This window comes from Cervus canadensis, chromosome 7, assembly GCF_019320065.1.
Source record: "Cervus canadensis isolate Bull #8, Minnesota chromosome 7, ASM1932006v1, whole genome shotgun sequence".
Taxonomy (NCBI): Eukaryota; Metazoa; Chordata; class Mammalia; order Artiodactyla; family Cervidae; genus Cervus; species Cervus canadensis.
In genome coordinates, this window is record NC_057392.1 from 76,678,154 (window position 1) to 76,822,332 (window position 144,179).

The window sequence follows — 144,179 nt, forward strand, 5'->3', positions numbered from 1 at the left end:
ATATCTTAATAAAAGCCACTTAATATAAGTCCACTTAATGTAAGTCCCTTAATATAAGGCTTAATATAAGAATCTGCCTGTCAATGCAGGAGACCTGGGTTCAAACCCTGGCTCAATGGAACTGAACAAGATTGAACATGCACGCACACACGCACAGTGTAAGTACAAATTCTATAATAAACACAGACAACTTTGTCTGAGACACCCTGCCCTTCCGTGTTTGAATCCAGTCATGTCCCTGATGGTATTTTGCTGTTGAACTTTGACAAGGGAGGACTGATATACAGTTTACAGTCACTGCTATATCTCGCTCTATAAAATGTTGTGTGCAATATTGTGAATTAAGTGAAGAAGTCATTGTCCTTGCTAAGTGTGCTAAGTCTCATGTGGGCAATATAATCAAGCATGCTGTGCTGTGCGTGCTTAGTCGTGTCCGACTCTTGCGACCCCATAGACTGTAGCCTGCCAGACTTCTCTGTCCATGGCATCCTCCAGGCAAGAATACTTGAGTGGGTGGCACTTTCCTTCTCCAGAGGATCTTCCCAACCCGGGAATCAAACCTGGGTCTCTTACACTGCAGGCAGACTCTTTACTGACTGAGCTAGGAGGGAAGCCCTAAGGAAGCATGGATAGTGGTAATACATAAGCTTGAGGACAAGTAGAAGAATTCAAATAGTCCCTTTGGCAGAAAAGTGATGTCAACTGATACTAGAAAGACAGAGCTTGCATTGAAGAAGGGCAATCCAGATTCTGGACCAAATAAGCACAGGTGTGAGAGTGAGAAAGTGGAAGAGCTTAACAGATTACTATAGCAAGAGAGTGGGTTGACTGAGGATGTCAGATAAAATGGCAAACACAAAATTTAGAGTGTAAATATAAAGTTAAGAAGTTTAGATCTCTATCTCCAGGCAGTAGGTACTATCGGAATACCGCACTGGGATTAAAACAAGCTGCATTATTTTGCTGGAGAGTAGTAGATGAATACTTTAGGGAAAGAGAGAGAAAATTAGACTAACTGAAGTCTGGAAGAGAAGTTAAGCCCCACCTGAGAAGTCCTGTTTGTTTATATCTCTCTAAATATGTATATCTATTTCTTTCTATCTACTTGTATGTCTGTATTTTAGCTTCATTGTCCAATCATTCATTGCTGTTTTATAGGAACATGATTGACCTTTGTATATCAACTTTATATCCTCTGAACTTGTTCCACTCACCACTTGATTCTAGAAGATTGAAGTTGATTTAATGAGATTTTCCACTTAAATAATTATATGCTTTGTGAATTGAGAGGAAATCACTTTAATCTTATTTCCATATCACTGCTATTTATGTACTGGAAGTTCTCCTTTATATCTCCCCAGGTCTTAAGAATAATCCATGCGTACACTTCTTTTACTGTTTCTGTTTAAACTCATATTCAGGGTGCCTCAAGAAACTAGTTACTCTATTCTGTGTGACCACATTATTTTAATACAAATTCCTTTGAAAATGTAGTGCCCTGACTACATGCAGAACTTGTACCAACCATTTCAGAGTCAAATTGTACTCTGTGGTAGCAGAGCTGTAATAATAATAATGGATTATGTGAGCACATATAATTCTTATAATGACCCTATAGGTAAGTGTTTTTATTTCTAATTTGTAGACAAAGAGACTGAGGCTTGAAAAAGTAATCAAATGTGCCCAGAGTTTCTTAGACATATGTGTTACACCTGTTATGTGTACACAGGGCTCTTGTTTCAAGTCCTTTGCCCTTAAACATTATTTTAGCTTAAACCAATAGTGTAATAATTGATATCCTATGTTTTTCTGTATGAAAAGTTAAGTGTTTATGCAATAATTTTTGATAATAAAATCAGTGCTATAAGTAACAAATAAAATGTTGCTTTTATTTCTGTACTACTTATTTGTATATCTACACTTTTACACTTCATTCTTATGGATTTTGTTAGTTCTTCAATTTTAAGTTTAATAACAAGACAGAAGATAACTTATTTAATCTTTCTTTTTATGAAATATTATCTGCTAATTGTCAGTTCCTACAAGTGTTTTTCAAATTCTAGCTTACAGGTATGTTTCAACTTTCCAGTGAGAGTTTAAATTTTGCACAATGAGATAAAACAATAAGTGAAATAGCATCTACATGGTAAAAGAAATACGATTTTGAAAAGGGAAATAAACACTATAAATAAGTACTTTTATGTTCTTAGGCTAGTTCATAGCTTCCAGAAATCAAAGACTATCTGAGAGCACAATTATTAATTAACCTAGATTCCCAGAGAGAGATTTACACAATGGTTTTCAGGGTTAAGTTTTTTTATGATTGCACATTGAACAGAAGTTTATTAAATACTGATAGGCTGGTGAGAGTGCAATAAAACTTTATGAGTAGCTCAATTTATAGCTGAGCAGTTTTCCCTGATCATTACTTTGGCAGCCTTACTCAACTGTGGTACAGCAGAGCAGAAAGAACAGACTATGAAATAAGGTAAGTTTAACTATCATATTTCTTTGTTACATTTGAGTTTTCAAGTAATTGTGTGTTCCTTTAATTCATGTTAGCAATATTCCTGTCTATCTTCAATTGTTTAAAATAGCAATGATAACATATTTTCATTTTCCATGTTAAATGTATAGCCCCTTGTACTAAAACAGGAAAAAACATTTCTAAAATTTTTTAAAGATAGAAGAATATTTTCTTTGCCCAGATATTCATTAAAAGTGTCAGACCCAAGTAGAATGATAGCAAGTTTAGTTGAATTGCTCTATATAGATGAAAATAAAGATAAAACATATTTTGAAATTTAGAGAAATACTGTAGGCATGATAAATATATATTTAAGAAAAATATATGCGGAATGGAATGCTACATTTATAAAACACTTAAATCTTTTCTAGCTAATTTTTTAAAGATCAGTCATAATTAGTGATCTTTAAAATTAGTAATAAGTATCACTCATTTTGAAATAAATATACAGAGAAAGGGCATCAGTATACAATTTCTTCAAAAATATTTTGCTTAAAATTACTGCAATCCAAAATACAATTACTGTAATTACCACCTACAGCTTATGAACAACTTTAGTACTGATCATTTATAAGTACTCATATAAATAATTTAATTTTGGTGCATTTTTGTTCTGATTTATTATTTTGTTCTGATTTATTGTCATTGTAATTTTGGTACATTTTGTTCCAATTTACTTAAATTAAAGAGGGTTAGCTTCATGAAAATATGCTTTTTTTTAAGATTTCCCTTAACAAAAGAAAAGAACAATCATTTTTACTGGCTTCTTGATCTCAAAATGAAATTAGTGTGAGAGTTAAACTTATTTCAAGTTAAACATTAAATGCATTTCTGTTGTTTCTCACATAACATTGAGCAACCAGGATTCATTTTCTAAACAGCCTTTTAGATCATGTTGCTTTATTTAAATTTAGCTTACATTCATTCAAGTTCTCTGAAGATTACTGATGCAGTAAACAGCTTACATATCTATAATGGGAAATCATAAGCTAAAATTGAATGCTAAATTTTAAACTTTCAATCATAAGGTATAATTTTAAAATTGAGCTTATACTTATTTGATGTTAGGATCTGAACTACTTTCATGATTCTTGCTATTAGGAATGTAACAATACAATGGAGGAAATTTACGTGCGTGAATAATTGCAATAGATATACTATATACTGTTGTAAAATGGGAAGAGAATAGATTTAACTCTTTCTAAAAGTAAGAAAACTTTCACAGATGACATAGTATCTGAACTGGGCATAAATTGGAACTAGAAGAGCAGGTGTGGAAGAATTGAAGAAAGATTAAACAGCATGTACTAAGACATGTTATCCAGAAAAAAATATTTCATTGTTGGAGATAAGGGTAAAATTCTGAAACTTTTCCAGAGGTAGAATCATCAAGACTTGTTGAGTGATTTATTGTGGTAGAAAGATATGGAAGAGAGAAAAAATGTTTTTAGATCCGGACGACTCAGTATATGAACTGACATAGATAGAGGAGAAAGGGCGAGTATAAGAGGGCAAAAAGAAAAATTGATTTTAAAACCAGCAATTTATAAGAGCACTTACTGTGAAAATTCTCAATTTCTATCTAGGTATATTCCACTGAATTAAAACATATAACAACAGAAAATATAGAAAAATCATGGAAGCTTAAAGACAAGGAAAGATAGATTATGATCAAAACTAAGTTAAACAAATAGGCTTTAAGATAATTACTAGAGAAGAACTCTTCCCTACCTACATTTAGGCACCTCAGGATGGTAACTCAAATACATAATGTTATCTGAAATAAATACATTTTTGATTTGAGAGTCTGGTATATTTTGCTATTTGAGAGCGGAACTTGGCAATCATGTAGTTTAAATGCTTTTTTTAAGCAACAACTCCTAAATATATAGCATATATATGTGTGTGTGTGTATGTATGTGTCCTGTATATATGTATTTTCTACACTTTATATGTGTATTCTTTTATATGTTTTTATTTATTTGCCCCATATTTACATTTATATCCTTTTCCACAATATGCTTATAAGAAAGCAGTGCTGAAATTGCAAAGCAATAGTTATAGAGGGAAGAACTGGGGTTTTTTGACTTTGAAAAAATAATCTTTTCTCTAAGCCTGAAGTTCATAAAATAAAAGCGTCTCCCTCATACAGTTGTTGTGGAATTAAGGAACACAGTACAAATATAAGCTTTCCTTGACTTGAAAAACGCTCTGAAGAGAGAGCAACTAATCCCTCTTGGAGATCTTTTTCGGTTTATATTTTCATTTCAGTGTACTACTATAATGTTCATCACTAATTCTGTCTTTTTACTTGAAATTGCATGTGTTGTTTACCCTTTTGCAAATATGCGTTATTTTAGATTGTAAACTGTTAGAGCTGTCTGCAGCTCTGCTTGCGTTTTGCTTAGTAGAAAAAAATATGTAATTTTATGATAATTATGGTCACTTATTGTCTATTCTACATTTCAAATGTATATTCTTTTTCTTTCTTTAGATGGCAAAGAAGAAATTTTCTGAATTGGAAATTTCTCTGATTGTCCTATTTGCTATAGTTACAATAATAGCTATTGCCTTGGTTGTTGTTTTAGCAACTAAGACACCTGCTGTTGAAGGTAAATAATATTGAAAATACTTATACATTATAGTGAGGTTGAGATAAAGTTTACTCCATAATAATTATGGATCTTAAAAATAATCTATAATCTTTATGAAATCTATATGAGATGAAATACTTGAAGAAAGACCTCAGGTAAGTTACAGTTACTCCAACTATTTCAATGAAGTGTCATTGTAATTAAGAAATCCATATGCTTTGATGTTAATGGCCTTGCTTTAGAACTAGAAAATAGGCAAAAGAAACAAGATATTAATAAACAGCGCAGTAATCTTCTATGGTTACCAGTGAGGTTCTTCTAACTAGCGGGAAATCTCATTAGTTGGGTTTTGCTTTAGCTTTCAGACACTTGCAAGCGGGGTTAGGAAATTTAAGGGGATAACCTCTTTGCCATAGACTCTGTTTTTTTTTTTAAAAGAGTGAGGTCATGTGAGAGAAACAGAGAGAAGGTGAAACAGGCTTGAAGTGTTTATCATTTTTCCTGAATATTTATATCCTAATTTAGAGTTGATGCATGCTACTTTCATCCACCTGATCTACTTTTCCTTTCTTCATCATTCTCTCCTGATTAAACCAGAAGTGGAAAATGTAATTCAAATTATCTTCTAGTCTAACAGTGGTTAGTGTTTTCTGCTGCCTCTTGTCTTGTTTTATCATCTTCTAGTAAACTGAAAGCTTGCTACATTATGAAGCAATCAAATTTATCTTCCCCATCTCTGGTTGCTGGAAAGTCCCTCTCTATTATATCGAGTTGGGATTTTACTTTTTTGCTATTCTCTTCTTTCTCTTCTATTTATGTATCTTCTTCCTCCTAACCTTTTTTTCTTCTCTAATTCTTGTCTCCTTCTCTGCATCCTCTCCCCATATATATTCTCCATACATATTTCTCCATCTTCTTTCTTCATCTCTAAAACACAGTTTGTGAGTGCGGTGCAGGAAACATTTTGTTTCCTTTTGAGTCTACCTTTTAAGACCTTCTGTGAATGTACTTTGATTCTCTTAAGGAACAGTCAAAGGGCTTTATATAGTTTTAAATATTGTTTGGATCATTTCCTTTTGGTAATTAGAACTTGAATTTAGAGGTTTCTTTTAAGTTTAATTTTCATTATATATATATATATATATATATATATTTGTGTATACTTTCAATGTATTTGTTACTTGAAAACTTGAAAAGTAAATTTAAAACCATGTTTTGTTTTATTGACTTGTTTCTTTCTCAGAAATCAGTGATACAACCCGAGGCACATGCCCAAGTGTACTGAACGATCCTATCAACCAGAGAATAAACTGCATTCCAGAACGATCTCCCACACAGGTCTGCAACCAAAGTCTTTTATATTTTTATGAATAGGTATATAGTATGAAAATCATATTAAGATAATCATCCAAAATTGGATATATTCCATATTTTTAAAAGTATAGCCATTAATTAGGACACATTTCTTTTTATTTATGTGTGAACAGATGAAAGATAATGGAAATTACTGAGCCTGCTTTTCTGTACTTCAATTCAAATTAGCAAGTTAATATTTTTCCATACTTAAAATGCTATTGTTAAATTTATAATTCATCATGAAATTCTATCCTCTCAAACTACTGATTAAAAAGTATAACCTCTGATAAATGTAGAACTTTTGAGAAAGAATATCTACACTCTATTAAAGTGTTTGTAATGATGACCTTAACAAGAAGAATCTGTGGAAAATAAAGTAACATTGATTCTTTTAACTATTTTTTAATTTTTAAAACCATTTATTTTTTTATTATTTGAAGAGAATAATTCAACTGGAGAAAATTAAGTGTAACTAAATGGATTCGCTTAACCCTAAATTGACTCTTCCTTGGTCATTATAACTTGTATGGGATTAAAAGGTCAATGAGTGAATGAGTCTATGTGTGTATTCCCATTTTGTGATGTTTATGTCAAAAGTCACACATACTTTAGATTCTGTTAGGTAATGACCCTCCAAAATGCTCAGTCCCATTAAACTATCATTTTTTGTATGCATGTATGCATGTGTATGTGTGTGTGCATGTATGTGTGTGTGTGTGTATGCGTGCTCAGTAGCTCAGTCGTGTCTGACTCTTTGCGACTCCCTGGACTGAAGCCTGCTAGGCTCCTCTATCCATGGGGTTCTCTAGGCAAGAATACTGAAGTGGGCTGCCATATCCTCCTCTAGGGATCTTCCCAACCCAGGATTGAACCTGCATCTCCTGTAGTTCCTGCATTTACAGGCAGATTCTTTACCATTGAGCCACCTGGCAAGCCGCTGTGTATATGTGTATCTGATGCCGCTTTAATTTGATGTTAAAAATGGGAGAGAATTTAACATGTGTACCGTTAACTGGTAAACATGGAGATTTAAAAAAAAATTTTTTTTCAAGGCAAATAGCCAAGAAAAAGAGCTCACAAGTATTCAAATTACGAAAATATGTTACACTATTACATTTAAATATTAAGTAGATTTTTTATTATATCAATGTTAAACATAGCATCACCATGTGACTCAAAGTTTACTGTATACATATATAATTTTTCTTTCCTTTCATGTAATCTTTCCATATAGATCATAAAATTAAGGAGAATTTGTTATTTTACTTTATACATTAGATGTAATGGCAGCCACTAGTTGCAACAGCTAGCATATGAACTAGTTTAAATCATATCAAACTAATAATTATCTGGAAATAATGACCTTAAACATTTTACCTAGGCTTAAATTTAGGACCATATCCTCTTTATAGCCTCACTTGCAACTTGATACATAATTAGTACACAATAAATATTTTAGTTCTTCTGCACTGACTACGTGGCAACAGAACAGACTGTAATTAATTATCTGGAGGGCAGGAATCTTGAAAATAACATGATTTTACAATAATGTGTATTCATATGTAAATTTGATAAATCGCAACTCAGAACATCAATCTCTGATGTAATTCAATTCATCAAATATTTACATTTCTTCAAAGTGAAAGGAACAAAAGAATAAATGATATTTTAGTACATTATGTATTTGAAGAAATGTTTTTTTTTAATATTCATTCAAAAAACTATTGGAATGAGTGAATGTTTGAAAAATAGAGACCAACACATATGATAACAGTACTAATTCTATGATCCCTTTAATAAATGTTTTATCAGACACTTTGTGCAGCTCGAGGTTGCTGCTGGAGGCCATGGAATGATTCTGTTATTCCTTGGTGCTTCTTCGCAAATAACCACGGCTATAATGCTGAGAAAATAACATCAACAAATGCTGGTGAGAAGTGTTCTATCCTGGTGATCCAACATATTTTAGGTTGAATAAAAAAAGTATATTTAAAATTTTTCATTGGAAACATATCTTAAAATCAAATAGGAACATGTACACAAGAATGTTCAAATTTGGTATGTTAAGAACTTATTTTTTTCATGATTCTATCTTCCAAATTAAAAAAAGAAAAGGTTATTTGTGAGACCTACAATAAAATTAGAAAAAATATGAAAATATTTAGCGATTACTAATCATTATAAATAAAACCATAATTCATACAATTTTTTTTTTTTCTTTAAGGACTTGAAGCCAAATTAAAAAGGAAAGCTTCACCTACACTCTTTGGAAATGACATTAACAGCGTTCTCCTCACAATTCAAAATCAGACACGCAATCGTATGCGGTTCAAGGTTTGGTTTTTGTTTCCTAAAGAAAAGTTAATACTAAAGAGCATGTTATGAATATACCCTGTAACCCACCAAGATATTTTCCCTCTTAATAAATGCCTATTCCAAAGAAAAGAACTTATTGGACTAGTTACTCCACTTCTCTGAGACTTCTACTCAGATAGAACACAAGAGCTAGTTCCTCTGGCAGTAGTTTTTAGAGAATTTAATAATATATTCAGCGTAAAATATTTGATACAGTGTCCTGAGAAGAATTAACACTCAATAAACTGTAGTAATTTTTTAAATTGAACTACAGACTGTGATAAAAGATTAGTTTAGAATTTAATTTAAGGAAGCTGTTAATTGTTCTATATATGTGTGACACACTCACTAGTTCTTTTTACTGGTATCACTTCTAGTCATGATTTTAAAGAAACTAATTTCTGCTTTCTCTACCAAATTGTTTGCTAGTATGGTCTTTTGGATTGGCAGTAAAAGCCATGCATCCTTTGTGCAATATCTTTTAGCAACAATTTCACAAAAATTGTTTTTTAAAACAAAATTAAAAATACTTTCATGACTTGTTAGTGAGTGATCATCAAAATAATAATTAAATTCACAAAAATCTACTATTTAAGAATTAACATTTAATAATAGTCTCATGATTTTTTATATTGGTCAATTAAAATTTTATTTGATATAGTACCTTTATAATTAAATAATTCTGTTAATTCTTTAACAGTACTTACAATTTATTCTTTGCATAGCCACTCAACAATGTTAAAGTTAAGTTTATGACTAGATTAATAACTCATCTATAAAATTACTAAATTTATTGTTTTGTATTTGGAACTTGCATTTAATATTTAGTTCAGAACTGAAAAATTCAGTAACAGTTTTGAATCAAATAATGATAATTTAAAATATCTTTGCAGATCACTGATCCAAGTAATAGAAGATATGAAGTTCCTCATCAGTTTGTAAAAGAATTTAGTGGAACTGCAACTTCTGATCCACTGTATAATGTGGAGGTTATACGTGATCCATTGAGCATTAAAATTTCTAGAAAAAGCAATAATAAAATTTTGTAAGTAATTATCTTACATTTATGTAAGTCTAAATAATTGGTCAATTTTATTGTATTATCATAGAACCACAAAAGTCTCATTTTTAGGGTGTTTTCAGAAAGAATAAACTTCCTTCCAAAAGAGGGTGGGTGTACATGTTTTCAAATATTATAATATCAAAGAAGCTTTAATTTCTTACGGATGAAATGTACCAGAATATGAATGGAAGTATAGAATGGGCCAACCAAAGTTGAAATGAAGAGCACCACTGATACAATTTTAGCCTTGCATATATTTTACATACCTAAAAAATCTTATATGTCTTTTCCTTGTTATATCATATTCTCTCTCAATTGGTAGGATCAAATAGTTACTATTCAGAGAGGGACACATTTCCATAGTATTAGAGGATTTTTCATATATGTGTATGAAATTAATTGAATAAATTTACACATAATAAATTTAAATAACCATATATGATAATTTAAATGTTATCTGAATGCCTTCATTATAAATGTATTTTGAGGGACATTTCTGGCAAAAAAGTTAGTAATTTTCAATATTGCTGTTCTTGAATTTCCAAGAAAGGTTAATTGGATGATTATCAGGACTTAATCTCAGCAATTACTTTTCTTAAATATATTTTAATGACTTGAAGTTGATTTTATGTTAAATCACAAAAGAAATGCTATCTGACATTTCTCATAGTTTATATTTGATATATATAAAACATGAAACCTTTCTTTTTCAGGAAAAATGATTTTGAACTTCATACATGTATAGAGGTATAGAAACCAATATAGTACTATATTTTAAAACTCTGTCTCTGAGTCAAAGTCAAAACTGGGTTTGAAATTTGGCTCTGCTGCCTACCAGTTTGTCACCTTGAAAACATGAATAAATTTGTCCAAATTGTGCCATCTGTGAATGAAGTTTATCATAATGGTTGTACTTTAGTATTGTAGTAAAGATAAAAAGAGAGAAATGTGTGTGAAGAATAATATTGTTGATAATGAAGCCAATTGTGTTGATGAAATTAACAAGTTTGGTACAATTCATGTGCTCCTAAGAAGTAATCAGAGCTAAAGACTGACATATTTAAAATGAAATATTCTGGTTCATAACATAGATCCATATTTAATAGAGAATTTTATATATTTTTAGCTCTTTTATTTATTTCATGCTACAGGTTTGACACCAGCATTGGTCCCCTGGTATACTCTGACCAGTATTTACAGATCTCAGCCAGACTTCCCAGTGAATACATTTATGGTCTCGGGGAACATATTCATAAGAGATTTCGTCATGATTTATATTGGAAAACATGGCCAATTTTTACTCGGGATCAACTTCCTGGTGATGTAAGGAACTATCTTTCTTGTTGTAAATGAAATAATTATATTCGACAGGAGATAATTCTAGCCTTTTTGAAATCATCATCTTTTTGTTGTCAGTGATATGTACTCCAGAAGCTTCTTTGCTTTAGGGATGAAGATTCATATCAAAGTTCTAAATTAACTAAATAAGTGAACAACAGATTTTATGAATATTTTAAAAGGTATTTCCAATTTATGAATGTTTTCCTTTGACTTTTCACTTTTATATTTTATCAATCACTTTTCAGTTACTCTTGTACTTACACTATCTAGGACTAGTCATTACATAAGAACACTTCCAAACACTTACCATGTTCGACATGGCTTTGTGTGTGTGCTGTCTGTCTATCTAGTGGACATCATGTCCTGCATCTATACCTACTTTTTCCTCTTCCATAACATGATAATCTTTCTTAGTTCACATATTTTTTCCACAAGAAGTTAGTTCTTTATTATTTATACATATCATTAATAGCTCATTTGATCTCACCTCATAAGAAAATTTCCCAAACTCCTCCATGCAGAATTATTCTTTACTTTCTAAAACTTTATTCATATTTTGTTATGACACCATCACAGCTATTATTTGTATATATATATTTCTGCATTTCAAGAGTATGAAGTTTTTTATGACAAATACAATAGCATTAAAAAAACTTTTTAAAATCGATTCATGATTGCTTTGAGTCAAATGTTACTGATTTTAAAAATTCCAGTGCTACTGAAATGAAGGTCGGTTGTTTTAAAGATCCTCATTTGGTGCACAAATGTTAATAAATTTTGCTACTCATCAGCTCTCAACATCTATACTGAAAAAGTTATATGAAGTGGACATCATCTTGGAATTCCGGGCAATACCTTGGGGCATACCTGAGACATGATATATAAACATGCCCTTATCCTATAAAAATGCCATTGCCCTATAAACATGCCATTCCTATCACAGATAGCTTATTTTTTAGTTGAAATATAGTTGATGAATGGCTTATTAAAACTCATTTAATCATCATAAAGCATAAAAGAAAGCTAAATAATCTATTAATAGCATAACATATTGTTATATACTTATATCTTAATGTATTAATAAGTAAAATAAGTCAATGCCTTTTGTGTTACAATGTTTCATATGGTATATATTAGAGACAATTATTATAGAATATAAGGAGTAAATTACAGAAAAAGGTAGGAATACATAAAAGCCATTTAAGTATACTTTTTATTTTAAAGGTATTTTAAGTTTTAACTTTCAAATTCATGCCTTATAGAATAATAATAATTTATATGGCCATCAAACATTCTTCATGTGCATTGAGGATACTTCCGGAAAGTCATTTGGTGTTTTCTTAATGAACAGCAATGCAATGGGTAAGAGTAATTTATCTGATAATATGTTCAAATGAGACTTGAAATGTTTTAACTGTTTTATTTATTCCAGTCATAGATATATTATAGCAGAGTAAACTTTGTTGCTAGTGATTTAGAACATGAAATTATTATAAGCAAGTTTTATAGTTAGTGAGGGCTTCCTTTGTGTCTCAGGTAAAGAATCTGCCTGCAATGCAAGAGACATGAGTTTGATCCCTGGGTTGGGAAGATCCCCTGGAGAAAGGAAAGGCTACCCATCCCAGTATCCTTTCCTGGAGAATTCCATGCACAGAGGAGCCTGAGATATGGATTTTTGTGTGTCTGTGCTTCTGTTTTGGGGGAAGTATGCTATATTATGATTTACAGGCACTTCCTTTTCCCTCCAGAGCAACATTGAATGTATCCATGTAAATGATTATTCCCATTCCCATAGCCTTGATTGTTAAGATAAATTCATATGCCCTGCAGATTAAAAAAACAAAGGTCTATATGGGGATAAAAAGATAGAAGAATCATATTTCAGTTTATCATAACTCAAGTAATGTAGAACTTTTTATTTTCTAATGTTGTGAATAATGCAATACCTATATTTGATAGATGAATCAGTGACAATTAAAAAAATACAAAAATAATCATATTCCAGCAAGAGCAGTGCTCCATATGGTTATTGAGACAATTACTATGTTTAACATAAAGAAAAATTAAAACCTTCATAGTTTTATTTTATAGAAATCAACACGTGATATGATCTTTCACAGAATCTTCAATTAAAATAACTAACTGAGATACAATTTCAAAAAGAAATAACTTTTATTGTAAAAGGACTGATCCTTTATTCCCTGCTAAGCAGTTTCTAGGTAGCTTTTGTTAACATCTGTAAAAGGAATATCTGGAATAACTTATCATAAACCTCACATATGGTGTCATTCCACTTTTCTCCTGTATTCTTATCTTAAATATCATAAAGTGAAAGTGAAGTCACTCAGTCCTGTCCGACTCTTTGCGACCCGTGGACTGTAGCCCACCAGACTCCTCCATCCCTGGGATTCTCCAGGCAAGAATACTGGAGTGGGTTGCCATTTCCTTCTGTAGGGAATCTTCCCGATCCAGGGATCGAACCCAGGTCTCCTGCATTGCAGGCAGACGCTTTAACCTCTGAGCCGCCAGGGAAGCCATTAACAATTAAAAAGACTCTAAAATTATGTGATTAATGTGAAGTATTTTAAGTAGACATTGCAATTATTTTCTCATTATGTACATTTTTACTATATACATATACTTTTCCAATTTTTGTTTTGTAGAGATTTTCATCCAGCCTACTCCAATAGTAACTTACCGAGTTATAGGTGGAATTCTGGACTTTTATATCTTTCTGGGAGACACACCAGAACAAGTAGTTCAACAGTATCAAGAGGTGTGTTGCAGGTCTATTTTAAAATTTTTTTCTACCATACTTTTCTTTCATCTAACATATTGAAATGATTTTAGCTAAGCTATTGGAGGCCTCTTAGCTGAATATATTTTTATACCTTACCATCTTTCAGATATGAGAGGATACTTTTTGTTTTTCTTGTACAATGACTCCTAGATATATTTAGATGTCTATATTTCTGATAACAAATTGTTTCTTTCTTCCAGGCAGCTGAGTTCAGTATTTGGATTTCTTTGAGATGTTACATATTAAACTATGACCTTATTTGATGGGATAAAACAAAATGGGGTATCTTACCTTCATTTGATAAGAATTCTGGAGGCAACTGAGTTTAAAAAAGGGCTAGTGATACTTGCTGTTAATTTACAGTAGATAAATCCCAGTAAAATTGGCTCTGACACGCAGATTTAGAAGGGCAGATTTTGAAAACATAGTCTGAAGTCTTATACCTTAAACATACTATCTAAACAACTTTCATTTACCTATTAAGTAACATGCTATTATATGTGAGCCCAAGAAGGACTTTAGAAAGGTGAGAAATCAGGACTTATTTTGAGCCTGATTCTAAATGTTTCTCCCATGTAAATTGTTATTTTGTGACTATTAGCATATATAAATCTTGGTGTTATCATGAAAAATAAATCATTTTTGTAGACATAAAATTTGAGAATCATGCCCATTTTTTAAATCTTGTTTTATTGATAAATCTTTTGACATATAATTCCCATTTCCTAGAATAATCTCAAAAGAGAAGTAATTACTATCAAAAAATTTAGTTATGATCTAAAAACCTGAACTAACAGTAGCTAGAGTTTTACCCAATTGAATAATTTACAAAGTCTTCCAATCCCCAAATTGCTGTTCATAAATGTGAATTTCAGAAATGCACACAAAATTTACAGTCTCCATAATGTGAAATCATAGTTATTGTGTATGGCTGTCACACCATCAAAACAGAGAACAGCACATTTTTGAAAGAGTTTAAGATTTTATTTGTGAAATATTAGTTGGGATAGTTGTCTATTACATGCTGAGTAAAGTCTGTGGTCAGCACTACTTGAACTTGAGTCATGTTTGACATGCCAATGCAGTATTCATGCATTAATAATACAGTTATCCACTTGCATACATCATTTTATGGGTAGACTTGAAAAATCTTGAATTAAAAAAAAAATATGTGTAGAATATAGCACTATTAATCAGTGCTGAATTTCAATGGGGGCACAAATTGGATAGAGAATAGGCAAAAGTAACTATTTCTTGTTTGAAGAAGAACAGAATATACATTCTGTACAAATTAACTCATTAGTGGTGCCAGGATGTCAAAATTGAAAACTTTAATGTGTTTGAATGATCAGATCATTTTATACATTTTAAGGGTGATATATACATATAAAGTACAAGATGACTGGTACATAAATTAATATAGTATATAAAAACACCTATTTTATATACTTTTATGAAAATAAATTATGTGATATGTATAACATACACAGACAGAAATTTCAATCACCTGTCTAAATCTTTAAAATTTTATGGAACATAATATGTTTATGAATAGTGTAAACATACTGAGTTTTTGGCAGAGTTTTATTTGATACCAAGTTTTAAAAGATAAATTTAACGCTTAAATTGAAGAGAATACAATGACCCACCAATAGTATTTTTTAAAATTTTTAAATAGTAGTTTTTAGATGTACATGATGAAATCACAGTTCTTTCCCCTAAAATGTATACCTTAACGAGAGAAAAGCCATCATGCCATATAAAGTTATTTGTTTTAATATAACCTAATACTTCATTTTCAGTGAAAAATTTAATGTCAGTTGCACTCATATATCCATGTGCAAAATCCTGTGCTGTGTTGTTGTGATAAGACTCTGGTGGTCTGTTGCGAATGTGCCCTGAGCCTGCTTGGGCTGCCAGAGAGTTGGAGGAGAAGGGCCCATTCGGTCCTTGGGGGAAGGAAGAAACCAAGGCCCTACATGTGACTATCAAGAGTACCTTATGAAAGGCTTTGTGGGGAGCCTTGTAGGCATATATTTTATTAATATTTTTGCAAACTAGAAGAGAAATAAGTGCCAAAATGTAACGGAATAGGAATTGTATACGTTTAACTTTCTTTTCTTACATGGTATCATTCATTCATTTTGTTGTTACAGGAAGTGGGAGGTGTGGTGGGACAGTTTTCTTGTTCTCTAATCTCATTAATGACATCCTTTTATTCTCTTCTTTAACTTTCCATGCACAGCAAAATACACTCTTATAAATGCTACTTTTTAAAGTGCTACCTTTCTGATGTTTTACACAAAATAAAAGAGGAACATAAACTTGCTAATTGTTTCGTAACACAATTCTAAGAGAATATCTATTTTAGAATGCAGATACCACAAAATCTTTGTTTAAAATATGTAGTTAAACTCAAATCGATACTAGAGATACAACAATTAAAAGCATATTAATTTTAGTTTCTAATGTTCATTATTGAAAGTAATTAAATATCCATTCACTTCAAGCTCATTGGACGACCAGCAATGCCAGCTTATTGGAGTCTTGGATTCCAGCTGAGTCGCTGGAATTACAAGACACTTGACGTAGTGAAAGAAGTGGTACAAAGAAATCGGGCAGCTGGCATACCATTTGTAAGTAGGATGAAGGGTTTGTGGGAATATATATAAAGTTAAATATTTTCACATAATAATAAATGCAGGATATTGTCAGGATTACCATATTTGAAAATATGAGTTCAGTTCAGTTCAATCACTCAGTCGTGACCAACTCTTTGTGGTCCCATGGATTGCAGCACACCAAGCCTCCCTGTCCATTACCAACTCCTGGGATTTATTCAAACTCATGTCTATTGAGTCGGTGATACCATCCAACTATGTCATCCTCTGTTGTCTCCTTCTCCACCTTCCATCTTTCCTAGCATGAGGGTCTTTTCAAATGAGTCAGTTCTTTGCATCAGTTGGCCAAAGTATTGGGGTTTCAGCTTCAGCATCAGTCCTTCCAATGAATATTCAGGACTAATTTCCTTTAGGATGGACTGGTTGGATCTCCTTGTAGTCCAAGGGACTCTCAAGAGTCTTCTCCAATACCACAGTTCAAAAGCATCAATTCTTTGGTGCTCAGCTTTCTTTATAGTTCAATTCTTACATCCATACATGACTACTGGAAGAACCATAGCTTTGACTAGATGGACCTTTGTTGGCAAAGTAGTCTCTGCTTTTTAATAAGCTGTCTCGGGTATCATAACTTTTCTTCCAGGGAGCTTGCACCTTTTAATTTTATGGCTGCAGTCACCATCTGCAGTGATTTAGGAGCCCAGAAAAATAGTCTGTCACTGTTTCCACTGTTTCCCCATCTATTTCCCATGAAGTGATGGGACCAGATGCCATGACCTTAGTTTTCTGAATGTTTTTAAGCCAACTTTTTCACTCTCCTCTTTCACTTTCATCAAGATGTTTTTTAGTTCTTCTTCGCTTTCTGGCATAGGGGTGGTTATCACCTGCATATCCAAGGTTATTGATATTTCTCCCAGCAATCTTGATTCCAGCTTGTGCTTCATCCAGTATAGCATTTCTCATGATGTACTCTGCATATAGGTTAAAAAGCAGGGTGACAATATACAACCTTGACATACTCCTTTTCCTATTTGCAACCAGTCTGTTGTTCCATGTCCACTTCTAACTGTTGTTTCTTGATCTGCATACAGATTTCTCAGGAGGAAGGTCAGGTGGTCTGGTATTCCCATCTCTTGAAGAATTTTCCACAGATGTTGTGATCCACACAGTCAAAGGCTTTGGCATAGTCAATAAAGCAGAAATAGATGTTTTCCTGGAACTCTCTTGTTTTTTCAGTGATGCAATGGATTTGGCAAATTGATCTCTGGTTCCTCTGCCTTTTCTAAAACTAGCTTGAACATCTGGGAGTTCACAATTCATGTACTCTTGAAGCCTGGCTTGGGGAATTTTGAGCATTACTTCGCTAGCATGTGAGATGAGTGTAATTGTGCAGTAGTTTGAGCATTCCTTGGCATTGCCTTTCTTTGGGATTGGAATGAAAACTGACCTTTTCCAGTCCTGTGGCCACTGCTGAGTTTTCCAAACTTGCGAGCATATTGAATATAGCACTTTTAAAGCATCATCTTTTAGGATTTGAAATAGCTCAACTGGAATTCCATCACCTCCACTAGCTTTGTTAGTAGTGATGCTTCCTAAGGCCCACTTGGATTTGCATTCCAGGATGTCTGGCTCTAGGTGAGTGATCATTCCATTGTGATTATCTGGGTCATGAAGATCTTTTTTGTACAGTTCTTCTGTGTATTCTTGCCACTTCTTCCTAATATCTTCTTCTTCTGTTAGGTCCATGTTATTTCTATCCTTTATTGTGATCATCTTTGCATGAAGTGTTCCCTTGGTATCTCTAATTTTCTTGAAAAGATCTCTAGTTTTCCCCATTCTATTGTTTTCTTCTATTTCTTTGCACTGATTACTGAGGAAGGTTTTCTTATTTCTCCTTGTTCCTCTTTGGAACTCTGCATTCAAATGGGTATATCTTTTCTTTTCTCCTTTGCCTTTCACTACTCTTCTTTTCATAGCTGTTTGCCAAATATAGACATAGGTTATTAAGCAGCTTATTAATAATGAAGTACACTTTATGTCCATACACAGTGCCCAGGTGTACCTGAATTTTGAGAACGGATTATGAGTTGTACTAGAATAGAACATATGTTGAAGTACAGACAAAATTATATTGTTTTTTAAATATACTTTTAGAGTTTGTATACTTTTAATGTAATAAGATTTTATGTATTTTATTTAATGTTAAGATTTTTGTTTTTTATACAATAAGCCCATATATGTACATATACATGTGTATATAACATAATACATACCGAGTGACCATCAATGAAACAAATGTGAATAATCATTAGAGAAACTAGCTTTATAAGCCATATCATTGTGTCTTTAGTGAAATAAAAGAGATCTAAGTTCATTTACCTTTTAATCATTAAATTTATAATAGAAATTCTTTGGACTTTAGGGTTGAAGTGATTAGAGGATTCTTTTAGTATTGTTTTTTGAAATATACTCTGCTAATTTTTAGGATACACAAATCACTGATATTGACTATATGGAAGACAAGAAAATCTTTACTTATGATCAAGTTGCATTCAACGGCCTCCCAGAATTTGTTCAAAATTTGCATGCCCATGGGCAGAAATATGTCATCATCTTGGTAATAAATGAACATATGCATTAATTTTTAGTATGTGCACATTTTAAAATTAATTGATTTTCTAGTTTCTTCTTTCTATTATTAGGACCCTGCAATTTCCATAGAGAAACGTGTGAATGGGGCAGCATATGAATCCTATGATAGGGGAACTGCCCAAAAGGTGTGGGTAAATGAGTCAGATGGGACTACAGCAATTATTGGAGAGGTAAATTATAATATTCATTACGTTTGTGTTGCTTGGATTTTCCATTGTACAACAACAAGTGTTTCTGAGTGTATGTATGTATGCATGTGTTTCAGAGAATTTACTTGCTTTCAAATCTGGATTTGCTATTTTAATTGCATAGAGAAGCTTTAGGGTAAATATTCCAGTTATCACTAAAACAGTTTTTGTAAGAAGGCAGATAATTTTCAGTGATAGAAGCAATGAAATTAATTATACAAATATGATAAATACTTTGATTACAGCAATTCTCATAATTTGATGTAAAATAATTGCATGTATAAATTGAGTACTTACATGTTGGATAATAAGATTTATGGTGTACATCTTTACAATAAAATCATCAGATATCTATGATTAAAATTATTTTTAATACTTTAATTTGAAAAAAAGCCAATTTGAGATGGCTTTAATGTTTAAATTTCCTTTTCCAATTTTAACTTTCCTTATATCACAGAACTAATAAGGAGCAGTGTGAAGAAAATGCCTGGCTCCCAAAGGCATAATTTTTAATCAAGATAAATATTCTTCTAGAGAATAGAGACAGTTTTATAAGACATACCAAGAACCATAATGTGTAGATACATTGACCTGATAATTCCAATTCTGTAATTTAGTCAAGGGAAATGAAACAGGAGAAAATATCAACTTATAGAAACATATTTATTATAGCTTTATTTATAACAATAAAGACTAAATAAGACAACAATAAGACTACATAAATATATTTACAGCAATAAAGACTATACTAACCATCATTTTTTTAAATCACATTTACCAAAGTTAAAATTTCTGATGAAAATTTTCTTAATTATGAGCTCCATCAGGAAACAAAATCCAATATTCCTCCCTATAATGTCAGTAATATCTTAAAAAATACATTTTGTTAAGACCTGTACCAGGACTCCGCTGGTAGCTAAGTAGGTAAAGAATCTGTCTGCAATGCAGGAGACCTGGGTTCAATCCCTGGGTCAGGAAGATCCTCTGGAGAAGGAAATGTTAACCCACTCCAGTATTCTTGCCTGGAGAATCCCATGGACAGAGGAGCCTGGCAGGCTACAGTCCATGGGGTTGCAAGAGTCGGACAGAACTTAGCGGCTAAACCACTACCAAGACCTGTTCTGTTAAATATAGACAGATCTGATCGTTAATATGCGTAATTTGGATATAAAACAATATTATTTGTCCCAATACATCTGAAATTGAATTTATCTTTCTGAATGTCATTATTTTATATGGTAAGTAAAATAATATGAAGAAGCATAAATCATAAATAGGCAGTGTAGTACATTTAGTGTTTAATAGCATGGAATTGGATATGAGATTGCCTGGATATGTGATTGGATATGAGATTCCTTCTGTACTACTTATTAGCAAGTGACTTTGAAAAGCCACTTCATCACTTCTTTCATCAGTAAAATGGGTTTAATTATACTACTTACCTCATCTGCAAAGTGATGATAAAAATAATACCTAGTTCCTAAAGTTCTGGTGAAGGTATAATGAAGTAATAATTAAAAGCATCAGAGTAGTCCTAAGAACATCATAATTGAGTGGCTAAGCACACACACAAATATAAATAAATACACAAAGAACCTTTTAGCTTAAATTTCTTGGAAACATATGCCTTTGGAAATGCACTAATGTAATTTCTTTTATCAGAGAGTGAATATGTCCGTGCTTTCAAGTAGACCTAAGATTATTGTAAATATAGGTGGTCCATGGATCACATATACCTAAAGAAGTACAATGTCATAACTTTAAGAATTTTTTACTCTTCCTCTTCACTCAGCCTGAATTTCCATTATTTATGTTTTCTTTTACTTTTGTGTATATGAGAATAATCTGTTCTTCCAGGTATGGCCAGGATTAACAGTATACCCTGATTTCACAAATCCAAGCTGCATAGAATGGTGGGCAAATGAATGCTACCTTTTTCATCAACAAGTGAATTATGATGGACTTTGGATTGTAAGTAGTTATTTTAGACTTGTGATTTAGGACAATGAACATGGAATTATTTTTTCATAAACTAATTATAAGTTCAACAAGATGTACTTTATAATGTATCAAGCATAAAATAATGTTATCATTTTTCTAGAATGTATAAATATCATACCTGTCATGTTCATGGGTCAGAAAAAGAATACAAACTACAAACTATTGATTGAGATTTTTATTATCTAATAATATTCTTTATAGAATAAAGTTTATTTCTGTAACTAAGGGGTTATATTTTTATGACTAATAATTTAAGTTGAAAATATTTAACAAAATTTGTAGTGCAACTTCAAAAACATTTACTAATGGCTGCAGTAGTTGAACAATTGCAGCAACATGGGCTTGAACAAGCTCTTATCCTTTAGAAACTTTCTTTTAATAAGTTATGAGTAGAACAAATCAATATTGGCAATAAGTTAAGAGTTTTATCTCAAGACAGATGACAACAATAAACAGACAAAATTGTATGTTTACTGGTAAAGTTATTAAAGGAAAACACTAATGTTTAAAAGTTTCTTTGGATAAAACTTTTACATCTGTAGCTATTGATGCCTGCTGGTAGGTTTATGATTTAAAATAATAATAATCGTAGTCAATAATTTAGTGTCTTTTGTTCAAGATACTTGGCCTCCATGGTGGTTCAATGGTAAATAAACTGCCTGCAATGCAGGAGACAGATCTGATTACTGGGTTGGGTAGATTCCCTGGAGAAGGAAATGGCAACCCACTCCAATATTCTTGCCTGAATGGACAGAGGAGCCTGGCAGACTCTAAAACTATAATAACATTTGGAGAATGAAATTACTCGGTAATCCAAGAACTCTGTATTTCAGGAAAAAAAAATATCTAATAATTTTGGACACAGAACATCAGCCATGTTTTACAAAGTTATTACAGCTGTACAAAATTTTGGAAGGTGAAATAATGGATATCTGGGAATAGTTAAATTTTTTGACCTTTGAGGTCACGGCATCTCCACTTACCTGAAATTTTCACTATTAATTCAGTCATTATTAAATTATTCATCTAATCATTTATTTACCCAATCAATTACAGGTGTTTATTTTTCACCACTTTAACAACATAAAGTTGACTAAAAGGTTAGCATAACCTTCAGAATTCTTATGATGATAACAGAATGAAAATGGAGAGGCATTTAGTTATTTGACAAAAAATTAGTGAGATTGCAATGATGATACCTAGCTGCTGGCATTTTATTTTCATGATTTAATTTCTGTCTTTTTAATAAAATTTAAAATTATCAGATGCTCCATGCAACACAGTTATTGGTGAGATAATATAATTTCACCCTCAAACTCATAAGGCATACTGTCATCTAACAATCCTCTCTTTTGTCTTTTTACCAGTTAAATTTCCATTTATCCTCAGTGAATACTCCATTTTACTAACAGCTCTTATCTATAGAGAGGACCACTCTTTCTCCTTTATAGAGATAATTGAAGACTATGACATGAACTGTCTCCACTTCCCACCCCAACCTATCAAAAGCCAGCATCCCTCCTCTTTTTCTTCCTTTTCAGTTGATGAAGTGGCTCTTACTCCAGTCAGTATCAGTCCTCCCATGTGGATTTTTCTTTCCTTTCTGTGCAGCTTGCTTCCTATATTTTTAAATGTCTTTTGCTAATGATTTATTTCACTTTATTCTATATAAGTCTTCTTTATGATGAAGAAAAAAGAGGGGTAGGGAATCCTTGACCATACTTGTCACCATCAATCCTTCCTCATTTCTTTATTTCCTTTTTTAGCCACAATTCTTGATAGAATCAACAATACTCAGTACTGGCAGAAATGACCAAAAAAAGAAAAAAATCTCCTCCTGAGTTTTGTTTTCAATTCTAGCTCCAATTTCAATTGCTTTATTTAAATTAGAAGTGCCTTCTTTCCTTTCTTTGTCTTTCTTTGTTTCTTTTTTTCCCTCCCTCTCTCCCTTTCTTTCCTTTTATTGCGTAGGAAACAATTTGAGTCCATTGGATCAGAGTTATAAGTATAAGTGACATTTAGCCATAGTGCAAGAGAATTTAACTGTGCTATAAAAAGAAAATACTCCATTTCCCAAGTCTATTGAAGACTGAAATACTTGATTCATATCCAAAGAGAGGGAGGGATGGGAAGAGGGCATCTGAGGAAGTCAGAGTAGTTATAACACTAACATAGAAGCATTTTGACTAATTAAAAAACAAACAAAAAAACCCCCAAAACACAACATGATAACCAGTATGATTTCAAAGCTCATTAAATGTCACCAAATTCATTTCTATTCTGTTCATGTATATGCTGAGGTTGCTTCAGTCTTGTCCAACTCTTTGCAACCCTATGGACTATACTCTTCCCAGCTCCTCTGTCCATGGGCTTCTCCAGGCAAGACTACTGGAGTGGGTTGCCACACCTTCCTCCAGGGGATCCTCCCAACCCAGAGATCAAACCCAGATTTCTTAAGTCTCCTGCATTAACAGGCAGGTTCTCTACCATTAGCGCCACCATACATTGGGTTTATGTAGTGGATATTCTGTTTCCAGCTCTTACCTAAATAACTGCCAAATTCTAGTGCTAGTTGTTTCTCTACCCTTTTCATTTTATTCAGATTATTTTTTGTGACAATGAAAAACTATTTTCATGTCAAATTTTAAAATATTTGTATAATTTTATAATTTGGTAGATTTTTAATTTAGATTCAATGCTAATGCTTTTTAATTTTAAATGTTAAAATGACTTCAGAAAATGTTATGAGCTTAATTGAAACAGAAAAATAGATTTTTTACATATAAGCATACATTACAGTTGAATTATCTTTTTTGTATCATTTTTAAGATAATCTCCTAATATTTTAGAAATAAGAGCCAACTGCATTTGGAACAATTAAGACTGAAACTGTGATTTCAAAATAAAAGTATTAGTCAATATTTTTAAAATTCAAAGAACATTTCCATTTTTTTCCTGAAAAAGTAGGCATATTTTTAACACATTATTATTGTTTTATTCTTTAAAATCTGAACAACTGAGTTTTCCCATAAAGAATTCTAATAATTTAATATATAGTGTTGGGAAACTTAAAATTCATTGAGAAAATATATCCAAATACTTTCAATGTATCCCAAATAACTGAAGGCTTAATTGGATATGTTCTCTCAACATTTCATAAGATTCTTAGAAAAAAATTGATTATTTAAATTTCTTTGAAAATAAGGGCATTTTCATTTAGATTTCTGGAAAAGGAAATGGCAACCCACTCCAGTACTCTTGCCTGGAAAATCCCATGGACTGGGAAGCCTGATAGGCTAAAGTCCATAGGGTCGCAAACAGGCAGACACGACTGAGAGATTTCACTTCACTTCATTTAGATTTAGTTTAAATGTGAAGTTATGTAAGGTCACCAGATTATTACACAATTTTCAATGGACTTTATAAAGTACCCCTAGAAATGCCATTGCCAATTTCTATAAATAGTCATTACTAGACTTGAGATGATTTTAATACCTGAAAAATGTAGGAGTACATCTTACTATCAATTCACTGAGTTCTTTGCCTCAAAACTTACAAAACTTTCAATCTGACTTTAATGTTGAAAATGCTAATCAAATTCACTTTTTACGTGACCTTATACAAACTGTAGAAAATTCTGAAAGAGATGGGAATACCAGACCACCTGACCTGCCTCTTGAGAAATCTGTATGCAGGTCAGGAAGCAACAGTTAGAACCTGACATGGACCAACAGACTGGTTCCAAATAGGAAAAGGAGTACATCAAGGCTGTATATTATCACCCTGCTTATTTAACTTATATGCAGAGTACATCATGAGAAACGCTGGGCTGGAGAAAGCACAAGCTGGAATCAAGATTGCCGGGAGAAATATCAATAACCTCAGATATGCAGATGACACCACCCTTATGGCAGAAAGTGAAGAGGAACTAAAAAGCCTCTTGATGAAAGTGAAAGAGGAGAGTGAAAAAGTTGGCTTAAATCTCAGCATTCAGAAAACTAAGATCATGGCATCTGGTCCCATCACTTCATGAGAAACAGATGGGTAAACAGTGGAAACAGTGTCAGACTTTATTTTTTGGGGCTCCAAAATCACTGCAGATGTTGACTGCAGCCATGAAATTAAAAGACGCTTACTGCCTGGAAAGAAAGTTATGACCAACCTAGACAGCATATTAGAAAGCAGAGACATTACTTTGCCAACAAAGGTCCGTCTAGTCAAGGCTATGGTTTTTCCAGTGGTCATGTATGGATATGAGAGTTGGACTGTGAAGAAAGCTGAGCACCGAAGAATTGTTGCTTTTGAACTGTGGTGTTGGCGAAGACTCTTGAGAGTCCCTTGGACTGCAAGGAGACCCAATCAGTCCGTCCTAAAGGAGATCAGTCCTGGGTGTTCACTGGAAGGACTGGTGCTGAAGCTGAAACTCCAATACTTTGGCCACCTGATGGGAAGAGCTGACTCATTGGAAAAGACCGTGATGCTGGGAGAGACTGGGAGCAGGAGGAGAAGGGGACAAAAGAGGATGAGATGGCTGGATGGCATCACCGACTCGATGGACACGAGTTTGAGTCAACTCTGGGAGTTGGTGATGGACAGGGAGGCCTGGCGTGCTGCAATTCATGGGGTCTCAAATAGTCGGACACGACTGAGCGACTGAACTGAACTGAACAGACTGAACATCATTTAAATCATTTGAATATGTTAGGGAAAAGTCTTTTCAGAATTCTGAAAGAGCAAAAATACAAAATACATTAAAAGAAATACAAGTCAATTCCTTCAAATTATGGGTAATAAGTTCAGCTTATTAATAATATAATATTGCCAAATAGATATGACATTTTAATTAAAAATAATCAAATATCAAATGCTATCCATTTGTTGTAGAATATAGTTAAAATCACATAAAAGATTAAATTTCATTTTAAGTTATTTTATTATATAATAATAATTTATTATTTTATTTTGCTATATATATTAAATTATTTTATTTAATTGAATAAGATAAAGTATATTTTGAGTGAATGCTAAAATTTTATTGCAAGTTTGCAAATACACAGTTCAAGTAGAATAACATTAGCATCAGAGTTAAATGTTTGCTCTTGCATTTCTTCAGTGATATTATATACAAGAGTTAATAAAATATTTTAGAAAAAGACTTAATATTTAAAATAATACAACTCAGTTCCATTTATGAATTTCAGTACTTGATGCTATGTTTAAATTTAATTCAATTTGTGCAATCAATAAGAACAAATATTTATGTTTATCTAAAATTATTATCTGTTCAGCTATAGTATCTCTTTGTATTAATTCTACTGGACATATGACAGCAACATTGAATATATTAGGTACTTTCAGTAAAATAACCCCAATGTATACTTTCGAATAACTACCTAATTGTTTTTCTTTGTGGCTCTTAAGAAAACAAAAATGTGTATCAAAATGAGAAATCATATCTTCTCCCTGAATGGCCTTAATTTCTTACATTAATTCCATCTGAGCATCATGTGGATTGAAGAAGGGAAGAGTAATGAAGAGAATATGTTTCCTCTGAGGAAAACCAAATCAACAAAGGAATTGACTGAGTTTGATACCTTTGTGAGAGCAGAAGCAACATATTGTAGAGATGTGGGAACTAAGAGTGAAAAATATAGAGAAGTTTGGTGCATTAACAGAGAAGGAGAAAGACGCACATTTCGTGAGCATGTTGTAAAAGATTTTATCTGAATTATATGTTTTAGTCCAAAGATTTTACTCAACTGTTTGTGGACAGAGAACCAGTAAGTAGGAAGACAACATTGAGGCCTCAGTTTACAAAGCAAGAGAATCCATAGACACAATACCCCACAGCTCTGACTCCAAAAGGTATCTAGATCACTGGTTCTTATAATGTGGTCCAGCAGCCCTCAGTTCAGTTCAGTTTAGTTGCTCAGTCGTGTCTGACTCTTTGCAACCTCATGAATAATAGCACGCCAGGCCTCCCTGTCCATCACCAACTCCTGGAGTTTACTCATACTCATGTCAATCGAGTCAGTGATGCCATCCAGCTATCTCATCCTCTGTCGTCCCCTTCTCCTCCTGCCCCCAATCCCTCCCAGCATCAGGATCTTTTCCAATGAGTCAACTCTTTGCATGAGGTGGTCAAAATATTGGAGTTTCAGTTTCAGCATCAGTCCTTCCAGTGAACACCCAGGACTGATCTCCTTTAGGATGGACTGGTTGGACCTCCTTGCAGTCCAAGGAACTCTCAAGAGTCTTCTCCAACACCACAGTTCAAAAGCAGCAATTCTTTGGCGCTCAGCTTTCTTCACAGTCCAACTCTCACATCCATACATGACCACTGCCCTAGGGTTCCCTGAAACTCTTCCAGGGATTCAATAAGGTCAGAGCCATTTTTATTAGAATACTAAAATACTATTCACCTTTTTTGTATTTTCAGTCTCTCAAGAAAGTGTAGGAGCTGTGTTAGTCACTCAGTCGTGTCTGACTCTTTGCGACCCCATATAGCCCACCAGGCTTCTCTGTCCATCAGATTTTCCAGAGAAGAATACTGAAGTGGGTTCCCATTCCCTTCTCCAGGAGATTTTCTCAACCCAGGGATCAAACCCAGGTCTCCTGAATTGCAGGCAGATTGTTTACAGTCTGAGCAACCAGGGAAGCCCAGGCAAAAAGTGCTGTGTCTAGCTAGGCACACAATAGAAACTAGATAAATGCCAGCTGAAGTTAATAAGCTATGCTAAATAAAAGAATGTGCTGGAAATATGTACAATGATAAATTCAGTGAGAAGATCAATACAGTTATTTTAAAAGACAGTTGCTTAATACATTTAATGTAATATGATTAATGCTTTATATGTATTTTAAATAAGGTAAATCAAATATATTTTGGTTGCATATAATCTTTTAATCCTATCAAGATACCTCTGTTATCTGATATATACATTTATGCAAACACAAGTAATACTTTTTCTCACTATAATAACTTGTTCATACTAGAAGTAGAACCAAGTAGTGAGAATAGTTAAACAAGCTTGTTTGTAGGCTGGTAGTTTATATTTGCCTTCTTGGAGTAGAAGAATGTCATGGTGGCTCTTGATAAAATATTTACAAATAAACAGAGACTTGCTGTAAATATGATTTACAACTACTTGAAATCTACTGTTCTTTATCTTATATCCATTCAGGACATGAATGAAGTTTCCAGCTTTGTTCAAGGTTCAAAGAAAGGATGCAGTGCTAACAACCTGAATTATCCACCTTTTACTCCCGGTAAATTTCAGTTATTTCTTACAGTTAATTAGAAAAACTATATTTATTTACTGGTAAATTCAAACATATATTTCTAAATTACAGATATTGATATAATTTTGAGACCATGAAATAACTGTGGTGTTTGTTTTGGGCCAAAATATTTATGCCTAAGGAAAGGAGCACATTTTAAAATTTTGGTATAGAATATTTCGTCTTTACCACTGATGAATTGCCCATGATTAAATGATAAATGAAAGGAATAAACTTTGCTTGAAATCACAATATAAGTGATAAAATTTTTTCCTTGAGCGCTGTGATGTAATTCTGTGTCATTTTGCAATTCAGTTCAGTCACTCAGTCGTGTCCTCCTCTTTGAAACCCCATGGAATACAGCACACCGGGCCTCTCTGTCTGTTACCAACTCCTGGAGTTTACTCAAACTCATATCCAGAGTCAGTGATGCCATCCAACCTTGTCATCTTCTGTTGTCGCCTGCTCCTATCGCCTTCAATCTTTCCGATTGAAGCATCAGGGTCTCTTCAAATGAGTCAGTTGTTTGCATCAGGAGGCCAAAGTATTGGAGTTTCAGCTTCAACATCAGTCCTTCAAATGAATATTCAGGACAGATTTCCTTTACAATGGATGGTTGGATCTCCTTGCAGTCCAAGGGCCTCTGAAGAGTCTTCTCCAACACCACAGTTCAAAAGCATCAATTCTTCGGTGCTCAGCTTTCTTTATAGTCCAACTCTCACATCCATGCATCAGGTCAGTTCAGTCACTCAGTCGTGTCTGACTCTATGTCACCCCAAGAATTGCAGCACATCAGGCCTCCCTGTCCATCAACAACTCCCTGAGTTTACTCAAACTCATGTCCATCCATCGAGTCGGTGATGCCATCAGCCATCTCATCCTCTGTCATCCCCTTCTCCTCCTGCCCCCAATCCCTCCCAGCATCAGGGTCTTTTCCAATGAGTCAACTCTTTGCATAAGGTAGCCAAAGTATTGGAGTTTCAGCTTCAGCATCAGTCCTTCCAATGAACACCCAGGACTGATCTCCTTTAGGATGGACTGGTTGGATCTCCTTGCTGTCCAAGGGACTCTCAAGAGTCTTCTCCAACACCACAGTTCAAAAGCATCAATTCTTCGGTGCTCAGCTTTCTTCTCAGTCCAACTCTCACTTTCCTACATGATCACTGGAAAAACCGTAGCCTTGACTAGATGGACCTTTGTTGCCAAAGTAATGCCTCTGCTTTTTAAAATGTTATCTACGTTGGTCACAACTTTCCTTCAAAGGAATAAGCGTCTTTTAATTTCATGGCTGCGATCACCATCTGCAGTGATTTTGGAACCCAGAAAAATAAAGTTTGATACTGTTTCCACTGTATGCCCATCTATCTGTCATGAAGTGATGGGACTGGATACCATGATCTTGGTTTTCTGAATGTTGAGATTTAAGCCAACTTTTTCACTCTCCTTTTTCACTTTCATCAAGAGGATTTTTAGTTCCTCTTCACTTTCTACCATAAGGGTGGTGTCATCTGCATATCTGAAGTTATTGATATTTCTCCCGGCAATCTTGATTCCAACTTGTGCTTCTTCCAGCCCAGCGTTTCTCATGATGTACTTTGCATATAAGTTAAATAAGCAGGGTGATAATATACAGCCTTGAGGTACTCCTTCTCCTATTTGAAACCAGTCTGCTGTTCTGTGTCCAGTTCTAACTGTGGCTTCCTGACCTGCATATAGGTTTCTCAAGAGGCAGGTCAGGTGGTCTGGTACTCCCATCTCTTTCAGAATTTTCCACAGATGTTGTGATCCACATAGTCAAAGGTTTTGGCATAGTCAATAAAGCAGAAATAGATGTTTTTCTGGAACTCTTGCTTTTTCGATGATCCAGTGGATGTTGGCAATTTGGTCTATGGTTCCTCTGCCTTCTCTAAAACCAGCTTGAACATCTGGAAGTTCACAGTTCATGTATTGCTGAAGACTGGCTTGGAGAATTTTGAGCATTACTTTACCAATATGTGAGATGAGTGCAATTGTGTGGTAGTTTGAGCATTCTTTGGCATTGCCTTTCTTTGGGATTGGAATGAAAACTGACCTTTTCCAGTCCTGTGGCACTGCTGAGTTTTCCAAACTTGCTGGCATCTTGAGTGCAGCACTTTCACAGCATCATCTTTTAGGATTGGAAATAGCTCAACTGCAATTCCATCACATCCACCAGCGTTGTTCGTAGTGATGCTTTCTAAGGCCCACTTGACTGCACATTCCAGGATGTCTGGCTCTAGGTGAGTGATCACACCATTGTGATTATTTGGGTCATGAAGATCTTTTTTGTACAGTTCTTCTGTGTATTCTTTCCACCTCTTCTTAATATCTTCTGCTTCCGTTAGGTCCATACCATTTCTGTCCTTTATTGAGCCCATCTTTGCATGAAATGTTCCCTTGGTATCTCTAATTTTCTTGAAGAGATCTCTCGTCTTTCCCATTCTGTTTGTTTTCCTCTATTTCTCTGCATTGATCGCTGAGGAGGCTTTCTTGTCTCTCCTTGCTATTCTTTGGAACTCTGCATTCAAATGGAAATATCTTTCCTTTTCTCCTTTGCTTTCACTTCCCTTTTTTTCACAGCTATCTGTATGGCCTCCTCAGACAGCCATTTTTGCATTTTTTGCATTTCTTTTCCATGAATATGGTCTTGATCCCTGTCTCCTGTACAATGTCAGGAACCTCCGTCCATAGTTCATCAAGCTCTCTGTCTATCAGATCTAGTCCCTTAAATCTATTTCTCACTTCTACTGTATAGTCATAATGGATTTGATTTAGGTCATACCTGAATGGTCTAGTGGTTTTCCCTACTTTCTTCAATTTAAGTCTGAAATTGGCAATAAGGAGTTCATGATCTGAGCCACACTCAGCTCCCAGTCTTGTTTTTGCTGACTGTATAGAGCTTCTCCACCTTTGGCTGCAAAGGATATAATCAATCTGATTTCAGTGTTGACCATCTGGTGATGTCCATGTGTAGAGTCTTCTCTTGTGTTGTTGGAAGAGGGTGTTTGCTATGACCAGTGTGTTCTCTTGGCAAAACTCTATTAGCCTTTTCCCTGCTTCATTCCATACTCCAATGCCAAATTTGCCTGTTACTCCAGGTGTTTCTTGACTTCCTACTTTTGCATTCCAGTCTCCTCTAAAGAAAACTACATCTTTTTTGGGTGTTCGTTCTAAAAGGTCTTATAAGTCTTCATAGAACCATTCAACTTCAGCTTCTTCAGCGTTACTGATTGGGGCATAGGCTTGGATTACCGTGATATTGAATGGTTTCCCTTGGAAACAAACAGAGATCATTCTGTCATTTTTGAGATTTCATCCAAGTACTGCATTTTGAACTCTTTTGTTGACCATGATGGCTACTCCATTTCTTCTAAGGGATTCCTGTCCACAGCAGTAGATGCAATGGTCATCCGAGTTAAATTCACCCATTCTAGTCCATTTTAGTTCTCTGATTCCTAGAATGTTGATGTTCACTCTTGCCATCTCCTGTTTGACCACTTCCATTTTGCCTTGATTCATGAACCTAACATTCCAGGTTCCTATGCAATCTAAAGCATTAGACCTTGCTTCTATCACCAGTCCTATCCACAACTGGGTGTTGTTTTTGCTTTGGCTCCATCCCTTCATTCTTTCTGGAGTTATTTCTCCACTGATCTCCAGTAGCATATTGGGCACCTACCAACCTAGGGAGTTCCTCTTTCAGTATCCTATCATTTTGCCTTTTCATACTGTTCATGGGGTTCTCAAGGCAAGAATACTGAAGTGGTTTGCCACTCCCTTCTCCAGTGGACCGCATTCTGTCAGACCTCTCCACCATGACCTGTCCGTCTTGAGTGGCCCCACACGGCGTGGCTTAGTTTCATTGAGTTAGACAAGGCTGTGGTCCTGTGATCAGATTGGCTGGTTTTCTGTGATTGTGGTTTCAGTGTGTCTGCCCTCTGATGCCCTCTCACAACACCTACCATTTTACTTTGGTTTCTCTCACCTTCAATGTGGGATATCTCTTCATGGCCGCTCCAGCAATGTGCAACCACTGCTCCTTACCTTGGACAAGGGGTATCTCCTCGCATGACATCTATGCATGACTACTGGAAAAACCATAGCTTTGACTAGATGGATCTTTGTTGGCAAAGTAACGTCTATGCTTTTTAATAAGCTGTCTCGGTTGGTCATAACTTTTCTTTCAAGGAGCAAGCATCTTTTAATTTCATGGTTGCAGTCACCATCTGCAATGATTTTAGAGCCTCACAAATTAAAGTCTGTCACTGCTTCCACTGTTTGTCCATCTATTTGCCATGAAGTAGTAGGACCAGATGCTATGATCTTAGTTTTCTGAATGTTAAGTTATAGGCCAACTTTTTCACTCTCCTCTTTCTCTTTCATCAAGAGGCTCTTTAGTTCTTCTTCACTTTCTGCCATAAAGATGGTGTCCTCTGCTATCTGAGGTTATTGATATTTCTCCTGGCAATCTTGATTCCAGCTTGTGCTTCATCCAGTCTTGCATTTCTCATGATGTACTCTGCATATAAGTTAAATAAGCAGGGTGACAATATACAGCCTTGACATACTCCTTTTCCTATTTGGAACCAGTCTGTTGTTCCATGTCCAGTTCTAACTGTTTCTTCTTGGCCTACAAATAGATTTCTCAGGAGGCAGGTCAGGTGGTCTGGCATTCCCATCTCTTGAAGAATCTTCCACAGTATGTTGTGATCCACACAGTCAAAGGCTTTGGCATAGTCAATAAAGCAGAAATAGATATTTTTCTTGAACTCTCTTGTTTTTTCAGTGATCCAATGGATGTTGGCAATCTGGTTTCTGGTTCCTCTGCCTTTTCTAAATCCAGCTTTAGCATCTGGAATTTCATAGTTCAGATACTGTTGAAACCTAGCTTGGAGAATTTTGAGTATTACTTTTCTAATGTGTGAGATGAGTGCAATTGTGCAGTAATTTGTGCATTCTTTGACATTATCTTTCTTTGGGATTGGAATGAAACCTGACTTTTTCTAGTCCTGTAGACATTGCTAAGTTTTCCAGCTGGCATATTCAATGTAGCACTTTCACAGCATTGTCTTTTAAGATTTGAAATAGCTCAACTGGAATTCTATCACCTCCACTAACTTTGTTCGTAGTGATGCTTTCTAAGTCCCACTTGACTTTGCATTCCTGGATGTCTGGCTCTAGGTGAATGATCACATTGTCATGACCATCTGGGCCATGAAGATCTTCTTTGTATAGTTCTTCTGTGTATTCTTGCCACCTCTTCCTAGCTTCTGCTTCTGTTTGGTTCATACCATTTATGTCCTTTATTGTGCCCATCTTTGCATGAAACCTTCACTTGGTATCTCTAATTTTCTTGAAGAGATCTCTAGGTTTTCCCATTCTATTGTTTTCCTCTATTTCTTTGCATTGTTTACTGAGGAACACTTTCCTATCTCTCCTTGCTATTCTTTGGAACACTGCATTCAAATGGGTATATCTTTCCTTTTCTCCTTTGCCATTATTAGAAGTAGCTAATATGAATATTTGGGCTTCTCTCGGGAGTTGGTGGTAAATCATCTGCCTGTAAATCCTGGAGGCATAGATTCAATCCCTGCATGGGAAAGATCCCCTGGAGAAGGAAATAGCAATTACAGTATTTACCTGGGAAATCACATGAACAGAGAATCCTGGTAGGCTACAGTCCATGGAGTCTCAAATGAGTTGGACATGACTTAGTGACTAAATAACAGCAGTAACAGATGTTAATAGCTTCTTCTCACCTATTTGAAAAAGCACATTTTCACCATTAAAACTGGTAAAAAAATTTAACTAATGACAAATAAGTGCTCTTAGGGAAATAGATTGTGATAAGGACATCTGAAGAAAGACAACAATAATTATTACTGTGCCACCTAGGCCTGCAAACTAAAGCATATTAAAAACTGAAAAGCAGAGATTTATATGATTTGCTGTTGTGTAACAAGTCTACATGTGTGGAATTAGGTTATATTTTAAAAAATTATACAATTTTCAAATATGGCTATAATTATATGATTTACAGTGCAGATGTATATATTTCTATATATATATGTTAAAGTCTATTTTTTCCATGAATTCATTTATTACTGAAGCTAAGAAACATAATATGTACTACTTTAAGTGCAAATCTAACAGTAAATTAATGAGAATGAGAATAAAGGGTGGAGACCCAATTGAAACTTAGCATAAAGTGATGTGTTTCATTATGTTTTTAATTATGCATAGTATTACATAGCACATCACTTAAGAATTATGAAGCTTAAAATGGAAAAATATTTCTTTTTTTTTTTTTTGGAAAAATATTTCTTACCTAATTATTTCTTATATTTTTTTCTAAGATATTCTTGACAAACTCATGTATTCCAAAACAATTTGCATGGATGCTGTGCAATACTGGGGGAAACAGTATGATGTACACAGCCTCTATGGATATAGTATGTCTATAGCCACAGAGAAGTAAGTGCAATTTCACTCAGAAAACTTTCTGATATTTATTGTCTAGAAATATATTTGGTAATTTACATATAGTGGATAATAACAAGTGTAAGAAAGCAAAGAAAGATAATATTTTCATTGTGAAAAATTAGGGCATAAAAGCATCACCTCTTTTATTAAATATTCATATATTTGAAACTTAATTATCAAGACCTACATGATATATGTACTTAACTGTGATCCTTTTTTAATTCATAGACTGAAATTATCCTGCTAAATTTTGATTCAGCTTGGTGTCTCTGAACATGTGTTCTAAACATGAATCTCATAACTGGTCTAAGACAGTGGTGCTATTTGAACAAGTCATTATTTTTTTAAAAAGAGTGTTTCATTTAAAATGTGGTTTTCTATGTAATATCTCACAAGTAATTCTCTAATAGAATGTGTTTGCTTGTGTGTAAAAAAGTAGCATGATACAAAACAAAGAAATGAGATAATCATATATTGATTGCCTACTATTTTTCAAACATTGTATGAGGACCTATAATGCAATAGTAAATAAAAAATTCTCTATCAATAAATTTTAAATTTTCTCATAATTAAGCAACTGTGATCAAGTATTCATTCTAAACTATATTTGGTCCCAAAGCATACCAGGATATCAAAATTGTATATGCTATCTTCATAGTGCTTACTTCACTTGACAGCATTATGTATCATAGAGTATAAGTAAATAAATACTAGAAAGAAAGAACATTATAGTTCATATAAAGGTAATTTTAAAAAAGCATCTCAGAATACTATTATATTTTTATTAAGATAATCTACCAAATTAAATTTTTATTATCTTTTTTCTGATAATTTTCCAATTATGGAAAAATTTGTCAACAATATTCAGGTACTAAAAGAGGTGAGATGAATAATGTTAGTATTGTGGATGATGAAATTCTAAAAACAAAATAAAGTGCTTTGCAAGCATACAAGTTTTACATCAACATTGTTAGATAATATTTGAAAATATAAACATTAATGTATGATTAGCATCACTGAATCCCAAAAAATGTGTTTTGGGTATAAGTTTGGACTGCTGTATTTTATATTATAAAGAGATTTTCCAATGGGTTTAAATCACATATTTCAAAAACAAATATTGATTTGCTTTCTGCATATAGAAAACCCATGTTTAATTTGGAAAGGAAAATTATTCAAACTCTAAATCATTTCTAGAAGATTTCTTTTCTATGTTTGATCTGAATGTATTTTACTAAGTAAATATTAATATCTAAATGCAAAATTAATATAAAATATTGATAAAATAGTTGCAATTATTATAGCTTGGCTCTAAAAGCTAATATATGCCTTGAAAATAAGATTTTAGAATTTATCATATCAATATTGTTTTAAAATAGATGTTATTTATTAATTTTATTTTGTTTTTAGAGCTCTAGAAAAAGTTCTTCCTAATAAGAGAAGCTTTATTCTCACCCGATCAACTTTTGCTGGATCTGGAAGCCATTCTGCACATTGGTTAGGAGACAATACTGCTTCTTGGGAACAAATGGAATGGTCTATTACAGGAATGCTGGAGTTTGGTTTGTTTGGAATACCTTTTGTAAGTAGTTTTTACAATATTATTTATAAATACTGTAATTACAAATTTTGCAATGTTGTTTCATCTTAATGATTTTCAGTTAAATTATTAAAGTTATGTGACAGAAAATTTCAATTTCTATTCCTAGAGAATTTATGAGAAAAATAAGATTGTGGATGGTGTCTATAACATTAGAGGGTAAAGAGAGAATGAACAAAATTCAGTCAAATCATACTAATTCCTAAAACAAAGTCAATATAAACAAAACACAGAAAAATCTTATATAAAAAAATACAAAAGCACCAGAGAAAACTGTAGGGAAAAATCCAAACTTGGCACTGTAAAAAAAGTAAATATTGAAATTCTAGATATATTTGAAATTCTCTAGACTGTCAGTTTAGGTTAAAAAGATAATAAAGCTGTTTCTTCTATTTAAAAGAGAAAAGATGACAGAAATGTTTCAAATTTTTAAAGCAGAGAAAACTTATATAGGTTATTCCAAATGTAAGAAATCAGGTAAGTCTCTATATCAAGCAAAAAAAGAACTATGCAGTGTTGATATTCAACACTAAGCAGCATAATTACATAACAAAATAAATGAGAAATTTATAAAATTATAGTGATTTGTTTATTCTTTCTTATGTATTGAACAAAGTTAAAACCAGAAACAAACCAAACCAAAACAAAAAAGCTACCACACACACACACACACACACACACACACACACACCGTCTTGAATTTGGAAAGTAATTAAACACATTACCAACTGATTCACCAAAATAAACTGAATGGAAATGAGGGAGAGAAACTGTAAAATTGAATGCAAACAATTGTACTTCATATCAGAAATTTGGGATATCAAACAAATTGGTATTTAGAAGAAAAATTTTAACCTTAAATGCTAAGATTATAAACAAAGAAGTTTTGAATATTAATTAGTGAAATACATGAAATACATGAAAAGAAAAACAGAATAAATCTAAACATATAGGTAATGAAAATAAGAGAAGATGAATGCAGTGAAAACAATGTCTCTAGAGAAACAAATGTCAGAATAAAAAGGTGACTCTGGAATTTTGAATAAAATAGGCCAATATATGGCAAGTTTTGTCCAAAAAAGAACAAAATAAGCAATGTTACAATGTATTCCAAGATAAGGTGTTATGTATATTATAGCAACTAACTAATAAGCAATAACTAGGAGTAAATATTCAAGCTAAGTGTGGGAGTTTTTGAGAGAAATTGTAGTAACTTAGCAAATTAAAGATACAACATGTTCATGGATAAGAAGTCTTATAGAAATATGCTTTCTCCCAAAACTGTTATCTAAATTCAGTGACATTCTATTTTAAGCTATAAAGAGAATTTGAAGAACATTTAAAGTTACTCTAAACTTCATGTGGAAGACAATACACTTTAAGACATAGAAAAGAGCACATGGATTTTGCCCTATCAGCTAAAATAGTAATATAATGCAGTGATACTTAACTGTGACTAATCAAATAAGTTAATATTGCAAAATAGGACATGGGTCCATACATTAATAGAAGTTTGTTTAATAGTAGCACTATCACTGTAGCTCAGTGAAGAAAGTATCCACCAATCATATGGACAATTGATTATCCATTTAAAATATAAAATAAAGTGACTCTCTGTCTCAAATAGTACACAACCTATGTGTGAAAAGTAAACTTTAAGCATCATAGAAGAAAATATAAGTGAGTAACTTTATGACGTAAGGTTAAGAGTTGAATTCTTAAACACAGCACAGAGGCACAACTAATAAAGAAACAAATTTGGTTACAAAATGAAAATTTTGTTCATCAAATGTCTATTTTAAAAATTAAAATGTTTACTACTACTGGAAAATTATATTTTCAATTCATGTAAGTAGTAAATGATTAATATTTAATTTAAAGAACCTACTATAAATCTGTAAAAGGTAAAAACAGTAGAAAAATCAGCAAAGGATATATCAAGCAATTCTATAGAAAGAGAAATATATATGGACTAAAAAAAAAAATTGTGAAAAAATTCTCAACTTTCCTAGTAATCAGAGAAGTGCAAGTAAAAACTTTGGTGAAATGCATTTAATATGTATAGGTAATAAAAATTAAAAGCCTGAAAATATCAGAAATCAGCAAGAAAATGAAGCAAGTGGGAACATTTCTGTACTGTGACTGTACTTATTATAAATAGTTACAACTAGTTTTGATTTAAAAAATATACTTTTCCAAAAAGTCAGGAATGTAGTCTCATATACATATATATTCACTAAGAAGCTTATATACACACTTCATACAAGCATATTTTATAGTGATGGGATCCCATACAATAGAGAACTGCAGCCATATTAACCTAATTGAATCTCACAAAAATAATTCTTTGAGAAGAAAAGTGAAATGCAGTGTAACACATACATGTCATTTATGTAAAGGTAATAAGAATGCAAAATATTATTATATATTGTTTATAGGTACATATATACCACTTATAAAAATGAAATGCTTATAGACATTAAATACTGATAGTAAATTATATATAGTCAATTTTTCTGAAGAGTTCTTGAGGGACAAAAAGTGCAATTATATGTGATCATACATCTGGCAATATTTTTTACTCTTTTACTCCTACAGTAATATAAATAGAGAAAGTCAAATCACAGGTGGTGAGTTTTGGATTAAGAAGCCACACATTTTTAATAACTCAGTTTCAGCTTTATACATTGAATTAGAGGCAAGTATGTGGCAAAAATCCAAAATCAACTAGAACGAGGAAGAGTAATAAGAAGACAGTAAAACAAAAACTGTAAGTTGGTACAGATTAATCAGTTGTATAAATGTGATGCTCCGGGCAAATTTGAGAATCTTTACAATATAAATAATAGATACATATGTTATTTAGGTTGGAGCAGATATCTGTGGGTTTGTGGCTGAGACCACAGAAGAGCTTTGCAGAAGGTGGATGCAACTTGGAGCATTTTATCCATTTGCCAGAAACCATAATGCTGATGGATATCAGGTAAATTTCTCTTGCTCTCCATGTTTCTAAATAAAACATAATCCTATTTTTAGCAATGTACTTAAATGTATATGTATAGAGATCTAGTCTGAAAGTTTGTGGTATAATTCACAAAGAAGAGTTGGAAGTCCTCTTCTCAAGGTCTGTATTTTGTATATAAAAATATAATCAAATAAGGAAATCATGACAGTATCACAGAAATATTTTAAGCCTAACACATATACACATGTGTGAAATCACAATATTTTAAGTTAATGACAAAGCTTTCTGAGTCTGAATTCTTATATTCTAATAATAAGTTCCAGGTAACTTTTCTTTCATAAAAATAGAATAAATTCTTAAGGATTTATCATTTTTTCTTTTATTAAAAACACACAAGAAATTAAAGACACTTGCAAAGTAGTTTGGGTCCATAATTTTTCTTTAATAAGTAAAACTGTAATGACAGGTGGGGAAAGAAATAAAACTAACACTTTGTAGACATGCATCTGAACTGGTGGGAGGTTAATCTACCAACCCTGAGCTATGGGCTCTCATAGGCATATTCCTTAGAGGGAATGAGAAAATTAGGTGACAGCACTAAGTCAGTTAAGTGCACACTGGTTAAGAAATTATTCACTGTACACACAGTGGGGCTTAATTCTCTTTGAGAAGAAGGATAGCCACTCAGAGCTCTTTCTGGAAGGAAGCATGACAGTACAGAAGTAAAAGGTATAAACTGGATAGCCGTTACTTCCTACTCCACCTAAGTGATGCTTGAAGAAATTTGTGTTCTTGGGAGATCCTCATGTGAATTAAATTATACTTGTGTTCATTTATGTCCTGCAAAAAAACAGATACCAAGACAGAGTTAGAAATGTTAGCAATTTATTGCTGAAATACTTGTGGATAATGGAGAAGAAGGAGAAAGTGGAGAGAGCCTTCAGATTACAATTCAGGCCTGAATCTGATGCAGATGAAGGCAAAAAAGGAGGTTTGATAAAGAGTTATATTCTACAGCCCAGTTCAAAGGAAATTTTGGCTCATCCAATAGAGAGTCCTCAAGGCAAAGTTGACCACTGGGAACAACCTGTATCTCCTTGGCCTGGGTCCTATATATCCCACCAAGTTCATTGATTTCTTGGGAGCAGCCAAAGGAAAATGTGGCTTTGGCATAAACATGATGGTGTATCCAGGGAGGCAGTAGCTGGTTTCAGGAAATCTAAGCAGGTTTGCTTACATCATTACACCTTGGCTGAAAGAGTCAACTAAGCTAGCTGGGCTCAGCAAGAAGGCTGTCCTTCAGGTTGCAAGGCTACAGGCTGACCAGATGGCTCTGTTCTTTGCGTCCCTTGGTTTGCAGACTGTTTGAGCTTATTATTCTAATAGCAGTGACAAGGTGCAAGGCAGCAAATCCTTAGGCAATCCCAGCACACTTCAAGCCCTTACTTGAAGGTGTCACATGTCCTAAGACTACATTGGTCAGAGTATATCATGTACCTGAGCACAAAGTCAAATAGTGGGGAAATACATTCCACTGTTAGAGGTAGATACTAATAAGAGTTATATAACAGAAATTGTGGGTACAAGGAGGCATGAAAATTGGGACCAATAATTCAATCTGCTGCAAATAATAGAAATGAAGAATACTTTGTTAAAATATGTTCTATCTTCTCCAAGAATGTGTATTCAAAAGGGAAATATCCACTTTAAAATAAACTTTATTTAATATATAGATATCCAAATGAAAACATAAAAACTAGAAATTTATATACTTCAATGATAAAATAGGAATCATCTCAACTTTTTATAAGCAGGCACATTTTGGTTTTCAAAAATAGATTAAATGCTTATGTTTTAATTTTTATTCATATTTTAAATTTTTTATTTCAATTTCTCTGTTTATCCCACAGCATCAGGATCCAGCATTTTTTGGACAGGATTCTCTTTTGGTTAAGTCATCAAAACACTATTTGAATATTCGCTATGCCTTGTTACCTTTCCTTTATACTCTATTTTATAAAGCCCATATGTTTGGAGAAACAGTAGCAAGGCCTTTTCTTCATGAGTGAGTACTATGTTCAAGAATTTCAGTCTTTCAAATTATATTCCAACAAATGAAAAATTAATGAGTAGATCAAGATGTCATGTGGATTTCTGGTGCTTTTCTTGACATTTATGCAAATGATTTGGGGAAATATGAAATGATAGTAGTAAATATAATTAATTTCGTGAAATGGACAAGTTCAATCTAGAAATGTGATAATTGTATAGAACTTAAAAGGAAAGAAATATGTAGGATGTATTAGAGTAAGTATATCAGTAAGTAATATTAAATATAAAATATTAAAACATGTATTAAATATTACATGTATTAAATATCACATAATATTTTTATTAAATAAAACATTAAATATTATTAAATAAATAAGCAAACATTAAAAACATAATCATGTATATTGTAAAAATTATCTAAATATAAATCACATATAGTATAGTCATAAAACAATGAATTGTGCTTGTCTTTGTATTTCTTGACCAAAACAAGGTTGTTCCTCAAGAGATGACTAAAGATCCCTTCAAGTCCAAGTCAAAATGGAAGTTTATAAGAAAAAAGTATAAAAAGGAGGAAAGTAGGATATGAAGGATTTCTGATAGTTCATGAATCTATTTTACAGGAAAAAATGAATTAAACAGAATAATTGCTTATTATAGTTTTTTATTTATTTTTATTTTTATAGTTGTTTATTTATCATATATGATAGATTTGTTTTTTTGAGTCCCAAATGAAGTAATTTCCTCTCTCCCACCTTTCTTCACTTTCTCCTTTCCTTTCTATGTTTCTTTTTCTTGAGTGTCAGGTGTACCATAAGGATGCATTAATAACTATAGATTCAAAATTACATATCAAGTCAGTTTTGACGTTATCAAGTCAATTTTATTTACTGAGCAAAATTAAAGATAATGATTATTCCAAGGGAATAACTTAAAAGATAATAAAATGAAGTATTTGGATTAACATTTTTTATCTTTGTGTTGTAAACACTGTCATTGTTCTTAGGTTTTATGAGGATACTAATAGCTGGATTGAGGACACTCAGTTCTTATGGGGCCCCTCATTACTTATTACCCCTGTCTTGAAACAGGTAGGATACAATTTTAATAAATTTTTGAGGAATTTTGTGTAATCAAATCCACACTAAATTACAAAACATCTGGGTAATACATGTTACTCAGCAGACTGCTTCAAGCTGATAAGTGTTTAATTAAATTCTAAAACATAGAAGAAATTTTGAAAAGTTATAAGTATGTTAAGTAGATTTATGCTTTTCAAGTATATAATATGTACTGGGGAGAAGAAATTGTGTAAAATTAGTATTCTTTCACAAAAGAAAGCTTTATTTATGAAACATATCAACTCTTATAATAGTAACAAATAACTGTCATTCATGTAGTCATAGACACTGGAATTTTGCTGTACTGTAAATAAAGGATAACTTGAAAACCAATAGATCATATGAAAATGTTGAAAAAATAGTGGAATGAAATATTTGGATTTTGCCTGTTACTTAAAAGTTGGTATGTCATGGAAATATGATGGAAATATATCATGGAAAAATGATGTGTTCACACTCACATTTGCCATGCAGATGATAATGATACAAATATATGCATCGATTTTTTTAGTTGCCACTTAAATTGATTTTATCTTTGCTTTTGGGATGTTTTATATTATGAAGTTATCTAAAACTATTAAAATAGTCTTTTGTTATATATAGAAAATATTGTAGTGTAACAAACAAAGGAAGTTTTTCACTTCACTATGAAAATCTGAAAACATTTGATGTGACTCTCTTCTGTTACATATTGAAGTAAAAAATATATATCTACATATAAATTGTTGTTGTTCTGTTGCTAAGTTGTGTCTGACTCTTTGCAACCCCATGGAATCTATAGCCCACCAGGCTTCTCTGTCCATGGGATTTTCCAGACAAGAATACTGGAATGGGTTGCCATTTCCTTCTCCACATATACATTATCTTGCTTTATTTTAGGGAGCAGAAGTAGTGAGTGCATACATCCCTGATGCTACTTGGTATGACTTTGAAACTGTAAGTAAACCTAGTATGATAATAGATCAAAAGTATATATTGTCCAACATCTGTACATGGGAATTTAACAGTATTTCTGTTATTAATCTAAAAATGAACAGTTTCAGAATTTAACAGTGCATAAAAGTCTGTGCAGGTTTACATTTTCTTACATGTGAGTAGGTATATGTTCCATTGCACATGGTTAATATGAAGTATATTCTTTAGTGTAAAGAGTTAACCAACTTAAATTGTGGGAATAAACGGTCAAGAGTAACTTTAAGAAGAATTGGTAACTTATTTTAATACTTTTCTTATTTTACACATTCTTCCAGAAAAATTGTGTATTTTAAAGGGAAGTATTTTGCAGTGCGCTTATATTTGCTAAGCAGACCCTTTATTTTTTAATAAGAAATAATTGTTTTAATCCTTTCAAGAGACATGGTTCACTTTAACCAAAACCAAAGAATAAAAATAGGACTAATTAAGAATATTGTTAATTATTATAGAAAGGAAACGGATTTCTCTATGTTGATTTTTTTTGTAAAACTGAATATATTTCTAGCCAGATTTCTTCAGTAAACTGAAGAAGTTTCTTTAAAAGTTAGAAAACAGCATGTTACTATTCACTAAAATGACATGAATGGCTCACAATAAGAATTATTTTTCTTTGTAAATTCTAAGTGTAATTCTTATGAAATGGGCTTAAAGTCTTTGCAGTAATGAAAAAATCATTTTATTTTCCAAATATTAGGGTGTAAAAAGGCCATGGAGAAAACAACGTATTGATATGCAGCTTCCAGCAGACAAAATAGGATTACATCTTAGAGGTGGTTACATTATCCCCTTTCAACAACCTGCTGTAACTACAACAGCAAGGTAAAATTAAAAGGCATTAAGTGAAATCTGAACTATAATTTAATATTTAGTGTTTCACATATTTATTAAAAATTAATGAATTCAAGGGATTCTTACATATAACTGTAAAGTTATGAAAAGAAGAATCAAATTATTAATATATTATAATAAACTTCTTGATTAAAAAAATGAGCAAGATTAGATTAGAACTTTACCCCTGTGTCAAAACTGTACTGACTTATTTCTGTAAAGAATATATATAATTAAAGTTAATTGCTGATTATTACTAAATAATGAAATATTAAATGTTATATAATTGACTAAAGTGTCAGTTGTTACCTGTTTGGATTGTCAGTACATAAATGTCAAAATGATTGTTTTCCAGGTAAAATATTTTAAGTCAATAAATGAGGTAGATATTTCTGTATAGGTAAAGAATGATACAGAAATTAAGCTGTTCAGTAAGAATAAATTTTAGAACTATTTAGAAAAAAGAAGAAACTTGAAAATTCTGGTACTTCATCTTGCAAAATTCATTCTGGGTATATGGACAGAATGTATCATATTGCATCTACACATTTCCCCATGTTCTACAACACCAAAACAGATGGTCACTCTTAAGTTCCTTACCCTGCTGTCTTTTCTTCATAGCATTAAGAATATACATAATTATATTTTCACTTGTTCTTGTATGTAGTATGTCTATTCTCCTCGACTATATACTCCGTGAAGGCAGGGACCCGACTTTCGCTGTTTTAGTTCACATACCAATCAGTTCAGTTCAATTCAGTCACTCAGTCGTGTCTGACTCTATGTTACCCCATGAATCGCAGCACGCCAGGCCTCCCTGTCCATCACCAACTCGCAAAGTTTACTCAAACTCATGCCCATCGAGTCGGTGATGACATCCAGCCATCTCATCCTCTGTCGTCCCCTTCTCCTCCTGCCCCCAATCCCTCCCAGCATCAGGGTCTTTTCCAATGAGTCAACTCTTCGCATGAGGTGGCCAAAGTACTGGAGATTCAGCTTCAGCATCAGTCCTTCCAATGAACACCCAGGACTGATCTCCTTTAGGATGGACTGGTTGGATCTCTTTGCAGTCCAAGGGACTCTCAAGAGTCTTCTCCAACACCACAGTTCAAAAACATCAATTTTTCGACACAGCTTTCTTCACAGTCCAACTCTCACATCCATACACGACCACTGGAAAAACCATAGCCTTGACCAGACGGACCTTTGTTGGCAAAGTAATGTCTCTGCCTTTTAAAATGTTATCTAGGTTGGTCATAACTTTCCTTCCAAGAAATAAGCGTCTTTTAATTTCATGGCTGCAGTCACCATCTGCAGTGATTAAGTGAAGAGGAACTAAAAAGCCTCTTGATGAAAGTGAAAGAGGAGAGTGAAAAAGTTGGCTTAAAGCCTAACATTCAGAACACTAAGATCACGGCATCTGGTCCCATCACCTCACGGGAAATAGATGGGGAGACAGCGGACACAGTGTCACATACCAATAGTGTCACCCTGTTATGGAATGAAAGTGAAAGAAAGTGAGAGTCGCTCAGTTGTGTCCAACTCTTTGTGACCCCATGGACTATACAGTCCGTGGAATTCTCTAGGCCAGAATACTGGAGTGGGTAACCTTGGGGGATCTTCCCGACCCAGGAATCGAACTGGGGTCTCCTTTATTGCAGGCAGAGTCTTTACCAACTGAGCTATCAGGGAAGTCCTACTAGGGGAAAGCTCCTGGTTTTCCCTAGATATTTGTTGAAGGAACAAATTCATGAGTGAATGAATTAAACTAGTTAGTCATGTAATTAGGTTTGTTTCCTAGATTTATTTTCATATTGTCAATGTTTCATGATTATGTTCTCAAAATCATTAGTTATACTCTGGAGATTTATCAAATGAGAGAAAAATACACTCTGATGGGTGCATGCTGGAAAGAATATATTCTATATAGAGCAGTTACCTGGATTATATAATCTCATTTTAAGTTTAGAAGCCAATCTTAATATACAACTAAAAAATATTAATCACATTTCATTTCACATGGTATAATTAGCTTCATTTGTATGATTATTAGAGATTCTACTTGGCATTTAAAAGTTTATTTTATAGTTCATTGTTTTGTAACCTTGATGCATTACAATTCAAGGTTAATATATTTGTGGCAAATAGATGTTTAATGTGGTATTTCATAAGATATATTTAATTTTGTTGTTTGAATTGAAATATTATTTTACTCTTTCAATTTTGATCATGGTGTCTTAGCCTCCAAGAAATTCCATACTGTATTTATTGTATTTATTTCTTTTATTTATTTTTCAAGTATGCAAATTATTTTTTCATTGATAAATTATTAATAAATATAGACATGAATTTTATTAATGTCAATGTTCTCGTGCAGACATCCTATAAATCCTTATGTTGAAATGGATTTATTTATAGGCTATTTCACTATTATAAATTTGTTTTTAATCATGCATACACCCAAACTTACTTACAGCCGAAAGAACCCTCTAGGACTTATAGTTGCATTAAATGATGATAACACAGCAAAAGGAGACTTTTTCTGGGATGATGGAGAAAGTAAAGGTAAGTTTCAAAGTGATATGCTTTTAAATGTTTATTTTGATGATGGGAAGTTTTGCTTTTATTATGAAATTACATTCATTTAAAAATGTCACAAGTTTTCATTTTTAATTTGTTTTAATCTATCTTAAGAGTTTAGGTAACTTTATGTAATTTAGCTTGTTATTTAAATTATGTATATTTAATTACAACATTTAGTTTTCTCTCTTGGTTTATTGTAAAAATCTCTGACAAGTGTAGATACCTTTATTTATTAGATTATTGAATAAAAATTGAAACAGTTAATGAGTTCACAGATGTATAAACTGCACCCTATTTTCAACTATCTTATATAATTATAGTGGTTAAAACTAAAATTTTATTACTGTAAAAGAAAACCAACATTAAAGTTTACTCAATGTAGGAAGGAGGGATAAATTGGTAATTTGGGATTAGCAGATACACAATACTATATATAAACAATAAGACCTACTATATAGCACAGGGAACTATATTCAGTATCTTTTAATGAACTGTAATGGAAATGAATCCAAAAAAGAAATATACATATATATATATATATTTATGTATGTTTAACTGAATCACTTTACCTGAAGTGTTATAAATCAACTATATTTCAATAAAAATATTTAGTTAATGTCAAATTATTTGAGATAAGGATTTTTACCATATAAATGTCATCATTTATTTCAATTATTAAATGTCTTCTATTTAATTAGCCCAAAAGTTGAGAATTCAGTACACCAAGGGAATAAAAATAGAATCATTTTTTCTAATATTAAATTATGCTATAGAAAATTAATCTGCTTGGATTTACTTAGTCAATTATAACCACTCTCATAAATTTAAGGTGTTTTAATCTCATTTTTTAATAGAGGGCTCTTAGATATGTGTATAAAAATTATAGTTTACCTTCTATTATAACTCACTACTTCTCAGATGTTTTATAGTATATGGCCTGCCTGGGTGCTCAGTCATGTCCGACTCTTTTGCAACCCCATGGATTCTAGCCTGTCAGGCTCCTCTGTCCATTGGATTTTTTAGGCAAGAATACTGAGTTGCCATTTCCTCCTCCAAGGGATTTTCCCAACCCAGGGAACAAACCTGCATCTCTTGTGTCTCCTGCATTAGCAGGCAGATTGTTTACCACTGAGCCACCTGGGAAGCCCATTATACTATATGAAACATCCAATATCTCTAACTTAACTCCAATAAATAGTCCATGTATTGGTGTATTCTCTTACAATTTGAAAAATATGGAATCTTTGAAACAGTTCTGTTCTTTTTGAAGACTTATCTGCCTGTGACTATGTACATTACCACAGTATATGTGCTCCACTAAATGCGTCATCTTCCACTTGTCAGTTGATGGTATCTTCATCTCTACAAGATGCCAACAACTTTATAGTTCACTCTTACTTGGAAATCTCTTTTGGTTCCATCTTGATCTAGGTATCTTATCAACTCCACCATTATCATCATTGCTACTTTTCATTTTAATTACTGCGATAGCTCCCTAACTGGTCTATAGGTTGATGGCTCTTGTCAGCCCCCTCTTTTTACACTCTCTTTAGCAACTGGCAGATAGAGTAAGCCCTTTAGAAAATGATTCAAATTATCTCTTTCTGTTCACCTCTCTGCTCAAAACCCTCTAAAAATTCACCATTATATTCAAGAGCCACAGTCTTTACCAACATCCAGAGCACTCGCCATGTCCTATAGATTTTATACACACACACATGCAAACATGCACTCACACAAATTGTTCCTTACTGCTCTCCATTTTTCATTCTACTTCAGCACATCAGACTTTTCTTTCTTACTCAAATATGTTAGAGTCTAAGCATATTAAGGTGAGCTCTGACCTGAGTATAGATTCCAAACACGTATTACAGAGAAATCCAGTAAGAGTAGGTTTCAGCAGAAACATTAATAAACTGTTCATAATCATCAGGTAAAGAATGTTGTTGAAACAATACCTCTATTGGTAGCAGGTGAGACTTGATTTTAAGGTTATTCTTATTTCTCAAATTATTTGTTTCCAAGTTCATTACTTTTTTCCTACTTGCAAAAATTTACCTATGGCTGATTCATGTTGAGGTTTGACAGAAAACAGCAAAATTCTGTAAAGCAATTATCCTTCAATAAAAAATAAATAAATTAATGATTATATTGATAATTCACTTCATGTAGGATGGTTAAAATATGGAGTTATGATTTAATCAGTCATCTAATATGATGATTATATACTTAAGTGTGTTGAAAAGTTAAAGTCAGAATTTTCTGAATAATCAGTCAAATACACAAACAGCAAAATAGCCTTCAATTCAGATTCTGATTTTAATTTTATTCCCTAGGATTAAAATTTTAAGTAAATTAATGTTACTCAAAGTAGTCTATATAAACCCGAGGATTCCCTTTATAGTTTCCACTCCATCTTCTCCCAAATGTTTTAGTTATTATACATGCTGTTGCTGCTGCTAAGTCGCTTCAGTCGTGTCCGACTCTGTGCAACCCCATAGACGGCAGCCCACCAGGCTCCCTCATTCCTGGGATTCTCCAAGAAAGAACACTGGAGTGGGCTGCCATTTTCTTCTCCAATGCATGAAAGGAAAAGTGAAAGTGAAGTCGCTCAGTTGTGTCCAACTCTTAGCGACCCCATGGACTGCAGCCTACCAGGCTCCTCCGTCCATGGGATTTTCCAGGCAAGAGTACTGGAGTGGGTTGCCGTTGCTTTCTCCGAGTTATAATTTATAGTTTCCTGTTAAAGAAACATGTTGATAAAAATGCTATGTTTCACATACGATGCAGAAAATAACTATTTTCTTCCATTTTTCTCATTAAAGTGCACTTGAATCTTTAATATGTCTCCACATTCAGTCCTTATTCAGATAATGAAAAAAAATGGAAAGATGCAAAACAATATTATGGTGTCCCACGTCTTCCCAAAATAAACTGCATATTACACAGTTTACTAGAGATAAAATATCATTAAAAACAATAGTTATAATTATATATATCTTACTACAAGCTTGCATTCTCTGAATTTCTAGAACTATATTAGCAGTCTGAAAAATCAAACTGGGCAAAGATGCGTTCATTACCTTTACCTCCTGGGAAAATAAACTATCAAAGTTATTTTATTTAAAGATAAGAAGTTTAATAAAAAGAATTTATTTAATTTGCTTAATAAATAATACTTATTTTAAAATTTTTTCCTGTGTTGTCTAACTGTAATAATAAAATAAGAATGTGACATTAATTTTTATCTGATAACTTATTCTTCCCCCTTTACAGATACCATCCAAAAGGGAAACTACATTTTATATACATTTTCAGTTTCTAATGTAAGCATTCTCTTTGGACACATAATTAAATAAAATAGCTTGTTAATGTCTAGATTGTGCCTTTTCTTAGAAATATGTTGCATTTCTCTCCAAAGATCAATGGAAAGGAATGAAATTAATTGTTTAATGTAAATTATTAAATTGTATATGAATTACCTTAAATTTTTATGTTTCAGTATAATAGTGCATTTCAGTATAATAGATGAGTTTCTGATGATGAAGTTTATACACAAAATCATCAGACTTCTTGTAAGCACTGTGTCTTGTTTAAGCAGATCCTAGGAAAATAATCTCAGTATGTTTGACAATATTTTAATATAACAATCATAGCAGTGACTATCATGGATTTAGGGTGAAAATGAAAATGCTTTGCACAAGGTTAAATTTTGAATAATTAGTAGCAATGCTTCTTGTAGAAGTTAGATTTCTTCATATATTCTTTTTTTTTAAAGCTAAGTTATTCTTTGCCAACATTAGGGCTAGAATGAAAAGGGATATGCATGATTTGCATCATGCATAATTTATCTCTGAAAATAATTTTATGGCATGTATACAAAAAATTTTAAAGAGTCACTAATAAGTATATTTATATAAGCTACTTGAATGTGAAGAGCTGTTGAGAATGTAAGGATAGATGATTGGTATTTTCTTATTATATAGATATATAATTAAATACTAAATACTAAATTATTAATGATTTCAGTGTAAATGAATTCTAAATTATGTGAGATTCAAAATATTTTCTTAGAATTTTATCTAATTCTTACGCCCTTTGCTCCAGAGTTTTTACTTAGCAATTTTCATAAAAACGTGTGTTGGTTAATTGTCTTTATTTAGTAAATAGATATTTAGAACTTTAGAATTTATATATATTTAGAACTGTAAGATTTAATCAGTTTGCTATAAATACACTTGTATTGTTATTTTGGATTTGTATATAATTTATAATTTATATATATATTTAGACAATTTATATATATTTTATATATTTAGAACTATACAATTTATATATATTTAGACATAATCTATATATCTAAATATATAATTTATATATATTTAGAACTATAAGATTTAATCAGTTCGCTATAAATACACTTATAGTGTTATTTCTGATTTGTATCCAGTGACCTTCTACTTGATATATAATATATTTTTTTTTTTTTTTCAGAACAAGCTAGATATCACATGTATGCATTCATCATACCCAGAAGGAACTGCTTTAGCGTTTGAGACTATAAAAATCCTTGGGTTGATAGACACTGTAACAGAAGTTTCAGTGATAGAAGATGATCAGCCACTGAGAGCTCACTACAATTTCAGTTATGATGCTTCCAACCAGGTAAATACAATGTCTTAAGATATGTTAGTGTCATATTCTGTAATATTTAACATATAATCATTCAGACTCTTGGTTTTGTGATTTTTTTATTCATTACATCTCTAGTTTTATTTTCCTTTTGCTGGCAATATTCCATTTTAGGTCATTTCAATTCATATTGAGATATCAACCATAAGGTGAATTCATACTACACCTTCTCTATTCAGTTTTTTTTTTTTTCTATTCAGTTTTATCTTGGATATCACTTATCTCTGCTTTCCTAATATTTTTTTTATTCCATTTCTCTAATTTATCTGCTGCATACAATAAAAAATGAAAATGTCTTAATTTCTCATTTAAGACTCCTTAAGTTATTGATTCAATTCATTTCTTCAGTTTTCCCCCACTTCTCCTTTCATGAGCTCTCTTTGTCCTCAACATATCTTGTATCAATATTCTTTTTCAAATTTTTGTTAACATTCTTCCCTTCTAGTGGTCCCTTTCTTATGCTCATTCTTTCCTGCTTTGATAAATGTACTAGAGAGGGTAAAAAAGTAGCAGAACTGGGTTCAAATTCTAACCCTGCAGTTTGTGCATTTAAACACAATAGATTAATGTCTCAGCTTCCTCATATGTAAAATGAAATATTTAATCATAGTGTTGCTTAACTATGTTAGACAAAATAATTTAAAACATAGAAGTGATTTTTATTGGCATTTATTTTCCTACCATTTCTATCATCCTAATTATTAGTAATGTTAGCATAAATTCCAAATTAAGATATAGAACATGATTTTGGAGTGTTTTTGTGTAGCTCCTAAGCTCCTTAGCCCAGAATTTTCCATGTAGGAATTTCCATAAAATATGTATTGGTTAATTGTTTTTTTTTTTTTAATTTAGTAAATGTACTATAAAATATATATCCCTGTGACTGTAAGAACTCATCAATATAAATTAAACACGGCAGGCTTATTGAGAATTTTATGAGTCTAGTAAAGATTATAAGGGGGCACAATACAAAATCATTTTATTATATGGTTTTTACAATTCCAGTTCACGTTTATTTCGCTGCTAATGTAGAGATTTATGAGGGCTTGGTGACTCAGCAGTAAAGAATACTCCTGCCAGTGCAGGGGACAAGGGTTTGATTCTTGGGTTGGGAAGTTTCCCTGCAGAAGGAAATGGTAACCCATGCTAGTATTCTTGCCTGGGAAATCCCATGGATAGAGGAGCCTGGCAGGCTACAGCCCATGGAGTCACAAAAGAGTCGGACATAATTTAACAACTAAACAACAACAAAGATTTACAAAGACACTTGGAGGTACATATTTCTAATTCTTCTGAGGTTGGACTAATCTTTATATGACTTTTTATTTCTAAATTATAGCTATGAAGGATAAAAAAATAAACTATACAGATGAAATTGGGATAAATTTTGTTACTGTCATAAATGACAACCAAACAAAAATTTGAAATATTGTAACAATGAAAATACATTCATGGGGTTCTCAAGGCAAGAATGCTGAAATTGTTTGCCATTCCCTCCTCCAGTGCACCATATTTTGTCAGAACATTGTACAGGAGGCAGTGACCAAAGCCATCCCCAATAAAAAGAATTCAAAAAGGCAAAATGGTTGTCTGAGGAGGTCTTACAAATAGCTGAAAAGAGAAGTGAAAGGCAAATGAGAAAAGCATTTCATGCAAAGATGGGCACAATAAAGGACAGAAACGGTATGGAGCTAACAGAAGCAGAAGAGATTAAGAAAAGGTGGCAAGAATACACAGACGAACAATATAAAAAAGTTCTTAATGACCTAGATAAGCACAGTGGTGTGTTCATTTATCTGGAGCCAAACATCCTGGAGTGAGAAGTCAAATGCACCTTAGGAAGTATCACTAGGAACAAAGCTAGTGGAGGTGACGAAATTCCAGCTGAGCTATTTCAGATCTTAAAACAGAATGCTGTGAAAGTGCTACACTCAATATGCCAGAAAATTTGGAAAGCTCAGCAGTGGCCACAGGACTGGAAAAGGTCAGTTTCCATTCCAATTTGGAAGAAGGGTAATGGCAAGGGATGTTCAAACTGCAGTCCTCCATGCTACGCTTCAACAGTACATGACCAGAGAATTACCAGATGTACAGACTGGATTTAGAAAAGGCAGAGAAATCAGAGATCAAATTGCCAACATCCGTTAGATCAAGGAAAAAGCAAGAGAATTCTAGAAAAACATTTACTTTTGCTTCATTCACTACAGTAAAGCCTTTGTGTGGATCACAAACTGTAGGAAATTCTTAAGGAGATGGGAATACCAGACCACCTTACCTGCCTCCTGAGAAATCTGTATGCAGGTCAAGAAGCAGCTGTTAGAAGCAAACTCGAACAACAGACTGATTCAAAATTGGGAAAGGAGTGCAACAAGGTCATATATTGTTGCCCTGCTTATTTAGCTTATATGCAGAGTACATCATGTGAAATGCCAAGTTGAATGAATCACAAGCTGGAATCAAGATCGAAAGAAGAAATATCAATAAACTAAGATATGCAGATGACACCACCCTTATGGCAGAAAGTGAAGAAGAACTAAAGAGCTTCTTGATGAAGATGAAAGAGGAGAGTAAAAAAGCTGGCTTAAAATTCAACATTCAAAAAACTAAGATCATGGCATCTAGTCCCATCACCTCAAGGCATATAGATGGAGAAACAATGGAAACAGTGACAGACTTTATTTTCTCAGTTCCAAAATCATGTGGACAGTGACTATAGCCAGGAAATCGAAAGATGCTGGCTCCTTGGAAGAAAAGCTATGACAAAGCTAGACAGCTTATTAAGAAGCAGAGACATTACTTTGCCAACAAAAGTCTATGTAGTCAAAGCTATTATTTTTCCAGTAGTCATGTACGGATGTGAGAGTTGGACCATAAAGAAAACTGAGTGTTGAAGAATTGATGTTTTTGGACTGTGGTATTGGAGAAGACTCTTGAGAGTCCCTTAGACTTCAAGAAGATCCAACCAGTCAATCCTAAAGGAGATCAACCCTGAATATTCATTGGAAGGACTGGTGCTAAAGCTGAACTTCCAATACTTTGGCTACCTGATGCGAAAAGCTGACTCATTGGAAAAGACCTTATGCTGGGAAAGATAAAAGGCAGGAGGAGAAAGGGACGACAAAGAATGAGATAGTTGGATGGCATTACATACTCAAAGGACATGAGTGTGAGCCAGCTCCGGGAGATGGTGAAGGACAGGGAAGTCTGGTGTGCTGTAGTCCATGGGGTCTCTAAGAGTCAGACAGGAGTGAACGGCTAAACAGCAACAACAACAACAATGAAAATAATAGTGTATGGAATATACTTATGTGTACTCCATGTTAATGGAGTATATAGTATATACTCCAATACACAATTGTATATATGTGTGTGTGTGTGTGTGTGTATACACACTACAATATACTATTATATTTGTATACATGCATACATTATGTGTACATAGGTATATGTTGTGTGTGCTTAGTTGCTCAGTTGTGTCCAACTCTTTGCCATCAAATGGACTGAAGCCCACCAGGCTCCTCTGTCTATGGGGATTCTCCAGGCAAGAATACTGGAGTGGGTTGCCATGCCCTCCTCCAGGGGATCTTCCCAACTGAGGGATCAACTCCAGGTCTCCTGCATTGCAGATGGATTCTATACTGACTGAGGCACCAGGGAAGCCCATACATATATTGTGTATATGCATATATGTGTGTGTATGCCTACTAAGTCGCTTCAATCATGTCTGACTCTGAGACCCTATGGACTAATCCTCCAGGCTCCTCTCTCCATGGGATTCTCCAGGCAAGAATACTGGAGTGGGTTTCTTTTTCCTTCTCCAGGGGATCTTCCCTACCCAGGGGTCAAACCCACATCTCTTATATAACACGATCCTCTCATTTTTTTCTTTTTGTGTATTCCCATATTATTTCCTAACTTGTACCTCAAATATTGTTAGCACTGGATTTGACTCAGGAAGCCTCCAAATCAACCACTGTGTCAACTCTGTCTTCACTGAAGAAATTAATATTTATTTCATTCCTGATAGTCCAAGCCTTGTGCCCCAAGCATTGTATGTCTTTCAAATTTCACATATTATGTATTTGTTAATCTCAATTTACAGAGGGAGGAAATTGAAGCTAAAATAAGAGAGATGTTTCCTCAGACTCATGGGCATTTATTGGGAGAACTGAGGAGTAAACTCATGTCTGGATTTAAAGGCATTTTTCATCAGTATTCTGTAATTTCTTATAGTTTTCCTGTCTTGAGGTGCTAACTTTTCCAGTGGTATGACATTTTCTCCTATCTATTCTTTTCTTTCACTATTACATTAAAATTATTAAGATTTGATTTGAAGAATTGCCAAAATGTTAACTATTTTTGAATTATCCAGTAGTCAGAAACACTCTACTGTTTTCTTTGTCTTCAAAGATTCTAGAAATTTACAATCTGACATTTAACCTTGGAGGAAACTTTACTGTTCAATGGGATCAAACTTTCTTGGAAGTTGAAAAGTTTACTTGTTATCCAGATTCAGACACTGCAACTAAAGAACGCTGTGAAGAACGTGGCTGCTTATGGCAAACGGTAATAAGATTTTTAATTATTCATGAATGGATTTCACATAAGCATTTCAATGTAAACTGTACATATTAAAATTTTAATTCTACAGCATATAAACTAAATTCATCTAGAGAAACATTTGGAATTTGAAATTAAACTTCTAATAGGTAATTTATCTTAATTAATTCTCCAAAGACATGGTTTAGTACATGCTATGCTAAACGTATGTGTAAATTGCTCTTCAGGTACTTTAGAAATAGTGTGACTTTATTTAATAAAATAGAACTCTATTTGTTGCAAACTGTTAAATATGGGTTTTAACTGACTAGCTTAGTTCAGCAAGGTATTTTGCAAGTAGGGAGTAGTCTTTCAAAGGCATTGTCTCAAGTTATCAAAACTTCTGAAATTATTGATGGATTGTAAATGTTCCACTCAGAGGTGATAATTTCTGCCAGTCATTCTGGTCAAACTTTCAAGAACAATGATGGTCATTGGTAGCAGAAGTTTTACAGAAGGGTATATGAGAAGAGTACCCTCATGTGCTTATTTTTTTAATAAATGCTGAGGTTTTGGTTACATCGATGGGCTTTGTCAGAAAAAAAAAAAAACACAAAAAACATTTATTTCATGATCAGTTCAGTCGTTCAGTCGTGTCTCTTTGGGATCCCATGAACTGTAGCATGCCAGGCCTTCCTGTCCATCACCAACTCCCAGAGTTTACTCAAACTCAGGTTCATTGAGTCGGTGATGCCATCTAACCATCGCATCCTCTGTCGACCCTACTCCTCCTGCCTTCAATCTTTCCCAACATCAGGGTCTTTTCAAATGAGTCAGCTCTTTGCATCAGATGGTCAAAATATTGGAGTTTCAGCTTCAACATCAGTCCTTCCAATGAACACCCAGGACTGATCTCCTTTAGGATGGATTGGTTGGATCTCCTTGCAGTCCAAGGGACTCTCAAGAGTCTTCTCCAACACCGTAGTTCAAAAGCATCAATTCTTCCGCACTCAGCTTTGTTTATAGTCCAACTCTCACATCCATACATGACTACTGGAAAAACCATAGCCTTTACAAGAGGGACCTTTGTTGGCAAAGTAATGTCTCTACTTTTTAATATGCTATTTAGACTGGTCATGACTTTCCTACCAAGGAGTAAGCCTCTTTTAATTTCATGGCTACAGTCACCATCTGCAGTGATTTTGGAGCCCAAAATAAATAAATAAATAAAGTCAGCCACTGTTTCTACTGTTTCCCCATCTGTTTTCCATGAAGTGATGGGACTGGATGCCATGATCTTAGTTTTTTGAATGTTGAGTTTTAAGCCAACTTTTCCACTCTCCTCTTTCATCTTCATCAAGAGGCTCTTTAGTTTTTCTTCACTTTCTGCCAGAAGGGTAGTGTCATCTGCATATCTGAGGTTAGTGATATCTCTCCTGGCTATCTTGATTCCAGCTTGCACTTCCTCCAGCTCATCTTTTCTCATGATGTACTCTGTGTATAAGTTAAATAAGCAGGGTGACAATAGACAGCCTTGATGTACTCCTTTTCCTATTTGGAACCAGTCTGTTGTTCCATGTCCAGTTCTAACTGTTGCTTCCTGACCTGCATACAGGTTTCTCAAGAGGCAGGTCAGGTGGTCTGGTATTCCCATCTCTTGAAAAATTTTCCACAGTTTGTTGTGATCCACACAGTCAAAGGCTTTGGCATAGTCAATAAAGCAGAAATAGATGTTTTTCTGGAACTCTCTTGCTTTTGCGATGATCCAGCAAATGTTGGCAATTTGATCGTTGGTTCCTCTGCCTTTTCAAAAACCAGCTTGAACATCTGGAAGTTCATGATTCACGTATTACTGAAGCCTGGCTTGGAGAATTTTGAGCATTACTTTACTAGCATGTGAGTTGAGTGCAATTGTGTGGTAGTTTGAGCATTCTTTGGCACTGCCTTTCTTTGGGATTGGAACGAAAACTGACTGTTTCCAGTCCTGTGGCCACTGCTGCGTTTTCCAAATTTCATGTTACCGACAAATTAAATGCATGTCTTATTACACTGAGAAGAGTCTAGACACATCTGCCAGCAACTTCCCAGAAATGTCTGCACTTATATGAGGAATACATAGATTACATGACCCTCATTCCTCTTCATTGCTTGGTAAAATAGCATAATCTTTACCATTAGGAAAGGTTGTGAAAGAACTGAAGAAAACAAGTGAGAAGGAGAAAAGATTCTGAAATCAACAAAAAGAAATAGTGAAGTATCATTACAGTATGCCTACAGTATCTTCTTTTTAAATGCAACTCTTCATTCAAATCCACATCCTCCATTGAGTTCAGTGTATGGTCACTTCTGTTATCAAAATGAATCTAAAGAATGGTACTAAAGCTCCAGTAACTTCTAATAAGAAAGTGTGAAACATTTACTTTTCCCATTACTATTACTCTTCATATTCAACACCTTATAGATTTTTAAGTCAAATAAGTGGAGCTTTAACATTAGATGTTTATTAAATATAATTTAGAAAATTAATGTTTCTTTAGACCATATTGTTTATTCATTGATTCATTTAACAAATACTTGAGAACTACTATGTTCTAGGCACTATTCTAGGAGAACAAAATAAATGAAACTCTCTTCTCTGTTAGAGATTATATATCAGTGTGGGAAAACAAACAGATAAGTTAAAAAGTTGTTTTAGGGACTTTCCTGGTGGTCCAGTGGTTAAGACATTGCCTTCCAGTGCAGGGACTATGGGTTCAATCCCTCTTCAAGGAGTTAAGATCCCACATGCCCTGCGGCCAAAAAGTCAAGCATAAAACATAAATAATATTGAAACAAATTCAATAGACTTTAAAAATGGTCCACATCAAAAAATATTTTAAAAACTTAAAAAATAAAAATTGTGTTTTATGTTAGATAATTATTACAGAGAACAAAAAGCAGAAAAGGAAAAGGGAGGATGTGGGATGCCAGTGGTGTAACTATAATTAGTGTGCACAAAAGGTTTCTTTGAAAAGGTGGCATTTGTTAAAAGAGATGAAGGAAAGAAAGGAAGGAATAATATTCCAGAAAGAAAATAAATCAGCCTGAATTGAACCTGAAGTAAAATTGTACCTGGTAGAGTCTACAAACAGCAAGGAGGCCATCATGTCTGAAACAGAATGAGTGAAATGAAGAACAGCAGGAGATAAAATTACAGACATATGAAAACAAATAATATAGATCAATTACTCAGACAACTTTTAGGAGTAAAATTTCTACTTCAAGATAGAATTCTACTGGAGAGTTTTGAACAGGCTAATAAGTAGATTAAATTTCCATGTTAATGGAATTATGATGGCTTCTGTGTTGAGAACAGACTCTGAGAATACTAACACAGGGAGCCCAGGAAGGATGTTACTGTGGTAAATGAAGTAAAATATTGGTGGATTGAGCCAAAGTGGTAACGGTAGAATTAGTAATATGTGTTTGACTTTGTGGGGAGCTTCCTAGGTGTCTTATTGGTAAATAATCCATCTGCCAGTGCAAGAGACCCAGGAGACTCAGGTTCAATTCCTGAGTCAGGAAGATCCCCTGGAGGAGGAAATGGCAGCCCACTCCAGTATTCTGGCCTAGTAAATCCCATGGAAATAGGAACCTGGAGGGCTATTGTCCAGGGAGTTACAAAGAGTCAGACACAACTTAGTGACTAAACACACACACGATTGACTTTTGTCCATATTTTTAACATAAAGCTAGAAAGTGTTGTTCTTTGATTGGATATGGGATATGAGAGAAAAGAAGAGTAAAAATGACTTCAAACTTTTGGTGTAAACAGCTGAGAAAAAGAAAAAGTATTTAGTAACACACTGTCGAAACTATGGGGAAACAAGGAGGGGAAGAGTTATGCTTTCGACAAATTAAAATTGAGACACTCAATACAAATCAAAGTGAAGCTTTCCAATTGTGAGATATAAACTAATGAATACACAAAAGAACTATACAAATAAGATCTTCATGACCTAGATAACCACGATGGTGTGATCACTCACCTAGAGCCAGACATCCTGGAATATGAAGTCAGTGGGCCTTAGAAAGCATCACTATGAACAAAGCTAGTGTAGGTGATGGAACTCCGGTTGAGCTATTTCAAATCCTAAAAGGTGATGCTGTGAAAGTGCTGCATTCAATATGCCAGCAAATCAGGAAAACTCAGCAGTGGCCACAGTACTGGAAAAGGTCGGTTTTCATTCCAATCCCAAAGAAAGGCAATGCCAAAGAATGTTCAAACTACTGCACGATTGCCCTCATTTCACATGCTAGCAAAGTAATGCTCAAAATTCTCGAAGACAGGTTTCAGTAGTATGTGAACCATGAACTTCCATATGTTCAAGCTGGTTTTAGAAAAGGCAGAGGAACCAGCGATCAATTTACCAACGCCCTTTGGATCACAGAAAAAGGAAGAGAGTTCCAGAAAAAACATCTACTTCTGCTTTATTGATTATGTCAAAGCCTTTGACTGTGTGGATCACAATTAACTGTGAAAAATACTTCAAGATATTGCAGTAACAGACCACCTTATCTGCCTCCTGAGAAATCTGTATGCATGTCAAGAAGCAACAGTTAGAACTGGACATAGAGCAAAAGACTGGTTCCAAACTGGGAAAGGAGTACATCAAGGCTATATATTGTCACCCTGCTTATTTAACTTATATTCAGAGTACATCATGTGAAATGCTAGGCTGGATGAAGCACAAGCTGGAATCAAGATTGCCGGGAGAAATATCAATAACCTCAGATATGCAGATGACACCACCCTTATGGCAGAAAGTGAAGAAGAACTAAAGAGCCTCTTGATGAAAGTGAAAGAGGAGAGTGAAAATGATGGCTTAAAATTCAACATTCAGAAAACTAAGATCATGGTATCCAGTCCCACCACTCCATGGCAAATAGATGGGGAAACAGTGGCAGACTTTATTTTCTTGAGCTCAAAAATCACTGCAGATGCTGAGTGCAGCCATGAAATTAAAAGACACTTGCTCCTTGAAAGAAAAGCTATGACCAACCTAGACAGCATATTAAAAAGAAGAGACATTTCTTTGCTGACAAAGGTCCACCTAGTCAAGGCTATGGTTTTCCTATAGTCATGTATGGTTGTGAGAGTTGGACTGTAAAGAAAGCTGAGCACCGAAGAATTGATGCTCTTGAACTGTGGTGTTGGAGAAGACTCTTGAAAGTCTCTTGCACTGCAAGGAGATCCAACCAATCCATCCTAAAGGAAATTAGTCCTATATATTCATTGGAAGAACTGATGCTGAAACTGAAGCTCCAATACTTTGGTTACCTGATGCAAAGAACTGGCTAATTGGAAAAGACCCTGATTTGGGGAAAGACTGAAGGCAGGAGGAGAAGGGGATAGCAGAGGATGAGATGGTTGGATGGCATCACCGACTCGATGGACATGAGTTTGAGCATGCTCTGGGAGTTGGTGACAGACAGGGAAGCCTGGGGTGCTGCAGTCCATGGTGTTGCAAAGAGTTGGACACGACTGAGTGACTGAACTGAATTGAAACTAATGAAACTGAAAATTTTACATCTACATTTTATATCTTACCAGTGATGTAAAATTTTCAGTTTCAATAGTTTAAAGCTTAACATTCAGAAAACTAAGATCTTGGCATCTGGTCCCATCACCTCATGGGAAATAGATGGGGAGACAGTGGAAACAGTGTCAGACTTTATTTTTTGGGGCTCCAAAATCACTGCAGATGGTGATCACAGCCATGAAATTAAAAGACGCTTACTCCTTGGAAGGAAAGTTATGACCAATCTAGATAGCATATTAAAAAGCAGAGACATTACTTTGCTAACAAAGGTCCGTCTGGTCAAGGCTATGGTTTTTCCAGTGGTCATGTACGCATGTGAGAGTTGGACTGTGAAGAAAGCCAAGTGCTGAAAAATTGATGCTTTTGAACTGTGGTGTTGCAGAAGACTCTTGAGAGTCCCTTGGACAGCAAAGAGATCCAATCAGTCCATCCTGAAGAAAATCAGTGCTGGGTGTTCATTGGAAGGACTGATGCTGAAGCTGAAACTCCAATACTTTGGCCAACTCATGCGAAGAATTTACTCATTGTAAAAGATCCTAATGCTGGGAAGGATTGGGGGCAGGAGGAGAAGGGGATGACAGAGGATGAGATGGCTGGATGGCATCACCGACTCGATGGGCATGAGTTTGAATGGACTCCAGGAGTTGGTGATGGACAGGGAGGCCTGGCGTGCTGCAATTCATGGGGTCACAAAGGATCAGACACGATTGAGTGACTGAACTGAACTGAACTGAACTGATTGCAGTGACATCATCAAGGGAAGGAGCTTGAAAAGGGGAAAGTTCAAAAACTAAACTTCGGAATCATCCAATGCTTTGACTGAGGGAAATGATAAGGAATCAGTAAAGAGACTGAAAATAAATTGTAAATGAATTAGATTGAAAACAATTTGATTGTCGTTCTTGTCAGCCAAGCGAACAATGCATTTCGAGACAGAGAAAATTACCAATTGTGCAAATTATACTTATAAATTAGTAAGATAAGAACTAGAAAGTGGCATGGATTTGGCATCACGGAAATCTTTGGTAACTATTACAAGAGAAATACTGATAGAGTTCTGGGATTAAAAGCCTCATCAGAGTGAGAATGAGATTACATTAATACTGAAGTCACAACTTAGATATAGAGACTATGGTGAGCTTTTTATATTTGGCCATAAGGAAAGCATACAAGATAGAGGAGTAATTGGAGAAATTAACCAGGTGACAGTTTCTTTAAGATGCATGCATGCTAAGTCACCTCAGTCATATCTGACACTTTGCAACCCTATGGACTGTAGCATGCCAGGTTCCTCAGTCCATGGGATTCTCCAGGCAAAAACACTGGAGTGGGTTGCCATTTCCTTCTCCAGGGATTCTTCCCAACCCAGGGATTGAACCTGCATCTCTTGAATGTCCTGCATTGGCAACTGCAGTGTTTATAACTAGCGCCACAGGATGGGAAAACTCAAATCAGTTTATGCCATTGGGAATAAGCTGTAATGAGTGGAATATTAGTGACACAGGACAGAAGGTTGAGAACTGCAGGAGAAATGTCTTTGCTGGCAAAGAGGCATAGGACTGGGTGCATAGGAGAATGAAATGTTTCTCCTTATATAGAATCATAGGCAGAACATATTTTGTAACAGGAAGTAAAGAGGTGGTTAGGTAGTTGTCCTGTTTCCTTCTGATATTTCTTCTGATTGCTTTCCTTTTCATACTGAAATAGTAAGGAAAATCATTAGGAGATGATGACAATAGGGAGGATTTTTTTCATGAAGACAAAAGGAAAATGTTATCCAGGGCAGTGTGATAGTGAATGAACTAGGCAAATATGGCATCATTGTGTCTTTTGGACCCACTCTAACTTTCATGATTATGTGAAGGGAGAGAAATCTGCATGATTGCCAGCATTTTTTTCAAGCCACATTCAACCACACAACTGTAGGAACTGAGATTTAGAAAGAAAGTGAACGTGTTAGTTACTCCATTGTGCCAGGCTCCTCTGTCTCTGGAATTCTCCAAGCAAGAACACTGGGGTGGGTAGCCATTCCCGTCTCCAGGGGATCTTCCTGACCCAGGGATCCCTCAGTTCAGTTCAGTCACTCATTTGTGTCTGACTCTATGCCACGCCATGGACTGCAGCATGCCAGACTTCCTTGTACATCACTAACTCTTGGAGCTTAGTCAAACTCATGTCCAACGAGTCGGTGATGCCATCCAACTATCTCATCGTCTGTTGTTCCCTTCTCCTCCAGCCTTCAATTTTTCCCTGCATCAGGCTCTTTTCCAATTAGTCACTTCTTTGCATCAGGTGGCCAAAGTATTGGAGTTTCAGTTTCAGCATCATTCCTTCCAATGAACACCGAGGACTGATTTCCTTTAGGATGGACTAGTTGGATCTCCTTGCAGTCCAAGGAACTCTCAAGAGTCTTCTCCAACACTACAGTTCAAGAGCATCAATTCTTCAGTGCTCAGTTTTCTTTATAATCCAACTCTCACATCCATACATGACTACTAGAAAAACCATTGCCTTGACTAGACGGACCTTTGTTGGCAAAGTAATATCACTGCTTTTTAATATGCTGTCTAGGTTGGTCACAGCTTTTCTTCCAGGGAGCAAGCGTCTTTTAATTTCATGGCTGTAGTCACCATCTGCAGTGATTTTGGAACCCAAGAAAATAAAGTCTGCCACTCTTTCCACTGTTTCCCCATATATTTCCCATGAGGTGATGGAACCAGATGCCATGATCTTAGTTTTCTGAATGTTGAGCTTTAAGCCAGCATTTTCACTCTCCTCTTTCACTTTCATCAGGAGGCTCTTTAGTTCTTCACTTTCTGCTGTAAGGGTGGTGTCATCTGCATGTCTGAGGTTATTGATATTTCTCCCAGCAATCTTCATTCTATCTGATGCTTCATCCAGCCCAGTATTTCTTGTGATGTACTCTGCATATAAGTTAAATAAGCAGGGTGACAATATACAGCCTTGATGTACTCCTTTCCTGATTTGGAACCAGTCATGTCCGGTTCTAACTGTTGCTTCTTGACCTGCATACAGATTTCTCAGGGACAGGTTAGGTGGTCTGGTATTCCCATCTCTTTAAGTATTTTCCACAGTTTGTTCTGATCCACACAGTCCAAGGCTTTGGCATAATCAATAAAGCAGAAATAGATGTTTTTCTGGAACTCCCGTCCTTTTTCAATGATCCAACGGATGTTGGCAATTTGATCTCTGTTTCCTCCTAAGTTTGAGAATTTCTCAGTCTTATCTTTTATAATTGAAGATTACTGGCAAGGTTTGTGGTAGAACATCCCTCAGTTTGGGTCCAGTTGATGTCTTCTGAAGATGGTGGCTCAGATGGAAAAGGGTCTGCCTGCAATGCAGAATACCTGGATTCAATCCCTGGGTTGGGAAGATCCCCCTGGAGAGGGTATGGCTACCCACTCCAGGATTCTTGCCTGGAGAATTCCACATACAGGGGAACCTGGTGAGCTGTAGTCCATAAGGCCTCAAAGAATTGGACATGACTGAGAGATTTTAGACAGTAGGTTTTCACACAGTATTGTTTTTTCAACTGGGTATAAGAAAGCAAGCAAGGGACATAGAGATTGAGATGATATGGAAAGGGGTGATTTAGATGGGATTCTGCAGTTTCCATAAATTAAACAGTAAATTTATTTTCATCCTAACTACAAAAAAAAAAAAAAAACAGCAATGCTGATAAACTATAAAGAAAGATAAAGTGAAAGCACTTAAAATGATTGAGGGGAAGTGATTCTGGGCAGAAAGATAGCTGTGAGGGAGACATACATATTTTGCAGTTTTCTAAAGTTAGTCATTTTCCTGTTTCCATTGGCACTCAATTCCTTGCCTTTGGAATGAGTACCGAAATATCTATATCAGTTAAGGATTTCTTGAAGCCGAAAGTGTTGGAGACCTAGAATTTGATTTAGTTAAACAAGACAGAATTTATTTTTTTATTACAGGAAAAAAAAAAAATTCCAGGCCTAATAGTCTAGAATTTCAATGTTGTCAGTGTCCACTATTTATAATTTGTTTTTCATCCCCAATTTTTATTATGCCATTGTACATGCATTTCTGGTTTCCCTGGTGGCTCAGAGGGTGACGAATCCACCTGCAATGTAGAAGACCTGGGTTTAATCCCTGGGTTGGGATAATCCCCAGGAAGAGGGCATGGCAACTCACTCCAGTATTCTTGCCTGGAAAATCCCCATGGACAGAGGAGCTTGGCAGGTTATAGTATGGGGTCACATAGAGTTGGACACAACTGAGCGACTAAGCATTCACAGCACATGTATGCATTCTAGGCCTGGAAGGTGGAGGAGCAAAGGATACCCTTATTTGATCATCTTATATCCTTTCTTTTAAGGAGATTTGGGCCATCATATATAACTTCCTTAAAAGGGCCTGAGAAATACACATGGGTATATTGTTCTCCCAACAATATATTAATTTAATAAATCATAAAGATGGGAGAATGGATTGTGGTAAAGCAACTAGCCGTCAATGTCATAGTATTTCTCTGTTTTTCAGAGGTCTTAGCTTCCACCCCTATACAAACTAATTAGCTTTGATCTTTGGCCACATTTCCTATTTCAAATACTGGGAAGGATGTAATTAACCAATAGAAAGACCAGTCACAAAGTAAGGAGTAATACAATTTGATTATAAGTAAAAGAAAAGGACTTTAAAATATATGCCCTTTTGAAGGGTTTTGTAGAGTCATTTTACACACAAAAAGTAGTAATCAATATAAAGTGTAAAAACAATCTTGGAATCAAAATTTCTGAGTAATATACCTAATTATTTACAAAGACAACACAATCATTCTGTATTCTGAATTAAAAAACTATGACATTTGATTTTCCTTCTCTACTAGTCTATTTTTAGAGTCAAAATATAAATATTCTAAACATTTTAGTCCATAGTGTGCCATGTTGCCTGAGAGATATTTTGTGTTATGACTGTACTTTCACTTTAGCATTAAATAATTTTAAATTATTTAATGTATTTTATTACACTAAATAATATAAATTTGTAATTAATATTTAACAAATTATTTACAGATTTTTAATGTAAAATTTTGTAAATCATACATGTGGTTAACATGTCTACTTTGGTTTTCTTTAGCTAAATATTGCAATTCTTACAATTTCTGAAATTAACATGTATTGTGTTTTTAGGCTCATTTAGGAGCCAAAGCACCTGAGTGTTACTTTCCTAAAGAAGACAACTCTTATTTAGTCCATTCAACTCAGTACTCATCAGTGGGTATAATAGCTGACCTCCAGCTGAATACTGCAAATGCTCGAATAAAGCTACCTTCTGATTCCATCTCATCTCTTCGTGTGGAGGTGAAATATCACAAAGATGATATGTTGCAGTTTAAGGTATGTTTATTATAAACTATCACAATGCATGATTTGTCTCTCAAGAAAAAATTTAAATATATTAGGTGCTTGGGTTTTTCATGTAATATTAAGGATTATTAATTGGATTGATGATCTTTTGATTCTATAAAGCTTTTTTTGTCTTCCTACAGAGCCCACAGCTAGATGCACAATAAGTATAACTTTCTGTTTTTGCTAGCTTTTTGAATAATTAAACATATAGTGGTGATTTTTAGTTGCTTAAATTCTTGATAAATTGATAAATCATTTAGTTGGACTTTGTTGGTTGTCCCATTCAAGTAAGTAAAATAGGACAAAACAAATACAATAAGATCCTTATTGTTTCCATTATTTTTTTTAAACAGTGATCTTAAGTTTATGGCCAATACAGTAAGAAATACAAAAGAGATAATTTCTTTCAATAGTTATACTTAGCAGTTATTTTTTACTTAAGAGCGCCAAAGAACTCCATTAAGAAAACTATTAGAAATGGTACTGACTCATACATGACAAATGGAAAGCAATTTCATCCCATACATATGCAGACATTTAACAGAAGAAATACAAAATCTGGAATAAAATATTAAAATACTTAACAACCTTTTTTAAATATAAATTTATTTATTTCAATTGGAGGCTAATAAAAATGAAAAAAATTAAAGACAAATACAAAAAATGAGAAAACTAAGTGTTTACCTCATCAGCAAAGAAATAAATGGCAATTTGAGAAAAAAACGTGTCTTTATTGCTTAACAAAGAATAGTATTAGAGTACATATTTTAATGAGAATGTTCATTAATAATATACTAATTCCAGAAAATAGTTTACCAATAGATATCAAGGATACTACAAGTTGTAATATATTCTGACCTAATATTGTCACTTGTAAGTAATATACTAAGTAAAGATCTGAATGAAGATAAATTAGCATTAATATTCATTGTAAAATCATACATAAGGCAAAAATATTGAGGCAGCTGTGTCTAACCATGAGTGGTAAATAATTTTGTGTATCCATATACGTGAATATCTAGCTCTGAAAGTTCTCTTCTTTAAGAGTTCTTACTGTATGGAAAAATGAATTACAAAACATTAAATCAGGTAAAATACAGTACATAATTTAATTCATTACATATCTATATATGTTTATGGAATTTGAAATAGATATTTGGGCCATGGATACAAAATTAGGAATTATGTAAATAAGAATTTAAATGTTCTTGTTTGAGGCATTATTTAAATTATTTAATGATATGTACCTAAATATGTTGGGCTTCCCTGATAGTTCAGCTGGTAAAGAATCCAGCCTGCAATGCAGGAGACAACAGTTTGACTCCTGGGTCATGAAGTTCCCCTGGAGACAGGATAGGCTACCCACTCCAGTATTCTTGGGCTTCCCTGGTGGTTCAGCTGGTAAACAATCTGCCTACAACGTGGGAGACCTGTGTTCTTGGGTTGGAAAGATCATGGCAACCCACTCCAGTATTCTTGCCTGGAGAATCCCCATGGACAGAGGAGCCTGGCAGGCTGCAGTCCATGGGGTTTCAAAGAATCAGACATGGTTGAGGGACTAAGAACAGCACAGTGCCTAATATGTCACCATTAAGAATGAAACATATCTCTTTTCACTATTTGTCTATAATAGATTTATGATGCCCAAAATAAGAGATATGAAGTTCCAGTACCATTAAACATTCCAGCTACACCAACAAGTACTTATGAAACTAGACTTTATGATGTTGAAATCAAGGAAAATCCTTTCGGCATTCAGATTCGAAGAAGAAGCACGGGAAGAGTTATGTAAGTGATTGAATTACTGGATATGAAGGATATTTTCATTTTAGCTTAGGAGGCAAAGTTGGATGATTATTTTCACAGCCTTCACTGTGCTACTGTGTCATCACATCAAAAGTGGTTTTAAAGGTATTAAATAATCGGCTTATTTTAACATTCAAAAACTAAAGTTAGCAATCTAACAACTGGTCTAAGATTTTATTGACACTTTGGATGTGATGAATTTTGTTATTAAATATCAGACCCATTCTTCTATTCAAGCTGAGAGCAAAAACAAAGATTCATGTTGAAAAGCTTGATGAGTGTTGTCAAAATAAGTATCTATAAATGTGTTTAGAAATATGTCAATATTTTATTAGAATGATTGAAATTGGAGTTTTTTTGTTCTGGATTTTGATCAAGTTAATACTATCTCTGTCAGGAATTGATGAAAGGAAGTTTAAATGTATACATACAGATATGATTTTTATGTTCAATGAATAAATTTAATTTTTAAAATATTTCCTTTATTTTAGTGGAAAGTTTTACAAAGTACACTCCTATGTATTTTCTATTACAAAATACTTATATGTAATTTAAGCTTGCCCTGCTATCCTTTATGTGATGTTATCAGGATGTTTTCAGGTATTGTCAGTAGGGGTACAAATAATAAAGAAAAACATGTTTATACTGTTTCAAAATGTTGAAGAGTTTCGTTCCAAAGTTTAAAAAGCTAAATGATTTTGTGGAAAATCCCTGGTACAGAGACATTATTTATTGTTATTCAGGAAGCATTATTCTTTAGCAAATACTTTTCCAAAATCATTAATATAAAAATATGAATATGTTCCAAATTCTTTGTAATAATATGTTTTCTTCCCTACCAAATTTATTTTTCTCTTCTTTTATCTTCTTATTGCAAATGACATTCTGTGTAACACATTTCTTTGTAAACACATGTTTTTACAAATATAAATTAAAAGATAAAGAAAATGATTGGGTGTAGTAATAGGGTTTGAAATTAAAATATACATTATGTGTTATTTATTTTGATATTGATTTCTTTTTATTCTATATGTAGTAAAAGTTTGCTTATTCTCTCAAGGGAACAGGAAAATGAAGGACTTTCAATTCTTAGGGCATATATTACTTCTAGGTCATATATTAGTTATAGATTTATATTGATTTTATTTTAAAAAGTGACATATATCTAAAGACACACAAATAGCCATTACATGATTATGAATTTGTGAAACATATTTTGATATTTGTTAGCCAAAAAAGTATTGGAATAATTATCTATTTCCATTTATATCTGGGTATAATAAGCCCTATATAGAGAAAAATACTACTGATTTTCACATCACCTAAGAAAGAATTACCATTATTATTTGTGATACTATTTGTATGCAATTTGTATGCATATACAGGAATAAAATTGTTTTCTTTTGTTTTCAGTTGGGATTCTCGCCTTCCTGGTTTTGCTTTTAACAACCAGTTCATTCAAATATCTACACGCCTGCCTTCAGAATATGTGTATGGTTTTGGGGAAATGGAACACACAACATTTAGGCGTGACCTGAACTGGCATACTTGGGGAATGTTCACAAGAGACCAACCCCCTGGTGTAAGTACCAGGACTTGACTACCATAAGTGGCAGCTAAGACACAGCCATCTCTTTGTTGGCCTGTATTTCAATATTGAAACAACGAAAGGGACTAGAAATCATGACAGTTGCTGAAGTGTTTTTCTGAAAAACAAACAAAAAGTCACAATAAAGTGCAGGTGAAAGTAAACGACTGATCAGATAATATCATTGACTACAGTGAGAAGTGAGGTCGTGACCCAATTGCTTACTCTCTCAACTGCATAGAAAGAACATTCAGATTCAATATTCCCTGCCAAATCCATGTTTACTTTCAGCTTTTAGAAAATAAGTGGCTAAGGTTCTCCTTGAAATTTTCTTTTTTACTCCTTACATAAAGATTGGATTCTCACTTTTTCCTTTGTTACCCTAAACTGTAGTTGTGCATTTTTATGAGGTTATACTGTTAGTTACAAGTTTAGGAAATATTTTTATATGCTCATGACACTTTCCCCAAAGTTTTGTCTTATTAATGGTGTATATTTCATGAATATTTAATATATTGCTTGCAATTAATATTAATTATAATTACTCAAAATATATCATAGAAAAGTACATTTTAATAAAAATACTAGTTCATTTACCTTTTTCATATGTTATGTGTACTTAAAGGATGTATTCAGCATGAGATTATAAATGTGTATACTATCATAACCACTTTTTATTGTAAGGTACTCATACAATTTTTATTTGTATCACAATAGTTCAAACTTATGAGTGCTGTTTTTCATTTATTCCAGCTTGAAAGAGTATGTTTTACCAAAGTTTACCTCTTTAAAACCCTTCAGGGACTTCCCTCCTGATGCAGTGGTTAAAACTCCATGCTCCTGCTGCAGGCGGCACAAGCTTGATCCTTGGCTGGGGAATCAAAAAATAAAAACAAAAACCCTTCAACATTAAGTATTGGCATTATTAGGTTCATATAACCTTGATTCTAAATATATAAATTTTCTGTCACATGATACTCAGTTACTAGGATTCATTGTGGGTCAATGACATTAATTTGATTAAGGATCATCAACTTATAAAAAGTTTTGTAATCTTGACATTGAATCCTGCATATAGATTTTCCATTCTGAAAAATTAAAAGATGATGCTGAAAATGAAATTAAATGCTCAGTAGATGAGAAATATATTAATTTAAAATATTACCATAAAATATTACAGAAACTTAGATATCCCATTAAGTACTTAAGGAGATTGAGTACTTTGATAACTTTAATCATTAATAAAACATTCTATTATTGAAAAAGAAGTACCAAGTCATAAATAAATTAAGATACATAATCTGTGGAAAGAAACCCAACTATTCTAAAGCCAGTGGTTTCTTTACATAAGTTAATTTGGCAGTATTTGTAAGTGTTACACAATTGTATATTCATTCCCATACTTTAATGCACTAATGGTTTGAATAATAAATAAATTTAAAAAAAAAAGGGTTTGTTTTAATTCAGTCATAGTTTGGGTGTGCAATGAAGGAATATTTAAATTCCTAGGCTTAATCTTATAGTGAATTTGAATATTACATTGACAAAAATTCACATGCTATTATTATTTAAATATACATTATGTTTTTTTTTAATTTTAGTACAAACTTAATTCCTATGGATTTCATCCCTATTATATGGCTCTGGAGGATGAGAACAATGCTCATGGAGTTCTCTTACTTAACAGCAATGCAATGGGTAAAACAATTTTTAAAACAATTTAAAAAAATTTTTAAATTAAAAAAAATCATATTTTATGTGACTCAAATAAAACAATAACTTATATAGATAAAATGTAATCATATTTTGGATTTCCAGATGTTACATTTCAGCCAATGCCCGCTCTGACATATCGCATAATTGGAGGAATCTTGGACTTTTATATGTTTTTGGGCCCATCTCCAGAAGTCGCAACAAAGCAATACCATGAAGTATGATTGTACATTTTAAAAAGAGATAAAGTTTTCTTTATAATATAAAGTATTTATCTTTGGTCACAAGGAATTTTTTTTTCCCAAAGGTAATCGGCCAACCAGTCATGCCACCTTACTGGGCTTTGGGATTCCAGTTATGTCGTTATGGGTACAGAAATACTTCACAAGTTGAAGAAGTATATAATGACATGGTGGCTGCTCAGATCCCTTATGTATGTATTTCAATTTTTAAAGCAGTGTTAAATATGTCGTCTAAAAAAGCAGAATGAAATAATTAAACACACATTTTAAAATTATTTAAACATTTGACAAAAAGCAATGCTTAGTTTGCTAGTAGCACAGAGTGAGTTGGATATCAGATTATACAGATTGTCTTCAGCAGAGGGATAAAGAAACGGCTAATACCATTATTTTTCCTTCTTTCTTATCAGTCTAATGACTGTGAGTTGTGCTAGACAAGTCACCACGCACTTGCTTTTCTCTGAGAAACTCTGTGTCTCACAGGTAGTCAAACACATTTATTGTCTTCTTTTAAATGAGAGTAAGAATCCAGGGAACGTATTTCATCAACTGATATGACAAATTACATTAAAACAATTTGAGGTGAAACAACGACTTTTGCTGTGGAATTGATGACAGTTGTCATACAGAATCAGTGGGCTTGCAGAATATCCTCTTCCCTCAATGTGTGGGAAACTAAATATTTTTAAGTATCCAGAAGTAATCAGTTACTGTGATTTTTATTTTTTAGCAAGATTAAGGAATCTCAGGTATCCGCCTGGTAATATTTAAAAATTGAAATCTAGAATGCTTCATATATAAGAACTCACTCTAAGAAGAATAAGTAGGGTCTCATTTATAAGACCTCAGGACATACAGGAGAATCCAACATATGGTTCCTGAATACATTATTATAGGGAAATTAATTGTATAGGTTAATTATGTAGCAATATGAAAGTGAAAAAAAATTTTGAAGAAGATTTTTTCATTATTAGTTCTATGTTATCGATATTTTTTGTAATATCTAGAAAAAGAAATTGTCTTTAACAAAAAATAATTTTTTAAAGTAATTTAGGCCTAAATTAAAGATGTAAGAATATAATGAAAGCATTTATTCATGTAAATATATTTGTAAATATCTACTGGTAAACAACATTTTGCTTATTTAAGCTTGGGCTATTATTTTGAAAATGACTTTGGTGGATGATAAAAGAATAATTTAAAATAATTGGTGAATTTACTAGTTATTTTTCTCCTTTTATAATTTTAGAATTAATTGAAATTATCCCATATTTGCTTTTTGTTTCCAGAAATAGAGCAATACTTATTTCTGTATACTGTACAAAATTCCTAGTTATCATTCAGTATAATTTCATGACCTCATAAGTCCTTTACTCTTGAGTCTTATTTCTTTTGGGAATTATAAAACAAAAGATACTGATTTGAAAGGATTTTTACTTTGAAATCAGAGATACTATTTAATGAACTTTTAACAAAACATAGCATTTATATGAACTTGTTCTTAGAATATTTTCCATCTATACATGCTATTTTTATTTCTTGACTATTGCATTATTCAATTCTCTTACTTTTATAAACATGATAGAATGTGACAAACTCACTCTGCTGATTCTTACCCCACTACAACTCTCATATCTTTCAGGATGTTCAGTACACAGACATTGATTACATGGAAAGGCAACTAGACTTTACAATTGATGATGAATTCCGTGACCTTCCTCAGTTTGTTGACAAAATAAGAAGTGAGGGAATGAGATACATTATTATCCTGGTCAGTATCTATATTTTATCTTCTATCTGAGCCTTACTATCTTAGTTTTGTTCAGATTTTTATTCTGAATGAAAGGCGTTTCAAAATATGAAGTATGTAAGCTTGAATTCTACTCCCAAATCTAAAACTTTCTTCCTTTAACACTTCATTTACATGGGCAGCCACAAGGCTAGGTTAATCCTTAGAGACCTAAGACTAGGTAAAGCTGGGAGTCAAAGACAAGCTGTTTCTTAATAATCACCCAAGCTACAAACTGACCTCAGTTTATAGACACTATCACAAAGTGATGATGGATTTTTCTATTCCTGTAAGTATCTCATATCATTCTCTGGGACTGCTTCTTACGCTTGTCATGTTTAAAAATTTGCCTTCAAGTTAGTGATTCAATGGGGAGAATATTTCATCAATATATTACAAAAAGCAAGCTAGGCAGTCAGAAATCCCACTGGGGAAATAAAAGCAGAACAAAAACACTAGTAATCTTGCTTGTAATCATAGCTAACACATTTTCAAAAGTTCTTAAATTTTCCTTCTAGAAAATGTAAAAGACAGTCAAGCTAGAACACAAAAATTTATACCATCAGTTCATCTGTCAGTCTATGTGATAATACAATATAATGATAATTTAATAATGGAAAATTGTAATATTTCATAATAGCTACCCAGATGGCTATACTTCTATATCATAGACACATGTTTTGTATTTCATTTTCATTTTAGGATCCAGCAATTTCAGGAAATGAAACAAAGCCTTACCCTGCCTTTGAAAGAGGACAGGAGAAAGATGTCTTTGTCAAATGGCCTAACACAAATGATATTTGTTGGGCAAAGGTATTGAATTGATAGCTTGAAATAAAATAAGTGTAAAAGTGCTATTTCATTGAAACTTTCTACTTAATTAAGCAACTGTTAAGGCATATTCAGAAGAAGAGATATAATGATTTAATAGCTAATAAATAAAAAATAGATACTCCATGAGTTCAGTCCAAACTATTAGAAACAGAAAGAATTCATGCATCATATGTCCAAATACTATTTGTTTTATTTTTAATTGTTTTTTATTATATTTCTTGGTACCTTTGTGTTTTATTATAAAATTACCAACAATAAGATGGTTATTGGTTATTCTATACTACAAAAGTCATTTAATATTTGTAATTCTCTTTAAAACATCTTATATGATTGTAAAAGCTATACTTATATTCCTTACTTGAACAGGGAAAATAATTCATTGTATTTCATTTAGACAATAATATTCAGATGTGAGTATATTAATACATTGTAGAAAATATCCTCCTTTGGCTTATACATAAAGAGTAAAAGTGCTCAATACTCTATAAAAACCTAAATGGGAAAAGAATTTCAGAAACAATAGATACATGTGTATGTATAACATAACTACTGTATATCTGAAACTAACACAATATTGTTAATCAACTATATTCCAATATAGAATACATTTTTTTTAAAGAGTAAAGAAAAAAATCCGCTAGTCACAATTAGAATGAAAGCAATTTCCATAGTGGGAGATGTAATTAAATGCAATGTGCAAGTCTATTTGGATCTTAGACCAAAAATATTAACATTAGTGATAAAAGTGAAATTCGAACATGGCCTATAGATTAGTTAGTAATATTCTATTAATGTAAACTTTTTGATTTTGATAATTGTACCATTGTTATAAATATGTTACTATTAGGAGAAGCGTGGTGAAGGGTATAGAAAAACAGTAGGATATTGTTTGTGACTTTTCTATAAGTCTGAAAGTATTTCAAAATAAAAAATTTAAGGAAAATAGAAAAAATTCTGTGGTAAAAGCTGAAAAATCGCAGTGTTTTAAGAAACATGCAAGTATAGAATATTGATTATTAAAAGGGATTGTTTCCCTCCTACTTTCTTCTAATTCTACATTTTTCTACATTTTCTCATTTTTCTACCTTTTAAGCACTATTCTCTATCAGCAACTAATCTCTTATATGTAATTACCCTTCTGCAGATTCTACTTTCTACAACATAGATTTAAATCCCAGAGCTTTTGGCATGATTGAGCCCTGTTTTATGTTTGTGAGTGGAGTAGAAGAAACATTGGTAGGCTAAGAGGCAGGGACTGGAGTAGGAATATGGTAGAGAGAAGGATTTCAGTACCACTGTGGAAACCAAGAGGATTATATGCCTCAGTATGGCTTCATCCAACTCAAATATTCAATTCCTTTCATATAAAAATATATATTTTTTTGTTTTTCAATTGTTATCCTGGAGTAAGTGTAGAAACAATTTTAATATATCACATTAAATTAGATTTGGTGTATGTATTTCAAATTAATTGTTGATTAGACCATTTGGTTACATGCATTGTTTTCAAAATTACTACCAACACCAAGGTTGGATTTTTTTTATTTGCCATATTAAAGAGAAGATTAATCTGGAAAATGGAAATAGTTTGCAAATGATACACATGCCAAAACACAAACTAAGCAAATATATGAAGGAACTATTTTTTATTATTTGCTTATAAAACTTTATTATACTTTATTTACAAAAGTCATACCACACTGAGTTTATTTTGAACTGGTTTCTCATTTCTTCTTTTTTTATAGGTTTGGCCAGATTTGCCTAATGTGACAATAGATGAAAGTCTAACTGAGGATGAAGCTGTTAAGGTAAGTTTCATATTGATTAATTGTAGAACTAAAAGAAATTCAGCACTTAGATTTAATAATTAGTGATTTCACTGTTCTGTATGTGAATATCCAGTTTTTCCAGCACCAATTGCTAAAGAGACTATACTTTCCTCATTGCATATTCTTGCACTCTTGTCAAAGATCAGTTGACTATACATGTGTGGATTGATTTCTGGGCTCTTTATTCTGTGCCACTGGCCTGTATGTTTATTTTTATGCTAAGACCTTGCTTTTCACTACTGTAACTTTGGAATATATCTTGAAGTCAAGAAACCTGATGCCTTCAGCTTTGTTCTACTTACTCAAGATTATGATGATTAAGGAACTATTCAAGGACTTTTGTGTTTCCAAATAAGTTGGAAGATTGCTTTTTCTGTTTCTGTTAAATATGTCATTGGGATTTTGATGGGGGTTACATTGAATCTATGGATTACTTTCAGTACTGTGGATCTCTTAGCAATATTATTTCAGTCCATGAACATTGGTTATCTTTCTATTTGTCTATTTCTTCTTAGATATCTTTCAGTAATGTATTGTAGTTTTTGATATTCAAATCATTTATTTCTTTAGTCAAGTTTATTTCTAAGTACTTTATTATTGCTTATTGCTATTATATATGGGATTACTTTCCTAATTTTCCTTTCAAATAGTTTATTGTTAGTGTACAGAAGTGTAGCTGATTTTTGCATGTCGATTTTGTAATCTTCCAACTTTATTGAACCTATTTATTAATTCTAATAGTTGTATGTGTGTGTTCTTTAGGATTTCTAAGTATAAAATTACATCATCTACAAACAGAGACACTTTCAGTTCTTCTTTTCTGATTAGGATGCTTCTTTCCCCCTTATTTATGCCTAGTTATTCTGGCTAGGACTATGTTAAATAGAAGTTGTGAGTGAGCAGCCTTACCTCGTTTCTTCAGTTCAGTTCAGTTCAGTCACTGAGTCATGTCCGACACTTTGGGACCCCATGAACCACAGCATGCCAGCCTCCCTGTCCATCACCAACTCCCGGAGTCTCCCCAAACCCATGTCCATCGAGTCGGTGATGCCATCCAACCATTTCATTCTCTGTCACCCCCTTCTCCTCCTGCCCTCAATCTTTGCCAGCATCAGGGTCGTTTCAAATGAGTCAGCTCTTCGCATCTGGTGGCCAAAGTATTGGAGTTTCAGCTTCAACATCAGTCCTTCCAATGAACACCCAGGACTGATCTCCTTTGGGATGGACTGGCTGGATATCCTTGCAGTCCAAGGGACTCTCAAGAATCTTTTCCAACACCACAGTTCAAAAGCATCGATTCTTCGGCACTCACCTTTCTTTATAGTCCAACTCTCATATCCATACATGATCACTAGAAAAAACATAGCCTTAACTAGACATACCTTTGTGGACAAAGTGATGTCTCTGCTTTTTAATATGCTGTCTAGCTTGGTCATAACTTTCCTTCCAAGGAGTAAGCATAATTTAATTTCATGGCTGTAATCACGATCTATAGTGATTTCGGAGCCCAGAAAAATAAAGTCTGCCACTGTTTCCACTGTTTCCCCATCTATTTGCCATGAGGTGATGGGACCAGATGCCATGATTTTAGTTTTCTGAATGTTGAATTTTAAGCCAACTTTTCCACTCTCCTCTTTCACTTTCATCAAGAGGCTCTTTAGTTCCTCTTCACTTTCTGCCATAAGGGTGATGTCATCTGCATATCTGAGGTTATTGATTTTCTCCTGGCAATCTTGATTCCAGCTTGTGCTTCCTCCAGCCCAGCGTTTCTCATGATGTACTCTGCATAGAAGTTAAAGAAATAGGGTGACAATATAGAGCCTTAACGTACTCCTTTTCCTATTTGGAACCAGTCTGTTGTCCCATGTCCAGTTCTAACTGTTGCTTCCTGACCTGCATACAGGTTTCTCAAATGGCAGGTCGGGTGGTCTGGTATTCCTATCTCTTTCAGAAATTTCCACAGTTTATTGTGATCCATGCAGTCAAAGGCTTTGGCATTGTCAATAAAGCAGAAATAGATGTTTTTCTGGAACTCTCTTACTTTTTTGATGATCCAGCAGATGTTGACAATTTAATCTCTGGTTCCTCTGCCTTTTCAAAAACCAGCTTGAACATCTGTAAATTCATGGTTCATGTATTGCTAAAGCCTGGTTTGGAGAATTTTGAGCATTACTTTACTGGCGTGTGAGATGAGTGCAATTGTGCAGTAGTTTGGGCATTCTTTGGGATTGCCTTTCTTTGGGATTGGAGTGAAAACTGACTGTTTCCAGTCCTGTGGCCACTGCTGAGTTTTCCAAATTTGCTGGCATATGAGTGTAGCACTTTCACAGCATCATCTTTTAGGATTTGAAATAGCTCACCTGGAATTCCATCACCTCCACTAGCTTTGTTTGTAGTGATGCTTCCTAAGGCCCACTTGCCTTCACATTCCAGGATGTCTGGCTCTAGGTGAGTGATCACACCATCACGATTATCTGGGTCATGAAGATCTTTTTTGTACAGTTCTTCTGTGTATTCTTGCCACCTCTTCTTAATATCTTCTGCTTCTGTTAGGTCCATACCATTTCTGTCCTTTATTGAGCCCATCTTTGCATGAAATGTTCCCTTGGTATCTCTAATGTTCTTGAAGAGATCTCTAGTCTTTCCTCTTCTATTGTTTTCCTCTATTTCTTTGCACTGATCACTGAGGAAGACTTTCTTATCTCTCTTTGCTATTCTTAGGAACTCTGCATTCAAGTGGGTATATCTTTCCTTTTCTCCTTTGCTTTTCACTTCCCTTCTTTTCACAGCTATTTGTAAAGCCTTCCCAGACAGCCATTTTGCTTTTTTGAATTTCTTTTTCTTGGGGATGGTCTTGAGTCCTGTTTCCTGTACAATGTCATGAACTTCCATCCATAGTTCATCAGACACTCTGTCTGTCAGATCTAGTCCCTTAAATCTATTTCTCACTTCCACTGTATAGTCATAAGGGATTTGATTTAGGTCAGACCTGAGTGGTCTAGTGGTTTTCTCCACTTTCTTCAATTTCAGTCTGAATTTGGCAATATAGAGTTCATGGTCTGAGCCACAGTTAGCTCCCAGTCTTGTTTTTGCTGACTGTATAGAGCTTCTCATCTTTTCCTGCAAAGAATATAATCAATCTGATTTTGGTTCGAACATCTGGTGATGTTCATGTGTATAGTTTTCTCTTATGTTGTTGGAAGAGGGTGTTTGCTATGACCAGTGTGTTCTCTTGGCAGAACTCTACTAGCCTTTGCCCTGCTTCATTCTGTACTCCAAGGCCAAATTTGCCTGTTGCTCCAGGTGTTTCCTGACTTCCTACTTTTGCATTCCAGTCCCCTATAATGAAAAGGATATCATTTTGGGGTGTTAATACTAAAAGGTCTTGTACGTCTTCATAGAAATGTTCAATTTCAGCTTCTTCAGCATTACTGGTCTGGGCATAGACTTGGATTACTGTGATATTGAATGGTTTGCCTTGGAAATAAAAAGAGATCATTTTCTTATTTTTGAGATTTCATCCAAGTACTGCATTTTGGACTCTTCTGTTGACCATGATGGCTACTCCATTTCTTCTAAGTGATTCCTGCCCACAGTAGTAGATATTATGGTCATCTGAATTTAATTCACCCATTCCAGTCCATCTTAATTTGCTGATTCCTAGAATGTTGATGCTTACTCTTGTCATCTCCTGTTTGACTGCTTCCAATTTGCCTTGATTCATGGACCTAGCTTTCCAGGTTCCTATGCAATATTGCCAGCCGCCGCGCTTCTGCACCTTGTTTCTTATTTGAACTAAAAAACTGAAAATGTTTTCCTAAAGAGTATGATATTAGCTATGGGCATTTAATATATAGTCTTCATCATATTAAGGTAATTTCTTTCCTAGTTTTTTGAGAATTTTTTTTTTAATCATGAAAGTGTTGAATTTTATCAAATACATTTTCTGCATTGTTTATTGATATGCTTATGCTTAGTCATTCAGTCGTGTCTGATTCTGGGACCCTTTGGACTGTAGCCCACTATGCTCCTCTGTCCTTGGGATTTTTCAGGCAAGAATACTGGAGTGGGTTGCCAATTCCTTCCACAGATCTTCCTGACCCAGGGATCAAACCCTCATCTCCTGTGTCTCCTGCATTGCAGGTGGATACTTTACCCACTAAGCCGCTAGGGAAGCACTGTTATTGATATGGCCATGTGATTTTTATCATTTATTCTGTTGATGTGCTGTATCACAGTAATTGAATTTTGTGTGTTATATAATCCTTGGCTCACAGGGAAAAATCCCACTTATTCATGGTGTATGATCCCTTTGATGTGCTGTTGAATGTTATTTGCTGATAGTTTGGTTGAGGATGCTTCTATCTCTACTCATCTGATATTGTTAGTTTGTGTGAAACTAGGAATGTGTCCATTTCTTCTAGGTTATCCAGTCTGTTGTATAATTGTTTATCATGGCCTCTTACCATCTTTTTTCTATTTCTGTGGCATCAGTTGTAATTCTCATCTTCCATATCTGATTTTATTTAACTTTCTCTTTTTTCTTAGTCTAGCTAGCAGTTTGTAAGTTATATATATGCTGTCTGTGAGAAACTCAGTTTAGATTTAAGGACACACATAGACTTGATTGTTGGAGGAAGATCATGGAGATTCATTCAATAGAGTTGAGATTAAGTTGCCTTTACTATCACTTGTTCACAACTTGTGAATCTGATAGATAAATGTCTTACTGAAATATAAGATTTCTCTTACGACTTTCTACATGTGGGTCTAATTTTTGTTTTTACAGGCTTTCAGAGCTCATGTAGCTTTTCCAGATTTCTTCAGGAATTCCACAGCAGAGTGGTGGGCAAGGGAAATTATAGATTTTTACAATAACCAGATGAAGTTTGATGGCTTGTGGATTGTAAGTAAACTTTGAGAAATTTATATTTATGTTATTTATTGTGTACTGATTATGTAAAAATTGTACTAAATTCTAATAATCTTAGCAAAGTATTCTTTATGAAATTATCTCACTCATTTTTTCTGTAGAACTTTCTTATGCAAAGAATTGCTAAAACACAGTTTTAACAATTAAATTTAAGTATTTGACTGCTTTTTCCTGAATATTAGAATTGAATTTCAACTTTACCAAGAAACCAAAATAGTCTCTTTAATGATTTATAAGTGCTTATAAATATTTATTTTTATTTTCTTTCAGTGTAGGAATAAATCTCACACTCAACTGTCAGTCTTTGGTTTAAGAAGTCATAGTCTCTTACATATGTAGCAAAATCATCCTTTAAATAATATTCTAATTTTATGTGTAACTTTAAAGTATTGATATAAGAGTTTTAGTAATAAAATTTTGGGATAGCATAAGATGAATTTACTATATCACAAGTAAACATTTAATATAGGAGATTTTACATAATGCTTCTCTAGATTTTTGTAGGTGAACTTATCTGTTGATTTTTCAGCATGTCTGCGTTAATTTACTTACTTTTTTAATTAAAGAAATTTATAGAGGTGATATTATGTACAATATTTGAGGATGTAAAATTGTATGTATTTTTAAAATTAATGGTAAATATGGTTTTATTTTATGTATAAAGTTGTGCACTATAAGGGATTTTATTAAATAATCCCCAAGAATTATATCTTGTTCCAGAAAAAATAACCTTTTTATGCTAAAGGAATCACCTTTAAATGTGTGTGTTAGTCGCTTCAGCTGTGTCCAACTCTTTGCGGCCCCATGGACTGTAGCCCACCATGCTCCTCTGTCCGTGGGATTCTCCAGGCAAGAATACTGGAGTGGGTTGCCATTTCCTCCTCACCTTTAACTGGCAACTAATTTACACATTTATATGATGGTCCCCTTATATGTGGCTACTAAGATTCTAAAATGTGTACTCAATAGAGAGACTTTTTGAAGTTTTCTGTATTTGTAAACTATATCTTGCAGTTTTAAAAACCACAAGCCATTGTTCAAAAATAAAAATTATACAAAGTGCCAGGGCAGAAGTGGAGGGAAAAACATGGGGGAATATACACTATTATAATTTAGTTTTATGTTTAGAAACACAGGAAAAAAATTCACTTTTACATGTAGGTTTTATCTACAGAGAAAAATAGGACATTTTATATTAAAAAAGGAGACATGAACTATAAAATGTTAAGAAATATTGAGCTAAACTAAATTCTTTAATATTGTTGAGATTGTCTTATATTTTTGCTTTTTTAAAAAGTGTTATTTGGATATGCTATTTTAATTTATTGAGTTTCTGAATTAGTTCTTTTTAAGAAGATATGCCATAAATTTGTTTTTTGTTTACTTTTCTTTCTCTCTTTAAGGACATGAATGAACCAGCAAGTTTTGTAAATGGAACAACTACTAATCAATGCAGAAATACAGAGCTAAATTATCCACCTTATTTCCCAGGTACAATATTGCTGTTATACCTTTGATGTTATCATGTTATTATCTTTTATTTATCAGGTTTATATACTTTATGATCTAGAGAATAGGATTCACATTCCCAATTCTCACTACCCATTTGCACACTGGACCACATACTCAGCTTACCAATATCATCTAGACCATCTAAAATTCCTTTGAGAGAAAAAAAAAAAAGTCAAGAAACATGCTTTACCTATATGAATATATTTCTAAATTTGATTACTTTGATTTTCTTATGAATCTTCCCAGATTTGAGAATCCTCAATATTGTTTTAATAGAAAACTTTAAATCTTTTATAAAGTTTTTTTTTTTTTAAGTTTTTCTTTACTAGGGAGAAACTGAAAGAATGCTAACAACACTTCCTTGGTTGTCCTTGACCTAGGAGAGAAAAGTACAGTCTTTTGGCATTCATCCACATACTCCTCCATAGGCAGTAAACTGCATAAATGATTAACATGTAAAGTGATGGTAAAGCTCTGAAAATTTTAATCTGAAACTGAGAAAAAATTGGATCCAGAGATAGTGCTGTTATAGCATTTGCCTGGCTCTTTATTCCAGGGCTTTATGTTAGCAAATGGAGTCTTTTAAAAAAAAAAAAATCTATTTAATCAGTATTTCTCATCTAAATGCATAAAATGTAGTAGATTTTAAGAAGTACATTTTTCATGGTTTTATGAATTCATGTTAATTATTAACAATTTTGTTACTAAATAGAGTAAAATCTTACACATATTTTCCAGTCACAATTGTAATTGCAATCATTTACAATTGCAGATCAGTTTTTAATTTAAAATTAGCATAAACAAAGTGCACAAAGTGCACAATTGGTTAAAAAGTACACCTTTCAAATGGTGATTAATGTTTTACCAAAATAGCTTATTACTACAGGTTACATGCTTCAATATAGATGACTTTATAACATATTAATGTTTTTTCATTGATTCTCCCCAGAACTCACACAAAGAACTGATGGATTACATTTCAGAACCATGTGTATGGAAACAGAGCAGATTCTTAGTGATGGCTCATCTGTTTTGCATTATGATGTTCACAATCTATATGGATGGTCACAGCTGAAACCTACTTATGAGTAAGCAATTTTCATAATCATCCTTTCTATTATTTTTTAGATATTAATGTTTCTACTTTGAGTCCTTCCCTGCTGACCTTACCTTACTGGTGGTCATTCAAAGCACTTAAAATAGTTTTCTCTCTCTCTCACTCTGTATATTTATTTTAAATTTTCATCCTATTTCCAAAGGACCCTGAATCATTTTATTTTGTTCCCAAGCATATACTCAGCTCATAGTAACACAATGCCTCAGGAATAGTAAGTGCTCAAAGAATAATTTTTAATGAATATTTGAGTAAACAGTATATAGTTTCATGCCATTTCCTACTCCAGGGCATCTTCCCAACCCAGAGATTGAACCCATGTCTTTTGAATCGGCAGGTGGATTTTTTATCACCACAACATCTGGGAAGCCCACTAATAGCTCTATTAAACAAATTCTTATATGAGGCTAATAATGATGAAACAATGAAACATAGTCCATTCTTTAAGTATCAAGTCTTTATTAACACTATGCAACAGATTTTTCTGCAATGATAGAAATGTTCTATAATTCTGGATTGTTCAATGTGGTAGCTACCAGTCATATATGGTTGTTGAAAAATATGGCTAGTATAACTCAGGAGAAGAATTTTAAATTTTATTTAGTTTTCATAAATTTAAATTAAACAATACCATGTGGCTTATAGTCACCATATTACACAGTGCAACTCTAAATCATTGGCTCTTAACTACACATTGTAGTCAACTGGAGATTTTTAAAGTTTGTTTTGTATTGGAGTATAGTTTATTAACAATGTTGTGTTATTTGTAGGTGTGTGGCAAAGTGATTCAGTTATATATATATACGTATATGTATATATATATTCCTTTTCACATTCTTTTCCCATTTAGGTTAATATAGAATATTAAGTAGAGTTCTCTGTTCTCTACAGTAGGTCTTTGTTGGTCATCTATTTTAAATATAGTACAAAATTGGAGATTTTTGTACTATATAAATTCTGATTTTAATTAGTCTGAACTGCAGCTAAGCATCTGAATTTTTTAAAAATTCCCTAGGTGGTTGTAATGAGCATCCAGGATTGAAAACCAGTACTCTAGTAGATGACTAAAGTTGGTAAAAGAATGAAAATCATTTTGCAGTAAAGAGTATGGGTAATATTTCCTCACTTAGTGAAACACTTAGTAAAACATCTTATTTCCAGGACCAAACTCTTTTCAACTTAGAATAGGTGAATTATTTAAGATATTATTATATGAATGATTGACTATAGATTTGTTCACGAAATCCCAATGTAAGGGCATTCAGAACTAGTAGATGTCTTTCTTAAGAGTAATGCTTTTTTATTGAGACAAACGTTTCTTTAGTTAATCCTACTGGAACATAATATGGAGCACAATTATCCTTGCCTAACCTCACTTTACCATAAAACTATAGATATTAAAAATAACAGAAATATTGAGAGGTGACTTGTGAACCCGTTAGCAAAACTTATATAACTTGAGATGAAAAAAGTATTTAAGGGAAATGATTTTTTTTCACAGAGGACAATAAATTGAATTTCTGGAGCACATTACAGAATCTAGCATGGTTCCTGACATGCTGTGCAATGTTTAGTATATCTAAGTTAGCCAGTTTTAACTTACCACAGCTATTAAAATTGTATAAATAAATTCAGGGAAAAATTAGGTAAATCCCTAGATAGTTGATGTGTTGTTATATGATATGTTATAAGTTATTTGGGGGTGTTAATATCCTTTTCAGCTCTTGAATAGCATTGTGAGGAAGATAGTACAGTTTTCCAAAGAACATCCATTTAATGTTAATTTTGTTCTTGTACATAAAATCTTTCAGTTTAACCATATTTGTTGTTTAAATTAAAAAATTAATAAGTTTTAAATGTTGAGTTAAATAGCTCATTTTGTGCATAGCCATAGACTTTTTATATCTTTTAAATACTTCCTTATTATTTAATTTTTTCAGTTATATGAGAATAAAATTATTGAACTCTCTTTCAGATATTATAGAGATTAAATATAGTCATTATACATTTAAAGATCTTGCAAATGTTAAAGGATGCTATAAATAAATTACATTTAAACAAATGATGGAGAGTAAGACTTTTTAACATTGGAAAAAACTGAAAGAATGAAAAGCATAATACTTTTCTTCAAGTTATTCAGACTGTACCATTTTCAGTTTCATTATTTCAGTTTCAATAATTCTCAGTTCCTATAAGTTTGAGATATTCATTAATTCAAAAATCAATTTTATGCCAAGCACTATATTAGGTATAAGGAGTACAAAGAAGATTAAGGCATTCCTTAAACCTCCAGAATCTCAAGGTCTCATTGAAGAAATTTTATGTATAAAGAAATCAGTACAAACACTGTTTCATCTTTAACAAGGAAATGATTACATACAGTTGATAACATGCCTATAGGTGACAAATCTGCCTAATTAAGAATTTGAAATATTTTTCCAATATAGTTCTATATTCCCTATTCATATATAATTAATTTTGAATAATAAAATAAAAACAATTATTTTTATAACTAATACAATAGTGATTTTTTTATTTTTGGTACATTTATAATTATAATAGAGATACAGATAATATATTGCATTATTCTTAACACTAGCATATGTTTTAAATAAATAATAAAGTCAATAAACTTGTTCTTCAAAGACTGAAAGAGAGGAAAAGAAAAATATATGATCTAATTTTTAAAACCATTCTCTTGAGATCTGGCTTTGGACAGATTCTATGCTTGAAATAGAATAACTATTTTTATTTTTTTATTTTTTATTTTTAAGACCTAGAGAAGCCTTGCTGTCTTCAAACTGCCCTCTAAATCAGGGAGTATTATAGCAAAGATTCTCTGCAGAGTGATATGGAGATTAATTGTTGACAAGTTATAAATAAGAAGAGTTGAAGCATTAATAGGGCCTAAACTTTATTAAGAGAACATGTTTAAGTAGAATGAAATGAGTTCATTCAAGAGCTCACAATATAATTGTGTTGAGTTGATAATATCAATAGTTGGCTTGTATTCACTGGGTAAATAGCAAAAGGGCCACTTAGGCATGTTGCTCTGCTAAATGGTTGAAGGGAAAAAAGATGTCTTCCATGTTTGTGAGGATTTTATAGTATGATGAGAGAAGACACTTGTAAAGAGCTAGCTATAGCAAGAGACAGCATAGACACCATAAATAAAATACTCTTTTGTTTAATGAAGTGGTCCTATGTAGAAATATATGAAGAAAATATCTCATATATTATAAGATCTCATAGTTCTTCTCCATCTATATTAGTGCATTGCAAAAGGCAACTGGCAAAAGAGGAATTATTATTTCTCGTTCCACATATCCCTCTGCTGGACGATGGTCAGGACACTGGCTTGGAGACAACTATGCAACATGGGACAATTTGGAAAAATCTATCATTGGTATGTGAGAATCTCCATCTTTCTCATTATTCTTTTTGAATATTTGTATTAGCTATTCACCGTTGCTAGTTCATATACTTTATAAGTCCTTCTTTGAGTATGCTTTTGGCACCATGTTCTCTGATAAATAGCATAATGAAAAAGCAGTGGGCCAGAAAGCAGGATCTAGATTATTTTGAGAAAATAATTTTGTCCCTTTTGGTTTCAGTTTCCTTCTGTGAAAGGACAGAAACTGGGAAATATAACATATAGAACTAAGAAAAGAAACGGATAGAAATTCTGGAGTCTAGGGAATAAGAATATCTTGTAGATGCTAAAGTATGAAACATCTCAAACAAATTTTGAAAGTTTTCTGACTATGTTTGGATAAAGAGTAAATAAAATATTATTATTTTAAAGGGATTACTTTTCAGTTTCAGATATAGACTTACAAATTCTTTATATTTATATTAGGATTCAAGGAAAACACTTAATCAGTGTTTAGAAATATTCCTTTAAAAGAAGAGCTGGGAATTCACATACATTCTATTTAATGAAAAAGATCACTCCTCAGGGGATTTTATCTAATAAGGATAATTCATTTTGCTTCAAATGATAAGATCTATGGCTAAATAATTACAGAAACAGCCTTTTATTTTCAAAATAAAACCAAGGAAGCCATTAACACGGTCTTATATTATAATTTGTTCATAACAGTTTTGTGATCTAAATGTGTCATCTTGAGTCAAGGAGTCTTATTTTTATAAATGTCATTAACACTATAAAGTAAAAAAATACATACATTTTATAGGAAGAATAAATAAAAGGTGTGTTAATAATCTGAAAAGCTGTTTTATTGAATTAAAGGTCAGTATTAGAAAAAATATATAGAAAAAAGCAAATATCAAAATATTGATTTCGGCCATTTTCTTTTCTAATTTTTAGGTATGATGGAATTTAGTCTCTTTGGAATGTCATATGTAAGTAGCTCTATTCTTCTTATCTTCATCACTTGTGAATATTAAAAGACACACTATTAACACTCATTAAATATAACTGTATTTTAGACTGGAGCAGATATCTGTGGTTTCTTCAACAATTCAGAGTATCAGCTCTGTGCCCGCTGGATGCAACTTGGAGCATTTTATCCATATGCAAGAAACCACAACAGTGCATTTACTAGAGTATGTAATTACTGCATTTACTCTCATTCCTTTGTCCCGCTAACCTTAAGCATCTTTGACTAGAATTCACCCTTCCTGGCCGATTTCCAAATGATTGCTTTGAATCTCTTTACATTTACTGAGGGCATCTGAGCCCATCAGTTTAAGAATTTTCTGATTTGGGTTTTCTTTACACTTTGGGGTTCAAGACTTGGTTGACTGGCATATGTACTACTGCTGTATATAATTTTGGAGAAGCCAGGGCAAAAACTGCTTCTGGAAATCCTTACAAACCTGGACAGAACAATAAAAATAAATAAATAAATAAAAAATAATTGACTTTGAACTAAATAATTAGAAAAAGTCATTTAAAATTAGTATCAATGCATGAAATGGGCAAATTTAAACAGCAAACATTTTGAAAATGAGTTGAGAAGAAATAAAAGGAAAAGAGAATCATGAGACCTAATTTATATGTGGTGGCACTATATACTTTATATATACTTTACTAAACTGGAAGAACTTTTTGAGTGAGGTTGTTGGTGGCGTTAGTGGTAAAGAACTTGCCTGCCAATTCAGGAGACATAAGAAACGTGGGTTCAATCCTTGGGCTGGAAGATCTATTTAATTAAATAGATTAATTTAATAAAGTAGAATGTAATAAAGTAATCAATTTCCCTATTATTTTTTTCATTTATTTTTATTAGTTGGAGGCTAATTACTTTACAATATTGTAGTTTTCTTTTTTTTTTTAAATAATAGGGATTTATGTCAATGTATGACAAAAATCCCTATTATTTTTTAACCAGTAAGTGCAATAACATTGGGTGCTTGAATGGGTTGTGCAACCCCATGGACTATAGCCCACCAGACAATTTCCCAGTCAAGAATGCTCAAGCGGGTTGCCATTTCCTCCTGCAGGGGATCCTCCTGACCCAGGGATTGAACCAGCGTCTCTTGAGTCTTCTGCATTGGCAGGCAGTTTCTTTACCACTGAGCCACCAGGGAAGCTCACAATAACATTATTTAGAAGTTTTTAACTTTCCAGTATCAGTTTTAGGCTTTTTACTTGGAGAGTGATTCCAGAGCAGATTTGGTTTTTGTTAGGCAATATTAATTTGATCCTCTCTTCTTCCTATACTACTAATTCTTCAGTACCAAAATTTATTCATTTCTCATGAGATCACAGTGTGCAGGGTTACTGTGATGGGCTTTGCACGTCTCTGTTTATTTCAATCCACTTTTGTATAGCATTCTGTTTCTCCCTTAGATTTTTCATCATACAGTATCACCACAGTTGACAAGGGTATTTGTCACCTATTCAAATATGAACTGCTCTCTAAGTAGGTTCACCTACATGAAATAATGTATGGGCTTAATTTACATTTTCTTATTAGAGTGTTAATATTATGCTCTGTCTTTCCATCATATGAGATAGAAATATCACTTCAGAAGAATTTTGTGAAGAATGTATGTAGCATACAATGGTGATTCAAATTTTTCCCTACTTTTTATCCTTTAAATATGTATTGAAAATTATGATTTAACCAAGGACAAGAGCTTATGACTATTACATTTTGCTTTGTTTCAGAGACAAGATCCTGCTTCCTGGAATAAAACTTTTTCTGCAATGTCAAGGGATATTCTAAATATTAGATACACTTTATTGCCCTACTTCTATACACAGATGCATGAAGTTCATGCTCATGGTGGTACTGTTATCCGACCCCTTTTGCATGAGTAAGTTCAGATTATCTTTTTTCTACCACAAAGAGATTAGCTTTTCTTTGTTTTATTCGATAATCAATATAAAATGGGCTTTCCCTGGTGACTCAGCTGGTAAAGAATCTGCTTGCAATGTGGGAGACCTGGGTTTGATCCCTGGGTTGGGAAGATCCCCTGGAGAAGGGAATGGCTATCCACTTCAGTATTCTGGACTGGGGAATTCCATGGACGTGCAGTCCATGGGGTTGCAAAGAGTCAGCATGACTGAGCAACCTTGACTTTCACTTCCAATCTACTTTCACTTCAATATAAAATATTTTAAACTAAAACTTTTTTTGTTGTTTTAGTGTACATTTTGGATTAATAAGCATTTACATGAGGAAGTCTACTAAAAAGCAGTCTAATATGTGTCATTAAAAATTAAATACATTAACCAGTTTTTAAAAAGTAATAATTTTTAGAAATAACTAATATATGCCAGGTATTGTTTTAGATTACTTACAGACCTTATTACATTGCATATTTTTTAAAATTTTTGGAAATAAGTAATATTATCTCTATATTATAATTTATTTAACTGAAGTTTACTGCAATTCAGTAAATGTACCACATACAAATGCCTGACTGAAGAAGACCATCCTAACTCTTCCATTCTCTGTAGAAAATTGTTTTGGATTTACTCTTTAAAGCTCAAACTGATATATGACCAAATCTTGAAATTCAATTCTATGAATATAGTTGCAAAAATGTTAACTTGTTCTGTTTTTAATGCAAATATAAGTAATTTCTTATGGATGTTACACAAAGTAAAAGGCAAACACATATACAAACAGAAAATAAATTGAAATAATCATGACATACTTATCTTCTTGTGTGTCCTATATTATCAGAATAATTAAATGAGGTGATTTGTTAGATTTCACTATTCAGAAACCAGTAAAAAATACACAGAGAATATTTACTCAAATTAAGCAGTAGTTTCCAAGATAAAGATACCAAAATAATAAGTTGATCAATATGCCTTGTATTCTAATAATAAGATAAAAGGTCCAAGTTTCTTTAAAAAAAAAGAAAAAGAAACTTCCTAGATTTAAGTTATTCTCTAGTAATTTATTATTTCTGGTAACATATTAAATTTCTTGCCTCTTTTATTTCTAGATTTCTCCTCTTTGTCTTCTCTCTATTAACCTTTGAGAATAGCTGGACTATTAACTCTGGTCTGAATCCCCCAACCTTGTTATTAGCTATGCAGACTGTTGTCCTACTGAGAACTCACAACTCACAATTCAGTAAGCTTAACTGACATAGGATAAGCAAACTCTTTTTATTTTATTTATTTATTTTTTTTAAGCAAACTTTTTTTAAAGTTACCAAATTAAAAAATTCTTATAGCACACATGCCTCACACTTTTCTTCCAGAGTGTTTGTATCTTTGCTTCCTGCTTTTTGATCTTCTACTAGGCAAAGTTAGTATTTGAACCTATGTGAGTTCACTTCAAAGGCGATTTCTCACTCAGTTGGTCTTACACGTCCGTTGCAACTTTGCATTTTGTCGGAGGGTTTAGTCATGCCCTAGACTTGCTCATAAAATATTGCTCCACTGCACGTTGAATTCTGGGGCTTCCCTGGTGGCTCAGCTGGTAAAGAATCTGCCTTCAATGCCAAAGACGTGGGTTCAATCCCTGGGTTGGGAAGATCCCTGGAGAAGGGAAAAGCTACCCACTCCAGTATTCTGGCCTGGAGAATTCCATGGACTGTATAGTCCATGGGGTCAAAAAGAGTTGGACATGACTGAGCAACTTTCACATATTGAATTCCAAGTGATGAAATTGTTTTTGATCTTTTATAGTTTGATTTGCATTTCAATTCACAAAAGTCCATACTTCAAAATGTGATTTTAATAATTGTTTTATGGTATTTAGAAGAGATCAATTTCTTTGATTTAACTTTGTATATATATTTTCCAGGTTTTTTAATGAAAAGCCAACCTGGGATATATTCAAACAGTTTCTGTGGGGTCCAGCATTTATGGTTACCCCTGTATTGGAACCTGTAAGTCCTATCACATATTTTTGTTGACAAAATAATATTCTATGGTTTATATGTTTTTAATGAGTATATTTTTAAATTCCAGTACGTTGACACTGTAGAAGGCTATGTCCCTAATGCTCGGTGGTTTGATTACCATACAGTAAGTAAATAAGGAATTCTGGGGGATTGACAAAATAGAAATGGGTAACAACTTGACTATAGCTTTTTTATTAATGACATACTTGTTTTCCTTTCCACTTAAAAAGAGTAAGATGTTTCTTGCTAATTATATCTGAATCAAATTAACAAACAGTGAGAGAGTTAATTTATTCTGCCATAGATTGTTATACAGTCATGGATTTATTTTACTAAATAAATGTCAAAATTGTACATTATGCACGAAAAAGTCATTGCCTTTTATTAAGTATACAAAAAGATTGTTAAAAGTAATGCATGCCTTCCAAGAATAATATATGTGACAAGTCAGGAATAACTTTTGTGACTCATCAAACACCCGTGTATTTTCTGCATGTGCATACTACAAAAAATAATGGTAAGTTAATTTCAAAGCTATAAATAAACTAAGGAATAAAGCTGTTTATCCTTTAAACAACATAACTTCCTGAATAAATGTGTGTGGTTTTATTATTTTTTTAAATTAAAAAGTATATTATTTGATTCTATAACTGTGCCCCCTCAAGTACCAGTATTGCTGATGATTCTGTTCTTGCTTTTGTTCTTTCTTGCAACTGTCTCATTTCCAGGGCAAAGATATTGGTGTCAGAGAAACATTTCATACATTCACGGCTCCTTTATATGAAATAAACCTACATGTCCGTGGTGGTTACATCCTACCATGTCAAGAGCCTGCTAACAACACATTTTACAGGTAAGTGAAGTGTAAGTCTTGAGAGTCCCTTGAACTGCAAGTCGATCAAACCAGTTAATTCTAAAAGAAATCAAGCCTGAATATTCATTGGAAGGATTATTGCTGAAGCTCCTTTTTGGCCCTGTATGTGAAGAGCCGACTTATTAGCAAAGACCCTGATGCTGGGAAAGATTGAAGACAAATGGAGAAGGGGGCAGCAGAGGATGAGATGATTAGAGAGCATCACCGACTCAATGGACAAGAAATTGAGCAACACCGGGGAGATAGTGGAGGACAGAGGAGCCTAGTGGCTACAGTTGTAAAGAGTCGGACATGTTTTAGCAACTGATCAACAGCAATAACAACAAAGTGTTTACAGAACTCAGATTAGATTTTCAGATACATCATGCTAAAATTGTCAAGAACCAGGAAAGGTCTGAGATTTTATCCTACTTCCAAGTTTACAGGTTAGCCTGCCACAGTTTCATGACTACTGTGTCTGAGACAAAGGTCTTACTCATGGCATAGCAAGAAATATGAATTTCATGTTTACTTCAGTTTCACTTGACCCCTAAGTCCCATGTGGGTGACATCAAGTGACCCAGGTGGATATTGTCCATGAAGGAGGTTTGTGTCACAATAAAGGAATGCCAAGTTTTGGGAAACTCAACCTTTTATAATAGACTGTGAGTAAATTATCCATTATTTGCTTTGAAGGGAGAAAAAATTGTCAGTGCTTAAATATGTAGAAACTTGACTCATGGAAAATTGACTTCCAACATGATAGGGATGTTTCCCAGACCAAAAAACAACTGAAATTTAATGTCTTCTGTATAAACATGCAAAGGTATTGATAACATGCAAAGGCCTTGTATTTTAAATGGCTGCCTCACCTAAGACTCATTATTTTTTCTGAGTCTGATATATGGAAAGAAGTATTATTTTATTCATTAAAGTATATTTTTAAAGTGAACTTTTCTATGAACTTTAAACAAACAGTGCTCAGAAGACTTCTCTTTCCTTCTGTCTTTTCCAGTCCCCCTTTTCTTCCTCCGTCAGTACTATGACACATTCCCTGATCCACTTTAGTTTATGAAAGGTAGATATCCATTGACAATATCACTACTTCTTCAAACTGCTAAGTCTTCTGCTGTCCATAGAAGAACCAGACCTGTTTTTATCAATCTTGTCCTGTTTTATGATGAAAGGTAATTCAGATTTTCTATTCATTACCGTTTATAACTGAACATTTTCTAAGACCACTTATGTGACCTTATCCCCCTCTCATTCAACAATGTGTCATATCTGCCAGGGGTTGTGGGTCCATTCTGTCTCCTATGACTGATGTAAGAATGAATCTCTTATACCAATCACAGAATCTATTTCCACTGTTAAACTCCTGCTTAGACATTCAGATTCTAGAGGACTCGGTTCTGTTTCTCTTTTCGTCTCCTGCTCATGGTGATCCATGTGCTGACATGGATCCCAGCTGGCGTGAATAGGTTATTTCTGTCTCCTAAAGCCATCCAGATCCATTTCTATCAATACCTTATCTTGTGCTGTGGATAGTCGCTCAGTTGTGCCCGACTCTTTGCAACCCCATGAACTGTAGCCGGTGAGGCTCCTCTGTCCATGGGGAGTCTCAGGCAAGAATAAGGAGTGGGTTGCCATGCCATGCTCCAGTACTCCTCCAATACTTTATATTGATATCAATTAAAGAGGAGAAAAATGATTGCATCTGAGAAGTGAGAGTCTCATGAAGGAGACCAGTTATAAGTTGTGCCTTGAAGAATCCTTAGGTTATTAAAGAGGACTAGGGAGGCCATTTTGTGTGTGTGTGTGTGTGTGTGTATGTAGATGGGTAAAGTAAATAAGATATTTAGGTATACAGTTAACCTTTGAACAACATGGATTTGGATTACATAAGTCCACCTAAATGTGGATATTTTTCAATGGTAAATAGCACAGTACTACTCAGCCCATGATTGGCTGAATCTGTGGGTGCAGAGGAATTGTGGTTACTTGGATATATGTTGTTCAAGGGTAAACTGTATATACAGGCTAGAAGGAAAGTTGTGAAGCTAGGGAAATTAGGTTAAACCAGATTTTCATGTTGCTAATAAGATCTACTTATCTTTTAACTCAGTGACAGTGAACTGAAATACATATATACATACTTGCTAAGACATGCTAAAATCTTTACACGGAAAATATAAAGTTGCTATGGAGATTTGAATTCTAGACATTTTGGATATTTTAGGAGACTTCCATAGCAGTACAACCTTTAATATTTGTGATCAGAAAAGGCAGATAGCTAAGCATAATTAATCCTTCCATTGCAGTAGAAGGCTGTCAAACCAAGTCATTTGTATACTGAGCATGGAAGCAGATATTTAATTCAGAAATAGGCATATTATAGGCAGGAGATGGTAAGCATTGCTCAACCCAAGGAGTGGATTTGCAATTTTCTACTAGCTACTCTTCATGTTCTTATTAACAATTGCCAATGATAATTAAATTGTTTATATATGGACATATGAGGATAACTTAAGTCATAAGGATTAAAACATGCTACTGAAATAGTTTTATGTTTAATGGTCAATGGCAGAATTATCATAGAAAGTTTAAATAAATATATTAATAACCTTAACATGGTTTTAATTATAAATGAGGTCACTTCTGATTTTCTATAGTAGGTGAATCCTTGATATCAAAGATAGGCATTATATTTTCTATTAAATATGAAGGATTTTGTGGTTTATATACTTTCCATTCTTATTAGTCACTCAGTTGTGTCTGACTCTCTGTGATCCCATGGACTATATTCCACCAGGCTCCTCTCTCCATGGAATGCTTCAGGCAAGGATACTGGAGTGGGTAGCCATTCCCTTTTCCAGAGGATCTTTCCAGGCCAGGAATTGAACCTAGATCTTCTGCATTACAGACAGATTCTTTACCATCTGAGGCAGCAGGGAAGCCAGGAAAATCCTTTTATTTTCTTTTTCTAAAACAATTTGTATTCTCCTTAATTGATATTATTATTTGTGTTCTTTTGGACACATACAATAAAACACATGATACTCTATAAATGTTGATAAGATTATATTCTTTTTACAGCCGACAGAATTACATGAAGCTCATTGTTGCTGCAGATGATAATCAGATGGCACAAGGATCTCTGTTTTGGGATGATGGAGAAACTATTGGTAAGTGTTCCACTTAGGAGTGTCAGGGGAATGTGTAATTTCCTTGGTTCTATCTTGCCACAGCAAAAATTTCAGCTGATGGACAGACCAGTGTTACAGCTTGGTGATACAGCTCAGTTACTGCTCAGTTTCATTTGGCAAGCAAAGGAAAATACATCCTTGAAGCATGAGGCTGGACCGACCCAAAAGAAGTGAAGAGAAGAGAAAAGAAGCCAGAGGCTCCTCTTTTTATACACTTTTTCTCCTCCCCTTGAGCCTGCCCTATGTAAATTGGGCTAGCCAGGAGGGCTATTTGCTTCACCTGCGGTTCTTACTCTGGTCCTCAGAACTTCCTTTGTTCTATTTTTGCAGGCTTTTTGTCTTTTAGCCACTGCTATTTTTTGGACCCCTTTTTCCTATTCTAACTGCCTAACATTCCCCCCTCAAGAGATGGGAGGCCCAATTCTTTGGGAATAAGGGCTTCCATCGAGGTATGTCTGGCTACTTCCTGCTGAGCTGGGATGGTAAGGGGTATTGGGCCTCCCCCTCTTGCTAGTCTCGAGCCTCAGAGTCCTTATAGTGGTGTCCATCTAAGGGTGAGTGATATTTCCCATAGTCGGGTGTAGTTTTATATGCCCTTGTTGAACTGGCACTGCGTGTTATAGCTTATGGACCTGGGCAGGACAAAATGGGTTACACAATTGATAATACATGGAGCAATCATAAGCAGCCTCAGTGTTGTGATAATAGGGATTAGTAGGGGCATTAGCCAGCTCCAAATCCTCCATCGCCAGAAGGATCTGCAAAGAGAGATTGTAGCCACCCTGAGAACTCTCCAGCTCATTCTTTGAGATCCTGTAGGATCTGAATGTTTTGTTTTTCTCAAGGACTGTGAGACTTTTTTATCTTTAGTTGGAGGTATTTACCCAGAAACAACATGTCTCATCCAAGATGGCTCAAGTCCCTCGTTGTTCAGGGATCAGGAGATCTATTCTCTTGTCTATTTTGGAGTACAACCCTTGCCAAGCTGTGTTGGCTCTGTAGACTATCCTGAGAAATTTTATCCCCAGAAACTTAATTTTGGGCTGTTCATTAGAATGGCACTTGTTTGTAGTCCTGAATAGGTATCTGGGGTCTCCCAGGGGCTCACAGGTGTATTAAGTGTCTTCTTCAGTTCCTCCATGGCTTGACTCATGAGTAGTGAATCCAGGAGTCGTATCCTGGTATCTTGACTGCTGGGGGGTAGAAAGTCTTACAGGGAAGGGGCCCTTCCATGTGGGCTGGAGTTGAGCCTTTGGGGACCCGTCTTTCCAGATTTTAGTTAGGACTTGAGTCCCTGGAGCATATAGTGGTGTGGTTCTTTAGAATCTTTTGGGTCCTGGTTGACACTCCATAAGTGTGTATCTTGTTGGAATTACCCAATGGACATGGTATGAGACTGGAGGGTCTGAGCCTCTGGATCTAGGAAGAGGTCATTGACATAAACAAATGGTCTCCCATATAGCATCTCATAAGGACTAAGACCAACCTGTTCCTCAGGGGCAATGTTGGTGTGAAGGAGAGCTATTGGTAAAGCCTCCTTCCTTCCCAGGGAGGTCTCCTGGGTTATCTTTTTAATCGCTGATTTTCAGAATTGTTTGGCTCTTTCTACTTTTCCTGAAGACTGATGCCTCAGGCACAATGGAGATAATAAGTAATGCCCAATGCTTTAGAGACCCCTTGGATGACCTTAGAAGAAAACGATGTCCCATTGTCCCTTTGTAATGATCTGGGCAGACCAAATCTCAGAATGATTTCATAGAGCAGTTTTTTACCACCTCTTCAGCCTTCTCAGTCTGGGGTGGGAAAGACTTCACTCCATCCTGTGAATGTATCTATCATGACTAATAGGTATTTATACCCTTGAGAAACTGGCATCTGGGTGAAGTCTTTCTCCCAATCTTCTCCTGGGTAGGTTACCACGTCATTGGGCAGGCTGGGCCAGCTGGGGTCTTCAAGCTCCTTGGGGGTTGTTTAACTGGCAACTGGAACAAGAGGAGACCACTTGTCTTCTAGTTATTTGGAGGCCTGTTCCTCTGAAGGACCTTTCTAGTAATCTTTGGAGGGCCTTTCCCCCTAAATCAATGGTGGCATGTAAGGAGTTAACCAACTTCCATTGAAGGTTCCCAGGCAGAAAAAGGAGTCCCTCCTTTTGGAACCACCCCATATGATCTTTTTGAAAGCCCTCACTCTTAGTTTTAAGACTCTCACCTTCAGCATATGGAGTTTCTGGCAAATTAGTCTGTGGATCTAAGGTGGCATCCCCTATTAGGTCACTGTTCTGTAATGCTGCTCTCTTAGCTGCCTGATCAGCTGCTTGGTTCCCTTGTGCTGCTTCCGTGTTCCATTTTTGGCGTCCTTTACAGTGGGAAACTGAAACCTCAATGAGCAGATAGACTGCCTTCAAGAGCCTAAGGATTTGATCACCATATTTGATTGGAGACCCTTGGGTGGTCAAGTGGCCTCTTTCTTTCCAAATAGCAGCATGTGCCTGTAGCACCAGAAAGGCATACTTGGAGTCAGTGTAAATGGCTACTCTTTTTCCTTTTCCCAGCTCTAAAGCTCAAGTCAGGGCTATGAGCTCAACTAATTGGGCTGAAGTAACTGATGGCAAAGGTTTAGCCTCTATGGTCTCAAAATTGGAGGCTACAGCATATCCAGTTCTTTTTCCATCCAAGACAAAGCTGCTTCCATCAGTGTACATAATTTCCTCAGGATTGGTCAGAAGATCTTCTGACAATCCCTCTCGGGGTTTTTTCCAGTGGTCCAAGGTTTCTAGGCAAGAGTGAAAGCAGGGGGAGCCTCTTTTCAGGAGGGGTAGGCAGGAGGGTAGCTGGGTTAAGAACCTCACAAGGGGATATAGTCAAGCCTGGATTTTCCATCAGCCCTACTTGATATCTGAGGATCCTTTGATCAGACATCCATAAATGGCCTCTCCCACTCAGGAGTTGTTTCACTTGGTGACTGGTAAAAATAGTTTGCCCTCAAAAGAGAGTTTTAAAGCATCTTCTAGCAGGACTGCAATAGCTGAAAAATTTCAAAGGCAGGGGAAGATCTCTTTCCAATAAGGGAGTAGGACACTCAAGGGCCACCAGAAACTGGTGGGAAAATATTTGTCCATTGCAGCAACAAAGAAATGCCCAGGTGAATCTTTTTGTAATTGCTTTTCCTGTAGCACCCAAAATAGTACAAGTTTTGGAGGAGAAGGCTCCAGAATAAGAGGTCAGGACAGATTAGATAGCCCCTGTTTCAACCAAGGAATTCTCAGACCTACCTGCTATATCCTGTTTCACCCTTGGCTCCAGCCCCATGATGGTTATCTGTGACAGATGGGCTAGCTGAAGTGGGCTGCTTCAGTCCTGTTGAACCATCATAAGGGAAGGCTGACACTTGACTTTGAGGCTCTTGGGTCCCAAGGGCAGAGTGCCACCCAATGTCCCAAATGATGGCATTTGTAGCAAGCCATTTTAGGAGACTTGTCACAATTTGGACACTTTGGCCCAATGTCCCACCTGTCTATAGTTGAAGTATTTGCCTCCTGCCTTGTCCTTTAAGGACTGGGTGTTTGCCATAGGGATTCCCTGGAGGACAGTCAGCACCTGGGCAGGCCTTGTCTCTTTCCTTTTCTCCCTTTCCTGGGCTTGGCCCCTCCCTTTCCTGTTCTCTGTTATAAAATATATGGTGGCTGTATTGGACCTTCTCATCTAAAGAGGCAGCAGGGTCCTGCTGCTGTAGCTGTTGTTAACTTTATCCTGATGTCTGATGCACCCTGGGACAGGGATTTGTCCTTTAAAATCACCTGTCCCTCTTAAGAGTCTAAGTCCAAATTGGTAAACTTTGGAGGGCCTTTTTTAGCCTTTCCAGAAAGGCAATGGTGTTCTTGTTGGGCTCTTGAGTAATCAGGCATAGCCAATTACTTTTTGCTGGGCTGCTTTTAGTCCTGCCTTTACACAGATCAGAAAATGATCCCTTTCTCAGATGTGCTCAGGGTTATTATAATTCCCATATTATGTATTACTATAATTCCAATTAGGACCTAATGAGGGGACCGCAGTTTCTCCCACTGGGTATTTATCGCTTGACCTGTCAAGCCCCTAGCATAACTTCAGTCTTCCTTTAAGACCCCAGCATGCTCAGGATCAGTAAAATTTGACTAAATATGACTATGATGTCCTTCCACATCAAATCAAAGGGTAAGGTAATATGTTGGAATGTATCTGTATATTTGCCTGGGTCATCTGTGTAGCTTCCCAGGTCTTGTTTGGTCTGTCTTACTTCTAAGAGGAAGAAGGGCTTATGGACCCCAGTTGGTCCGAATTCTCCTCCAGTTTCAACTAAGGGACATACTCGAGTTGGCTTTTGTGGAGGGGGTGCTCCTGGATATGGGGGCACGTTTGAATACAAGGAAGGAGCACCAAGCAACTCAGGAGCCATGGGAGGTGAGCCTTCATGGGGTGGGGGGGGGGGGGGCGCTTTCTTGTCTTGGTTGTCTGTGCCTAACACCATTTGCCTAGTAGGCTAACTTTTAGGACATACAACAATCCCATATTTAAGACAGAGTTCCTTCACATCTCTTAGTCGGATGAAAATTTGGGCAGGGTATCTCTGTCCATTTCCCTTGTCTTTTGCAGAATAAGTCTAGCTGTGGGATCGTATTTAATTTAAACTTCCATCCTCAGTCAAGTGTTCCTTATCCCCCCAGAGGATACCATGGCCACGCAGTGGAACAAAAGAATTTTAAGCGACTTCTCCTTAAGGTTAGAGGATTGAACAGCTTCTGGTTACCAAGGATGCATCTCAAGGATGTCTGTCAGGAAGTGGATTGTTTTTTTCCCACCTGAAAGATAGTGATGACAGGGAGGAAAAAAAAAAAAAAGTCTAGGCCTCCTTCTATTTTTATGGGTGAACTTCCTTAGTGGTGAATCTTTCTGAAACTTATCCTACCCAGTTCTGTTGCAACCTGAGAGCCAGGCTTCTCCAGTTTAGAGTGCAGGTCCCCAGGCAGGCTGAGACATGACAGCCTCCTGAAGATCAACTCCCCAGGCAGGTCGAGGCATGTTGGCCTCCTGAAAATTGGGTTCCTGGGCAGGTCGAGACATGGCAACCTCCTGGAACCCCTGGACTGGCAGATCTCTGAGCAGATTGAGGAGTGACAACCTCCCAGGGACCAGATCCCTATGCAGGTTTAAGCAGATCAACCTCCTGGGGCCCCAGGCTGGAGTTGGGTGTCTCCAAGATATCCAGCATGAATAGTGCTGCGTAGGATTAAGGGGTTCTAATCTTAACTCATTGCTGGTTTGTCCACCATGGATGGGAATAGATACCGTGATGTAAAGCAGCACAAGCCTGTGGCCTGAGACTGGGAACCTGGGGAAATAGCCATAAGCCTTATCCTGTTATTGCTCTGAGGGAAGGTAAGTCACTGATTTCTTCCTTTAGTCCTATAAGAACAGTTTAGGGTGTTTCTAATGGTAAACATTTCATTGTCATAGACCCACTTTAGGTAATAATAAGTAATGGCAAAGGATTGGGTTATCTGGTTCTGTTAGAGGCATTAAGAATATTTTAATCATAAGCGGGGTGGAGCAATGGTGCCTACAAAGGGGCAGGATTCTGGTTGTAGGAGTTAGTAAGTGGCTTAAGAACAAATTGGTAAGAGGAAACAGACCAGATGTTCCATAAAAGTGGAGTGGAGATTTGATCTGGGGGTACATTTGTAAATTTAGGAGAAGAGTGGTAAGGGTTTGGGCCCAGTCTGCAGGGCAAACTTCCAAGGTGGCAAACATTATCCCTGAAAGCTGAATTGCTCTTAAAGGGATGCCAACAGACAGACTTCTAGCAGGCATTGTGTGCCTGTCACCAGCCCTAACGAGCCCACTGAGAGATACTGTTGTTGCACATGTTGTAGGAAACACGGAAGATGAAGGCCAGAATATCTAGAGAGATTGGATATTATACAGTATTTCCCTCCCAAAGGCCAGCTATTTTCTGGTTTTCCCTCTAGGAGATTGTAGAGGCAACATTGTGGGCCATTATGGGGCTCAGGAAAAGAGCATGAAACAGGAGTGAAGGGAGCGGGGTACAACCTTTGAAAGAATGACATAGCCCAAGGCCTAACATAAACTGATTACAGTCAAATGGGTCCAAGATGACACACAAGTCGAATTTAACTAAACCTTGCTTCTCAATCTGCAAGCTAAATGATACACCCTGAGGTATCAGGACTGTTCCAAGGCATTGTCAAAAGACTGAGGAGTGGGTGGTTCCCCAATTGTTGGAATGATCCTCCTACTCATTAGCATATGAAATCACCCAGCTCTGGAAAACTAACCACACCGTGTTCCATGGCCACAGCACTGGAACTTGCCCTCTGCGGAGGCCCACACCCTGTGAAGTGTACTCTTCTCTAAATCCAAGCAAATCCACCTCTTACCTATCGCTGTGTCTCTCACTGACTTTTTTTTTTTGCAATGAGACATCAAGAGTCTCAACTCATTAGGTCCTAAGACCAGGCACTGTGCATTTTGGCTAGGCTCAAATCCCAGTCATATGCGATTGACTGACTTAGCATAGCACAGAGTCGCTGCCATGTAGATTTGAGTCCCAATCTTAGGTAATCAGTTTCAAGTACAAACTTTAGAAATAGATGATGACCTGCCCAGTACTTTGTAAACAGTTGCATAGATGGAGAGTGGAGCTGAAGGACAGGAGGAAAAAACAGTGGGAAAATCGTGCCGAGGAATCCCCTTCATAACCTACTGTAAAATTTGCTAAATACTTGACCTGTGCTCACAGTTTTAATTGTATTGATCCTAGGCACAAAGCAGGTTAAGGACAGAAGAACCCCCACTTGCTTGGGCAACAGCTATTAAGTAGCCCTGCCAGAGTCCCTCAGTTGCACAAACTGCTGCTCGCTTGTTTGCAAGGGGTTCAAAGAAACATTTCTCGAAGAAATGAGAGATTGTAAAGGAATTAAGTGTGGTGACCCAAGGACAAAAGAGCAGATAAAACCAAGGAGGATCTTGGAATGCAGGAATGGAAAAACCAGACCCTTATCATCCTTCCCTCCCCCATGTTGTAACTATTAACAGATTTCAAGTCCTCCTGAGCAGTATAACCTGTTTCCCCTCCTACCCCATAGGGAGAAGATATTTGCCTTGCTCTTCCCCACCCCCCACCCAGTATATGTGCCTCATCCAATCAGCAAATGACCCACAAGACCCCTATCTGACTCCTTGTGCCCTGGGTATAAAAGTGGTCTAAGGACCCCTGTTCAACATTGATTCTCCCTTGAGCTGGCCCACTGTGCTAACAGTATCTCCCACTCTAATAAGCTTTATTCTCCTCTCATTCTGCCTCACGTCTGGTAATTTTTTTCTGACCCACACCCAGACCACAACATTAAGATTTTGTTAGCCATGTGTCCTTCCAGCCATAAGATCGAGGACCTCCTACTTTAATCCCTTAACAGGGTCTTTCAAAATCTGAGACTGAGCCACGTGAGCTTTCTGCCAAGTTTGTTTTTGCTGTCCTGGTTTCCTGCACACTGGGCTTCCTGTCAGTTCCACTGTGCTGGGTTTTCTTTGCATTCAACTTCCACCATGGGAAGTTGGGCTTCTGCTGTGCTTGGTCTCTGCCTCGCAGGGGCCAGACCGAGGTTGTTTCAGCCAGGTTAAATCTGAGAAACAGCAGATGTCAGGGGAGTGTGCAATTTCCTTGGTTCTGTCTCACCGCAGCAAAAATTTGAAGCAACGATGGACCAGTGTTAGAGCTCAGTATTACAGCTCAGTTACAGCTCAGTTTTATTTGGCAAGCAATGGAAAATACATCCTCAAAGTGTGAGGGCAGACATGAGCGCAGGCCCACCCAAAATAAGCAAAGAGAAAAGAAGAGAAGCCAGAGGCTCAATTTTGGCTCCTCTTTTTATACACTTTTTCTCCTCCCCTTGAGCCTGCCCTATGTAAATTGGCCTAGCCAGGAGGGCTGTTTGCTTCACCTGAGGTTCTCACTCCGGTCCTCAGACCTTCCTTTGACCTATTTTCATGGACTTTTTCCTTTCTTTGTCTTTTAGCCATTGCTATTTTAGACTCCTTTTTCCTACTCTTAACTACTGAACAGGAGATTAAATATAACTTATAACATCCATACTATCTCACATTATTTTTTCGTTACCTATTATTGTGCTTTGGAAGTTGATTTAAAAAAAAGCCAATAATGTTATTGAGAGCTAAAATAGTTTAATAAATAGTTGAATCAACTTAAAAATAGACTTACAAGTATTTAAAGATGTTCTTCTTATCCTAAATATATGTAATCCCTATGAACAACGTCTAGATAACAAAGAGATTTGTGTAGACAGGGATGGTATATTGATTATCTTTGTATTCCCAGAAGTTAGCCAGTTCTGTTTGCATAATAGACATTCAGTATGTGTGAGGTCAGCTGAGTTGAAAAGCCACATGTGCACATATTGACGCACAACAGATGCCTTTAAAACATGAGATAGTTCAGAAACAAATTTAAACTTAGTCTGTGTGCTTTATGGCTATAGATTTTGTGTTTTTCTTTTCTTTCTTTCTTTCTTTTTGTTTTTTTTTTAATGTTCTACAGTTTTTTACATGAAAAATTTGAGGATTTAAATTTAAATCTTTATTCCATGGCTATTCCTCAAAATCAGACTGAACTGCTAAACTTTCAGCAGTGTGTGCTCTGCTTCCTGAATAGTTTGTAAAGAATGGATATTCTAAGGCCATCCAAATTCCATTAAGTTAAGGAGAGGCCCAGAAATCTGCCGTTGAGTCAAATGCCCCCAGGTTATTATTTCACTGTTAAATAAACACTGTTAGAGGATTAGCAGTGTCAGCTCCCTTAGATGGGGATCTGAGCATTCTCTTGACATGTATCTTAGTCATAGCAACTAACATGTGTGTGGAGCTGTAGGACAGTTTACTACAATTTAAATACATTATCCATAGATGAGAGATTTTTCATTAATAGCAAAGACATCTTTCTTTCATCTTTTCAGGTTAATCATAGTTAATATTCTACAACTATAAGAAACAGGAATCTGTTTATAAGTAATCCATATCAGAAAGTGATATAAGAATCATATGGTAATAAGCAAGCCTCAAAATAAATAAATAAATAAATAAGCTCTTCCTAGTATTTTGTAACTTAGAAGGTGAGTAGCTCAACTGGTATTAGTTAAATAAAATCCTATGTTTTCAGAGCCCTGAACTTCATTAACACATTAACTGAGGTTCTACAAAGTTTACAGCCTTTTTTCTTCACTAAGAGGCACTGTGAATTTGCCTACAATTCTCCTGGGGTGTAAAGTTTAGTTATGCATAATATGCAGGCTTGTCTTGGGATATTTGAATCTCACTCTCTAGCAAATTTAGTTAATTCATTTTAACAGTAAGGGAGACAAGGCTTCTCTTAGCTTTTTTTTTATACAGCTCTTTCTATCAAACTAAGATATAGATGAAAGAACTTGATAAAACCTTTACTCTGTTTAAGTTTCATGGCAGATTTTTCTTTTGTTTTATCACTGGGAAGTGAGCAGAATTCATATATTTCTCTATGTTCTCTTTATGCAAACATACAAAGTTGTTCTGACCCATTATATCTACTATCTTGGTTATATGTCACAGTCTCAGTATATTTGCTATAATTAACTATAAAGGTTTCAGCAAATCCTCTGAAATTTCTTAAGTGAACAGCAACAACAATACATAGCAAATGCTTGGAATCTTCGGATCCGAATGCTTGGATCAGAGTCTCCGAAGAAGTTTTCTCTTATAGCAGGCTTGCCAGCCTATCCAATAAAATAGATATCTAAATCATTTTTTCTTCTAAGTACATTTAAATTTTAAGGAATACTACTGAAACTGTAAAAATGTGTTTTGGGAGGCTCCAAGCAACTCCAGTTCTTTATGTTTCAGAGCAGAAAGTATTAAGCAAGAGGATCATTGATAAGATGCAAGAATAAGACTCTTGTGAGGTGTATAAGCAGGTGGGCACGACGGTGTTGCACTGAGAACTTAGTGGGCTACTGTCTTATAATCAAAGGAGAGGTGGGGAGGAAGAAAAGACCACGTTTTTCCTCATTCTTGTGTAGACATCAAGCTCCCAACATCAGCTCCTCCTCCACGTCAGGCAAGGGAGGGAGTTTTCTTGTCCCTGCATGGTCAAATGAGAACTGTCATGGCACAATGGAAATGAGTAAAAAAGGGTAACATACTAAAATATAATAAATTATCTCAGGTTTCAGTATAACATCATCTTTTCCTTATATTTTTGTTTTTAGTGTGTGCAGAAAAGCTTGTCCTGGGAATCATTAACTTACTGATCTTACTGAGAAGGGTGTGGGTTTTACTCCACTACTGTTTTATTATTTCGGGCCATGTCTCATGCTTACATTGTATGGTTTTGTTGCTAAGCAAGCCTGCTTGATTTTGTAGTTAAGCAAAATCACTATTTTCCTGAGTGATCATTAGCTTACAGGATTTTTTTTTTTTTTTTTTACTTAAAATTCCCTAGTGGAATTAACTATTTAATCATCTATTTGGTCCTTTTCCTCTGTCCCAATCACTTCTATTTGTAGACATGTATTTTTCTCAAAGAACAAGCAAAAAAAGATAAAGCAAAATAAATTTATTTTGAAATGTGGGTATATTAAGTAAATTTTGACTGTTCTAGTTAATAAGGTTGTAGTTTAGTAAAATAATTTGTCCTACTCATCTTAGTGAAACAGACATATGTCTACCCTGAAGTAAGATCATATGTGGTATCTCTCTTATTCATTAAAAACAAAAAAAAAACTGCTCATATGCTCTTAATAGCTGTCACTTTTGCTTTCTTTTATCTCATAGATCTGTACTTAAAAATTGCTCTTGAAAACTTGTTATACTTATGTATTTTAAAATTAGTCTAAATTTTTTGCCTCAAAATGTGTTATTTTATAGTCATATATGAATTAATCTGTTTATAGAGAAAAAAGTTTACAGAAAATATGTTAATTTTAGTATAAACAAAATTATTCTCAAATTAAGCATTTTATTTTTCAGAGAATTAATGAATACAAAGCTGGCATGTGTAATGGAAGAGGGAATTAAAATTTGTTACTTTTTTCAACATTATCCTAATACTTGTTTTCATCATGCCTTTTACTCTACTTTTGCCTTTCTGTCTTACACGTTTGTTTGGTTTTATGTATGAACACAATCATAGAAATCAGAGAAAACTGGACATAAGTTCAGACTTGATATTAATTAGTTGTTTCACTTTGAGCTATCTATTTAACTTCTCTGGGACTCATTTCTCTCTTCTATACAGTAGGAAAAATAATAATACATCTCTTACAGCATTGTGATAAAGTACTTAGAATTTGACAGATACTAAATAAATTTTAGCTCTAAGATTACGTTTTCAATTGATTTTCAATATGGCAAGACTATACCTAATTCAAAGTGATGAATATAAAGCCTATGTTTTATCCGTTTGATTTTAGTTGTCCTGTTAATAATCTCTGACAATGAAAACTTTTCTCAAATGACACTAGGATAAGTTGCCATCATATTCTTTTTCCTTTATATTGTTATTCTCAGCCATCAAGATGGCCGGGAAGTGTCGATGATTATCACACCTAATTCTGTTTATTCTTATACTTCTTGCACCCTCCTAGAGAAGTGTTTAGACCTGTGTCTCCTCTAGAGTTACTCTCCCCCACACAAACACGCACACATCAGTCTACCCGTCCATGTAGGACTCTGTCTACATGGATACATGACATATTCTTTATATTTCAGTGCTCCTCAGACTGTGTTTGAATAAGATACATAAACTTAGACAGAATTAAATATACATTGATGGTATTTGGTATCCTTTGTACTGTGAAAGAAAAGCAAAATATGCTAGTATTTACTATAGATTATTTTTTGGAAATATAAATACATTACTCTTTTTTTCCCTATAGACACTTATGAAAGAGACCTATATTCCTTGGTACAATTTAATTTAAAGAAGGTATGTATTCATTACAGATCATTTATATGCAATTGTGTTAAATAATATTTGAAGTTTTATGCCATGTTTTGTATTTACATACTATATATGTTATATAATATACCTCTTTTCAAATATATGAATACACAATCTGTATACTATGAAATATTGATACATTTTGGTTAACAGATATATGTTTTTTAAATATTTAATGGGGCTTCCCTGGTGGCTCAGTGGTGAAGAATCCACTTGCCAATGCAGGAGACATGGTTCAATCCCTGGGTTGGGAAGATCCCTTGGAGGAGGGCACGGCAACCCACTCCAGTATTATTGCCTGGGAAATCACATGGACAGAGGAGCCTGGCAGGCTACAGTCCGTAAGGTCGCAGAGTCAGACATGACTTACCAACTAAACAACACCAACAAAAGATTTAATTGCTTTTACTAGATGAAGTGTTCAAATGATTTCTTTTTCTTTGTCTTCATAGACCATCTTGACAAGCACTATACTGAGAAATGGTTACATAAACAGAAATGAAATGAGGCTTGGATATATCCACATATGGGGGAAAGAAAAGATGCGTGTTAGTGAGGTTACTCTCATACATAACGGAAATAAAGAGTCTGTTAATTTTACTGAAGACCCAAACCTGGAGGTAATTGACAGAAGAAAATGTTTCTTTTGAAATGGAACTATTCAAAATATCTATGTGAACCTCTTACATTTCTTATACCTAAATATATATATACATGTATATAACTATTACTGTCTTTATTTATTTATTTTCATTAAACTTTCATACCTATTTCTATATTATCATCCTTGGTAACTTGTCATATAAATCAACCTAATGGAATCTATTTTATAATTGTTCTGACATAATCAAAGCAAAAGTAACATTAAATCTCTAAATTATTTTCATCCCTTTATGGTAAAGTACCTCAAAACCTGATACTTATTCTAAAACAAAATGCTCACATTTGAACATTTAATATGTCTTGGATAAAATATACTTGAAAGCTCTTTCAAAATGAATAGAATTATCTATTAGCATCTACAAATAATATGACATATAGCACAAGGATATGATTCAAACATTAAATAAGGAGTCAGGATTCTTATGTTAAACTCCCTTTGCTGCTAGTAATGAACTTTTTACTTTGAGTAAATAATTCCAGTGCTTCTTTTTCTTTCTTATTAAATAAGAATATGCAAGTAAACAATCTCTTAAACTGTTTCTCATCCTAAATTCTACAAAAATAGATTTCAAAGAACATATATTTAAGAATCCATGAATTGTTTTGTTTGATCCAAGTTCAAGGCTACACCTATACTGCTAAAACTTTGAGTGTGTGTACACATACCTGTTTTGTGTTTAAAGCTGAATGAAAACAATGGGCTTTTAAATCAACTGACCACTTTACTAAACATAATTTACAAAACAGCTAGCTGTTTGGCTGACTACAACTGAAAAAGAAAATACTTGTGTCATGGACACATTTTTAAGTTTGCATAAATTTTACAAGATGAGAAAATTGAACAGTACCTGAAAAGTCATTTCATCCTGTTGAAATTTAACATCTATCCTATTATTACTGCTATCCTATAGGCAATCAGAATTTCCCTTTTCATATATAACTAAGTCTTAATGACTACTTTGACATTAAATTTCTTTAAACTCTATTGAGTTTGAGAAATTAGAGTTCTATGTATTTTGTGTCCACCCATGGTAAAATAAAAGTTGATAACTTAGCACCTCACCCCCATTTTTTATTCTTAAAATTTTACTGGTTTATAAAATTCTAAAGTATGGGAATCAGTGATTTAGCCCAGTGAGATTAAAGAATGATGGTTTCCCTTATTTATTTTCTTGTTCTTTATTTACTACTTCTATGGTGAAAAATAAATCTCACAACTTTTATTGTAAAACTAAATACAGTCAGTTAAGCAATGTCAAATAAGATATTTTAACATACCAAGTATTATTTCAAGTTAATTTTGACCAAATACTTGACATTAAAAAAATCACTATTTATAAAGAAAAGTTCATTCCACTGCTTTCAAACATTCACAAAGAATTTTAAATACTAAGAATAATTTTTAATATTTTATAATCTCAATGATTCTAAAAGAAGATGTTAATTTTATTAAAAAATGGAGCAATCCCTTCTAAGTGCATTTAAATAAAACAAATATTTATAAACACCTGTTTTCTAAGGTTTCATAGATATATGGGAAAAGGAAGGAGTGATCACTTTCTTTCTCTATCTTGGTGACCCTTGCCCATGGGTGTGGGAATTACATACAAAAGATGATTTAATTGCTGTATCAGTGCAATTTTAAAAATATTTACCTAGCAACAATTACGCCTAGTTGCCATCTGTGCAGTTATTAAGAGCTATGAGATGCATGGGTTGTTCTTCACATTTGATATAAAAGAATTTTGTTAGGTTTTGGTATAAGATGGATCAGTTTCAAATCTGGCTGTTAGATACTAAGAACATTATTTACTTTTTACGTTTTATACTCTTCTACTATAAAGTGTGGGAAATTCTAAGGTGCTTTAATAAAGAATAAATTGTATTATGTCCCTACATGCATTCTTGGTATTTGGTTAGCATTAAAGGAGTGCTCGGGACTTCCCTGTTGGCTGAGATGGTGAAAGCGTCTGCCTACAATGCGGGAGACCCGGGTTCAATCCCTGGGTCAGGAAGATCCCCTAGAGAAGGAAATGGTAACCCACTCCAGTATTCTTGTCTGGAAAAATCCCATGGACGGAGGAGCCTGGTAGACTACAGTCCATGGGGTTGCAAATTGGACATGTGCAAATCGGACACAACTGAGCGACTTCACTTCAAAGAAGTGCTCATTTTCTTCTTCTTCTCTTGCATATTTGATGATTGCATCCAACTCTCTGAGCTAAAGGCACTGAGAGTCATGTGAGTGTATCAGAGCAATGGAAAAGTCTAGTGAGTTCATTGTATTACAGATGATTATTTAAGTACAGCTGCTTCATTAGTCACCCCCCTACTTAGTCCCTATATGGTCTGATAGAGATTCTCTCCAGTGAAAGAAAGTAACATACATGTAATGAAATCATTGGCAATAAATTCAGCATAAAGCCCTTTGAGACTGATGTAAAAGAAAGCATATTACTAAAATCTAAATTCTGTGTGTAGATGACTGGATAATATTTGAGGGCAGAAAGCATAGAGGTATATGTAGTGCAATTATAATTGAGTATTTCAGAGTCATAGAGAAAGAGAAAAGTAGTAGAAATAAGAATAACTGGTAAATAGTCTCAGTTTTTTCTGATTGTGTTTTGACAGCTATTCTCCCTCTTTGAGACTTATTTTCATCATCTGTATAATGGGTGGGTTGGCAGGAAGTACTAATGAAATGGTTGCAAACTCTCTGAAGTAAAAATTCATCAAAATGGGAAAGAAAAACAAGCTATAATGTGTTTACTTATAGAGCATTTATTTATGGAGTTAGTTTTTGTTGAAAAAAAAAACACAGTTCTGATTAAACAATTAATTACTGTCTTTGTTTTTTTCTTTTTTAAGATATTAAATATTGATCTAACAGGGAATAATGTTACTCTAGATGAACCAATAGAAGTCAACTGGTCATGAAGATCACCATCAGTCCCAGTCGTCAAAGAGAAATTAACATCTGGATTTGTTTCACCACAATACTTATAATTTACCCTCTTCACTTGTTTCTTATATTGTGTAAAGTATGATTTTAAAAACATCTATCTAAAGTTATCGCAGAGTGTTCATCAATGTTAATACTAATTTTATAATATTAATATGGCCTAGTTTCAGTTTTTAAATATATTTAGTAGAATTTAATGGTTCTAGTTGCTTTTACTAAGTATCAACTGAAACTGTAACCTAATTACTAAATACATATGTCTGTAGCTAGGATATAGTTAAAACAGGTGATTTTTGAATTAAGCAAAAATTTTGTAATTTTATATGACATTTTCTTCAATGTTTACTAGATATAAGTTACATACCACCAATTGTCATCAGATTTAATTATTTCTTACTTTGTACATTTAACTAGAAAACAAAAAATAAAATGTATATAAATATAATTAATGTACATTTTTCTTTACTTTCCAAAAGGAAAGGAAATTGTCTTAGTTTGGGTTGCTATAAGAATTTACCATAGATTGTGTGGCTTAAAGAATAAAAATGTATTTATCACAGTTCTGGGAAGTTTGAGATCAAGGCACCAGCAGATTTGGTGTCTGGTGAGGGCCCTCTTTCTTCTTTGCAGACAGCCAGTTTCTTCTTGTGTCCCCACATAGCAGAAAGCAAAGAGAAAGGATCTGAGCTCGCTGACATCTCTTCTTGTAGGACATTATTTCCATTAATGAGGGCTCCACTCACATGACTGTATACGTCCCAAAGGCGCAATCTCCAGATACCAACTTGTCAGAAATTAGGGATTCAGCATATGAATTTGGGGGAGGGGGACACAAGCTTCAGGCCATAGCAGAAATCCAGATTTCTTCCTCTAGCTTTCCTTTATGGATAGGAGATAAAAACATTACTATCTATTTATCTAATTAGCTGAATAAATTACCTTAGCTCATTCATTCTGGTTGAATGATTCTCTAAGTCATGATTTAAAATAATATTCATTAGTATTGGAAATGACCCTGATGCTGGGAGGGATCGGGGGCAGGAGGAGAAGGGGACAACAGAGGATGAGATGGCTGGATGGCATCACCGACTCGATGGACATGAGTTTGAGTGAACTCCAGGAGTTGGTGATGGACAGGGAGGCCTGGCATGCTGCGATTCATGGGGTCTCAAAGAGTTGGACATGACTGAGTGACTGAACTGAACTGAACTGGTATTTTTTAACACTTAGGTTTCTTTGAATCTACTTAACCAACTAATATCTGGAACAATATAATTTTTCCTAATTAAAAAATTTTGAATGTTGTTATAATTGAAATATTAAAATAATTTATAACTCAGAATCGTTCGGTCACACGTTCAGTTTTGTCTAACTCTTTGCAACCCCATGGACGGTAGCCCACCAGGCTCCTCTGTCCATGGAATTTTTCAGGCAATACTGGAGTGGGTTGCCATTTCCTACTCCAGGAGATCTTCCCGACCCAGGGATTGAATTCACATCTCTTGTGTCTCCTGATTTGGCAGGTGGATTCTTTACCACTGAGCCACCAAGGAAGCCCCCTTGTTACATTTGATGTTAGCCAAAAGACTCAGAATACAAGGATGCCATAATGATAATGATGGCTACAATCCAAAACACAAGAAATATGTGTTGGAGAGGATGTTGATAAAAGGAAACTTTGATAGACTGTTGGTTAGTGGGTGATAAATTAGAAAGAAGTACATACATATGATTTTGAATAAATGTAAAGAAAGTGGCTTTTTTATCACATAGATTTGAGAAAGTAATTCTAGATGAGAAGAAATACACAATTAAGGGAGGAGCAAGCTAACTGGTACCAAGATCTCTGCAGAGAACAAAATATACTTATATACTTAGTCTAACCACAGTTAATATTTTTATTAAGTTACATCAAAGGTGTGAGAGCAACTGCACATTACATACTGAGGACTCTCCCTGGGAGATCTTCTGGTTCAACTACGTAGGAAATGTTGAGACATCTTTTGAGCAGTTGAAAGATTGCAGAGGAGATTGTGGTGTTTTTATCTTTTGTCACTACAAATTTTATGAATACAAGTTTCAAAATTGATACAGTTTGCATAACATCAGGGGAAATGAAACATTATATTACTACCCTATATATGCTTTACTTTTCCAGATAACAACTCTTAGACTCCAGAGCTTGCATGTAGTCACAAACTAATCAAAAAACAAATCTCACAGTCTCTCTTGAGAGCATGTATTATATCTTATGGTTCAGTTCAATTCAGTTCAGTCGCTCAGTCATGTCCAACTCTTTGCGACCCCATGAATCTCAGCATGCCAGGCCTCCCTGTCCATCACAAACCCCTGGAGTTTACTCAAACTCATGCTCATCGAGTTGGTGATGCCATCCAGCCATCTCATCCTCTGTCTCCCCCTTCTCCTCCTGCCCCCAGTCCCTCCCAGCATCAGGGTCTTTTCCAATGAGTCAACTCTTTGCATGAGGTGGCCAAAGTACTGGAGTTTCAGCTTCAGCATCAGTCCTTCCAATGAACACCCTGAGTACTATAGGTTGCAGTTGTCCAAAAGAAATCTTCTTCTCTTCTCAAAATTTAAATATTTCTCTTCTTATAATTTCTTTAAATGAAATTGTTGGAGAAATTATTTGAAGTTTATTCTTTCATAAAATTCATTTTCTTCTGCTTCTTGTCTATTTGTATAGCTCCTTGTTATATTTTTAGGTATTTCAGTAATTCTGGAAATTATCTGAATAGTTGGATGTAAGTTTATTTCCTTTCAAACTTGACATATCATATAGGACTTGAAATTATCAGCCATTTGATCAAATAATTATTTCCTTAATTACCCGGGTCTTCCATATTTTGTTCCTGATGTATGTTACTGCCATATCTGACTAAGCTTTTTCTCTTATAATATATGTAATTCATTTCTTAATGTCCTTTTAGTAAACATTTTAAAGATGTTTGATATAATTTTATGTTTACTATGGATATGAAAATTGCTTCACTTTTTGTATGAATACTAATTATATGTAGTGACCACATGTCATTTTATTTTAAAATGAGATTACAATGAAATGGGTTAATTGGAAAAAAAAAATCTATTACTTTATTTTAGTCCTTTCATCACTGTGGACTTTATAACATCATCAACTAATATTTCATTTCTCAGCACTGAGTTTGGGAAAAAATTACAGCTCATGTAGGTGACATCCTTACTTGAAACATCTGATATATTATGATATAATATTCAAAGAAGTCACAGTGTATGAATTGAGAAAAATAATTATCTAGAAGTACAGTAAGATTAAATAGCATTGAATCAAAACATGTACTCTTAAATTTCATCTGATGTGATAGTTGAAATGTGAAAGCTACTATCAATACACAGATGTTATGGTAAGATAAATTTTAAGAAATTGGAAGTAAGATGTCTCTCAAATCAACATGCAATGGTTCAGAGCAGAAATATGTAAATTAACTTTAGAGGCATTCCATATCCCTCAAAGGCTCGCTACATCCTTTTCCCTTCATAGGTATTTACTCTACCTCCTACTCATTCTCTTGGCCATTTCAGATTCACAGTCAGCAAATGACCAGATCCTTCCACTACTCAGAATATTCCCTCTGCACATTTTGTTATCCTTAGTGGAAGCTTGACTGATCCCCCATGGCCCTGCTTCTCTGTTGCTTTATTGCTTCAACCTTCAGCAATCTGAACCTCCGGGACAGATCTCCATGCGGGCTTCACACCTGTGTATGCAACTCTTTTCAGTAGTTCTTCGGACATCTCACAAGCCCAGCAAATGTGAACTTTTCATATCTGAATTCACAATCTTCCCCAACTTCTCAACTCCACTTTAACTGCCAAACTAGCTCTTCATCCACTCCTTTTCACTTCAGAAAATGGCCCCACCATTCACCCAGTATCTCATGCCAAAATTAGGAGGTCATTTTTGACAGTGATTTCTTCTTTATACCCCAGAACTAATATGTCCCCAAATTTTGTGGACTCTAGGTCCTAAATTTTTCTTTCAACTCTTTATCTCTCTAGCTCCTCTAATAGTACAAGTCATTTTTATGGCTCATCTGGAATACCATAATAGCCCATTAATTGCTCTATCTTCCTCAGTTTCCTCAATTCTTGCCCTCCCCGGCCATTCTCTTTACAAAAGCCAACATGTTTAATAAAACAAATAAAATTACATTGCCATCATGCTTGCTCATCAATGGCTTCCCTTTTCTCTTAGGGTGGAAATAAAGCCTTCACCATGAGCCTTCCTGATATGGTATAGTTCTGGTTCTCCATACTCACCTGGTGTACACTATCCTTCACTTTCCCTGCTTCAATTATACTCATCTTCTTTGTGTTCCTAGAAATGCTATGCTTCTTCCAACTTGAGACATTTGAACATACTCTTCTTTATGGACACTCCCCTCCCCGCCTCATGGGGCATGGCATGCAATATCTCCATGGGGTAAGAAATGACAACCCACTCGAGTATTCATAACACTAAAAATTCCATGCACAGAAAAGGCTGGCAGGCTACAGTCTATGGGGACACAAAGAGTCAGACACAACTGAGGTACAACACGGGTGAGCATGCGTATTTCAGCTCCCTGTCCAGGGAACAAACGCAAGACCCCTACAGTGGAGTCTTAACCACTGGACCACCAGGGACGTCCCTCTATGGGCACTTCTTGTTCTCTATGTGTAATAGCACATCTGATTCCCTCACTTCCTTTAGGTGCTTGACAGTGGTTGCCTTCTCAATGAGGTCATCCCTGATCACACTGCGTTACTTCCTACCCCCCTTCAATGGTTCATCTTTAGCACCTTTTACCGTAAAACATACTATAATGTTTATTCATGTATTTGTCTACCTGTTTGTCTACCTGCCCCCAGAATGTAAGCTCTTTGATGCCCAATGCCTAGAAAAGCACCTGCTAATGAATAGATAATGAATATTTTTGGAGAAAATAATTCACCTTCTTTAACTCTCCTGACAACACAACATTTATATAATTGTCTCTATTTTTTTTTAATGCGTAATCTGACAGTGAAGGTCAGCCAGCATGCAAGTGGCAGAACAGTGATTTGAATCTCAGCTATTTTCGGTGCAAGGTATTCTGGTTTGGTACTCTCGCATGCATTTGCTTGAATCAGGAGTGGCAGAAAAGAAGGTGTTTCCTCCAAAAGAATGCTTACTATTTTACATAGACATTCATTATTTTGATTTTAAATAATGTCTTTTATAAAGAAACAGCAATCAGTATTATTTACCTTGGCACTAATGGGTTTCTGCATATAATTAGACATGTCTGTGGTAAAATTTAGCTGGCCCAAGGAGCATTCTCACCCTCTGAAACATCAAAACAAAGAAAACATTTGCATTTGACATGCTGAAAATATGGATACTTCCTTTTTCAGTTCAATACATTCTAATAGGTGTAAATTGGTTTAAAACAGAATTCAGAAATGTGTTTTTTTCTCTTTAAATACTGTTAATTATTAAAATAGACATTTTCTTAATAGAAACACAAATTTCCTTGCTAGGAATAATGATGTGAAATGAAAACTTTGGAAACTACGTCCTACATTCAGTATTTACAATATTGAAGTCCCCTCAAAACACTGCCACAGCTATCTTCACAACAATTACTATAGCAAATATATTTTTTGGGGGGAAAAATTGGCATATTTGCTCAAATAAGATCATAGAAATCAGATAGTAATCAGATAGAGGAAAACAATAGATGGGAAAGACTAGAGATCACTTCAAGAAAATTAGAGATACCAAGGGAACATTTCATGCAAAGAATAAAGGGCTCAATAAAGGGCTCAATAAAGGACAGAAATGGTATGGACCTAACAGAAGCAGAAGATATTAAGAAGAGGTGGCAAGAATACACAGAAGAACTGTACAAAAAAGGTCTTCATGACCCAGATATTCACGATGATGTGCTTACTCACCTAGAGCCAGACATCCTGGAATGTGAAGTCAAGTGGGCCTTAGAAAGCATCACTATGAACAAAGCTAGTGGAGGTGATGGAATTCCAGTTGAGCTATTTCAAATCCTGAAAGATGATGCTGTGAAAGTGCTGCACTCAATATGCCAGCAAATTTGGGAAACTCAGCAGTGGCCACAGGACTGGAAAAGGTCAGTTTTCACTCCAATCCCAAAAAAAGGCAATGCCAAAGAATGCTCAAACTACTGCACAATTGCACTCATATCACAAGCTAGCAAAGTAATGCTCAAAATTCTCCAAGCCAAGCTTTAACAATATGTGAACGGTGAAATTCCAGATGTTCAAGCTGGTTTTAGAAAAGGCAAAGGAACCAGAGATCAAAATGCCAACATCTGCTGTATCATCGAAAAAGCAAGAGAGTTCCAGAAAAACATCTATTTATACTTTATTGACTACACCAAAGCCTTTGACTGTGTGGATCAAAATAAACTGTGGAAAATTCTGAAAGAGATGGGAATACCAGACCACCTGACCTGCCTCTTGAGAAACCTGTATGCAGGTCAGGAAGCAACAGTTAAAACTGGACATGGAACAACAGACTGATTCCAAATAGGAAAAGGGGTACATCATGGTTGTGTATTGTCACCCTGATTCTTTAACTTATATACAGAATACATCACAAGAAATGCTGGGCTGGAAGAAGCACAAGCTGGAATCAAGATTGCTGGGAGAAATATCAATAACTTCACATATGCAGATGACATCACTCTTATGGCAGAAATTGAAGAAGAACTAAAAAGTGTCTTGATGAAAGTGAAAGAGGAGAGTGAAAAAATTGGCTTAAAGCTCAACATTCAGAAAACTAATATCATTGCACCCAGTCCCATCACTTCATGGCAAATAGATGGGGAAACAGTGGAAACAGTGGCTGACTTTATTTTTGGGGGCTCCAAAATCACTGCAGATGGTGACTGTAAGCCATAAAATTAAAAGACACTTACTCCTTGGAAGGAAAGTTATGACCAACGTAGACAGCATATTAAGAAGCAGAGACATTACTTTGCCAACAAAGTTCCATTTAGTCAAGGCTATGGTTTTTCCAGTAGTCACGTATGGGTGTAACAGTTGGACTATAAAGAAAGCTGAGCACCAAAGAATTGATGCTTTTGAATTGTGATGTTGGATTAGACTTTTGAGAGTCCCTTGGACTGCAAGGAGATCTAACCAGTCCATCCTAAAGGAGATCAGTCCTGGGTGTTCATTGGTAGGACTGATGTTGAAGCTGCAACTCCAATACTTTGGCCACGTGATGTGAAGAGCTGACTCATTTGAAAAGACCCTGATGCTGGGAAAGATTGAGGGCAGGAGGAGAAGGCGACGACAGAGGATGAGATGGTTGGATGGCATCAACAACTCAATGGACATAAGTTTGGGTGAACTCCAGGAGTTGGTGATGGACAGGGAGGCCTGGTGTGCTGTGGTTCATGGGGTCCCAAAAGTTGGACACAACTGAGCAACTGATCTGAACTGAACTGAATCAGATAGTCATCCAGTTAAAGATTAGTGATCTAAAATCTTTATTGTTCATCTATTTTTTAATACCCAATTATGGTAGGCAGAGTAACACCCACGCCAGAGATGTCCATGTCCTTATCCTCTGAACCTTAGAATATGTTAGGTTACACAGCAAAGGAAAGTTAACAGTTGCAGAAAAAATTAAAGTTCCTAGTCAACTAACCTTGATATTGAAAAATTATCCTGGGTTAGTTGAGTAGTTCCAGAGTAATCACAAGGATCCTTGTAAGGGGAGGAGGGAGGCAGAAGGGCATCAGTGTCAGGGTGCTGTTACTGACCATTTTTGGCTTTGAAGATGAAAGGAAGCACAAGAAATATATCATAGGAACTCTTGGGCAAGAAAGTCTGGGAAAGGTTTACAGGTCTAATGCCCTGGTAGTAAGATTTAAAAAGATAGGTGTGATACTTGTTGAATATCAACAAGCATTACTGTGACTATTAAATGCATGACTTTGGGCAAATTATGTAATTATTTTTATGTGTAAAAAGGGATAACGATAGTATCTACTTCATATATTTGTGTGGATTAAAGGAAATGATAATTAGAAATAATTTAGCATATGATACACAGAAAGATCTTATATATCTTAGAAATTATTTTAATTTCAGAAGAAAGGATTAATGTATGTAAAACTTAGGTGGTCATAGATTTATCTTGATTTTTATATCACTTACTAGTTTTACACATTTGCTATGTTACTTAATTCCCTAACCCTCCTTTTCTTCAGCTGTAAAAAATAGACACATTTATCTATGAGTTAACACATGGCAAGCACAACTTGTGACTAGCATATTAAAGTTAATGTTATGATTAAAATTAATATAACAAATAATAAATTTGAATTAAATAAATATCTTCCGATTAGATAATTTGTTTCATATAACAATAAATGAGTTGTGGTTGTTCAGTGACTTGCTTGTCTCTGACTCTTCGCAACCTCATGGACTGCAGCACACCAGGCTTCCCTGTCCTTCACTATCTCATGAGTTTGAGTTTGCTCAAACTCATGTCCATTGAGTCAGTGATGCTACCCAATCCTCTCAATAAATGAGCTGAATACAAATACATAAAATGTGAAGTAGGACTCATGATTACATAGTAAGTCTAGCTTTATCTTGAAAAGGTATGTTAAAAGAAATAATTCATTAAGAACACTTTCTCCCTATTCTCATTCCAGTCAAAACTGATTGCATACTAAACTTAATTGACTTGAAACCTGAGTTTTCTATTAAATTTAATGAATGATAAAAGTTCACAATAAAACAAATCTTTAGAATGCCAATATAATATTTAAAGGTATTAGAAAGGATTTTTATTTTCAATTGTCTATTACTTAAGAAAACAGAGTGCATTAATTTTTTTAATTGAGCAAAGCAGAAAAATACTAAGAAATTTTAACTACCGCAAATCACACCACCCAGAAATAGCATTATTTATATTTGATGACCAGTATTGTAGAGATCTCGATATTTATATTACAGAAAGACACTAAAAACTGTTTCTTACCAAATGCTTCAATTTCATTGTTAGTGTCAAAGCATAACAACTTCATTAGCTATTATATTCTTTCTGTCCTTTAGGATTTTATAAATAGTACTATCTTAGAAAAATATACAGACTTGTACTTACAATAGTTACCACACTACAGTTTTGTTTGAAATTTTCATTTTAAAATGTTTGGCTCAGAGTTTCATTAGGAAAGTGTTAAAGAAGATAAGATTTTATTACTTTACTTCTAGGACAAGGAAACAAAAATCACTTTCCCTTTAATTTTGATTTTACCCTTTGATGAGCATAAAGCTCCAGCACAACAGAGTCTGTGTGTGTGTGTGTGTGTGTTATTTTCAGAGAGACATTTACTTAATTATAATTTTTAATAGGAAATAAAAATCTGTAAGCCCATCTCCCTCAGGATTCAAGTCTCCAAAATTTATACATACAAATTAATAATGAAAAGTTGAAGTAACAGCCTTCAGCCCCATATTGTTTATTTGAGAGCAGACACAAGTGGAAAAGAGGGAAACTGCATTGAATTTTTGATGCTATGTAGTAAACCAGGCTCAGTTCCCAGATGAATGTCTCTTTTCCACATTTAAGACTTCCAGCAGGTGTATGATTGGAATTTGTTTCTAAAAAGTTGCAAATTACCATTCCATAGACTTTCCAAGTCATTCATGAATTGTCCAACCCAAGAATGCAAATGAAAGGTTTTATGACATCCCATTTCAGATATTTATATTTGCACTTCTGGCTTGAATTTCAAGAGGTTGTTTTGAATTATTTAAAGAAAGCTATAACTTTCACTTTTCGGACTGCTTGAGAAAAATAAATCCATTCTTGGTAATGTGACAAAAACCATTCTCCTGAGTTTGCAAAACTGTCGGGCAAGTTCTGATACTTGTTCTGAACAAGCCAGTTCAGTTAAGGGAGACTAACTTGCACCTCCACTCACTGACTTCTCCGAATCACCATGGGCATGGTGACCAACTTTCTTCTACTAGAGATCTCGAAAATGTGCATTTAAATTTTAGAATTGAAAACTATCAGATAAATTTATTACTGTGCTTAACAATAGAATCTACTAGTTCTGAGACTAATATCTGGCTGTTTTAAATTTTATAAACCATTTTGACATAGTTGCTCTGTGTTTTACTTTGCAGAAATGAGAATTTCAGTGCTGTTAAGAATTGCAGCACAAAGGTGATTAATTGCCAGGAATACAGCATCAAAAGAAACAACAGAAGTGGAGAAGAGCTGGCTTAAAAGAGGCCCATGTGATTTTCTTGTGTGGCTTAATAACTGGAAGATGGTGGTACCATCATCTGAGGTATTGAGATGATGAAGTAGGGAAATGGGGGGAAATTCCATAAGATAGAAGGGGGGGCTGATGGAAAGACAAGTTAACAAACATTTGTAAACTAAACAATGTGTTTTTTAAGAGGAACTGGATAGCCACTGTCACATTAATCATTGATAAATTATTTTAGTGCCATCAACACTCTTTCCATGCCTATATTCACCATCTAATTATAGTCTTTAATTACATTGTTGTTGTGTTGGAGATATGATCAGGAATGTGTGGCTTTTAGTAGCTGCCATAAATCATAGAAGATAATATCATAAACATGTTAACATTATTATCTAGATGTTTTATATCTGCAATATTGTTCAGCTATTAAAATAAATTTGGAAGACCTACCATGTGGAGCACTGTACTAAAGCTTGGAATGGTGAAATAGGACTTCTTCTTTTCATAGAAATGATGAGGTAGGACACAATACTGAGCTGTTAGTGCAAATGCATAGATGTACAAGTGACAAGAGTTGCCCTTTACACTCACGGTATCTCCCATTTTCCCAAGTAACTACTTAAAGTTACCCAGAACTCCATCTTAGTGCAGTAACTTGCATCCATTCATCCATCCTACTTTAAAAAAATTCCTAATAGGCAAGAATTAATGCATTTTAATTTTCCAGATTGAAAAATTTATTTTCCAGAGTGAAAAAGCTGGCTTAAAACTCAACATTCAAAAAACTAAGATCATGGTATCCAGTCCCATCACTTCATGGCAAATAGATGGGGAAACAATGGAAACAGTGACAGACTTTTATTTTCTTGGCTCCAAAATCACTGCAGATGGTGACTGCAGCCATGAAAGTAAAAGACGCTTGCTCCTTGGAAGGAAAGTTATGACCAACCTAGCCAGCATATTAAAAAGCAGAGACATTACTTTGCCGACGAAAGTCAAAGCTACGGTTTGTCCACTAGTCATGTATGGATGTGAGAGTTGGACTATAAAGAAAGCTGAGCACTGAAAAATTGATGCTTTTGAACTGTGGTGTTGGAGAAGACTCTTGAGAGTCCCTTGGACTGCAAGGAGATCCAACCAGTCCATCCTAAAGGAGATCAGTCCTGGGTGTTCATTGGAAGGACTGATGTTGAAGCTGAAACTCCAATACTTTGGCCACCTGATGCGAAGAAGTGACTCATTGGAAAAGACCCTGATGCTGGGGAAGATTGAGGGCAGAAGGATACGGGGAAGATAAGGGATGAGATGGTTGGATGGCATCACTAAATCAATGGACATGAGTTTGAGCAAGCTTCTGGAGTTGGTGATGGAAAGGGAGGCCTGGCATGCTGCAGTCCATGGGGTCTCAAAGAGTCAGATATGACTGAGTGACTGAACTGACTGAATTTTCCAGAATGCAGATCAACAAGATACATTTTCTGACTTGGACCCCACATGTCTTCTATCATTTATAAGATAGTTTTCCCATAGTTTTGCTTGTCATTTCTTTTGTTGAACAAACACATATTATGCCAGCAAAAAGCAGTAACATTTTATGGCACCTTTGGTTCTGGGAATCAGTGGGTAATGACGAAAACTCAAGTCTGTGTGCAACGGTGTCAAATCAAATCTCAGAGTCAGAGTTTTGGAAGAAAGTAGAGAAGAATGGTTTTATTGCTTTGCCAGCAGGTTCTTGCCCTTAAAACTGTGTATCCTGACCCAAGCGGTTTTGGTGAGGAGTTTTATAGCAATGGGTCAAGAGTGGGGTTGTGGATAAGGCCGAGGGCCTGAACTCCTTTAATCTGGCCTCAGGTACACTCCTGATGAGCTTCAAATTTATCAAATTATCAATATTATATACATATATATATTCTTTATCATATTTATTTCCATTGTGGTTTATTATAGGATATTGAATGTAGTACCCTATGCTATACAGTAAGACCTTATTGGTTAACTCCAAATTTCTGTTAGTATATTCCTTAGGATTTCTTTTTTTTCATTAATGGGTAAGGGGTGAAAGAATATGAAGAAAGGGAAGACTCTCTTATGTATCTTCAAAGAGCTAAAAACAATTGTGTCATAAGACTAAGATGGTTTTACTCCATTTACATATAAAGTGTTAGGGAAAATATATAGTGGTAGTTATGTAGAATTTCATTACATATATCATAAATGAAGTATTCTGATACTACAATGTTACTTAAAAATATTTGACAGATCATTAATTGCTTCTCTCTAAATTTTAAATGTTAATATTTAGCACAGCTTCTTAAACCCCTCTCTGGGTAGTGCTTCTTTTTTCATTCTCACTTTCTGTTATTTCTTTACACACAAATCCATATTATATTCTCTAGCCATATTTTTAAACTGTATCAGTTAAACTATCTTTTGCATGACTCATGTTGCTCTATGTTTTGACTCATGTTTGCCTATGAATTAAGGCAAAAAGTTTGCAGGATAAACTGAATTTAGTCTAAGTTCCCTGAACTTTTCCTCCATATTGATTGTGCAATATTTTCCTGTGGTTATACATTGTGCTATTTTTAATTTAGTAAGTTCATAAATGAAAATTAGGTGGTGGTAGTTCAGTCACTAAGTCGGGTCTGACTCTTGCGACCCCATGGACTGTAACTTGCCAGGCTCCTCTGCTCATGGGATTCTCCAGGCAAGAATACTGGAGTGGGTTGCCATTTCCTTCCCCAGAGGATCTTTCTGACCCAGGAATCGAACCCAGGTCTCATCCAATAAATGAAAATTAGAGAAGCAGTCATATGATTTACTCTTATAAATGCAAAATGGTAAAGACTGAGATATGCAATCGCTTAGCTATTGAACACCATAGCTTAACATCAGTTTTTGTGTCTCTTTACTACTTTCAGATTTTGAAGATGAAAAAATATATTATATGCACTTTTATTTCAGTAATTTATAAAGTCTGCTCATTATTGTTGAGGACGTGCAGAAATATCCTTGACAACAGAAAGGAATTAGAAGGATAGCAGTGTATCTGGTAAGAAAGGGTACAGAATGACATATTGCCATCTACATGTGCTTGTGGTAAAAAAAAGACAAGGTCACAGGAGTGAAAATCAAATAAAAACCACAAATGGAATTCTCTTAGGAAACAGTAAAACATAGCTTTTGCAGATAGTACCCATTATCCACAGCATTTAATGACAGGGAACAGATAACATTTAAAGAAGAGAAGTAGTAGAATGCTCTGATAAAGAATGGAATGCCACACACACACACACACACACACACACACACACACACACACGTTGAAAGTATTTAATTATTGCTTAAAAGGTTAGATAAAAAGGATCAGGAATGTGAGTCACAGATTTAGGCCTGGTTCACCAATGCACCGCTTGTCTTGAGTCAATTTCACATAATTAACTTTTTGAAAAAATAAGCTGGGAAAATAGAATAATATGGGTACTTAAGGCCCACATATAGAAATGATTTTGTGATAAAATCTAGGCTGTCAGTAAAAAAGCAATCTAATATGAGGAAAGCTGATAATCATAAATGAAACTAAAACATGAACCATTAAAAGAAGAGGGATACTAAATATCAACATCTAATAATGAAGAGTCATTTTGGGGGATCTAAAAATACATTACATGAATTTTAATGTATTAATTATCTGTTATTCAAGCATAAAAATAGTATAATTGCTGACCATTCAAAATGTAATTTGTGTAAAAGGAACACAGCTCTATTAAGGATTAGGGATTTTCCATTCATTGAAAAAAAAAATATGAAAAATATTGCAAAAATACAAAGGTAAGAGTTTCTAGAACTTTTTAAAATAACATTAACTTATCTTTTGGAAGCTTGTAATCAATTAATATTTATAAAGTAGATATAAGTAGCTCTGGACTTTGTATATGTGAGTTATTTATAGCATACTTTTAATTCTACCAACGCTTTCCTAAAAATTATGCTATTTCTATGTACCATATAGGGCTGCCCTTGTAACTCAGCTGGTAAAGAATCCACCTGCAACGCAGGAGACCCTGGTTCTATTCCTGGGCTGGGAATGTACCCATATGTACTATATGATACTTGACATTTGTTTCAATTTTTCTAAAAAACTCTTCATTCAACCTACATCAGTAATAGCTTACAAGGTTATTGGAGATGGTCCAGATTTTTTTTTTAATTTTTGTGAGAAATAATCCAGAAGAAGTAGCAAAATAGCATATTGTATCTAATAAATAATGGCTATGTAATAAGGAACCTAATGCTTCCTTCACTGTTCATCCTAGCTTTTGTAATATCTAACACTTATTAAAATTGTCAGTTAAGAAAAAGTATATATAGGTAACTGAACCTGATAAGCTACAGTGCATGGGGTCGCAAAAGTCAGACACGACTGAGCGACTTCACTCACTCACTCGCTTCTACACTGACCATTATGTCACTTTTCTGCTACAAATTCCTCATTCTTTATGTTAATATATTATACATTTCTTTAGTTTCTATATTTATTAACTTTTTAATGAAATCACTTTTTATAAAACTTTAATTTCTTAGACATTTAAAGTCATATTAATATTTTGAATGCAAAATTGTTTGTTTGTTTTCCCTTTGGTAAAGTATTTTTTATTTAGAATCCAGTATTGGAAATATTGGGACTTCCTAGGTGGCGCTAGTGGTAAAGAACCTTCCTGCGAATGCAGGAAACATAAGAGACATGGGTTCAATCCCAGGTCCGGAAGATCCCCTGGAGGAGGAAATGGCAACCCAGTCCAGTTATCTTTGCCTGAAGAATTCCACGGACAGGGGAGCATGGCAGGTGACAGTTCATGGGGTCACAAAGAGTCAGACGTGACTGAAGTGACTTAGCAAACAAGCAATCAGAAATATTAGTAACATAGTTACTCTAATAGGGATTTAGCTTTAAAGAATTACCCATATGCATTTACTACTCCTCTCTAAGATTTTCAATGGGAAAAAATCATTTCTCCAAATTGTCAAAAACTTTTTTGTATATTCTAGATAAAATGACATTTTTCTAAGGTGAGTTTTTGCTGGCACTCACATAAAACAGTGGTATATATTTGAGAAAAGAAATTTGATGATGATATTGATGATGATAATTTTTAACACCATGTAACAAAGTTTTTGTCTTGAATGAGGTTATACAAAAATACGTGAAGTGAAGTGAAGTCGCTCTGTCGTGTCCGACTCTTTGCAACCCCATGGACTCTAGCCTACCAGGCTCTTCCATCCATGGGATTTTCCAGGCAATAGTACTGGAGTGGGTTGCCATTTCCTTCTCCAGGGGATCTTCCGGACCCAGGGATAGAACCCAGGTCTTCTGCATTGTAGACAGACACTTTACCGTCTGAGTCACCTGGGAAGTCTTCAATTGCCATAGATAATTATAACATTCTTATTAATACCAGCATTATATTTGCATATTTCTTGAGTAATAGACTTTTAAAATGTCATCTTAAGACAGAGCACATATGGAAAAGGAAACGTTCTGTGAGATGATTTCAACTAATTTAATTTGGATGAATAAATACAAAAATTTTGAAGTGAAATATTAATTAAATGCCTTTATCTGAGCTTAAGGAAATTTTTTTCTGATTGCAATGTTTTTGTCCTTCAGAAGTCAGTAATATGCTTGAACTTAAGACAATTTACTTACTAACTATGGGGAACCTAGAAAATAGTGTTTATTACCCAAATCATAATTATACATCTTTATATATATATTTAAATACAAAACAGCAATGTAGAGTATTAAATACAATTAACTTTTATTGAGTGCTACCTATTGACCAGGTACTCTTCTAGACCAGATACTACTCTAAACTCATGCTTATTCCATTTAATTCTCAATCCACCTGCAGTGCAGGAGACCAGGGCTTGATCTCTATGTTGAGAAGATCCCTTGGAGAAGGGAATGTCAACCCACTCCAATATTCTTGCCTGGAGAATTCTATGGACAGAGGAGCCTGGCAGGCTGCAATCCATGGGGTTGCAAAGAAGTCAGACAGGACGGAGTGACTAACACTTTCACTTTTTATAGTTGCTGAAGTAAAAGAAAACAGATTTTTCCTATAAGAGAAGCCTTTCTTTGCCCAAGCTTATTGGACCATTACTGATATCTTCGAACTTGACACTTGAATTTCACTTGAGCCATTGGAATTATTTAACTATGCATGATGTGAATAAATGGTAACTAGAGATTTGGAAAGAGGCATTTATTTGGTCTTGCTTGGTAACTAATTACAGTATGAAGTGTTTGTTTTATTTTTAAAAAGCAATTTTCCTCAGAGCAAGTAAGACGTTTGAATTCAAATAAAGATATCTTAGAGAAGATAATGCTTTTAAGGGAGATTATACACTCTATAGCCACCACCAAGAGAGATAATAATGAACTGCATAAATAAATGGTAAACCAAGCAATATAAACTCTTAAAATGTCAGTGAGTTATCATTTAATCATGCATATTTATCCATGGTTATAAGTTATTCTGGTATTGACAGTAGACTAAATGTCATTTCAGCATTTCTCAAAGTAGTATATCGGGAAATAATAGAAAAAAAATCCAAACAAAACAAGCCAATGCAGCTTACATACATACATGCACACTGATCTGTTATAATGAAAAAGTATTCTATATTTCAACAAATAAAGGATACATTGGTACAAACAACTGAAGAAATAATTTTATAGATGGATTTCTCATCTATTTCCTTTATCTTATTATTTTTAAAAATCATTAATTTTTAGCCTTTAAACTATTTTACTTTTGCTTTGTTAGCTGCATTATTCAGCTTGTGAGATATTATTTCTTTGACCAGGTATCAAACCTGTGCTGCCTGCACTGGATGCGTGGAGTCTTAACTACTGAATCACTAGAGAAGACCCCTTGGATATTTTAATTTATAGTGTTACTATGACAATGTGCACTGAGGATCTCCAATAAATAGGCACTCTGAGTATCTTCACAAACATGTATATTCAGGGAATGCTGCTTCAGGTCAGTCCTCTGAACATCTCTCAGAAGAGGACTACTGATTTGCATCAACGCATTAACTATATGTGGTTTTAGGTTTTAGAAACTGATGTATGCTAAAGATGTATCACTCAGTATACTATAGAGCAAAATTCAGTAATAGCTAGTCTAATTTGTGGCAGTGTAGCTAGATGATTATTTGCAAAGCTTTTAAGCCAGTAAGAATTTGTTCTTTTGCTATTAAGGGATAGAATTTGTAACTAACTGAACAATCAATATTGAATATTACCAACAAAGGGAAAGACAGTGAGAATATACTGTGATATGGAAGTTATACTAGAGGAGAAGAGATGAAGTTTGTCATCAATTTTTAAAAACATTTTATGTTAAGATACTTGAAAAAACAGATTAGAAGCTAAAATTTAAGAGTGATAAAAGTTAGATGGTAGAATTAGTGTGCTTTGGTATATTTTCCCCTCTCAATAAGAAATATAAATCATGCAAAGTAATACAAACTACATAAATAATTTTTTCTATTCAGTCCTAGTGAACGATAACTTTAATAATAAGCTTGTACATTTTTTTAAAAAGTACAATAAAAGCATGATCTGTGAATAAAGACTAGATGTGGAGAGAAATTTTAAAATCTCCAGAAGATGCAGAAAGGTTTACTTTAACAAGAAAATTTAATGGTCATAATTTTTACTAATTATCACACACCCATACTTTTCTCTATCTCAGGTTTTATTTTGAAACACATACCTGGACTGAAGACACTCAGTTCTTATGGGGCTTGGCATCCTTTGTCGCTTCTCTCCTGAAACAAATAAGTACAGTCAGCCCTTTGTATCTGGAGGTTTCACATTCAAAGATTTAACCAACGGCAAATGAAAAATATTTTTTAAAAAAATTCAGATATTTCCAAAACACAAAACTTGAATTTGCTCCTTCCAGCAACTATTACAAAAGAATTATATTGACATTGCTGCAGCTGCTAAGTCACTTCAGTCGTGTCCGACTCCGTGATACCCCATAGATGTCAACCCACCAGGCTCTCTGGTCCCTGGGATTCTCCAGGCAAGAATACTGAAGTGGGTTGCCATTTCCCTCTCCAATGCACAAAAGTGAAAAGTGAAAGTGAAGTCGCTCGGTTGTGTCTGACTCTTAGCGACCCCATGGACCACAGCCTACCAAGCTCCTCTATCCATGGGATTTTTTAGGCAGGAGTACTGGAGTGGGGTGCCATTGCCTTCTCCTATATTGACATTACGTCATTATAAAATAAGGGACTTGAGTATCCATGAATTTTGGTATGAAGGAGGGTCATGGAACCAATCCCCTACCATAGCTATATGAGTTTTGGAATATTTGTGTATGTTTCCATATAAAATTTCTTAAATACAGATATAAATAGCTGATAGGGTTTCAATAACAATTGTTACTGAATTATTTTCATTTTATCTGGATCAGTTTACTAGAGTATACAATATTACAGGCCAATGCTATGAATTATTTTACGTTCCTCTTCTCCACGTTGAATTTTGTAATTCTTTTTTTTTTTTTTTGAATTTTGTAATTCTTATTTTATTTTTTGTATTTCTTAAAGTAGTTGTGAGAAATGATACTCAGAATCTACTATCTGGATGATAGTGTGCTTGTTATTCATGGGAGTGGTCACTGTTTCCATACCTATTGTAATGAACAGAACTAGAAAATATGCATAATTTAAAAGAGGAAGTATGTTGGGAATTATATTGATATTTCTAGTTTAAACATAGAATTGTGTGGTTTTATTAAATCCTTAATATATTGTAACAGGAGGGAAAGGGGCAGGGTACAATTTTTGAAAGAATGACTTAACCCAAGGACACAGCATAAACTGATTAGAATCAAATGGGACCAAATTGGCAGATAAGACTAGACCTTGATCCTTAGCGTGTGAAATGATGCACCCAGAGGTGCCATGACAGTTCCAAGGCACTGCTAAAATACCAAGGAGTGGGAGGGGAGCCAAATCCTGGAACTCTCTACCCCTTCCCCCAAATAATCTTCCCACTCATTAGCATATGAAATTCCCAGCCTATAGAAATTAACCATGCCAAATTTCGGGGCCACACTCGCCCTCTGCGATGGAACACACTCTGTCTATGCAGTGTGCTTCTCTCTGAATCTGAATAAACCCACTTCTTACCTAACACTTTGTCTCTCACTGAATTCTTTCTGTGATGAGACATCAAGAAACTGAGCGTCATTAAGTCCTGAAACCAGGTGCCTTGGGTTTTGGATTTGTTTGAGTCCCAGCCACGTGAGTTTAAGTCCCAAGCAGGGTTTTGGCTGGGTTCGAGTCCCAGTCTGTGGTAAACTGTTTCAATATCATCTATTTTCTCTTACACTTAAAATACTAGTTCCCTAAACATTCATGAAACTATTTGCTATGCTTATTTCAAATAAAGATATTGTCTATAACAGTATCACTAAAAGCTGTTTAAGATTTTTTTTCCTTTTTTCTCCCAATTATTTTTATTTACAATCAAATTTTGTACTTTAAGCTCACTTAAAAAATTTCCTCTCTGCATGGTAGAGCTATCAGCTCGACTTTAATTGTTCTGTCTTGTTCACAGGTTTTAGGGGTTGCCTTTTTTTCTCCTTTGATTTAATTTTGTTTTATAATTATGCAGAACTTTTACATACTTCTAATGCCAAATCTACAAAAGAGTATATTCAGAGAAATGTAGCTTCTGTTTCCTAATTCTTGTTTCTGTCCTCCATATCACCAACTTAAGCACTTAACAAATTATTTTTCCAGTTTAAAAAGGTAAGCAAATATGGATAATTTAAAACTGTATTTCCAAAATACCTCTTGCTATAAATAATGTTTTAATAATTTGCATACTTAAATTTATTTTATTATAACATCAGACTCTCATGAGACTCAAAAGTGCTCTAAATGACAATAACTCAGCAAAAGGAGACTTCTGGGATGATGGATGTAAAGGTAGACATATTATATGTAACATAGCCCCTAGTTGAAGGAAATAAGTTGTTAAGTGCTCAAAGGGTATAATAAAACTTGTAGCTAAGCAAAATAAGTTTGTTTTGTTTAAACTTAAAGATGACAAAATATAGCTAAGATTAATTTTCATATGTGGTTTATGGGTCAAGATGGAATGTCATGATAGTCAAATACTATTGAGAAAATTAATTATGATTTCACCTATATGTATGCAGATAATGATAAAAGTATAAAATAATAAATAGAAATAGAAACTAAGATAATTTCATGTGTACACACATACACACACAAATAAAGATAGAGAGAGTGGAAGAGATAAAGGAAAGAGCAGAAAGGAGGAAAGACATATTTAGAAACCAAAAAAAGATTTATATTAAAAAGCATATGCTTCATAAGTCTGCAATATTTATTGAATGCAGATTAAATATTTGACTTTGGTACTCTTTTTCTATTATTGCTTGAAGTGTAACTGATATGCCATATTATATTAGTTTCAGGTGTACAACATAGTAATCCAACAGTTTTATAGGTTATGCACCACACAGTTTTTTTAATAACATATTTAGTTATAAACACTTTGTACTTTATAAAAGGAATATAGTTTATATAATTCAATATTACTATGCCCACTAAAGAATCCTTACAGGCTTAGCAGAGCTGAGAATATATAGAAATGTTCCAATATTATATTCTTATTTTGCCAATGGTGGTGCCAGTGGTAAAGAACCACCTGCCAATGCAGAAACAGCAAAGAGATGTGGGTTTGATCCCAGGGGATCTCCCAAGAAGACCCCCTGGAGAGAGAAATGGCAACCTACTTTCACATTCTTGCCTGAAAAAACCCCATGGACAGAGGAGGCTAGCAGCCTAGCAAGCTACCGTCCATGGGGTCACAAAGGGTTGGACATAAGTGAACACATACATATTTTACCAATGAAGCATCTAAATTTCAGAGATAACAAAGATGTTCATAAAGACAGCAAATTAAAGATTAAAAATCAGAGGAAAGCTTATATCTTTTAATTCTATTTTTATTGTACCATGCCATCTCTGTCAGATATATACTAGAAGAATCTGACTCATTTAAGATAGTAATATGTGATAGAATAGCTTGCATTATTCCTGTGTGGTATCAAAATAAATGAGAGCTAAGAAGTCGCATAATTTCAAAATTAGTCAAATTATTTTGCATGCATTGTCTCATTTAATACATACAGAAGCTTTGAGATATAGTGTTATTTACCCCATTTGTTAGATTAGAATCAGAGTGAACATGTGGCTTCTCTAAACTCTCATAATAAGAGAGTATATGGAGAAGGAAATGGCAACCCACTCCAGTATTCCTGCCTGGAGAATCCCACGGATGAAGGAGCCTGGTAGGCTACAGTCCATGCAGTGGCAAAGATTCAGACATGACTGAGCTACTTCACTTTCACTTTTCACTTTCACTTGTGTTAGGAAGGACTTCATATTCTGGGATTTTGATTCCAAATAAAGCATTCTTTTTACTAATATATAATTTTAAATATTATAACCACTTAATCTATTGGTTGAGTCGTTTATGCAATAAGTATTTATTGAACAGAAGTTTGTATGAATTATCTGTCATGTTATCAATTATTATCTGAAAAACACAAATTGCAATAAGATTTAACTTCGGTTCAACAAGAACTCACAATATACACAGGAAGTAAAGTGACACTAGACCAAAATTAGTTCCCCAAGTGTTCTAGTAGTCAATTCTTTTGTTATTATAAACTCTTTGCTTTATAAGTGGTATCAAATGGTAATTTGCCAAAATTTGCATTATTCTAGAATACTGTATCTTTAATTTGCTTTAGGATGCATAAATGAATGATATCATCATTAAGTACAATGACTGACATAAGGACCATTATTAATTAGAATTATAGTGAGAATTATTAATAACTATTATAATAAAGCTAAGAAATTTTAGTCATTTTTATGCATGCTGTTAAAATAAAAATTCACCTTGGTTAAACAATGTATGCTGAGTTGAAATTTTTCACAAAGGAGTTATCTCATCTTTCTTTAAATAATCCTACTGACAATTAAGAGGTCAAATAAGAACCACTGTGAAACTGAAATAGAGCAAAAAAATTACTGGCATCATTCATCATTTACATATTGTATTACTAAAGTGCAAAACTTTTTTGGACTTTAATGAATTCCATGCTTATCTTTGAAATTTTGACTTCCCAGTTATAATATATACAGAGTCTGAATTGGAATTTCTTTTTCCATATGTAAAATAGATACCAATGGGAATTTGCTGCATGGCTCAGAAAACACAAACAGGGGCTCTGTGTCAATCTAGAGGGGTGGGATGGGGGGGGAGATGGGAGGGGGATTCAAAAGGGAGGGGATATATGTATGTGGGTGATTCATGTTGAAGCTTGACAGAAAACAACAAAATTCTGTAAAGCAATTATCCTTCAATTAAGAAAAAATTACTTTTTCAGTAAAATGTAAAACACATTTAAATAAACAGTAGGAAAAGTAGTCACTTGCATAAGATATGAGAAATTCCTTTTGTTTTGCTTTTCTTTTTTTCCAATTTAATTTGGTCCCCACCTTCATTTACAATGTTTTGGGACCTTTCTTATTTTTCCCCCCACAATTAAATGGTTCTAGGTATCCCTTTTTAAATCAGATTCAGTTGCAATTTGGGAACTGATTCAAACTAGTTATGTGTCTATGGGGAAGTTATAACTTTTATATGATTTATTTTTCCTGTGAGATGATGATTTTTTAAAAAAACCTCAAATAGTTAAAACAACAACAAAAAAAATTCATTTAATATATGCAGTAAACATGTTCCAATTTATAACATTTTCTATGGTCCTTATTATAGTAAGAGTTAAATTGAGAGAGGTGAAGGTATTTTAAGTAAAATTAAACAATAAAATTATCCTGTGTTTAAATTTGTAGTTATAGCTGCAGGGAAAGAGTCCTCCTCTTCCCTCCATACAATAGTGTTTTTCTTCTGAAGAAAAGGAAAAATTCAAGAGTCCTGCATTTATTAAGAATGTACCTCTAGTTTTGGACACACCTATCCATTTAGTAAACTTTACATGGCTTCTTTCAATTAACTTACCTCCTTAAGAAATGTTATCTTAATAAACAAAAATTAAGTTGCCCCCCCACCTCAGAAATTCACTAGTCTTACTTTGTAATAATTTTTTCCATGAAATGGAATAATTTTATTGTTTGTTATTTTTATGAATGACTTTTATTGTGATAAAAATGTGAATTTTGTAGCATTGTGAAAACAAATACATGTATAGTAACTTACAGTTTACAATTTCTTGGTGGTACAGTAAAGAATCTGCCTGTCAAAGCGGGAGACACAAGATACATGGGTTCAATCCTTGGATTGGAAAATACCACTGGGGTAGGAAATGGCTACCTGCTTCAGTATCCTGGCTTGGAAAAGTCCATGGACAGAGAGCCTGGTGGGCTATAGCCCATGGGGTTGTAAAGAGTCAGACATGACTTAGCACATACACACTTTTAAAGAAACTGAGGTTCTACAGCTGTTCTATTATCCCTAAGTATTATTACTCCTCCTAGTGTTACTCAGTTGTGTCTGATCTTTGCAACCTCATGGACTGATTGATTGTAGCCCATCAGCTCCTCTGTCCATGGAATTCTCCAGGCAAGAATACTGGTACAGGTTGCCATGCCCTTCTGCAGGGGATCTTCCTGACCCAGGGATCGAACCCAGGTCTCCAGCATTGCAGGCAGATTGTTCGCCATCTGAACCACCAGGGATATTCATGACTTCTCTAGGGCAGTTGTAATAAGAAGATGTATACTGAGTTATACTCTACTTTGAGGGAATATGTATTTAAGCATATTTAAAGATGTCAGAATGTGGCAGCAAAACTTCCTCAGGGGTACTTATGCCTTTATTTTATGTTTTCAATAGATAACCTAATAGTTAAGGATTATTTATTTTTTCTTTCAGATGTCGCATTGACTTAAACACAGTAATAATATCTACAGGAACAAACATGGGCTTTTCCAACTTTAAAGTTATTAGAAAACAGACCAGACCTACATCAAATGCAGTTAAACAAAACAAATCAATAAAGGACACCTGCTTTTTCTTTTTACATAATGGTGTGAATAAAGTGAATAAAACCTATATATTCTTTGTCTATATTTTATATCTAGCTCTGGGCAATCTAATTTTTGTTGCTTAAAAAGACATAGTATTTTAAAGATTTTTTCCAATTCTAATTTTCAACTATTAATTTAATTTTTAATTATTTTCTTTTATATGCAATTCAGTTATCATAGTAGCTTCTATCTTTCAATACTCTTGTTAATTATTAAATTTCTCTTAGACTGTATCAATAACTTCCTAAACAGTTTATTTGAATCTATACTCACTCTTGATTAGTGGATATAATTCCTAACATAGTATATTCATAAAATCATTCACTTGGTAATAAAAAGCCTACTGTGAGGCCCAAATGTCTATTGGATGAAAATTCAAGTCAATAGAGATGGAAATAAGAATACCCATTACCTGTGTCCAACCAACAATTCTAAGGTGTTTGCTAGGAGCAAACATTTAATGTCACATTTGTCTTAGTTGCCTATTTAGTAAAGCATGTGTAATATAATAGTATGAGCTATATAGTTGTTAAAGTAACCATAATCAGTTCAGTTCAGTTCATTCGCTCAGTCGTGTCCAACTCTTTGTGACCCCAAGAACTGCAACACACCAGGCCTCCCTGTCCATGATCAAATCCTGGAGTCCAGCCAAACCCATGTCCGTTAAGTCGGTGATGCCATCTAACGATCTCATTCTCTGTCATCCCCTTCTCCTCCTGCCTTCAATTTTTCCCAACATCAGGGTCTTTTCAAATGAGTCAGCTCTTTGCATCAGGTGGCCAAAATATTGGAGTTTCAGTTTCAACATCAGTCCTTCCAAAGGACACCCAAGACTAATTTCCTTTAGGATGGACTGGTTGGATCTCTCTGTAGTCCAAGGGACTCTAAAGAGTCTTCTCCAACACCGCGGTTCAAAAGCATCAATTATTTAGCATTCAGCTTTTTTTATAGTCCAACTCTCACATCCATACATGACCAGTGGAAAAACCATAGCCTTGACTAGACAGACCTTTGTTGACTAAGTAATGTCTCTGCTTTTTAATATGCTATCTAGGTTGGTTATAACTTTCCTTCCAAGGAGTAAGCATCTTTTAATTTCATGACTGCAATCACCATCTGCAGTGATTTTGGAGCCCCCCCAAAATAAAGTCAGCCACTGTTTCCATTCTTTCCCCATCTATTTTCCATGAAGTGATGGGACTGGATGCCATGATCTTAGTTTTCTGAATTTTGGGCTTTAAGCAAACTTTTTCACTCATCTCTTTCACTTTCAAAAAGAGGCTCTTTAGTTTTCTTCACTTTCTGCCATAAAGGTGATGTCATCTGCATATCTGAGGTTATTGATATTCCTCCCAGCAATCTTGATTCCAGCTTGTGCTTCACCAGCCCAGCGTTTCTCATGATGTACTCTTCGAATAAGTTAAAGAAACAGGGTGCACTGGGAAGACCCAGAGGAATCGGGTGGAGAGGGAGGTGGGTGGGGGATCGGGATGGGGAATACATGTAAATCCATGGCTGATTCATGTCAATGTATGACAAAAACCACTACAATATTGTAAAGTAATTAGCCTCCAACTAATAAAAAAAAAAAAAAAAAAAAAAAAAAAAAGAAATAGGGTGACAATATACAGCCTTGATGTACTCCTTTTCTTATTTGGAACCAGCCTGTTGTTCCATGTCCAGTTCTAACTGCTACTTCCTCACCTGCATACAGATTTCTCAAGAGGCAGGTCAGGTGGTCTGGTATTCCCATCTCTTGAAGAATTTTTCACAATTTATTGTGATGCACACAAAGGCTTTGGCATAGTCAATAAAGCAAAAATAGATTTTTTTCTGGAACTCTTTTACTTTTTCGATGATCCAGCGAATGTTGGCAATTTGATCTCTGGTTCCTCTTCCTTTTCTAAAACCAACTTGAACATCTGGAAGTTCACGGTTCACGTATTGCTGAAGCCTGTCTTGGAGAATTTTGAGCATTACTTTACTAGCACGGTAAATGAGTGCAATTGTGCGGTAGTTTGAGCATTCTTTGGCATTGCCTTTCTTTTAGGATTGGAATGAAAACTGACCTTTTCCAATCCTGTGGCCACTGGTGAGTTTTTCAAATTTGCTGAGACATTGAGTGCAGTCTTTCACAGCATCATCTTTTAGGATTTGAAATAGCTCAACTGGAATTCCATCACCTCCACTAGCTTTGTTTGTAGTGATGCTTCCTAAGGCCCACTTGACTTCACATTCCAGGATGTCTGGCTCTAGGTGAGTGATCACACCATTGTGATTATCTGGGTATTGAAGATCTTTTTTTGTACAGTTCTTCTGTGTATTCTTGCCACTTCTTCTTAATATCTTCTGCTTCTGTTAGGTCCATACCATTTCTGTCCTTTATTGAGCCCATTTTTGCATGAAATATTCCCTTGGTATCTCTAATTTTCTTGAAGAGATCTCTGGTGTTTCCCATTCTGTTGTTTTCCTCTATTTCTTTGCATTGATTGCTGAGGAAGGCTTTCTTATCTCTCCTGGCTATTCTTTGGAACTCTGCATTCAAATGGGAATATCTTTCCTTTTCTCCTTTGCTTTTCGCTTCTCTTCATTTCACAGCTATTTGTAAGGCCTCCTCAGACAACCATTTGTCATTTTTGCATTTCTTTTCCACGGGGATGGTCTTTATCCCTTTCTCCTATACAATGTCACAAATCTCTGTCCATAGTTCATCAGGCTCTCTGTCTATCAGATCTAGACCCTTAAATCTATTTCTTACTTCCACGTTATAGTCATAAGGGATTTGATTTAGGTCATACCCGAATGGCCTAGTCGTTATCCCTACTGTCTTCAGTTTAAGTCTGGATTTGACAATAAGAAGTTCATGATCTGAGCCACAGTCAGCTCCAGGTCTTGTTTTTGCTGACTGTATAGAGCTTCTCCATCTTTGGCTGCAAAGAATATAATCAATCTGATTTCGGTGTTGACCATCTGGTGATGTCCATGTGTAGAGTCTTCTCTTGTGTTGGAAGAGGGTGTTTGCTATGACCAGTGCGTTCTCTTGGCAAAACTCTGTTAGCCTTTGCCCTGCTTCATTCCGTACTCCAAGGCCAAATTTGCCTGTTACTCCAGGTGTTTCTTGACTTCCTACTTTTGCATTCCAGTCCCCTATAATGAAAAGGACATTTTTTTTCGGTGTTAATTCTAAAAGGTCTTGTAGGTCTTCAGAGAACCGTTGAACTTCGGCTTCTTCAGCGTTAGTGGTTGGGGTATGGGTTTGGATTACCGTGGTATTGAATGGTTTGCCTTGGAATGAACAGAGATCATTTTGTCATTTTTGAGATTGCATCCCAGTACTGTAGTCTTGCTTTACCATTCTACCAAATGAAGTGGTTGAATCAAATAGTCCCAACATTATCTTTTGTAAATATTATGATTATCTATTAATCTTCAAATTAGTCTTTCTAACCCTCAATTACTTAATCTGTAAATATATATAATATTAATGCCTACCAGACAGGGCTATGAAAATTAAGTGTGATTTTATTTATAAAAGGATTAAACAAGAGAATTGGGCCTAATGAGTATTCAACAAATGGAATTATTATTTCTATTATTGTTATTATCTTTATCAGAATACACAGTATACCTTAGGAATAATTCCAGATACTAAATAAATATTTGGCACTTAATAAATATTAATAGGCTTTTTGCCAACATTTATTTTTGGCAGTTTCTTTGAACCTTGAGAACTGCACATATGGAAGGAATACTATAAAGTTTTTTCAGTGTAGGACTTTTGACTTTGCAGAGAGGAGGTAACCTAGGCCCCATGTTGTTTCAAGGACAGCCACCTTCTCCAAAGCACAGTTACAGGCTCACATTAAAATATAAACAGCAGTTCAAAGTTTTATTGACTGGAATGTTTTACATTTTAATGACACAAATCCCTAAAGTCATGCTGATGAAGTTTTAATGTAAGTTCAAGCAAAAATCTGACCATTTGAAGGTAATTATTTGGAAAGCAATTACTTAGAAATACAAGATATTCTTATATTTAAATTTCCTTTTCATCTAAATTTGAGCTTTGCCATAAAACTGTAATTGTTCTATCTCCCACAAAGAACATCTGAAATCATCTTCTCTGAAGTAACACCTTTTTTCTGTTCATCTCTTACCTGTGTATTCATTTTGACCCTCTTTTGTGCTTTTCCATAATAATCAACCTTCTGAACCAGTGTAGCTGCCTTCTTGTTTCTGACCTTTCACTCATTGTCAATCAGGCAATTCCTGAACTTTTGTCTCTGCCCCTTCTTGTCATTCATTGTGCATTTTTAGAGAAGTAAGTTTCTTCTTCCTTTTTTTCCTACGCAAATATTGTTTGGCCTTCTGGATGCCCAATATTATTATCCTTTTCTACTCTACTCAATTTCAAAATTACATTTTCCTTTATTAGTTTTATTTTACTCCAAAAATCTCTATCTCCAGCAAGCATGTTCCCTAACCTATAATCTTTCCCATCTATTTAAATGCCACAACCATATAGGAAGCTAAATCCAAAATCTAGAAGTTAATCCTGTTGCTTTTCTTTCCCTCAACCCCTTATCAATCATCTTCACAAAAGCTATCACTTCTAACTCCAAAAACACCTCAAATCTGTCCATAAATAAATATATTTATATTTATATTTACTGCCACCATTCCTTATTGCTTCTTAACTTATTCTTCTGTTTCCTTTTATGCTTTTTTCCAGACCATATTCTATACAATATTCCAAGAGACCTTCTTAGAATATAAAAAAATGTATTTGGTCCTTGCTTAAAATATTACAGTGTTTTTTCATTGTGGTTATAGCAAAATTCAAATCTTTTATCTGTTATGCAAAGTTCTTCATGATCTGACTCCTGCTTACTTCCCCACGCTCATATCTTGTTATGTTCTCATTTGTTCACTTACTTTCTAGTCTTAATTCAAATTACAGTTGACTCAAATATAGAGGAGGTTAGGTTGCCTGTTCTCTGCACAGTCAAAAATCCTACACTGAAAAAATTTCAGAGTCCACACTGCATGGTTCCACAATGTGCAGATTCAACCAACCAAGGATTGTGTAGTATTGTAGTATTTATTAAAAAAAAAAAAAATCTATATATAAATGAACTTGCACAGTTCAATCCCATTTTGTTCAGGGGTCAATTGCATTTCAGTTCATTCAACAAACTGTCAACTTGATTTCTGCATGGCAGCGGCAGGCAATGACATGAAGCAAGATCTTATTCTCTGCCCAGGAATTGAACCTGGGGAGCCTGGATGAGAACCAGGAATCTTAGTCATCAGACCAGCAAGGGTTGGAGGTTAGAAGCTATTGTTCCATAGACCTTTGCCCCCAGGGAAAAATATATTTATCATGGAGGCAGAAATTGTAAATGTCGGTACAAGTTTATTATTAAGACATAGCACAGCAAGTGGGAGAGCACCTAGAGAAACAGTTTGTTTAGTTAAGACAGAAGCAAGGCAGAGATGCATACCAAGAGAAAAAGAACGTAAGCATACCTTCCAGTGCAGAGGAGCTCAATAAGAGGCCATTAAGTCATTTATAAAGGTCAGTTCTTCTGAGTCTTTGTCTTCCTCCAGGCCAATTATCTGATTTCTTTTTCCACACCTGACCTTCCCTGGGACCCTCCCCTGGGTGTGCATACACCTCTCAGCCAAGATGGGTCTGAAAATGAAGGCTTCTGGGAGGAGCAAGACTCATTATAACCTGAAGTTACCCCCTGATTTTTGACCCACAAGGAATCTTTCTGCACAAGTGTAGTGTCTCCCTTGTCCCAAAAGAAAGGGTAGGGAGATATCTTAATCCTTTACTCAAACAGGGTTTTACCCCTCTTTGTCTTTGCCATGACTATTACTTTAAGGTGTTTACAAGAGATAAACACCAGCTATTTACTGTTTCTGTTGTTACTTCCATTTCAGAGGGCAAACAGGAGGCTGATTATAAATGCCTCAAATGGAGCCCACCTATCTCTTGTCTCAAGAAATGCAAACAGGAGGCTAGTTGTAAATGTCTAAACTGGAGCCCATAGATCTCCTACATCAGACTGAAAAAAATTGCCCAAACTGAGAGGGTAACAGGCAGGAAGGCCAGGGGTCTCCAAATGGAGGAAATAGGCGGCAAATGTCAGACATTTTTTTATCTCTCTCTTCCATCAGGAGGAAACGAACAAGTGTTAAGATTTTTTCCCCTTCTCTGTACAAATTTAAAAAGAGGCTTCTCTTAAAATTTTGTATTTCCACGAAGACAACATGAAGACAACCTGAACTTAACATTTCTCAAAGCTTGAGCTAACAATGCCTTTTTCTTATGGAAATGTTTATCTTAAGTTATGTTAATGAACTATGTATTTACCCTAGACTCTGCCTTCAAGTCTTTTAGGATTTGAAATTGCTCAACTGGAATACCATAACCTCCACTAGCTTTGTTCTTAGTGATGCTTCCTAAGGCCCACTTGACTTCACATTCCAGGATGTCTGGCTCTAGGTGGATGATCATACCATCATTATTATCTGGGTCATGAAGATCTTTTTTGTATAGTTATTCTGTGTATTTTTGCCACCTTTACTTAATATCTTCTGCTTCGGTTAGGTCCATATCGTTTCTGTCCTTTATTGTGCCCATCTTTGC

General features: G+C 34.5%; 1 protein-coding gene across 3 annotated transcripts; it reads left to right on the forward strand.

Moving 5' to 3' along the window:
- The first annotated feature begins 2,436 nt into the window (after positions 1-2,436).
- On the forward strand, positions 2,437-113,582 carry SI (sucrase-isomaltase). 3 transcript variants are annotated; one of them, XM_043473833.1, is made up of 48 exons: positions 2,437-2,488; positions 5,022-5,139; positions 6,365-6,459; positions 8,290-8,407; positions 8,702-8,811; positions 9,726-9,877; positions 11,047-11,218; positions 12,499-12,598; positions 13,900-14,012; positions 16,547-16,672; positions 19,140-19,271; positions 19,357-19,476; positions 21,352-21,465; positions 28,680-28,764; positions 35,151-35,268; positions 36,688-36,859; positions 39,744-39,860; positions 41,753-41,907; positions 42,901-42,985; positions 43,895-43,951; positions 44,685-44,809; positions 47,295-47,383; positions 50,678-50,727; positions 51,896-52,066; positions 56,504-56,659; positions 67,398-67,604; positions 69,250-69,404; positions 70,836-71,004; positions 72,612-72,708; positions 72,829-72,941; positions 73,031-73,156; positions 74,608-74,736; positions 75,457-75,567; positions 77,334-77,396; positions 82,207-82,323; positions 83,754-83,841; positions 84,812-84,950; positions 88,249-88,382; positions 89,307-89,341; positions 89,429-89,545; positions 91,116-91,264; positions 93,217-93,301; positions 93,384-93,440; positions 94,045-94,169; positions 97,266-97,354; positions 109,350-109,399; positions 109,867-110,034; positions 112,946-113,582. In XM_043473833.1, the coding sequence occupies exons 2-48, from the start codon at positions 5,022-5,024 to the stop codon at positions 113,012-113,014; spliced, it is 5,442 nt and encodes a 1,813-aa protein (XP_043329768.1). In that variant the 5' UTR covers positions 2,437-2,488; the 3' UTR covers positions 113,015-113,582. The 3 variants fall into 3 exon arrangements, 2 of the variants coding, with proteins under 2 accessions (XP_043329768.1, XP_043329769.1); XM_043473834.1 differs by lacking the exons at positions 2,437-2,488; positions 8,290-8,407 and having other exon boundaries at positions 112,946-113,581; XR_006270399.1 differs by lacking the exons at positions 94,045-94,169; positions 97,266-97,354; positions 109,350-109,399; positions 109,867-110,034; positions 112,946-113,582 and having other exon boundaries at positions 91,116-91,266; positions 93,218-93,301; positions 93,384-93,426.
- The last annotated feature ends 30,597 nt before the right edge of the window (positions 113,583-144,179 follow it).

Excerpts from the sequence above, each read along its gene's own strand:
- SI (XM_043473833.1), top strand. The coding sequence starts at position 5,022 with ATGGCAAAGAAGAAATTTTCTGAATTGGAAATTTCTCTGATTGTCCTA. Across the intron at positions 14,013-16,546 it reads TAGTTCAACAGTATCAAGAG|CTCATTGGACGACCAGCAAT; the intron begins GTGTGTTGCAGG and ends ATTCACTTCAAG. Across the intron at positions 77,397-82,206 it reads CTGAGGATGAAGCTGTTAAG|GCTTTCAGAGCTCATGTAGC; the intron begins GTAAGTTTCATA and ends TTGTTTTTACAG.